Genomic DNA, 144179 nt, shown 5'->3' with positions numbered 1-144179 from the left:
TGTTCACAGAATGGTGCAAATATCAACTATATCCCAGCTCTTGCTTTCTAAGCATTTTAGAGAGAGAATAACTCTCCCATTTACAACACTACTCACTTAAGTGTTGAATTAAGTAAGAATTTGAGTGTTGCCAATAGTGATGAGCAGAAACAATTGAGCCTAGAAAAGAAGTTTGTTTTCCTTTTTTCTGTAGAATTATAAGTTAAAAAGTTCAAAATCTCATCTGACAGAAGTGTGTGCGCAAACTCCAAACTTCTAAAGGTCTCAGCTGCAGAGATCTGTTCTTTTGACCTTTTCAAAGTCTCATGAGCTTGCCGTAGCTGATTGCAGGTGGTCATTACCACAGTCACAATGTTGACTCATAGCACTTTGCCTTCAAACAATTTCAAAATTTCCTTTTGAAACAAGAATTTCTCTCCAAGGGAAATTCTAAACACATGGAAACATACACACATGCACACACTTTTGGGGCTTTTATGCTTTTATTTAAGGACTTTAAGAGATGTAGACTCATAGTATCCTAGTATTTGAATGGATGTAAGAGGTATTCTAACCATCCCAAGATCCCTCCATGAGAAAATTCAAGCTGAGAGAGGTGAGGCAATTTGCCTATGGCCACAAAGTTGAAAAAAAAAAAAAAAAAAAAGGCAGCACTAAAATCCGGAACTCCTGACTCAGTCCAGTACTTCTTCCTCTATGTCTTGGTTATCTACTGCTGCTATAACAGAAATACCACAAGCGGATGACTTTAACGAAGAGAAATTTATTTCTTCACAGTAAAGTAGGCTAAAAGTCTAAATTTGGGGTGTTGGCTCTGGGGGGACTCTTTGTCAGCCTTCTCACCAATCTTCCCCCCAACTAGGAGCTTCTCTGTGCAGGGACCCTGGGTCCAAATGATGCCCTCTGCTCTGGCACTGCTTTCTTGGTGGTATGAGGTCCCCCTGTCTCTCTGTTTGCTTCTTTCTTTTATATCTCTAGAGATTGCCTCAAGACACAATCCAGTGTTGTAGACTGAGTCCTGCCTCACTAACACAACTGCTGCCCATACTCTCTCATTAACATCATAGAGGCTGGATTTATGACATACAGGAAACTCACACAATACCAGGAATCATGGCCCAGTCAAACTGATACACACATTTTTGGGAGGACATAATTCAGTCCATAACAATCTATATATCTCTAGGAGACAGGCTAGATGATGTTAAAAAAAAAAAAAGTGTGCTTTGTCTTTACTCTTTGGAAAGTAGGATTAGCCTCAAAAGTGAAATTAATAGCTTGGCCGAATTATTTTATCAAACACAAGATGAAAGAGAAGGAAAAGAAACCAAAATAAAAACATAACTGTGTTCTTAAATTATTTGAGTGCACATAAATTATAAATTCTTTGGGTTCATTTTATTACGTGTTTATTATCATGATGGTATTTTATTATTAATTAATTTTTTTATACCTAGTTTTTCATTCTAAAAGATCATTGATAATAAAAATTCCTTGCCTTGAACTGTAGTCATGGGCCAAAACGGGAGGCTGAAGAGGCTAGTCAGTCTCAGCAGAAAGGGCTTATGTATCCTGGAAATTTTGTTCAAAACCATATTTAATGAATTTTATAAGGGATTTGAACCAAACCAAATTGTGAAACAAAGACTAAAATGAGCAGAATTATCTTATTGAAATACAACACTAGTAGTTTTCGTTTTATATTGAACCATGAATCAGAAAAACACTTGGTAGTTGTTTTCTCTCCTTTAGTCTACAAGTCAGTTTTAAGAAGAAATAAATCAGCAAACATATTTTAAACTTCCGAGTAAAAAAAAAAAAACCCCTTTGCTGTCAAGTCAATTCTAACTTCCAGAGACCCTATAGGACAGGGTAGAACTGGCCCATAGGGTTTCCAAGGAGTGCCTGGTGGATTTGAACTGCTGACTTTTTTGGTTAGTAGCCAAACTCTTAACCACCACATGACCACGGCTTCCATTTGAGTCAGAATTTATCTAAACAATATCCTAACAGAATTGGGATTAAACATGCATTTTGCTCAGTTAAATACCTCATTTTTCACGCAAAAAAAAAAAAAAAAATAGGTTGAGTTATTTTCTGTGACATTTACAGTAGAAATGTAAAAGGGTAGAGGAAAACTTTTCTAGGTTGCCTTTAGAAAGCAAATTTTTGAATGACTTGTATTTTATAGAGACGTAGGAAGCTCCTGATTTAGGAAATAATATCGCGGTAGTTATTCCCTGTCCTTGAGCATAGAGAATGTGACCTAGCTGGAGTTGGACTCACGAGAGCTCACAAGGACTCACAAGGACATGTCAACTGGGCCCTGAGATAAAGACAATAGATAAAATAATCTTGGAAAATATCTTTTAGGGAAACTTTCGCTTAAGCCAGAATGCAAAAGACTTCTCACTCTTATCTTTTTCTATTAACATTCAATGAACAGAAATTTGTTGGACTAATGAAGACCCTCCTGACTGTCTGTTACTGAAACCTGTACCAATGATTGTTGAGAGGGACAATTCAAAATGTAAGATCACACTTTCTAGCCAATCTGTGAAAAGGTGAAGCTTTCAATGGCTTTGCCCATTTGTAATGTTAATATAGACTGAGGACTCTGTAATCTTCCTTGGATTTGGGCAGACATGGCTGTGGCAGCAGGCTTGTCCACTTCCCACTTTTGTCTTTTTGAATATATGCCGAATAAACTTTCTTTTTGCTTTACTAAACCTTGTGGTTTTTTTCCCCCTACCTTGCTTGGCTCACTATAGTGAATCAGCGTTTTAAATCCATAGCTCCCAAACTTGATGAAACACGTTTGGGTGTTAACAGTGAATTCACAGGGGTGCTAAGAATTATTTTAAAACCTGAGCGAAGCAGCGATATCTGTTGAATATTGGGCAGCCTACTACTATTAAATTGTTTGCACTTAACTGTTATTGGCCTAGGCCTAGGGGTGCCATGAAAAAAAAATCGCTAAAACACTAAGGGCATCGTGACCTGAGAAAGCTTGGGAACTATTGTTTGAAATCAATATAGAAATCAACTGCTGAGATAAGTATGTTCATACATACCGGCAAAATACAGTAAAAATTGAGAACTCTGGGATTTTAGTTTGCTATAAATGACAGCTACATATGACTGATTATTTAATAACATCTTTTTTCGCGTTAGTTTTTAGCGGGTTTAGTAGTTAAAAGCTAATTAGCAAATGCCTGTACATGAAACATGAACATGAAAAAGTGTTTTATGATTCAATTCATGAACGTATATTCTTTGACCTAGGCCTTAGGGTGAAATAATCAAATTATATAGCAAATTTATATTGTTATTAGAAGAAATAAATTTATCCCAACATTTAAGTATAGAAGGTCAACGTCAATATGTTTAACATTCAGAAGACAAGTTTACAACAAACAGTGAAGCAATTTTAACTCTGCATCTCCCCTTTTCCCTTCATAGGATCCCAGGTGAGAATCCTAGCTAGGAGAAAATCTTAGTTGTATTTCTCCAGCCTTTACAAACTTGATTGCCTAAGGGGCCAGGCAGATAACATTACCGTGAAAATCTGGCCATGGGGTGGAGTCTATTGTGAAAGAAAGAGTGCAGGCTTTGCCTAAAAGCATTGAAAAAGTTTAAGCTGCCCTCACTGGAAAAATAAAAGAGGGTAGGTGGGCTAAGGGAGGGAAAAGTCTCGAGCCAAGTTACTTAAACTGGTTTGTACCAAACCAGCTGTCCTTGGAGGACCCCTGGTGGTGCAATTGTGAAAGTGATCGGCTGCTAACCAAAAGGTTGGCAGTTTGAAACCACCAGCCACTCCTGGGGAGAAAAGACCTGGCAATAGGCTCCCATAAGATTAAGCCTAGGAAGGTCTATAGGGCAGTTCTACTCTGTCTTGTAGGATTACTAAGAGTCGGAATCGACTCGACAGCACACGACAACAACAGTTGCCATTCAGTCAATCCCAGTTCGTGGTGACCTCATGTGTGTCAGAGTAGAGCTGTGCTCCAGAGAGTTTTCAAGGACTGATTTTTCGGAAGTAGATCACCAGCCCTTTCTGCCAAGGTGCCCCTGGGTGGACTCGAACTGTCAACCCTTCAGTTAGCAGAAGAGTGTGTAAGCTCTTTGCATCACCCAAAAAATCACCCAAGGACTCCTTAAATTTTACCAGGAAGTTACACTGTAGTCTCTGACTTCAAAATGGAAGGGGTTCTCTTTAATCAAAAGATTGTCCCATAAGGTTTAAATCAGCAGTCCTAAGTTACAGCACTGTCTTTTCTATTTTGCAAAGTTAAAAGTACCCATATTCAAGATTGTTTTCCCTTTTCCACTTCATAGGATTGTAGGTGAGAATCCTAGCTGAGAGAAAATCTTGGTCGCATCTCTTCAGCTTTTACAAACTCAATTGCAAATTAAGTAGAAAACAAACAATGCCTGTTTTTGATTTTATAAATGGCCTGCCAAAGCAGGTAGCCCTGGTGGAGCAGTGGTTAAGAGCTTGGCTGCTAACCATAAGGTTGGCAGTTCAAATCTACCATCTGCTTCTTGGAAACCCTATGGAGCAGCTCAACTCTGTCCTGTAGGGCCACTAGGAGTTGGAACTGACTCAACGACACCTAACAACAACAACCAAAGCAAAAGATATAGCAAAAAATCGAGTTTTAGGGTTATCTGTCTTTATACTTGTCAATGAAACATTTGCTACATCTCTGACTATGCCTTCCAGGTGACCTTTGTCCCCTGTAGTGGCTGCTGTCGGGCCAATGCCTTTTACCGGGCCAATGCCTGTTACCAGATCAATGCATCCATCTCCCAGTTGCTGGAGTAGTTGGCTGCCAATGGCCCACTCCTGTCCCTGGTGGGGGATGTGAATTGAGATTCACCTCAATCTAAGGTGCCTGGTAGGTCATGTCCTCCTGCAACCCCCACCCCACATGATTTCATCCCTTGCTTTTAGGCAAGGTAACCTCTATGCTGCAATTCGGGCTTCAGAGCCCTCTGTAGGGTCTCTGCGGAATCGAGCTGAGACTAGACTCCTGAATCCACCTCTTTGTATGGCTTCTTCCCCTGCACTATCTTTTTTCCCATGGTGACCCCATGAGTGCAAAGCAGAAATGCTCCATATTGTTCTCAAGGCTGTGGCTTTTTGGAAGCATATCTCCAAGCATGTCTCCTGAGGTGCCTCTGGGTGGGTTCAAACCACCAGCCTCTTGGCTAGTACTCTAGAGCTTAACTGTCTGAACCACCGAGGGACCCATGAGTCAGAATTGACTCGACTGCAACTAATAGCAACAAAATTCTCTTTCATTACACCTTTACAAGTTTCCACCAAAGAGCATATTCTCAATAAATGATTTGCACAAAACTTCACTTCTCAGGCTCTGCTTCTAAGGAACCCAACCTAACGCCTCAAAAGCAAAGTTGTTCTTATTTTTCTATTCTGTTCACTGATAAATCCCAAGGGCCTAGAACAGTGCCTGGCAAATACATATTTCTTGAATGAATTAATCCATGTAATATACCCCAACACTTAAAATTGTGCTCATCACAAGATAGGTATTTAATATTTATAGAAGAAAAGAAAGCAATGGGAAAATGGAAAAATCCCAAGAACACGTTGTGACAGGTAGATAAAACCTCAATTACCTCAAGCAAAAAAAGGGTGGACTTGTAATGTTACAAAACAAAATTAGCAGAGGTTTGTCTGAATTTCAAAATATTAGATTCTAAAAAGGCACCCCAATATTATTCTTGCTCATAGCCATGGAAAGCATTACACCATCAACTTCCATTTCATTGCTAATTTTTATTTTATATGTGTCTTCTAATTTAATAATAAATTATTCATATTAAGAACCCCAATATAAAAAATGGATGTCTACTATAAGCATTCCTCTTATTAGACAGCAAAGATAGCTGGTTCTGGGGCCAGACTGTTGGCATCTAGATTCTATCTCGGACATGTTGGGTTAAGTTATTTAACTCTTTTTGCTGCATTTTCCTTATATGTAATTGGAGATAATATTGGTACCAGCTTCTGGGGGGATGTTGTGAGAATTAAATGTTACCAATTTCAAGTACTTAACAATCAATGCAACGTTTAAATAAGTGCTTCAGAAGAGTTAGCTGTTATTCTTGGTTGCCGGAAGCAAACTAACATTGGTTTAATGTTCACTCTGTGTCAAACATTAGGCAAGGGGATTTCACATACAGGTATTCAATATGCATCTTCAATATGCCTTTCCATTTCTTCATCAATGAAGCGGGAATTATAATACCATCAGATCTGTGATGAGCACTAAATGAGAAACAAACAAATACAGTGCCACTGTCTTGCTCATTTGGTGCCTAATAAATGGTAGTTATTTTCTTCCTGCCCCCTACCTACTCATGCTTATCCAGTATTATGATGGTCAAAGAGAAACTTTATTCAAAATATTCTGAGGAAAGGAGAGAAAAGTTTGTGACTTATGAGATTTTTGTTTATAGAGTGGGAAAAAAAAAAGTTATTTGAAAAAAAAGGCTTTGAGGGCAAGGGCAAAAGTCCAGAAAGGATTGCAAGGGCAAAGGTGACCACTGAGCAGACTTGAAGGGCAGCAAAGAAGGCAGGTCATGGTCTGTGATGTAAGAATGAAGGCTGCTAAACAGGAACGTCTTCAAAGCCAAAGACCTCTCTGTTCTTGCCTCTGCTTAAGGCTAGGAAAATCTTCTCTGTTTCAGAACCAAAGAACAGCAGCAGCCAGTTGATTTCAAAAAGAAATAACCTTATTCTTGGGTTTAGCTCAGTTTGATTTCCTAAGTTTTGTAGAAAAATTGTGCATATCATAGTCAATAAGCTAAAGCCAAGTTCTTCCTACCCCCAGCTGTGTAGTAAATCTTGCATCCAGTCCGCAGGTTACAGAGGGAGTGATAATCCTGCAGGCTTAAGATAGCATAGCCAATTTTAAGAAAAAAAACACTTTTTTGGTCTAACTGAGATACGTGCTTGACTGCTGACCGAAAGTTCAGAAGTTTGAGTCTACCCAGAGGTGCCTCGAAAGAAAAGCCTGTGATCAACTTTTGAAAAATCAGCCATTGAAAACCCTGTAGAGCACAGCTCTACTCTGACCCACATGGGGCCGTCAGGTGTAGGAGTTGACTAGATGGCAACTGGCTAGACTTGGAAGAGTTTACCTTCAGGCTTCTAGTTATTTGGCCCCTTACCCTTATGGGAAACAATCAGATACAGTGTTTTTTTTTTTTTTTTTTCCTCAGCTTTATTATGAGACAGATCCTTTCATTTTCAGGAAGGTTTACAGTCATCAAGGACAGGGGTGGAGGGCATCTATGGAGGTAGAGAAGGGGAGATCCCAGGGGATGTTGTGGGAGGCTGTACTGATGGGGTCATTCTTTCAATCTATGCATTTCCTGGTTTCTGGACCTTCTCAATCACAGAATCCCAGCAAACTGAAAACATTTAAAGAGTCAGGATAGGTAGGAAGTGACTGTATGTTCAGCATGGGTGACAGCATATATCATGAAGAGTTGTTCCTCTCCCTTAAAAGATTTACAAACCAGAGACTACATCAGCCTGAGACCAGAAGAACTAGATGGTGCCCGACTATAACCAATGACTGCCTTGACAGGGAACACAACAGAGAACCCCTGAGGGAGCAGGAGAGCAGTGGGATGCAGACCTCAAATTCTCATAAAAAGACCAGATTTAATGGTCTGACTAAGACTCGAAGGACCTCGGAGGTCATGGTCCCCAGACCTGTTAGCCCAAGACAGGAACCATTCCCCAAGCCAACTCTTCAGACAGGGATTGGACTGGACTATAGGATACAAAATGATGCTGGTGAGAAGTGAGCTTCTTGGATCAAGTAGACACGAGACTATGTTGGTATCTCCTGTCTGGATGGGAGATGAGAGGGCAGAGGGGGTCAGAAGCTGGCTGAATGGACACAAAAATAGAGAGTGGAAAGAAGGAATATGCTGTACTATTTGTATGAGAGACTGACTTGATTCAAAAATTTTCACTTAAAGCACAATAAAAATTAAAAAAAAAAAAAAGATTTCCAGACAAAGAAATGTCATACTTCCTTTGGAATCTTGTCTAAATTTTATTAAAGTTAGCCTTTCCTCTACTAAGGTTTATTTATCATTCTTCCCGCTGCATTTTGGAGGGTGTCAATAATTTTTCAAAATCTGACCTCATATATTGGATGTTAATTTTATTTAGGCTCATCCTGAGAAAAATTAAATCGGCTAATCATGGGTGTGGGTCATCTTTCATTGAATGTGTGCCCTTCACTTTTCTTTCACTGTTTTTCACATTTCTTAAGCCTGTCTGTTTAGGCATTGCACCAGTCATTTCAAAGTTTGTTTTTCCTTAGGTGTTTATACTATCAAGGAGCACTGGTGGGCAGCGGTTAAGTGCTCTAACCTTTTGGCTACTAACTAAAAGGTCGTTGGATGGAGCCCACCAGCCACTCCTGGGAAGAAAGATGTGGCAGTCAGCTGCTTCCATAGAGATTTACAGCCTTGGAAACTCTATGGAGTGGTGCTACTGTGTCCTACAGGGTCGCTATGAGCTGGAATCGACTCAATGGCAGAGGATCTTTTTTTTTTTTTTTAATACTATACCCATTGTCGGGGCCCTGGCGGCACAGTAGTTAAGAGCTCAGGCTGCTAACAAAAAGGTCAGCAGTTCAAATCCATCAGCCGCTCCTTGGAAACCCTATGGGGCAGTTCTACTCTGTCCTATAGGGTCGCTGTGAGTTGGAATCGACTCAACAGAAACAGGGTTTCTTTTTTAAATATCCATTGTTTTCATCAATGGGTTGCCCTAAACCATATCTATGGATTATAAAGGTGTTAATGTAGTAATTTGTATCTGTCAGACCTTGAGAAAGTTAATTAACTAGCTTCCTGGTTATACTGAATTTAATTAAAAAATTCAATTAATCATTTTTAATATATATTGAGTTAATATAAGTTATTGAGTGAATGTGTCTTAATACATAGTGTATATTTTCAACATTCATTTTTAAAAGAAAAAGTAAGTCTGGATTTGTTAAATCCAATGATCTGATATTTATTTAAATAATTTGAATATCTGATTTCAGATAGACCAAAACTAGATATAGTCTAACTCTGTAAGAGTTACACCAATTGTGACTATAGCTGTCTGAAATTTTGAATATCTATTGCTTGGCTAACATTTAAATTTTCAAATGAAAGCACTACATTCATGAGTCATATTCAGCTTGTGCCTTGCCATGACTCACCATGATGTGTTTGGATAGTATCTGAGATTAGCCAGCAATTATTTATCTTTGTTGTTTAATTTTCCCTTATGGTTCTATCTACACAGCACAAAAAACAAAACAAAACAAAACAAAAACTAGAGACTTGGCAGTTGTCTTGCTAATTTTATCAATGCAAATGGCTAAGCCACAGAATTCAGGACAAAAATACAAAATCTGTATGTATTGTCCCAGGCTTGGCTTGTAATTGTTCATAAAATTATAGAGTAAACTAAAAAATACAAAACCCAAACCCATTGCCTTCGAGTCAATTCCAACTCATAGCAACCCTAAAGAGACCTTACAGATTATCTAGTTTTATCCTCTTATTCTGTATTAGAAAAACTGAAGACGGAGAAGTTTGGTGGCTTGCCCTAAGTCACATAGCTAATTAGAGTTCGACAATCATTTTATCATACTATAATGCCTTCCAATGCCTTGGGGAATGAATAGGTTCAATATCTTGATTTTAACTTTAATTTCTCTTCCATCACCTGAAATACACTGCTCAGCTTCCCCACTTCCCTCCCTCCATTTTGCCCTTCTTTCCTATGTGAAGTAAAAGGTATTTCAATATAAAGTTGCTTTAAGAGATACCAGAAGTAATTTCAGACACTCTGGAGACTTGCAGAGCCAGAGCTGAGGATTATTGTTCTATCAAACTTTAACATGCTATATATACACATTGTGGGAGGCGAAGTGAATATTCTATGCAGAAAGGGAAAAAGAAAATGGGACCACTAAAATTAGCACATTAGACTCCTGAATAGTTATCACCGATTATGGTAGGTTTCATAAACTAAGTCACTATTTTAAAAGCAGATGATGAAAGCTCAGAAGCAGCTAAAATTACTACAAACCCAAACCAAACCCACTGCCCTCGATTCTGACTCATAGCGACCCTATAGGACAGAGTAGAACTGCCCCAGATGGTTTCCAAGACTGCAGTATTCGCAGATGCAGACTGCCACATCTTTCTCCTGAGAACTGGCTCATGGGTTCTGCGGACCTTTCGGTTAGTGGCCAAGGGCTTTAATCACTGTGCTACCAAGGCTCCTAAAATTTACTATACGTGCTGTCCTACCCAGGAATCCATAAGAGATCATCTGAGTATAATAAAGAAGAGGAAATCAACGTTTATGCTGTTCTCCACGACTACAACTCCCTCTGCTTCCCAATGCTAGCAGAACATTAGATAGCTAACTGAGAAGGTTTAGCTCAACTGTAAAGTTATTTTAAAAAATTGTATCATAACAAGGAAGTCTTATAAAAGGTGATTGTATTATGTTTGTGCAAGGGTAAGTAAATACAATCCCCATCTCTTACTGAGACAATTCATGTTGCATTCATTGTGTGCCTTGGCTCCCTGGGGCCTGTCAAATTATGTCACAGCCTTTGAGTGAAAAATTGCTTTAAGAATCAATAGCACTCACTGGAACATAACCAGAATGATATTGAAAAAGTAATATTAGTATTTGTACTGATTTTTCTCTTCTGAGTCAAAGATCCCCAAGCTCTTTACTTAAGTTGAGGGCTAAAGAATGCTACAGCTTTGGCTATTTAGGAAAATTTGAACAATAAGCAGTTAACGAACAAACATTCCTGGTGAGTCTGTACCTTATCTTGGAGAAAACTATAGAATAATACGCTCTGCCCATCACACAATACTGCTACTTTGAAAAATCATTCCTCTGAAGGTTTCTCTCTCTTTTCTCCACCCAATGTTCTGTCTCCAATAAAGCCATTTTTCAAGGCATCTAATGCCTAGAATCTACCTCCTACTATCTTCCTTCTTTAAAATCCAATATATTTGAAAGTAATCAGAGCATATACAGAAAACTTACAGTAAAAAGAAGCCTTGGAGGCCCTCCAGAAAGCCCCCACATAATGCAGGGAGCACGTGCAACACCCCTAGCAGATAGTCAACTTCTGATTCAACAGTCTGCTTCAGCTCCAACTAAAAATTATTCCTGATATTCAGTTGAAATCTATCACTCCTAAGTTTTCATAGAGCTCTTTCTTCATTAAAAAAAAAAAAAAAAAAAAAGCCAAACCCATTCCTGTCCAGTCAATTCTGACTCATAGTGACCCTATAGGACAGAGTAGAACTGCCCATAGGGTTTCCAAGGAGCAGCTGGTGGATTCGAACTGCCGACCTTTCGGTTAGCAACTGCGTTCTTAACCATTATGCCACCAGAGCTCCTCTTTCTTCATAGAGCAAATGTATTATTAATATACGCTCTCTTACATAAGACAGCCCTTCAAAAATGCAAAGGTAATCTGTCCTCAAGAAGTTTACAAACCTATTTTTTTTCCTCTTCTATCAACAAACTTCATTAAAAAAATAGACTGCAATTACACCATCTTTTCCTTACCTCACTTTTCTTATTTCTGTATGAGCTGATCTTTAACCTTATCATTTTTCTAACAGGGCTGTCTTCAAATTTATCAAAAAATTTTATTCAAACTTCTACAGGCTTTTCTCGTTTACCATTGTGCTTGATTTTTCTCTGACTACTCTTTCTGTGTCAGTGTTGACCATTATCTAAGCCCTATGCTCCAGAAAACAGCAAGAGCTAAGAAATCCCACTACTACCACCATTTTGTGCTCCAGGAAATGGCTTACCACAAAGGTTTTCCTGCTCACTTTTTCTCATAACTGCCAGAAGACCCTTGTTTACTTGTCATGAGGCCAAACACTGACCTTTCCCTTTTTACCTGAACCTGCAGACAAAGCCAGACACAGATCCAGGAGCAGATTAACCAGTAAGCAAGTTACACACGGGCTTACTTTTACTTACTAATCTGAATCCCACCTGAATTTACAGACCATTTCAAGAATAGATTTGATGCGTTGAACACTAATGACTGAAGACCAGATGAGTTGTGGAATGACATCAAGAACATCATAGATGAAGAAAGCAAGAGGTCACTAAAAAGACAAGAAAGAAAGACCAAAATGGATGTCAGAAGAGACTCTGAAACTTGCTCTTGAACGTCAAGTAGCTAAAGCAAAAGGAAAAAAATGGTGAAGTAAAAGAGCTGAACAGAATTCAAAGGGCAACTCGAGAAGACAAAGTAAAGTATTATAATAACACGGGAAAAGAGCTGGAGATAGAAAATCAAAAGGGAAGAACATGCTCTGCATTTTTCAAGGTGAAAGAACTGAAGAAAAAATTCAAGCCTCGAGTGGCAATAGTGAAGGATTCTACAGGGAAAATATTAGATGACACAGGAAGCATTAAAAGAAGATGGAAGAAATACACAGAGTCACTATACCAAAAAGAATTGGTCAATGTTCAACCATTTCAAGAGGTACCATATGTTCACGAACCAATGGTACTGAAGGAAGAAGTCCAAGCTACACTAAAGGCATTGACAAAAACCAAAGCTCCAGGAATTGACAGAATACCAATTGAGATGTTTCAACAAATGGACCCAGCACTGGAAGTGCTCACTTGTCTATGCCAAGAAATTCGGAACAGAGCTACCTGACCAACGGACTGGAAGAGATCTGTATATGCCTATTCCCAAGAAAGGTGATCTAAATGAATGGGGAAATTATAGAACAATATCATTAATATCACAGGCAAGTAAAATTTTGCTGAAGATCATTCAAAAGCAGCTGCAGCAATATATTAACTGGGAACTGCCAGAAATTCAGGCCAGGTGCAGAAGAGGACTTGGAACCAAAGATATCATTGCTAGTGTCAGAAGGATCTTGGCTGAAAGCAAAGAATACCAGAAAGATATTTACCTGTGGTTTCTTTTTTTCCCTTGTGTTTTTTAATTTTATTGGGCTTTAGATGAAAGTTTAGAGCACCAATTAGTTTCTCATTCAAAAATTTATATACTTTTTTTTTTGTGTGTGACATTGGTTGCAATCTCTGCAATGTGTCAGCACTCTCCCCCTTTCCCTTTACAGTCTGGGTTCCCCAGGTCCATTCTCCAGTTTTTCTGTCCCTTTCTGCCTTCTCTGTCTCTGTTTTGTGGCAGGTGTTGCCCATTTTGCCAAACCAATTTTTTTTTATTGTGCTTTTTAAGTGAAAGTTTACATATCAAGTCAGTCTCTCATACAAAAATTTATATTCATCTCGCTATGTTTCCCCAGCTGCTCACCCACTGAGACAGCACACTCCTCCTGTCTTATACTGTATTCCTGTGTCCATTCAAACAGCTCCTGTCCCCCTCTGCATTTTCATCTCACCTCCAGACACATACTCTCACGTGTCTACTGGAGCCAAGAAGCTCACTCCTCAGAAGTATCATTTTATGCCTTATACTCCAGTCCAATTCCTGTATGAAGAGTCGGCTTTGGGAAGGGTTCCAGTCTTGGGCTAACAGAAGGCCTGGGGTCTATGGCCTCCCGGGTTCCTCCCATACAAGTCTGACCATTAAGTCTGGTCTTTTTATGAGAACTTGGCGTCTGCATCCCACTGTTCTCCTGCTCTTTCAGGGGTTCTCTGTTGTGTTTCCTGTCAGGGCAGTCATCGGTGGTAGAAGGGCACCATCTAGTTCTTCTGGTCTCAGGCTGATATAGTCTCTGGTTTATGTGGCCCTTTCTGTCTCTTGGGTTCATATTTACCTTGCGTCTTTGGTGCCCTTCATTCTCCTTTGCTCCAGGTAGGTTGAGGCCAATTGATGTATCTTAGATGGCCACGTGCTAGTGTTTAGAACCCCAGATGCCACTCACCAATCTGGGATGCAGAATGTGTTCTTAATACACTTTGTTATGCCAACTGACCTAGGTGTCCCCTGAAATCATGGTCCCCAGACCCCCGTTCCTGCTACTCTGGCCTTCGAAGCATTCAGTTGTATTCCAGAAATTCCTTTGCTTTTGGTTTAGTCCAGTTGTGCTGACGTCTCCTGTATTGTGTGTTGTCTTTCCCTTCACCTAAAATAGTTCTTCTCTACTATATCATTAGTGAATACCACTCTTCCTCCCTCCCCACCCTTATAACCATCAAAGAATATTTCCTTCTGTGTTGAAACTATTTCTTGAGTTCTTATAATAGTGGTCTCATACAATATTTGTCCTTTTGCAACTGACTAATTTCACTCAGCATATTTCCTTCCAGATTCATCCATGTGATGAGAAGTTTCACCGATTCATCATTCTTCTTGTTATGTAGTATTCCATTATGTGAATATATCATAATTTATTTATCCACTTATCTGTTGATGGGCACCTTGGTTGCTTCCATCTTTTTGCTATTGTAAACAGTACTGCAGTGGACATGGGTGTGCATATATCTGTTCATGTGAAGACTCTTATTTCTCTAGGATATATTCCAAGGAGTGAGATTGCTAGATCATATGATACTTTTATTTCTAGATTTTTAATGAAGCTCCAAATCAATTTCCAAACTGGTTGTGCTGTTTACATTCCCACCCGCAGTGCATAAGTGTTCCAAACCCTCCACAGCCTCTACAACATTTATTATTTTATGTTTTTTTGATTAATGCCAGCCTTGTTGGAGTGAAATCATATCTCATTGTAGTTTTGATTTGTATTTCTCTAATGGCTAATGATCATGAGCACTTCCTCATGTATCTGTTAGCTGCCTGAATGTTTTCTTTGGTGAAGTGCCTGTTCATATCCTTTGCCCAGTTTTTAGTTGGGTTATTTGTCTTTTGTTGTTGAGTTTTTGCAGTATCATGTAGATTTTAGAGATCAGGTGCTGATTGGACTTGTTGTAGCCAAAAACATTTTCCGGGTCTGTAGGTAATCTTTTTACTCTTTTGATGATGTCTTTAGATAAGCATAAGTGTTTAATTTTAGGAGCTCCCAGTTATCTAGTTTTTCTTCTGGTGTTCGTGCATTGTTACTAATGTTTTGTATACTGTTTATGCCACGTATTAGGGCTCCTAGCATTGTGCCTAGGATATTGATGTTTGTGTGTTCCATTTCATTTTTGATGATTTCCAATCTTCCTAGATTCGTACTTCATACATTCCAGGTTCCAATTATTAATGTATGTTTGCAGCTGTTTCTTCTCATTTTGAGTTGCACCATTGATATCCTAGGCATTAGTGAGCTGAAGTGGGCTGGTATTGGCCATTTTGAATCAGACAATCATATAGTCTACTATGCTGGGAATGACAACTTGAAGAGGAATGGTGTTGCATTCATTATCAAAAAGAACATTTCAAGATCTATCCTGAAGTACAACGCTGTCAGTGATAGGATAATATTCATATGCCTACAAGGAAGACCAGTTAATACGACTATTATTCAAATTTACCCACCGACCACTAGGGCCAAAGATGAAGAAATAGAAGATTTTTATCAGCTGCTGCAGTCTGAAATTGATGGAACATGCAATCAAGATGCATTGATAATTACTGGCAATTGGAATGTGGAAGTTGGAAACAAAGAAGAAGGATTGGTAGTTGGAAAATATGGCCTTGGTGATAGAAACAATGCTGGAGATTGAATGATAGAATTTTGCAAGACCAATGACTTCTTCATTGCAAATACCTTCTTTCACCAACATGAATGGTGACTATATACATGGACCTCACCAGATGGAACGCACAGAAATCAAATTGACTACATCTGTGGAAAGAGACGATGGAAAAGCTCAATATCATCAGTCAGAACAAGGCCAGGGGCCGACTGTGGAACAGACCATTAATTGCTCATATGCAAGATCAAGTTGAAACTGAAGAAAATCAGAGCAAGTCCACGAGAGACAACATATGACCTTGAGTCCCAAATTTAGAGACCATCTCAAGAATAGACTTGATGTATTGAACACTAGTGACTGAAGACCAGACAGACATCATCCATGAAGAAAGCAAGAGGTCACTGAAAAGACAGGAAAGAAATAAAAGACCAAGATGGATGTCAGAGGAGACTCTGAAACTTGCTCTTGAGCATCAAGCAGCTAAAGCAAAAATTAATGAATTAAAAGAACTGAATGGAAGATTTCAAAGGGCAGCTCGAGAAGACAAAGGAAAGAATTATAATGACTTGTGCAAAGAGCTGGAGATGGAAAAACAAAAGGGAAGAACACGCTCAGCATTTCTCAAGCTGAAAGAGCTGAAGAAAAAATTCAAGCCTCAGGTTGCAATAGTGAAGGATTTCATGGGGAAAATATTAAACAATGCAGGAAGCAAAAAAAGAAGATGGAAGGAATACACAGAGTCATTGTACCAAGAAGAATTAGTCAATATCCAACCATTTGAAGAGGTGGCATATGATCAGGAACCAATGGTACTGAAGGAAGAAGTTCAAGCTGCTCTGAAGGCACTGGTGAAAAACAAGGCTTCAGGAATTGATGGAATATCATTTGAGATGTTTCAACAAACAGATGCAGCGCTGGAGGTGCTCACTGGTCTATGCCAAGAAATATGGAAGACAGCTTCTTGGCCAACTGACTGGAAGAGATCCATATTCCCAAGAGAGGTGATCCAACCGAATGTGGAAATTATACAACAATATCATTAATATCACACACAAGCAAAATTTTGCTGAAGATCATTCAAAAACAGCTGCAGCAGCATATCGACAGGAAACTGCCAGATATTCAGGCCAGGTTCAGAAGAGGACATGGAACCAGGGATATCATTGCTATGTCAGATGGATCCTGGCTGAAAGCAGAGAATACCGGAAGGGTGTTCACCTGTGTTTTATTGACTATGCAAAGGCATTCGACTGTGTGGATCATAACAAATTATGGATAACACTGCAAAGAGTGGGAATTCCCGAACACTTAACTGTGCTCATGAGAAACCTTCATGTAGATCAAGAGGCAGTTGTTCAGACAGAACAAGGGGATACTGATTGGTTTAAAGTCAGGAAAGGTGCACGTCAGGGTTGTATTCTTTCACCATACCTATTTAATCTGTACGCTGAACAAATAATATGAGAAGCTGGACTATATGAAGAAGAGGGCATCAGGATTGGAGGAAGACTCATTAACAACCTGCATTATGCAGATGACACAACCTTGCTTGCTGAAAGTGAAGAGGACTGAAGCACTTACTGATGAAGATCAAAGACCCCAGCCTTCAGTATGGATTACACCTCAACATAAAGAAAACACAAATCCTCACAACTGGACCAATGAGCAGCGTCATGATAAATGGAGAAAAGATTGAAGTTGTCAAGGATTTCATTTTACTTGGATCCACAATCAACAGCCATAGAAGCAGCAATCAAGGAATCAAAAGACGCATTGCATTGGGTAAATCTGCTGCAAAGGACCTCCTCAAAGTGTTGAAGAGCAAAGATGTCACCCTGAAGACTAAGGTGCACCTGACCCAAACCATGGTATTTTCAATCACTTCATATGCATGTGAAAGCTGCACAATGAATAAGGAAGATCGAAGAAGAGTTAACGCCTTTGCGTTGTGGTGTTGGGGAAGAATATTGAGTATACCACGGACTGCCAAAAGAATGAACAAATCTGACTAGAAAGAAGTGCGGCCAGAATGCTCCTTAGAAGCAAGGATGGCGAGACTTTGGACATTGCTGTCAGGAGGGATCAGTCCCTGGAGAAGAACATCATGCTTGGCAGAGTACAGGGTCAGTGGAAAAGAGGAAGACCCTCAACGAGGTGGATTGACACAGCGACCGCAACAATGAGCTGAAGCATAACAACAATTGTAAGGATGGCACAGGACCAGACAGTGTTTTGTTCTGTTGTGCATAGGGTTGCTATGAGTCGGAACTGACTCAACGGCACCTAACAACAACAACAACAGCATTGTGCCTATTTTTTCTTCCATGATCTTTATTTGTTTTAGAGCTTATTAGGTCTTTGATCCTTTTTGAGTTAGTTTTTATGCATGGTGTGAGGTATTGGTCTTGTTCCATTTTTTTGCCAATGGATGGATTTCCAGTTATGCCAGCACCATTTGCTAAAGAGGCTGTCTTTTTTCCCATTTAACAGACTTTAGACCTTTGTCAAATATTACCTGCTAATAAATGGATGAATTTATATCTGTATTCTCAATTCTGTTCCACTGGCCTATTTATCTGTTGTTGTAACAGTACCAGGATGTTTTGACTACTGTGGCAGTATAGTAAGTTCTAAAATCAGGTAGTGTAAGGCCTCCCACTTTCTTCTCTTACCAGGGCTTCTTTCCCTTCTATATGAAGTTTGTGATTTGTTTCTCCATCCCCTTAAAAAATGTCAGCGGAATTTGGATCCGGATTACTTTGTATCTATAGATCTCTTTGGGTAGAATAGACATTTTTACAATGTTGAGTCTTCTTATCCATAAGCAAGGTATGTTTTTCCACTTATGTAGGTTTCTTTTGCTTTCTTGCAGTAGCGTCTTGTAGTTTTCTTTGTATAGGTCTTTTACATCTCTGGTTAGATTTATTCCTAAGTATTTTATCTTCTAGGGGGCTACTGTAAATGGAATTGATTTGATGATTTCCTCTTCTAGGTTCTCTTTATTGGTGCAGAGGAATGCAACTGATTTTTGTATGTTTATCTTGTATCCTGATACTCTGCTAAACTTTTCTATTTGTTTCAGTAGTTTTTTTGAGGATTCTTTAGGGTTTTCTGTGTATAAGATCATGGCATCCGCAAAAAAAGATACTTTTACTTCTTCCTTACCAATTTGGATGCCCTTAATTTCTTTTTCTAGCCTAATTGGCCTGGCTAGGACCTCCAGCACAATTTGAATAAGAGTGGTATTAAAGGGCATTCTTGTCTGATTCCCATTTTCAAGGGGAATGCTTTCAGACTCTCTCCATTTAGGATAATGTTGGCCATTGGTTTTGTATACATGCTCTTATTATGTTGAGGAATTTTCCTTCTATTCCTACTTTGATGAGAGTTTTTACATGAATGGGTGTTGGACTTTGTCAAATGTCTTTCCTGCATCAATTGATAAGATCATGTGATTCTTGCCTTTTGTTTTATTTATATGACGGGTTATATTGACTGTTTTTCTAATGTTGAACCATCCCTGCATACCTGATATGAATCCCACTTGGTCATCTTTTATATAATGACATCATTGTTTCCCTGTTTTGAGCATTTTTTTTCTTGATTTACTTTTGTAATTACCCTATCTGGGTTGATATCTGGTTACTCTGTCCTGTGTTCTAATCTTGGGTTGTTATCTGATGTTACCAATTTTCTAACCTGAGGACTCCCTTTAGTATTTCTTGTAGTTTGGTTTTGTTTTTGCAAATTCCCTAAACTTCTGTTTATCTGGAAATATCCTAATTTTGCCTTCATATTTGAGGGATAGTTTTGCTGGATATATGATTCTTGGCTGGCATTGTGTTTCCTTCAATGCTTTATAGATGTCATCCCATTGCCTCTGTGCCTGCATGGTTTCTGTTGAGTAGTCCGAGCTTATTCTTGACTCTCCTTTGTAGGCGACTTTCCATTTATCCCTACCTGCTCTTTAAATTCTCCCTTTTTCTTTGGCTTTGGCAAGCTTGGTTATAATCAACCAACTTGACTTCATAGACATATACAGAACACTCCACCCAACAGCAGCCAAGTATACTTTCTTTTCCAATGCACATGGAACACTCTCTAGAATAGACCACATATTAGGTCACAAAGCAAGCCTTTACAGAATCCAAAACATCAAAATATTACAAAGCATCTTTTCTGACCATAAAGCCATAAAAGTAGAAATTAATAACTGAAAAAGCAGGGAAAAGAAATCAAACACTTGGAAACTGAAAAACACCTTGCTGAAAAACTACTGGGTCATAGATGAAATGAAGGATGGAACAAACAAATTTGTAGAACCCAATGAGAATGAAAACACTTCTTATCAGAAGCTGTGGTATTTTCAGTCACATCACATGCATGTGATAGCTAGACAATGAATAAGGAAGAACAAGGAAGAATTGACCACTTTGAATTGGGATGTAGGTGAAGAATATTGAATATACGATGGACTGCCAAAAGAATGAAAAAATCTGTCTTGGAGGAAGTACAACCAAAATGCTCCTTAGAAGAAAGGGTGGCAAGACTGCATCTTACATACTTTGTACATGTTGTCAGGAGGGATCAGTCCCTGGAGAAGGACATCATGTTTGGTAAAGTACAGGGTTATTGGAAAAGAGGAGGGCCCTCAAAAAGATGGGTTGACACAGTGGCTGCAACAATGGGCTCCAGCATAACAATGATTGTAAGGGTGGTGCAGGACCAGGCAGTGTTTCATTCTGTGGAACATAGGGCCGCTATGGGTTGGAATGAACTGGACAGCACCTAAGAACAACGACAACATCAGAACCTTTGGGACACAGCTAAAGCAGTGCTCAGAGGTCAATTTATAGCAATAAATGCACGTATCCAAAAAGAACAGCCAAAATCAAAGAATTATCCCTACAGCTTGAACAACTAGAAAGAGAGCAAGAAAAGAAACCCTCATGCACCAGAAGAAAGCAAATAATAAAAATTGGAGCAGAATTAAATGAAATAGAGAGCAGAAAAACAATTGAAAGAGTTAACAAGACCAAGAGCTGGTTCTTTGAAAAAATTAACAAAATTGATAAACCATTGATGGAACTGACAAAAGAAAAACAAGAGAGGAAGCAAATAAACTGAATAAGAAATGAGATGGGCAATATCACAACAGACGTAACCGAAATTTAAAGAATCATATCAGATCTAACAAATTTGAAAACCTAGAAGAAAAGGACGAATTTCTAGAAAGACACTGCCTACCTAAACTAACACAAACAGAGATTGAACAACTAAATGGACCCATAACAAAAGAAGTGCTGATAATATGTCCTGGTGACTTTCTTTTGGGATCTAACTTATGTGGGGTTCTATGAGCATCTTGGATAGGTATCTTCTCATCCTTCACAATATCAGGGAAGTTTTCTGCCAACAAGTCTTCAGCAATTATCTCTGCATTTTCTGTTCTCCCTCCATGTTCTGGTACTCCAGTCACTCGTAGGGTATTTCTCTTGATAGAGTCCCACATGATTCTCAGGGTTTCTTCATTTTTTTTTTTACATTCTTTTATCTGATTTTTCTTCAATTATATTGGTGCCAAGTGTTTTATCTACAATCTCACTAATTCTGATTTCCGTTTCCTCAGTTCTGGTCCTCTGACTTTCTATTGAGTTCTAATTCTGAAATTTTATTGTTAATCTTCTGAATTTCTGATTGCTGTCTATGGATTCTTGCAGCCTATTAAATTTGTCATTATGGTCATGAATAACTTTCTTAATTTCCTCTACTGCTTTATCTGTGTGTTCCTTGTCTTGTTCTTCACTTTGCCTGATCTCCTTCCTGATCTCTTGAAGAATTCTGTATATTAGTCTTTTGTATTCTGCCTCTGGTAATTCCAGGTATAGCTCTTTGTCTGGAAGACTTCTTGATTCTTTGTTTTGGGAGTTTGTTGAAGCAATCATGGTCTGTTTCTTTGTGTGATCTGATATTGATTGTTGTCTCCAAGCCATCTATAAGTTATTGTACTAATTTATTTTATGTTTGCTTACTGCGTCCTAGCATCTTGCTTTGTTTGTTTTGATATGCCCAAATAGGCTGCTTGAGTGAGCTAGCTTGATTATTGGAGCCTTTGAAGCACTAATGTCCTGTCACCAGATGGCTAGAACTGTTACCAGGTATATGAGCCCAGGAGTCCATTCACTTTTCTTGTATGGATTCATCTCAGGTGTCCAGGAAGTCAGTCACCAAGTGTGTGGTACAGACTCTCTCCTACAGTCTTAGAGAAGCAGGGGTGATTGGCGTAGGCACAGGTATCTTGTTGCAGCAGGGGGTCATGCTCTGAGCAAGGCAGTGTGCTGACAACCATCCTCTGAGTGTCTGTGAGAAAAGTGCATCCATGTTCCCTACAGAGCAGAGGTGGGTGGATTCTGCAGGCAGACCATGGACGCCCAATGCTTTTGGTTGTACGGACTGGGAGGCACCACATATCCTTGGGCCCCTGTCATGGGTGTCTAGGTGGCATAGGTGGAGCCACCAGTCCTCAGGCCTCTGATATGGGCAGGTGAAAATGAGGACCCTGCTTAATAGGCAGAATGGTGTCAAATGTCAAAAACCCACCTCTCCACCACACAGCTGAAACAGTTGAAGTCAGATCTCAGACAGATGCACCATTACAGTCTGCCAACAAGGGCCAAAGCCGCTGAAATAGGCCCACACAGGTCCATGCAGTGGTGAAAGGCATTCAAAGTCTATGGATTATTTGTGCCTGAACAGGAGCTGCTTCTGCCCTGAGTTCTCAGCTTAGGGGAGTTGGCAGTTTATTTTTTTCCCCTTTTGTTAATTTGTTCCTTCATCAAGGCCGGGAGAATAGCTCAGCACATGCAGCAGGAACTATCTCAGGCCCAGGGAAATCCACAGCCACTGAAGCTGGCTTCAGGGCTGGGGCAGAGGGAGGAGGGATAAGACTAATGGCAGAGAGTTATTCCACAAGGGGCGCTATCTGACTCATGTGGTAAATTAGACACAAGCACTTATGTTTTGCAGAGAGAACTATTCTTCACTGGTTCCAGAGGCATGTGGACTCCATGAGGCTCGCTCTCTCACCCTGAGGAAACCACATCCTAAACACTACTGCCAGCCCGTCCACGGTCACGTCAGGGGATTGTGCCTGAGGGGCACCAGTTCCAGCGGAGTCAGGTCCAGCAACTCCTCATTGCTTCTGAACTGTGTCTCCCTCCCCCTGCTGCTCAGTCTGATTTCCTAACTTTGCCTTTGATGTCCAAGGCTCCTAGCTTTTCATATATATAATTGATGCACTTGTTTTCTCGGGTCTTTGTTCTAAGAGGGGTCATCATAAGCATCTGACTATTTCGCCATCTGGGCACCACATTTACCTGTGTTTTATTGACTATGCAAAGGCATTTGACTGTGTGGATCATACCAATTATGGATAACACTGGGAAAAATGGGAATTCCAGGACACTGAATTGTGCTCGTGAAGATCTTGTACATAGATCAAGAGGCAGCTGTTTGGACAGAATAAGGGAATACTGCATGGTTTAAAGTCAGGAAAGGTGTGCATCAGGGTTGTATCATTTCACCATACATATTGAGTCTGTATGCTGAGCAAATAATCTGAGAAGCTGGACTATATGAAGAAGAACAGGGCATCAGGATTGGTGGAAGACTCATAAACATCTTGCATCACGCAGATGACACAACCCTTGCTTGCTGAAAGTGAAGAAAACTTGAAGCATGTACTGATGAAGATCAAAGACCACAGCCTTCAGTATGGAGTACACCTCAACATTAAGAAAACAAAAATCCTCACAACTGTACCAGAAAGCAACATCATGATAAACAGAGAAAAGACTGAGGTTGTCAAGGATTTCCTTTTACTTGGATCCACAATCAACACCCATGGAAGCAGCAGTCAAGACATCAAAAGATGCATCACATTGGGAGAATCTGCTCCTAAAGACCTCTTTAAAGTGTTGAAAAGCAAACATGTCACCTTGAAGACTAAAGTGTGCCTGACCCAAGCCATGGTGTTTTCAATCACCTCATATGCATGCAAAAGCTGGACAATGAATAAGGAAGAATGAAGGAGAACTGATGCCTTTGAAATATGGTGTTGAAGAGGAATATTGAGTGTACTCTGGACTGCCAAAAGAATGAACAAATCTGTCTTAGAAGAAGTACAACTGGAATACTCCTTAGAAGCAAGGATGGCAAGACCAGGTCTCACGTATTTTGGACATGCTGTCAGGAGGAATCAGCGCCTGGAGAAGGACATCATGCTTGGTAAGGTGGAGGGCCAGCAGAAAAGAGGAAGACCCTCAACGAGATGGATTGACACAGTGGCTGCAACAATGGGTTTAAGCATAACAATGATTTTGAGGATGGTGCGTGATTGGGCAGTGTTTTGTCCTGTTGTACATGGGGTCGCTACAAGTCGGAAGTGACTTGACGGCACCTAACAACAACATATATATAAGCAACAACATATATATAATCATAGTCACACGACAATCTTCTTTGGACATGTTTGATGTCTGCTGTCTGTTGCCCTGCATGTCCTTGACCTCACTGCTGACTGAGGCCATAAATTCCCAAAAGGTAGTGAAGAGGCTTTTAAAGCCATCTTGAGTTAATTGTTGAGTCCAAAAATCAGAAAATAGTAGAGATAGGAAAAATAAGTTAGGAGTTACTTTTGTTTTCTATGTTATGTTGTTATGGATATTGAAAGGAGAATTGGTGAATTCTGGGAGATGTAATAATAAATTTAGGGGTGAGGATAGCATAGAAAATAATCAGAAGATAAGTAAAAAAATGAGAAAAAAGACCTTCACAAAAGATAACTTGAGTGCAAATAATGGTGTAGAAAGAAATCCTATGGAATGTCAACATCCCTAGCCAAAGACTACCAGGAACACACCAGCAGTTGAACAAAGTTGGGCTTATTTACATGTTGTTGGTAGGGAGAATACAAAATATGGGGAGCCACAATGTATCTCAATATGAAGGGCTTAAAAAGGACTTAGGTGATTTGGGCTTGTGTTAGATGGTTTCAAGGAAACGGAGGCTTGGTCTTGATTGGATGCTGTTTGGAAATAGAGGTAATTCTGTGACTGGGTACCTCCATAAATATTATCTAGAAGGAAAGAGGAATGAAGGAAGGCTAAAATTTTACTTGGCAAAGCAGCACCACTGGTCAGGCTGGGGGATGTCTTGTCATTTTGTGGTTCAGACAATTGTCACGGATTGAGTTGTGACACCCCCCAAAATATGTGTCAATTTGGTTAGGCCATGATTCCTAGTATTGTGTGGTTATCCTCCATTTTGTGATTGTTATTTTATGTTGAGAGGATTAGGTGGGATTGTTACACCACCTTAATCAGGTCACCTCCCTGATCCAAGGTAAAGAGAGTTTCCCTAGGGTATGGCCCGCACCACCTTTTCTCTCTCAAGAGATAAAAGGAAAGGGAAGCAAGTAGAGAGTTGGGGACCTCATACCACCAAGAAAGCAGCACCAGGAGCAGAGTGCATTCTTTGGGTCCAGGGCCCCTGCACCTGAGAAGCTCCTTAACCATGGGAAGATTGAGGACAAGGACTTTCTTCCAGAGCTGACAGAGGGAGAAAGCCTTCCCCTGGAGCTAACACCTTGAATTTGGACTTTAAGCCTACTTTACTGTGAAGAGGAAATCCTGGTGGCATAGTGGTTAAGTGCTATGGCTGCTAACCAAAGGGTTGGCAGTTCTAATCCGCCAGGCGCTCCTTGGAAACTCTATGGGGCACTTCTACTTTGTCCTATAGGGTCGCTATGAGTTGGAATCGACTCGACGGAACTGGGTTTGGTTTTTTTTTTTTTTTTGGTTTTACTGTGAAGAAATAAATTTCTCTTTGTTAAAGCCATCCACTTTTGGTATTTCTGTTACAGCAGCACTAGATAACTAAGACAACAATGTTTACATTTTTTCTGAGTTCAGACACAATTACAGTGGTGGTGTTTTATCTTGGCCCATCACAATCACAGAATGCCCTTGTCTGGTGCTGATGTTCTGTGAAATTGTTGATGTTGCCAGAAGAACACCAAGACCTACCTGTGAGCACTTTTCTCTTTAGCAGGAAAAATAAGGGCAATTCAAACTTGGTTTTTTCAGATCAAAGATGCTGCTAAGGTTCTTCTTTGCATTTGCCCATATTCCACTCCATAATTTTCCATCTAGTAATGCTCACAGACATGTAATTCCTGGGAGCATCATAAAAGGAAAAACTACATTGATTGCCCAGAGATTCTACCCCAATTCAGTGCCATCAGCTCAAGCCCTATCCTGCAAATGCTTTTATTGGCTCTTAACAATGCTTATGGCTCCCAATGGACTAGTGTCTCTGTTTTCTAATTTAAAATATCTTAATTAAATAAAACGTTTGTGAGGAAGAAAGAGTGAGCCAGATCGGAGTCTGTCACCCCAGGTGTCTTCTCACTCACTGATATGACAAGGCAACAAGTTTGGGTTTTTCACCCTCTTCCTCTTCCCCTCCTTCCTTTAATGGCCTGTCAAAAGGAAACTCCATTCTGTGTTAGCAATAAACCCCCCTGGAAATAAAGAGGAAATGGGAGAAACGAGGAGGAAGGAAGTGAGTGGGTGTGTGATAGAAGCTAGATTTGCAGTTCAATTGCAAGGCATCTCTCAGAGTGTCTAGACACCAGCTGCCTGGTTCCCATGGAAACCCCTAACTTTGGATGATGGGCTGAGTAGTAAGGACACTCAGGAGATCTGGGTGGGAGCATGGTGGTGAGGGGAGAAGAAGGAAGGTTGGGGTTGGGAGGGATGGCACAGAGGGTGTTAGAGTGATATGGGAGACAGCAAGAAAAAACAAACCTTCTTTGTGAAAGGGTGTCATTAACCTTCTACTGTTTTTCTCATGCACATTTTACATGTGGTGACAAGGTATAAATCTGCCATACTCAGCAGGTGTCAGGACACAGGTTGCTAAAGATGAATAGCAGAGCTGGAATGATATTTCCATCAACCTCCTGCTACTGCCAAAGCACTTCCTCAGTAAACCAAAGCTTTCCACAGTAAACAGACATGATCAACAATTGTCCCCTGAAGTCTCAGGAGTAGAAAATTCCAATCCCCAAGAATGGCTGTCACTTTTGTAACCAAAAACCAAACCAAACCCACTGCCGTCGAGTCAATTCCGACTCATAGCGACCCTATAGGACAGAGTACAACTGCACCATAGAGTTTCCAAGAAGCACCTGGTGGATTCAAACTGCCGACCTCTTAGTTAGCAGCCGTAGCACTTAACCACCACGCCACCAGGGTTTCATAGAATCTGAGATGCATCCCTGGGTGGGCACTCTGCAATGGAGATGATCACAGCTCTTTACACCTACAGTATCCTCCCTTCCTGCTGCTAAAATTTTCTCTTGTCATAGGCAAGAGTTGGGACAGCTGTTCAAATGAAGGAGGATGGAAATGTTGATGGGATGAGTCAGAAATGAAGAGTTATCGGTTTAGAGTCAAATAATCAAGTGTATGAACATATTTTGTTCTTTTATTCGTATAAAAATTCCTATCATCAGGGATCCCCAAATTCAATGATCTTAAAACTTTACAACCACTTGCTGTCACCCTAGTTCCTTCCTGCCTCTTCTTCCTTTTGGCTTGGGGCTTTCAGGTAACACTGGCACCACTCCCTTCCCCCCATTGCCTCTCTCAAGGTTTAATTTTATGCACATTCCAATCCTATATCACTCCCCTTCCTTGACTAAGTGCTACCACACACAGATACTCCCAGGGGCCTCTAGGCTCTTCAGTAATACAGAGCAGTTCTTTCTCACTAGTTTGTCTACAGCCAGGCAGACCAGGAGTCCCTGGGTGGTGTAAACAGTTATAGCTTTTGGCTGCTAACCAAAAGGTGGGAAGTTGAAGTCCACCCAAATGTGCCTGAGAAGAAAGACCTGGGTATCTACTTCCAAAAAACCAGCCACTGAAACCCTATGGAGTGTAATGCTACTCTGACACACATGGAGTCGCCATGAGTAGGAAGTGATTCAACGGTAACTGGTCTGGTTTTAGTTTGGATATAGACTAGACGTATTGTTTAATCTCACAGTGCTTTCCCTTCACTCAGGCAACCTTACCCACCACAGAAAGAATCCAAGAGAAGGTCTGGTGGTTTTATCGGGGTTATCTCAGTAACAAAACTGTTCTCCAATTGTGCAAAGCTAATAGATGGCATGAGAGTTAATCCTTGGACTCTGATGGATCATCACCAACAGTGTTGTCTGAGATATCTCTATATCTGTCATCTATCTATCTTCTGTGTGTTTTTAAGCAGTATTTCCTCTGAAGAAATATTACTATATGAAAAAAGAGTCCTAATCACATTGGACTATAATCAACACATAGGCAAATTTGACATAATGAAAAAGGTCCACTAGTAGTTTAAATGCTACCTATAATTTATGATAATTAGAAAATTTTAATCCACCAGAGGCTCTTTATTAGACATTAAAGCTTTCATGACTGTGATTTGATGATTCAACCTGAGAGAAATGTTGCTAGCTCCTAACTAGAGGGGTATTTTTGCCATCTATCTCCAATTTAGGGCAAAATTCCCAGTGGTTTTGGATTTACCAACACGGTTCTCTGCTTTCAGAGATCTAGCTTTTGACTGGGAGATGGAATTGATTTATCCCCTGTGCCCTATATTATCTGTAGGGAGTGATTGTGAAGTGGTGAAGTTAGGGCAAAGATCTGGTCCCCTTGAGCCAGGGATACAACCCAGTTACATTCCTTGTCCAGCTGCCAACATCTTCAGACATTAGGAGGAATGGAATTATATGCAAGGACTATATGACTACCAAAGAACTTGTAGGGACAAAGGAAGATGAGGGAACATCTGCCCAGGTAGCAGAGAAGACGTTTCTCAGTGGCAAAAAGGAGTAAACCTATTGAGTGTGAGAGTGACTTGGGATCACCCTTGCCACGGAACCATTGGTTTTCAGGGTTGATTTGACTACTCTGCGTGTCTAAGTTGGTATCTTCTTCATTCATTTAATCAATCAATGTCAACTGAGCATTCACTACCTGTTCTAGTTGCTGGGGATGTAACAGTCCATAAAACAATAAAGAAACAAACAAAAAAATACCTTGTCCTTATGGAGTTTATATTATATTATAGACAAATAAGTAAAACGCACCTCCTCTCAAGTGGTCTTAAGAGCTGTGGAGAAAACAAAATAGGGAATGAGGACACGGAGTGCCGTGATAGGGTGGGGTGACAACATCAAACACAAAATGCCTCTTTGAGAAGGTAACATTTGAACAAAGAGCTGAAGAAGGTTAGAGAGTGAGCTATATGGGCATCTAGAGGAGGGAGGTTTCAAGGCAAAGGAAACCAAACCAAACCCAAACCCACTGCTGTTTAGTCACAACGATCTCATAGAGTTTCCAAGGCTGTAAATCTCTACGGAAGCAGACTGCCACATCTTTCTCCTGCAGAGCTGCTGGTGGTTTCACTTAGCAGTTGATCACTTTAACCACTGCAGTTCCAGGGCTCCTAGGCAGAAGAAACAGCAAGTAAAATGCCCTAAATGTGAGCACACCCTGTTGTTGGGGCAAAAGCAAGGAAATGAGTATTGGTGGAGTGGAATGAGCAAGAGAGAGTAGAAGGAGATGAACTACAAGTAGTGGCCTATTGGGGGTGCTGATATTGTAGGGTCTTGAGACAATTTTACAAACTTGGCTTTTACTTAAAGTGAAATGGGAGGTAGGTAAAGTGAGAAGTCTTCAGATTCTAGATATATTTTAAAGGTGGAGCCAATAAGATTGACTGACAGATTTAATGTTGTAAAGGAAAGAATTTCAAGATATGGTGCAGTGGTTAAGTGCTCGGCCGGTAAGCAAAAGGTCTGAGGTTCTAACATACCAGCCACTTGCTCTATGGGGCAAGAGATGTGGCAGTCTGCTTCCATAAGGATTACAGCCTTGGAAACCCCATGGGGTGGTTCTACTCTGTCCTACAGGGTCGCCATGAGCCTGAACCAACTTGACTGCAAGGAGTTTGGTTTGTTTGTTTGTTTGTTTTTGGCCTGGCATCTGACAAGATAGACTGGTCATTTCCTGAGATAGAGAAGAGCGGAGAAGGAGCAGGTTATGGAGAAGGACTTTAGTTTTTGTAATGTTTAGTTTGTAGTGTCTTTTCTTTCAGTGAAGGATGGCAGGTAAGTGTGAATGTTGTGGATTCAAGAGAGAATAGGAAGAAACAAATTGAAGAGAGTAAATACAGACATCTGTCTTAGTCATCTAGCACTGCTGTAACAGAAATACCACGAGTGAATGGCTTTAACAAAGGGAAGTTTATTCTGTCACAGTCTAGGAGGCTAGAAGTCTGAATTCAGGGTGCCAGCTCCAGGGAAATCTTTCTCTGTCGGCTCTGGGGGAAGGTCCTTGTCATCAATCTTCCCCAGTGGAGGAGCTTCTCAGCATGGGGACCCCAGGTCCAAAGGACACACTATTCTCCTGGCTCTAGTTTCTTGGTGGTTTGAGGTCCCCTGGTCCTTCCGCTCACTTCTCTCTTTTATATCTCAAAATAGATTGATTTAAGACCAACTTAATCTTTTAGATTGAGTCCTGCCTCATTAACATAGCTGCCTCTAACCCTGCCTCATTAACATTATAGAAGTAGGATTTACAACACATAGGAAAATCACATCAGATGACAAAATTGTGGACAATCACACAATACTGGGAATCGTGACCTAGTCAAGTTGACACATATTTTGGGGAGACACAATTCAATCCATGACAACATCTCTAGTTAAGAACACAGAGTATGGAGCTAGACCACCTGAGTCTGAATCTGGAACCCACCACTTCCCAATTGTGATAACTTGGGCAAGTTACATAACCGTTCTGTGCCTTGATTTCTCCGTCTATAAAATAGGGTTATTGTAAAGTATGATACATGTAAAATGCTTAATGTGCTCAGTATAAGTGTTAACTAAACAGGCCTTACTGTCACTTCTCTTATTCCTTAAAAAGATGGAGTTCTTGTGATCAAGTTCTATTAGCAGTTCTGGAGACTAAAACGATAAAAAACTGTCATTTGAGAAACTATGATGAAAATTCTGCCAACATTGGTCTAATCTCATAGTGCCTGGATTGAACCACCTCAGGGGAGTGTAACATTTCATTTTCCACATACTATAAGGTTCTGGCATAATAAAAACACATTCTAGGGATACAGAATATTTAATGAACTTGAAATTATCCAAGCGTTAATATATTTAACTCTGAAATACCCCAAAATATTTTATTCTGATCACATTGCACTTCAGTATTTGATGACAATAACAACAATATAACCAAAAACCAAACCTGTTGCTATCGAGTTGATGCTGACTCACAGCGACCCTACAGGACAGAGTAGACCTGCCCCATAGGGTTTCCAAGGAGCGGTTCGTAGATTCTAGCTACTGACCTTTTGGTTAGCAGCCATAACTCTTAACCACTGCACCAGAGTTAGAGTTCACATAAAGTACGTTGAAATGTACAACATACAAAATTCAGAGTGTTAAGGCACTGATATTCCCATGCTACAAAAACAGTTTACCTGGAATTCTGCAAACAGAAGAAGTCTTTATCAACTAGCACCACTACATTATAATAAAAATTGGCATTTGTGTAATATCCCTGAAGCATTTTATGACTATGATTACTATATTTCTAGGGTTGGATAGATTTTATTATATCTCACACTTTTCCCACCTGGAAATCCAATAATGACAAGGATGATAGTTATTAATCAAGATATTTGATTAAGCAGAATGTTCCATTCCCCAATTACATTAAATAATACAGAATGTACTGAAAAGGCATTACTCTTTTTCTATCCTGAGGACACCTAAATTAAATAATAAGGGGAGAATAAAAGTAATTAATTATATAGAAGAGGCAGAAATGAGACCCTGATGTATTCACACTTACCAGCCATATGGCCTTGAATAAGTCATTTACGTTTCTTTGCTTCTATTTCCTCATCTTTAAAAAAGAGAGAGCAAATAATACCCGTACCGTCATCATAGGAGCTTAAACAAGAAGCTCCATGTAGATCACTTAGTAGAGAGCCTGGACACAAGACAAGTAAATGTCTATTGTTGTTATTGTCATCAAATACCATTGTTGCTATTGCAAAAAGTCTATGGTGAAGACCTAATAAGTGAACACCCACACCAAAGACTGAGTAATTCAAAGCTGTCAAATATGAATTAGGTTGACTTCACATTTTAATTAAGACCTGAGTTAATATCAGAACTATAGAGTCACCATTGTCTTTGTGAGGAAGACTCAATTAATTATTGGAGATCAATAAACATACAGGGCAGATCTTTGACAAGGGCCTGAAGTCCATCAAATGGGAAAAGACAGTCTTTTTAACAAATGGTGCTGGAAAAACTGAATGTCCATCTGCAAAAAAATTGAAACAGGACCCATACCTCACACCATATATAAAAACTAACTCAGAATGGATCAAAGACTGAAATATAAAGCCAAAATCTATGAAGTTCATAGAAGAAAAAACAGGATCAGCGCTAGAGGCCCTAATACATGGCATTAACAAGATACAAACCACAACCAACAACACACCAGTTCCAGAGGATAAGCTAGACAACTGGGATCTTCTAAAAATTAAATACTCATCAAAAGACTTCACCAAAAGAGTAAAAAGAGAACCTACAGACTGGGAAAAAAAAATTTGGCTATTATAAGTCAGACAAAGGTCTTATCTCTAAAATCTATGAGAAAATCCAACACCTTTACCACAAAAAGACAATTAATCCAATTAAAAAAATGGGCAAAGAAAATGAATAAACACTTCACCAAAGAAGACATTCAAGCGGCCAACAGACACATGAGGAAATGCTCACGATCTCTAGCCACTAAAAAAAAAAAAAAAAAAAGAAATGCAAATCAAAACCACAATGAGATACTATCTCACCCCTGGCATTACTGGCACAAAACAATAAAACAGGAAATAACAAATGTTGCAGAGGTTGTGAGGAGATCGAATTCATGCACCGCTGGCAGGAATGCAAAATGATGCAACCGCTTTGGAAAATGATACGGCGCTTCCTTAGAAAGCTAGAAATAGAAATACCATATGATCCAGCAATCCCACTCCTGGGAATACGTCCTAGAGAAATAAGAGGCGTCATATGGATAGAAGTATGCACCCCCATGTTCATTGCAGCATTGTTCACAGCAGCAAAAAGATGGAAACAACCTAGATGCCCATCAACAGATGAATGGATAACAAGCTGGTACCTACACACAGTGGAGTATTACATAATGATAAAGAACAACAATGAATCTGTGAAGCATCTCACAACATTGATGAATCTGGAGGGCATTATGCTGAATGAAATAAGTCAATCACAAAAGGACAAATATTGTATGAGACCACTACTGTAAATACCCTGAAAAGGTTTACATACAAAAAGAAACAATCTTCGATGGTTATGAGGGAGGGGAGGGGTCAGGATGGAAAAACACTTGACAGACAATAGATAAGTGGAAACTTTGGTGAAGGGTAAGACAGTACACAATACTGGGGAAGCCAACACAACCTCTACAAGGTCATGGTAGCTCCATAGACACATCCAAACTCCCTGAGGACAGAATTGCTGGGCTGAGGGCTGTGGGGACCATAGTCTCAAGAAACATCTTGCTCAGTTGTCATAACATAGTTTATAAAGAATACGGTCTACATTCTACTTTGGTGAATAGCATCTGGGGTCTTAAAAGCCTATGAGTGGCCATCTAGGACACTCCACTGGTCTCATCCCTTCAGGAGCAAGGAAGAATGAAGAAAACTAAGTACACAATGGAAAGATTTCTCCAGAGGATTAATGGACCACATCTACCACGGCTTCCACCAGACTGACTCCAGTACAACTAGGTGGTACCCGGCTACCACCACTGACTGCTCTGACAGGGATCACAACAGAGGGTCCCAGACAGAGCTGGAGAAAAACATAAAACAAAATTCTAACTCAAAAAGAAGACTAGACTTGCTGGCCTGACAGACTGGAGAAACCCTGGCAGTATGCCCCCAGACACCCTTCCAGCTCAATAATGAGGTCACTACTGAGGTTCACACTTCAGCCAAAGATTGAACAGGCCCATGGAACAAAACAAAACTAAAGGGGTGCACCAGCCTTGGGGCAGGGACTGGAAGGCAGGAGGGAACAGGAAAGGTGGCAATAGGGAACCCAGGGTTGAGAAGGGAGAGTGTTGACATGTTGTGAGGTTGTTAACCAGTGTCATAGAACAATGTGTGTACTGTTTGATGAGAAACTAGCTTGTTCTGTAAACTTTCATTTAAAGTATAATAAAAAAGAAAAAATATTTATATACAGGGCATGTGATATAATCATATGGATTTATTCCAGATGGATGGCTTTTGAGGTGGGGCGGGAAAGAACAAACTCGACTTTGATTGTCAGCAGCTGCAGTCACTCAGGGCTTCATGGAAACACTCTCAATACCTCCTGAATGCCTGCACCCCTCCTCTCCCCCAGGTGACAGGGGGACAAATGGCTGCTGTCCCAACACACATCTCCCCTTCCCATCTCCTCTGCCCTCCCATCAGCCTACCAGGCACGTGCTGGCAATGAGATGCCGGCCCCACCGGGGTCCTGGCCTCCATTAATAAGCCCCACAAGCTGATAAATTGGGGATTCTAGAGCCTGCAGTCTTTCAATGAGCCCAGGTTGCTATGGAAACCAGAGGCCGACCTCCCTGTCCATACTATGTAGCCTTAAAAAATAATAATAATAAAGTGGGAGTTGGAAAGGATCATTTTCTCCCACCCTCTCTAGCCCCAACCCCCATTTTATTTTAGAAGGGGCTCACGTCCAATTTGCACACCTGAGAATTCACAACTCTTCGGTTTCTTTCTCAGCCCTCCCCACTCCTTAATTACAAGGGAATGTTTTTTCACCTCTAGCTGAAAAATCAGATGGGCAGGCTACTAAAGGAACGCCAGGGTAGACGCTCTAAATCTAACTTAACACCATGTCATTAATTCTGATTATTTTAGCCCAAAAAATCAGCGCTGAATATCAATGTCCTTTCCTCACCACTAAAAAAAATCACAATCTTGGGACCGAGAGAAAAAGTCCGTTCATGGGCTTCAGAGTCTCTCACGAACCTCTCAAGAGGCATTGTTCTGTAGCAAGACGGCCACCACCCACGACGTGTCATGGTATTGTGTTCAATAAAAGTGTCCAGGTCTCCAACAGTCAGTGTGAAAGGGGGCCGTCTGCTTGACTACTTAAAAAAAAAATTAGCTGACAACCTGCTTACAATAAAAATCCGATTACGTCGTTTGGTTAATGAATTCAGGCAGAGTGCTAGAGATACCTGACTGGGAGGTCTGCAAATCGCACTCAGTGAATTGAGCCTGGAAGCTGCTGTGGGCGGGTAATCCACCTTATTCAGCTCATGCATTGAAAAGACCTGGACGCCAGCCCTTCCTGCTGAACTTCCTGTCTATGGCCAGCAGAGGGCACCAGCGTAATTCTGTTCCCAGCTGTGGAGTCTGGATGGAAAGTGGAAGCCCCGGGAGTCAATCACTCTCCAAGAAGAAAGGACTCCAGGCAGAGGGCACAGGGACGCAGTAGGGTAGGAACAACCTGTTGGGACTAGGTCCTACTGTTAAGCTGCCCTGAAATTAATTTTCATTTGTCAGTCCTTCCTGAATAGTTAAAAATTCAGTCTAGGAATGTTGTTCATGGAAGCAGCTTTACAAATAAACTGAGACCACCATCAGTCTTTGAACTGAACCAGCAAGTGTGGAATTCTGCTTTGTGTAGACCTTGTGAAAGCATCGGAGCCACGCTTGGAGCAAAAATAATGTAATAAAGCAAAAACCTCAAACATCTTCTATTTGCTATGGTACCAAGAGTTAAGACCTCGGATCACTTCAAGGTCTTTTCATGAGCAGCTCCCATCTGACAGTTCCCAAAGACGTTCTCCTCCCTGACACACACGCTGTTGAGGCAAATATCTTCACCGTCACTTCATAACGATGTTATTTCTTTCCTTCAGATCCTACCAATCATCCTGGCTTGTGAATCCCTTCTCCACAATTGCAGGCTGCAGTTTACCAACAAGTGCTTACCTTGTTCTTTACTGGTCCTATTTTTCTTTTAAGGGCCTTTCTCCCAGCTGCCTGATGAGATAGTAACATTCATAACAAATATTCATTTTTATGCACCTGTTTCCCTAAAGTCCTAGTACAGTGTAGAAACGATACTTACTAAAAATGAACTGAATGGCAAGGTAAATAGAAATATTACCATTGGTGTGTTGAATGGGATATCTGAGTTTATCTCCTCTACTCTGCTACCTGGAAACGCTGGTGGCACAGTGGTTAAGAGCTACGGCTGCTAACCAAAAGGTCAGCAGTTTGAATCCACCAGGCACTCCTTGGAAACCCTATGGGGCAGTTCTACTCTGTCCTATAGGGTCGCTATGAGTCATAACGGGCAACGGGTTTGGGTGTTTTTTGGGACTCCACTATTAACTCATTGTACAACCATGGGCGGGTCATGCTACTGGAGTTCCCCAAGCATGTTTCACCTTTCACTAAAACACACACACATTCGACCTCTCCTGAGATTGTTGAGGTACGTTGGATCTTGATCTTTTTGTGTCATAGTTTCAGCTCAGTATCTGCTGAAAGGTGAAGACAGTCTTCCAGGGATATCATTTATATACACTCACAGTATAACATTTTGCAAATAATTTCAGGAGATTAAGGGACCTTCCTGGTGTCCATCCAGTTCCTAGCTCTAGGTGATTTCTCAGTTTCCTTTTAGCTCTAAGATTGTAGGATTTCAATGTGAGATGTGACCGTTCATAGCTGGCATCTACCCAGAAAGAGTATATTAGCTATTTCCCTTGGGGGACCTCAACATTTTCTATTGAATCCCTAGACCACACTTTCTGAGGGACCAATTACATGAAGCCTAAATTAATCCTAACGTCACTACCTGGTGGCCTTGGCTGACTTCTAGGCCCAGTCATTCCTGATAATGTAAGGACTCTGTAACATTGCTGAGCTATAAGGTAGGCCAGATAGAATACTCTCTGACTCCCAGAAGAGGCGGCCAATCATTATGTGTCTCTTTTGCAGGCTATAGAACATATCCTACTGGCACATTAATTTCCTTTATAAAGTCAGAGGTATAGTGCCAAGAAAAATAATTTCCAGTAGTTGCAGTGGAAAGGAACAGAACAGTGGCGAGACTTTCTACCATAGGAGGCACCTGACACATGACCTATATAATACTAGCAGCCACAAAGCTCAACAAGGAGGACATTATGCCATTTCACAGATGAGGAAATTGATGGTGAACTAGTGGCATGGAGCTGGTTAGGCCTTTGATTCAAACAGACAGAGAGGCCCGGTTCTAACACCTGTGATCTTTTCCCGACATGCATTGTAGAGCCTCCCAGGAGGAAATGACTGACTCCGGGCTGTTGCAATCTTCTCTCTACTGTTACAGTGTCCGTTAAGTAATACATTCTCCTTTGTGGTACTTGATGCTGTTTGACATGCTGTACTTTGAGTCATCAAGAGTTGTTCTTCTTACCTACTGATCTAAAGAATCTCTTCCACCAGTTACCTATGAGAAAATGATGACAGATTGTCCTGGTTCATACCATCTCAAGTTTAAAGATCGGTTCACTCAGTTATGTATAAAAATCACAGTCATTTCACTAGTCAGTGCCCTGTCTTTTCATTTCTTATTGCTGGGCTCATCAGCTTTTCTCTTTCTTCTACTCTAAGTCATTCAAAAAGTCTCTATTGCACCCTTGTTTCCAGCAAGTTCCATAAGGGCGGTGCCCATGTCTATCTTGGTAGCTGTCATATGTCTAGCACTTAGAGCTGTGCCTGGCACTTAGTAGGTGTTCAGTATTTATTAGTCAAGTGAATGAACGCTTCATGGTGAAAGGAAAAGGCTTTCTGTACTCATACCTCATACATCAGCCCAATAACTCCTAAATGATGTTTTGGGGCCTGGAGGGAAGGAGAAATAACTATGAATTATAAAAGAGACATATTTCCAGAAGCATCTTAGGTATAAGAGTGTGTTATTCAAGTGTCAAAGCTTTCTGGAAAGCTCGTATGTTCAGCTTAGACTATCCTTAAGTTTAGAAGGAGGACTCCTTTCTTAGGAGATCAACATCCTTTCCCCCTATAAACAAATGGGACATCTGAGAGGCCGATGATCAGTTATTCTGATTTTTTAAGTTTAAAGAGTGAAAAAGAAGACTTCTTTATACATGACTGCTCAGAGGATCCCCATATGAGGAGAGGAGAATATGAAAGCTACTTCTTTCAGATGATCAGAGGGAAAGTAAAGCAAACTGATGTTTCTTGAGGATCTGCTCAGTACCAGATTCCTTAAATATGTACCCTTATTATCTCCATCTCATAGATTTTTTTTTTTCATAGATAGGAAACTAGGGGTTCAACAAATCATGAAAGCCAAATAGCCAATAAGTAAGAAACCTGGAAATGAACTCAGGATGGTCCATTTCTAGTACGGTTTCCCCATGATGTATTCTTAATAAGAAATGTTTCTAGAACATTCCCTGGAATCCATAAATTGTTTAGTATGAAAAGAGGCTTACATGTAAAGTGGTGGGGTAACGAACCTCCTCTGTCCTTTTCTTGCCTGGAAGCAAGCATAGGCAGTGCCTCTTGGTTTGCTGAGGCTGTGCTGGCTGGGGCCAGATGCTGCAGAAGGGCTCTGATGAGACGTTAGCCTGGGAAGAGGGGGTCTCTCCTCAGGGAGCCAAGCCCCACCTGTCACTCAGATCTGCTCAGAGACAGAAAATCCATTTGCCAGAGAGCCGTTTATGGTCTCCTATAGGGTTGCTATGAGTTGGAATTGACTTGATGGCAGTGGGTTTGGTTTTTCTTTTTTTTTTTTGCAAAGCCAAGGACAGAGTGTACTAAAGATAGAATATATCTTAAAACCATCTCCTTTGACCAAGTGGAAAATAACATTGCCCCATCCATGGCCAGAGAGCTTGTTAGCAGCAAAGCTACCTGGGAAGCCATGTTTCCTGTACCAAACTCAATGCCTTTATTCTTTTTTTTTTTGTTATTATTAACTTTTATTGAGCTTCAAGTGAACGTTTACAAATCAAGTCAAACTGTCACATATAAGTTTATATACACCTTACTCCATACTCCCACTTGCTGTCCCCCTAATGAGTCAGCCCTTCCAGACTCTCGTGACAATTTTGCCAGCTTCTAACTCTCTCTATCCTCCCATCCCCCCTCCAGACAGGAGATGCCAACACAGTCTCAAGTGTCCACCTGATACAAATAGCTCACTCTTCATCGGCATCTCTCTCCTACCCACTGTCCAGTCCCTTTCATGTCTGATGAGTTGTCTTCAGGAATGGTTCCTGTCCTGGGCCAACAGAAGGTTTGGGGACCATGACCGCTGGGATTCCTCTAGTCTCAGTCAGACCATTAAGTATGGTCTTTTTGTGAGAATTTGGGGTCTGCGTCCCACTGATCTCCTGCTCCCTCAGGGATTCTCTGTTGTGCTCCCTGTCAGGGCAGTCATCAGTTGTGGCCGGGCACCAACTAGTTCTTTTCTCTATTCTTCACTGCCCCTCCCAGTCCTGCTTCTCTATACCTCATGCTTTCCTCTTTCTGTTTTCTACCCTCCCTTCTTTCTCCATTTCTTATGTTTTTGCCTCCTCTGATATTCCCATTTCTGATCCTCTTCTACTTTTCTCTTTTTTTCTCCCTTTTTTCTACTCCATTCTTCTTCTCTTCCACATCCCTTTCTTCTTTATTATTAAGTGAAGAGTCCCTTCCCCACCTAGTTGTTCCTAACGGCCAACACTTTTTTCACACTCCAACCAATTTTTCTTCTGAGCCAAGCACCCTAGTCCAGATTCAGAGTGTCTGGGTGCCTGGTAGATATTCAGAAGTGGTCATGGAATAGAGAGTTTCCTGATTTATAAAGTCTAAAAGACTTGGCTTCAAGCAATTAAAATGGACTCGTACCTGAAAATTTCTTAGCTTTTATCGGTGGGATTATAAATTAGGGAAATGAAATCATTCTTTCCCTTTCTCTGGCTGCTTATCAAGAGAAATAGCTCCATAGGAGAAATTCATATTGCTAAGTCAATCAGTGGATGTCAATTAAGAGCCTTCCACGTGCTGTGCTCTATTCTGAGCACTGGAGAGACAGTGCTGAAGGACGCTGAGTCCGTGACTTTAAGGAACAAAAAGCCCCGTGAGAGGGTGTTATGGATTGAATTGTGTCCCCAAAAAAATGTGTGTTGTAAATCCTAACCTCTATGCCTGTGGCTATAATCTCATTTGGGAATGAGTTATCTTTGTTATGTTAATGAATCAGGATTAGCATAGGGTGTGTCTTGAGTTAATTTCTTTTGAGATACAAAGGAGATTAAACAAGCAAATTAGGAAGCAGAGATGGGGGAGATTGATACAAGGCACATGGAGATCTCCAAGGCATCAGGAAACTGGAGCTGAAGAGACAAAGACCTTCCTCCAGAGCCGACAGAGAAAGCTTCCCCTCGAGTCGGCACTCTGAATTCAGACTTCTAGCCTCCTAAGCTGAGAGAAAATAAATTTCTGTTTATTAAAACCATGTAATTGTGGAGTGTCTGTTATAGCAGCACTGGATAACTAAGACAGAATTTGTACTGAGAAGTGGGGGTGCTGCTCTAACAAATACCTACAATGGGGAAGTGGTTTTGGAATTGGGTGATGGGTAGAGGCTGGAAGAGTTCTAAGGTATCTAATAGTAAAAGGGAAACCCAGGTAGCACAGTGGTTAAGTGCTACAGCTGCTAACCAAAGGATCAGCAGTTTGAATCCACCAGGTGTTCCTTGGAAACTCTGGCAGTTCTACTCTGTCCTATAGGGTCACTACGAGTCGGAATCGACTCGACAGCACCGGGTTTGATTTTTTTTTTTTTTTTTTTTGGTTTAATAGTAAAAGCCTAGATTCCCTCGAAGAGACTGTTGGTAAAATTATGGATGTCAAAGGCAATCCTATTGTGGCCTCAGAAAGAAGTGAGGAAAGCTACATGGAAAGTCTATCGTTCTAGAGAATACATATGGGTCTGGCAACAGAATGTTGCTAGAAACGTGGGTGTTAAATGTGTTTCTGGTAAGGCTTTAAAAGAAAATGATGAACGTGTGATCGGACAATGGAGGAAGGGCAATGCTTTCATACAGTGGCAAAGAACTTTTCTGAATTATGTTCAAATGTTTGGCAGCAGGTAGAACTTGTAAGTGATGAACTTGGATATTTAGCTGATGCGATTCTAAATAAGATCTGTGTGAGTGCTCCAAAATTGAGGCATGTGACTAATATCAAAATGACTAGCCTAGACCTGAACCCTGACTGCATTTTAACTTTTGCTTATTTCCCCTGCAGCCATTAACCTTTAGATAGGCTCAAGTATATAACAAAGGATTTCCCCTGAAACCATTAACCTTTAGATAGGCTTAAGTACATAACAAAGGAAACGTTTTTTTCTCTGTGGTTAAACTAACAAATGGAGAGAACGTTCCTAAGGGAAGGTCTTGATGCCAGACCCTTATCGGAAATCCCCTCAGCAGCCCTCAGGAAATATTTTCCCAAAACAAACTATTTTTAACCCAATATTCTCAGAAAGGATGCCTTATGATTACTTTGTGACCGCCCTGTAACACCCCCATCACATATTTCTGTAATTTAGGAAACTAGCCAAATCCAAATAACCCACATACATGTTTCCAACCAATCGCTGCAAAGCCCCCCCTTCAAGTTGTCCCACCTTCTGCTTCGTGATTTTACCTCATAAATATGCCTTTGTAACTCCACCATTTTGGAGCATTTGGTTTCAGTTTGTCATATCAGATGTGTCCCTGCTTCAAACTGTTTTGAAGCTTCAATAAATCTCTTTACTTTTATTTTAACAGAGTACACGTTCTTACCCTTAGACATTACCTGGTGTCAGGAGTGGGATTCAAAGGCACATTATCATCAATGGCCCCCTGCGATATCACGAATTCAGGCTTCTGGTACCAGCAGAGCCATTTTAGCCTTGCTGTCCCCCCTGATCCCCAGGAGTCGTCCCAGGTAAAAAGCCTCCTGAATCAAGCTCCACTTCCTTGTTTTGAGTTCTTTGAGATTTATTGTTGGCCCTCTTTTCTGCTTTCATTTTCTGCTTGCTCTAAATGTTTTGATGCCTTTGCTGCCAAATTAAGTTTGGTGGGGCTGTTATCAACCCACGAGGTTTGAACCCAATTGGTTTTTTTAAGTGCCTATTAAGGTTTTGGAGTACATTTATGTTGTGATACACATCCAGGTTTCTGTGCACATTGAGACTGGGGTTCCACTAGCACGTGCAAATTTACTGTTTTAGTAAAATAGGGAGTGCCAATTATGAATTAGTTTTTCTGAGTAGTCAATTAGAAAAGAAAGGCTCCTGAATTCAGCAAATACAATGGGATACCTAATTTTGATTGTTATTTGGAAGCCTCCAAAAGATGTCAAGAAAGTAAAACTGCCTCTATACAGGGTGGCATTTCTAAATTGACCATACAGCTAAAGGAAATGCAGTATCAGGTACCTGTTCCTATTTATCCTACCCCAGTTCCTTTTCCCATTCGGCCTCCTGACTTTATATCCTTCCCTACCTTCTTACTCCTCTACTAATACCATTTCTGAACTCCCTTTCTACCCCAAGGAACCTGCTAAAAAACAGCTAGAGAAACCAGTTACTGATGTGGTCCTGGAAAAACTTCTTAAAATAAGATACCAAGAGGAAACTAATAAACCTCCACAGGGTTCCTTTATTCTTTGGTCTAAGCAGAACTCCATGCAACTGTTAAGGAATTTCCTGACCCTCATGAAGACCCTCAAAGATTCCCCCAGGAATTTAGCAATTAATCAGTGTGCTATTAGGACCAGGAGAGGCATTGAGATGGACGGACAACACTACCTGAAAACACCCGGAAACAACTCCATATTCCTAAATGGCCTACACCGTGAATTATCAGAGGTAATCAAATGCCAAGACTGGACTGGAAATTTCTTCCCAACCCTGCTAGGAATTTTATTTGACTCTGGGAGATGAAAGTTTCAATGTAGTCTTAACATCCTTAATAAATGAGCCTGAATTCCCTCTACCATAATGTTGGTTTCAGGTTCATGTTTAGAAACATTATAAGATGAATATAATAGAAATAATTTGGGATTTCAATGATCACTTTGGGAAAATGAGTTTCCATCTGCTCTTTTTTTTTTTTTTTTTTTTACCCCTTCCACTTCAGGGAATGAGCTCCTATTCGTGTTGTCTTTTCTTTCTTTTTAGGGAACTTTTATTTGATACTCAGAGTTGTTGGAGGGTCTGAGACCCCTCCATTACAGACTATGACCAGTTAGTAAGTTTTATTTAAAATCTGTTTTTCTGTTGAATTGGAACACTCTTACCAAAGAATTGCTGTCTACATTGTAAGAAACTGGGCTATTTATGTTATGTGGTATTGTATAAGCCTGGTCTTTGAGCTGGCCTTACAGAACAGTGAGTTTATGTGGTTTTCTGTCTCATTTTGTTCTGAGAATTGACCTTAGTCTGAGAGTAGTGTCTGAGTTTCTGTCTTGAATCATGTTGAAGGCCATCCTTGGCAGTTATTGTTTTCATGAGGATCTCAGTTTTATTTTTTTCCCCCTCCAAGAAAAATTACCTTTTGCTTCAGCCTTATGAGTTGGACTTTTAGTAGCTACTTTGAACTATTTGACAAGTGCACTGAAAAAGGGTAGGTTGTTTATTTTGATTGGTTTAGTAAGGCTTTAAAATGGGAAAAATTGTCCTAAATTGGTTCTCTAAAGGATCCTAGAAAGTATACAAAAGTAAGGTTATGAAAAAGTAATAATCTTCTGCCTCCGGATGGTATTATTATTTTTTTAATTTTCATTTATTTTTTATTGTGCTTTAAGTAAAAGTGAAAGTCAGTTTCTCATTCAAAAGCTTATACACAAATTTTTATGTCACCCTAGTTTCTCTCCCTACAATGTGACAGCACACTCCTTCTCTCCACCCTGTATTTCCTGCGTCCATTCAACCAGCTTCTGTCTCCCTCTGCCTTCCCATCTCACCTCCAGACAGGAGGTGCCCACATAGTCCCATGTATCTTCTTGAGCTAAGAAGCATGCTCCTCACCAGTATCACTTTATGTCTTATAGTCTAGGCTAATGTCTAATTTTTGTCTGAAGAGTTGGCTTCCAGAATGATTTTAGTTTTGGGCTAACAGAGGGCCCAGGGGCCATGACCTCTGGGGTCCCTCCAGTCTCAGTCAGACCATGAAGCCTGGTCCTTTCATGTGAGTTTGAGGTCTGGATCCCACTTTTCTCCTGCTCCATCAGAGATTCTCTGTTGTGTTCCCTGACAGGGCAGTCATTGGTGGTAGTGGAGCACCATCTAGTTCTTCCAGTCTTAGGATGATGGAATCTTGGTTTGTGTGGCCTTTTCTGTCTCTTGGGCTCATATTTTCCTTGTTTCTTTGGTGTTCTTCATTCTCCTTTGCTCCAGGTGGGTTGACACCAATTGATGCATCTTAGAAGGCCAATTGCTAGCTTTAAAGAACCCAGATGCCACTCACCAAATTGGGACACAGAATGTTTTCTTAATACATGTTGTGATGCCAATTGACTTAGATATCCCCTGAAACCATGGTCCCCAGACCTTGCCCCTGCTACTCCATCCCTTGAAGTGTTTGGTTGTATTCAGGAAACTTTTTTGCTTTTGGTTTAGTCCAATTGTGCTGACTTTCCCTGTATTGTGTGTTGTCCTTCCCTTCACCTAAAATAATTCTTGTTTACTATCGAATTAGTGAATACCACTCTCCCTTCCTCCCTCCTACCCTTGTAACCATCAAAGAATGTTTTCTTCTGTGTTTCAACCTTTTCTTGAGTTCTTATAATAGTGGTCTCATACAATATTTGCTCTTTTGTGACTGACCAATTTCTTTCAGCATAATGCCTTCCTGATTTCTCCATGTTATGAGATATATCATAGATTCATTATTGTTCTTTACTGTTGCACAGTATTTCATTGTGTGAATATATATATTGTTTATCATTTCATCCATTGATGGACATCTTGGTTGTTTCCATCTTTTTGCTATTGTAAACAGTGCTGCAATGAACATGGGTGTGCATATATCTATTCATGTGAGGGCTCTTATTTCTCTAGGATACATTCCAAGGAGTGGGATTGCTGGATCATGTGGTAGTTCTATTTCTAGCTTTTTAAGGAAGCACCAAATTGATATCCAAAGTGGTTATACCATTTTACATTCCCACCAGCAGTGTATAAGTGTTCCAGTCTCTCCACAACCTCTCCAACATTTATTATTTTGTGTTTTGGGATTATTGCCAGCTTTGTTGGGGTTAGATGGTATCTCATTGCAGTTTTGATTTGCATTTCTCTAGTAGCTAATGATTCTGAGCATTTCCTCATGTATCTGTTAGCTGCCCGAATGTCTTCTTCGGTGAAGTGCCTGTTCATATCCTCTGCCCATTTTTTAATTGGGTTATTTGTGTTTTTGTTATCGAGGGTTTCCAGTATCTTGTAGATTTTAGAGATTAGATGCTGATCGGATTTGTCATAGCCAATTTTTTTTTTTTTTTTTCCCAGCCTGTAGGTTGTCTTTTTACCCTTTTGGTGAAGCTTTTGGATGTGCATAGGCATTTGATTTTTAGGAGCTCCCAGTTATCTAGTTTCTCTTCTGGTGTTTGTGCATTGTTAGTAATGTTTTATATACTGTTTATGCCATATATTAGGGCTCTAATGTTATCCCTATTTTTTCTTCCATGATCTTTATTTGTTTTAGATTTTATATTTAGGTCTTTGATCCATTTTGAGTTAGTTTTTGTGTGTGGTGTGAGGTATGGGTCTTGTTTTATTTTTTGCAGATGGATATCCAGTTATGCCAAAACTATTTATTAAAGAGACTGTCTTTTCCCCATTTTAGATGGTATTACTAAATTAGATTTTAATATTTCTTCTGATGGCTTAATGACAAATAAGTACTTACATAATTTAATACGCCAAATATTTCCAGGAATTAACGAAAGTGAATTCATTCTGACAAAGATTTTTATGTTCTGTTGTATGTCTATTTTGAAAGCAAAATCTTTCTAAGTAACTTAAGCTAGATATTATACAAAATGTATTTTATTTTAAGGAAAAGGGGTAATTTTTGTCTTAAGTAAGACTAGCAGTTCTAGATTGAGAAGAGGGAGGCATAGGACAAGCCTAGGGAAAACAAACTAACAAAAAAAATGGCTAAGAATTGACTGGTTGATTTACAAAATTGCTAAAAAGCTTTGTTATATGCTGGGTAAATAAAAGATTGTGATCAAGAGAGGGCAAAACTGCTTACCAGGAGAATAGTAAAAGGGAAAGAACTTAGTTATCTTTTGTCATTCAAAATACCTAGGCCAACTTAAATGTATGTAAATGAAATAGGAGGAATAATTCTTGTCTTTGACTTTTGTTTTGACTAGGAGCCAAAAGATAGGAAAGTTGGGACAGGATCAGACCCCCAGATTCTGGTTGGATCCTCATCAGAAAAGAACTGTAAACAAGTTCTCTCTACTGTAGAGGAATTAGGAGCCAAAAGATAGAAATCACAATGAGACACACCTGAAATGGCCTAGGCTAATGTTTTCACCCCTAGCCAGAGACTTAAGAACACAGAACATATGGTTCTATCCATATCAATGAATTGGTCAGTTCAGCAGAGACTTTGAGATTTCCAAAACCAGTTGATAAAATCTGAAAGGGCAAAAGTTAGATTCGGAAAAATATGGGAAATGGTAAAAACTTGAGTGAAACAAGAATATTTAAACAAATTTTATGTCAATAGTAACCATGTTTTATGGTATACACACTTAAAATAATTCCCAAGATCTTTAGGTAACTTACTGATATTAAATTGAGTTAATGTTTCTTATTATTTAAGTTTAAATACTTTTGTTTTTTATGTGACAGAGGAAAGATACACATTTGGCTCTGCTAATGAGCATGTTTGCTATTGCCACTTAAAGGGTTGTACTGTAAGAGATATAAAACAAAGTCTAACAATTTTACTAAAAAGGGAATTGATTTGATATAGTCAAAATTTTCGTCTGTCTGGCTGAAAGTTTGATGGGTTAATTAATGAGGATTTCTAAAAGTTTTAATGTCAAATAGCAAAGAGTTGGGTTTCTCACTGTTAAAGTAACAAAATTTGTTTAATTACTGGTTGAAGAGTAATTTTATTCTTCCATGTAATCTGCCTCAAAGGCAAGGTTTCAACATTTCATTAAAATAAATTCCTGAGTCAAAAGCCAAGTTCCATGTCTTTGAAAAAAAGCTAAGGATTTTTTACTTTTAAGACCTTTGGTTAAATAACTTAAGTATTGTTTCTCAGTAACCTATGATTAAACACCTGACAACATTGAAACTTCGTGGAAAGCCACAAATGATTTTTTTCTGAGATAAATGCTAAAAGGGTTTATTTAATATGTTATAAATTACATAAACATTAAGTTGTCAAATCAAGAGAAGTGCCCGATTCTCTTTAGGTTAAAAATTTGTGTGTCAATATTTCTTCTTAGGTTTTTGCCTGATATTAGACAACAAGCAATGTTTTAATTGCAAACTTAGTCACAACTTTGCTTCTTTTGAATCTAGCATCATTAAAGCTGATGATTTTAACTGGGAAATTCACATTGTTTACCCATGAAATTTTTATTACTGTTCAGATGTTTAGAGACTTGATAATTTTGGTATACTCTTGGTACATCCTAACTATATGGTATTATATCTCAAGATTATTGTGTTATATCTGAAACTCTTTGAAAATCAAGCTACTCATTATGTTTAGAGATATTTTGTCTGAATTAACTTTATTTCGCTCTGCATTACCTTTTATAATTAATTCCCATCAGGTCTTTCACTATTAAGAAGTGTTATTTTCTGTATTAACTTTTGTTGTCTACAGACAACTTTTTACTTAGCTGAAAATGCTTGACAAAAATATTTTAACAAAAAGATGAACTACAATGGGCTTATGAAAATGACTATGGTATACCACTAAACTGAATCAAGATTTCCAGAACTTTTGTGTAGAAGCTGACAAAGTTCTCAGACTGCTGTTGATTCAGGATGGAATGGAACAAAGTTAACTACACAGAACTTAGTAAACTAAAAGCATTACTATAAGGCTTACTTCTGAAAACTGCTGAGGTTCAATGTTACATTTTTAGATATAAGAAACCTTTTTTTCCTTTTCCTCTTTTAATATAAGAACCAGTTATTTCAGTAACTAATAACATTAGTTGGGATACAGAACATCCTCTGGATTAGAAGATGGAAAAAAAATTTTTTTGCTACTTTATTTTGGAATCTTTTTTTGTTTTGTTTTTATTATCATAAAATGCTATATCTACCATACCTAATTCTGCTTTGAAAGAATATTTTTCGTGGGTTAAAGAAGCCTTTAGTGAACAGAAGTTAGAAACCCAAAATCTGCTCAACATTGCCCTAGGAGAATAGGTCTATTGGAAGAGATATCAAATAGAGGATTCATTGGAATGCTGATGGAAAGGACTATACTCGGTCCTCCTTAATAATCCATGAGCTGCCAAACTACAGGAAGTTAGAACCTGGATTCATCAGTCTTAAATAAAGAAAGCCAAGCCATCTCTGCTGCCCCTGTTTGCTTCTCAAACCTCTGGAGAACTAAAAATCACTTTGCCCAGGCAGCAAGAAGAAAACGGCATTTGACATAGAGAGTTAATCCCAATTCCCAGGAACAAGATTCATGCAACTTGCTGAAATACTTAGAACTTTGTAACCATAGTTGTTCTTATGCTATTAGCTTTATTGTACACTTGCAGCCTTACTTCCTAATACTTTTTGTTTACTATGACAGCCCATTTATGTCTTATTTTTTTCTTTCTAAAAATTTCTTCTGACACGTGGAAAGAAAATATATTTATTAAATTATCCCAATCAGTAAGTAATGTCAGCAGTTATAGCTATAGATTTCTTTTTAGCCCATCAAGGTGGTGTTTGTCTTATAGCAAACATTCCTGTTGCACCTAGATTAACAATACCCATGAAGTTGCACAAGATATTGAGAAAATTCATCAAAAAGCTACCTGGTTACATATAGAAGACAGATTCTGAATCCTTTTAGTTTGGCCTTTTTTTTTTTTTAAGTTGGTTACCTAAAGGTATTGGGTCTTGAATTAGATCTGTGTTGCTAACTGGATTAATGATATTAATTGTTGTGGTAATAATTATTCAGATAATCAAATGCTGCATGAAATGTATAACTGAAGTTATGACACAAAAGACCAAATGAATGCATTTGAAGAGAATTGTGTACATTGATGAGACCCATTTCCTAAATAGATTCAAGCGCACACCTTGAGCCAGTCTTTTGGATAGTCAAGTTGTTCCTCTAATGTGGCCTTACTTCACACACACCCCCATGTAAGGTCACAGGAGCTGAATGCTAAGCCATGGCAGGGCAAAGAAGTCAAATGGTGCCTAACCACTAAACAGTAGCATCAGGGTCTTAAAGGCTTACCTAAGTAAACAGCCATCTAAGGAATCAAGTGTCATCACTGCAAGGCCCTATAGAAGAAAGCACTCATATAACAGTGATCAAAGGATGTTACTGAAATCCTTGATCAAAAGGAGGGAATGTGTGAGAGCTCCAAAATTGAGGCATTTGACAGGTATCAGAATGACTGGCCTAGGCCTAAGCCCTGACTCCATCTTGTTGTTGTTGTTCTTGTTAGGTGCCATTGAGTTGGTTCTGACTCATAGCAACTCTGTGTGCAACAGAACCAAACACTGCTTGGTCCTGTGCCATGTCCACAATCGTTGTTACGCTTGAGCCCATTGTTGCAGCCACTGTGTTAATCCATCTTGTTAAGGTTCTTTCTCTTTTTCATTGACTCTGTACTCTACCTAGCATGATGTCTTTCTCCAAGGACTGATCTCTCCTGACAACATGTCCAAGTATGTAAAACGTAGTCTTGCCATCTTTGCTTCTAAGGAGCTTTCTGGCTGAACTTCTTCCAAGACAGATTTGTTCATTCTTTTGACAATCTATGGTATATTCAATACTCTTCACCAACACCATAATTCAAAGGCATCAATTCTTCTTCGATCTTCCGTATTTATTGTCAAGCTTTCACATGCATGTGATGCAGTTGAAAATATCATGGCTTGGGTCAGGTGCACCTTAGTTTTAAGGTGACATCTTTGCTTTTCAACACTTTAAAGAGGTCTTTTGCAGATTTTCCCAATGCAGTGCATCTTTTGGTTTCTCGACTGCTGCTTCCATGGGTGTTCATTGTGAATCAGAGTAAAATGAAATCCTTGACAACTTCAATCTTTTCTCCATTTATCATGATGTTGCTTATTGGTCCATTTGAGAGGATTTTTGTTTTCTTTAGGTTGAGGTGTAATCCATACTGAAGGCTATGGTCTTTGATCTTCATCAGTAAGTGCTTCAAGTCCTCTTCACTTTCAGCAAGCAAAGTCGTGTCATCTGCATAACACAGATTGTTGATGAGCCTTACACCAATCCTGATGCCCCATTCTTCTTCATATAGTACAGTTTTTCAGATTATTTGCTCAGCATACAGACTGAATAGGTATGGTGAAAGGATACAACCCTGTGCACACCTTTTCTGACTTTAAACCACACAGTATTTCCTTGTTCTGTCCAAACAGCTGCCTCTTGATCTATGTAGAAATTCTTCCTGAGCACAATTAAGTGTTCTAGAATTCCCATTCTTTGTAATGTTATCCATAATTTGTTATGAGCCACACAGTCGAATTCTTTTGCACAGTCAATAAAACACAGGTAAACATCTTTTTGGTATTCTCTGCTTTCAGCCAAAATCCATCTGACATCAGCAATGATATCCCCGGTTTCACATCTTCTTCTGAACCTGGCCTGAATTTCTGGCAGTTCCCTGTTGATACGCTGCTGCAATCACTTTTGAATGATTTTCAGCAAAATTTTGTGTGTGATATTAAATGATATTGTTAGATAATTTCCACATTCGGTTGGATCACCTTTCTTGGGAATAGGCATAAACATGGATCTCTTCAAGTCGGTTGGCCAGGTAGCTGCCTTCCAAATTTCTTGGCATGGACGAGTGAGCATTTCCAGCACTGTACCCATTTGTTGAAATATGCAGTTGATATTCTGTCAATTCCTGGAGCCTTGTTTTTCTCCAATGCCTTCAGTGTAGCTTGGACTTCTTCCTTCAGTACCATCAGTTTCTGATCATATGCTACCTCCTTAAATGGATGAAAATCGACCAATTCTTTTTAGTATAATGACTCTGTGTATTCCTTCCATCTTCTTTTGATGCTTCCTGCATCATTTAATATTTTCCCCGTAGAATCCTTCAATATTGCACCTTGATCCTTGAATTTTTTCTTTAGTTCTTTCAGCTTGAGAAATGCAGAGCCTGTTCTTCCCTTTTGGTTTTCTATCTCCAGCTCTTTGTACATGTCATAATATTTTACTTTGTCTTCTCGATCTGCCCTTTGAAATCTTCTGTTCAGTTCTTTTCCTTCATCATTTCTTTCTTTTGCTTTAGCAAGCTACTGAACATTCAAGAGCAAGTTTCAGAGTTTCTTCTGACATCCATTTTGGTCTTTTCTTTCTTTCTTATTTTTTTAATGACTTCTTGCTTTTTTTTATGTATCATATCCTTGATGTCATTCCACAACTTGTCTAGTCTTCAGTCCTTTGTGTTCAATGCATCAAATCTATTCTTGAGATGTTCTCTAAACTTAGGTGGGATATACTCAAGGTCGTACTTTGGTTCTTGTGGACTTGTTCTAATTTTCCTCAGTTTCAACTTGAACTTGCATACGAGCAATTGATGGTCTGTTCCACATTTGGCCCTTGGCCTTGTTCTTACTGATGATATTGAGCTTTTCCATCACCTCCTTCCACAGATGTAGTTGATTTAATTCCTGTGTATTCCATCTCATGAGGTCCTTTTGTATAGTCACTCTATCTCATGAGGTCCTTGTGTATAGCCACTGTTTATATTGGTGAAAAAGTATTTGCAATGAAGAAATCATTGGTCTTGCAAAATGCAATCATGTGATCTCTGGCATCGTTTCTATCACCAAGGCCATACTTTCCAACTACCAATCCTTCTTTGTTTCCAACTTTCACATTCCAATCACCAGTAACTATCAATGCACCCCGATTGCATGTTCAATTTCAGACTGCAGACGTTGGTAAAAATCTTCAATTTCTTCATCTTTGGCCTTTGTGGTTGGTGTGTAAATTTGAATAACAGTCATATTAGCTGGTTTTCCTTGTAGAAGTATGGATATTATGCTATCACTGACAGCATTGTACTTCAGGATAGATTTTGAAATGTTCTTTTTGACAATGAATGTAACACCATTCCTCTTCAAGTTGTCATTTCTGGCATAGTAAACCATATGATTGTCCAAGTCAAGATGACCAATAGCAGTCCATTTCAGCTAACCAATGTCTAGGATATCGATGTTTATGTGTCGTATTTTATTTTTGACGATTTCCAATTTTCCTATGTTCATACTTAGTACATTCCATGTCATGATTATTAATAAATGTTTGCAGGTGTTTCTTCTCATTTTGGGTTATGTCACATCAGCAAATGAAGGTCCTGAAAGCTTGACTCCACCCATGTCATTAAGGTCGACTCTACTTTGAGAAGGCAGCTCTTCCCCAGTGTCTTTTGAGTGCCTTCCAACCTGGGGGGCTCGTCTTCTGGCACTATATCAGACAATGTTCTGCTGCTATTCATAAGGTTTTCATTGGCTAAATGTTTTCAGATGTAGATGGTCAGGTCCTTTTTCCTAGTCTGTCTTAGTCTGGAAGCTCAGTTGAAACCTGAAGGCCATGGATGACCCTGCTGGTAGTTCAATACTGGTGGCATAGCTTCCAGCATCACAGCAACATGCAAGCCTGCACAGTATGACAAACTGACAGACACGTGGGGGACTCCCTCTTAGCTTTTGCTTATTTCTCCTATAACCATTAACCTTTAGAGAGGCTTAAGTATATAACAAAGGATAAGTTTTTCTTTGTGGCTAAACTAAATATATGGAGGAAACCCTGGTTGCATAGTGGTTAAGTGCTGTGGCTGCTAACCATAAGACCAGTAGTTCAAATCCACCAGGTGCTGCTTGGAAACGCTATGGAGCAGTTTTACTCTGTCCTATAGGGTTGCTGATTCAGAATTGACTTGATAGCAACCTGTTAAAGATATGGAAAGAATGTTCCTAAGGGAGGGTCTGGATGGAAACCCTTACCAGAAATCCCCTCAGCAGCCCTCAGGAAATGTTTTACCCAAAACAAGTTGGCAGCCCTCAGGAAATGTTTTTCCCAAAACAAACTATTTTCAACCCAATGTTCTCAGAAAGAATGTCTTATGATTACCTTGTGACCACCCTGTAAACCATTTCCCCATAGTAACACATTTCTGTAATTTAGAAAACTAGCTAATCCAAATAGCCCGCATACGTGTTTCCAACCAATCACTGTAAAGCTCCACTTTGAGTTGTCCTACCTCCTGCTTTCTGATTTTACCTCATAAATTTGCCCCTGTAACTCCACCATTTTGGAGCATTTGGTTTCACTTTGTGAGATCATACAGGTCCCTGGTTCAAACTGTTTTGAACTTTCAAGAAATCTCTATTATTTTAATAGGGTGTACATTCTTACTTAGACAGATCTTAAAGTGGCCACATGGTTTCTCCTTGCTGCTTATAGTAAAGTGTGAGAGGAAAGAGATGGATTTAAAAGTGAACTGTGAAAATGAAAACAGAACTTAAAAGATTTGGAAAATTCTGTTATTCAAACTAAGGACACATGTCCTAGATTGTTCATCAAGGACATGGCTACACAATCTTCTATTAAAGAGATTAAGCCTGTGACTGATGGATCTAACCAACTACTACAGCAGAAAACCCCTCAGCTTAGACTGAAGGGGACAGAGAAGGAACAAAAAGAGAGAGTGCTGTCTGCCTTTTGGAATTCTACAGGCAGGAAACAAACCAAAGGAGCTAAATCTGTTTTTTTCCAAGAAAAAAAAAAAAGGGACCATCCCTGGAGCAGCTTGGAGATCAGCAGAACTGTTGGAAGGAGTACGGAAAGCAGGGCCTTCTCAGTTTCAAAGGGCGGGGCCACAGTCTCCTGGATCTCAAAGGGTGGGGTCACAGCCTTTTAGGTTTCAAAGAGTCGGATCTTCACCAACTGAATTCTGGAGTTTGGGGCTGCCATTAAGGTGTGCCAGAGGAATGAGGCCACTGTCCAAAGCTGAGAGGGTGTGGCTGCCATGCCTAAGGGGCAGAAGAATGGGGCCTGCTGTGGTCAAGGAGGTGGGGACACGAGTCAGATGGATTAGGAGAATGGGGCTGCCCAAAGCTGAGGGAACAGAGTTGCCATCCCAGTGGTCCTGGAAGGTGGAGCTGAAGCCCAGGGCCAGAGGGCATCCACCCAGAATCCAGAGAGCATGGTTAACACCCAGAGTGTGAAGGACAGGACCTTTGCATAGATGATCTCTGAGGGCAGAGAATTATTTTCAAGCTTTGAGAGCTAATGTAATTTGTTCTACTGGGTTTTTGACTTGCCAGGTGCCTGTTACCCCTTCTTTCCTTTCAATTTCTCCCATTTGTAATGAAAATACCTATCTTATGCCTATTCTACCATTGTTCTTAGCAAACAGATAACTTGTATTCTAGATTCCACAGGCTCGCAGATGAAGAGGAATTTTGCCCCAAGATAGAATACGCCTGAAGTCTCACCCATATTTGATTTAGATGATTCAGAAGATGAGATTTTGGACTTGGAGTTGATTTAAGACTTTTGAGATGATGTGATAGGGTGAATGTGTTTTGCATATGGCAAGGACATGAATTTTAGGGGGACAAAGAGTAGAATGTTATGGATTGAATTCTGTCCCCCAAAAATATGTGTTGTAAATCCTAACCCCTATGCCTGTGGTTATAATCTCATTTGTGAATGTCTTTGTTATATTAATGAGGCAGAATTAGTATAGGGTGTGTTTTGAGTTAAACTCTTTTGAGATATAAAGGAGATTAAACAAGCAAGCTAGGAAACAGAGATGGGAGAAGATCGACGCCAAGTCACGTGGAGATTTCCAAGGAACCAGGAAGTGGAGGCTGAAGAGACAAGGGCCTTCCTCCAGAGCCAACACAGAGAGAAAGACTTCTCCTGGAGCTGGTGCTCTGAATTCGGATCTAACACCCTAAACTGTGAGGAAAGAAATTTCTATTTGCTAAAGCCATCTACTTGTGGTATTTTCTTATAACAGCACTAGATAACTAAGGCAGAGGGAGAGACAATAAACATATAAACTAATAGGTTGAGTATGGCCATTTACAAAACAAGAGTGCAATGGAGAAATAAATTGGATAATGTGGCAGAACTGCTGGTGTGACAGTTCTGGCCAAACGGTCAGGAAAAGCACAGGTTTAAAGCATTAAACATAGAGTCCCTAAAAGTGTTCCCTACTGTTAACCCCCATTCCAAGTCACAAACCCATGTTCTAAAGCAATATTTCTCAAAATTTAAATGTGCATACAAATTTACCTGGGGATTTTGTTAAAATGCAGACTCTGTTTCAGCAGTTCAAGGTTCAGACCTGACATTCTGCATGTCTAGAAAGCTTGCTGTTGGTGCCGCAAATGAGGAACTGTTGAGCTCCACCACAGATTAACTGAATTTGAATCTTGGGGCAGAGGGAGAAAATAGTTGAGTCCAGGCACCAGGCACCATGCTAAGAACCACTGCCCTCGATATTTATTTTTGTTAGTGTATACTTCCACCATCCATGGATCCTAGCCTATAAAAAAAAAATCTGCTTTATTCCTACAGGACCCAGGACTAATGTGATCTTTCCTGCCTAAGCCCTACTCCATTGCCAATTCTGACTCATAGCTGCCCTAAAGGACAGAGTAGAGCTGCCCTATAGGATTTCTAAGGCTGTAAATCTTTATGGAAGCAGACTGCCACATCTTTCTTCCACGAAACAGCTGGTATATTCAAACTGTTGACCTTTCAGTTAGCAGCCAAGCACTTAACCACTGTGCCTCTAGGGTCCTCTAAGCCCTACAGTCACCCATTTTAAATTCAAACACAAATCTCAAGGGAGCCAAGCACTACACAGACTATATGTTTTAAAGAATATGATGTGTCTATTGTTTTATGACTTTGAAGGGAAAATTCTGATACGCAGTCCCCACACCTGTATATACTGGGATTTGGCCACAGGAATTCTGGGCGTTCTTTACTTGGCTCCACCTGGGGCCATTCTATTTCAGTTTGACACTGATTCAGCTCCTCCTCTTTTCTATTCCTTCAACCCCCTTCAGAGATTGCCCACTCTAGTTAGTATGGCAGGCCTTTAAGTACATAATTAACATTTTTGAAAGAACCATCATGATACGCAGGAAATACACCCAATTTTTTCCCCTTCTATTTAACATTTCCCTTCTATTTAAACTACATATAAATGTTATCACATCTCCACTCGCTTTTGGTGTGTGTGAGGGTGGGAACCCTGGATTCACAATTATTGCTTCACGTGTAGAGTTTCTGTTTTTTAACTCCTGATGAGCAGGTACAAGCTCAGAATAATGAAATCAGACTCTCTGGCGATAAGGCATGGGTATTCTTGTTCTTCTTGTCATTCTTATTGCTCTTCTTACTCCCCTTTTGCTATAATATGTGGTGACTTAGTTGATTGGGTGATTCTAATATGCACTCATAGACATTCTAGAAAGAGCTTAGACTGAATTTGGGGGTGGACTGCAAGAAGGGAAATCACTTACTTTGAGACTGTCTTATTAGAAACTATATCTATACAACTGGGAATCATTTGCCATTGTAAGGTAGATCTTTAAATATTTGATTTAAAAGATCATTTTACAAATTACGAACTAGCCAGAGGAAGAAAATAGAAGTCCTTTAGAAACCTACTGCCCAAAGATGGCTCCTACTTACATTTTGGCATTTATTCTTCCAGGATTTATTCTTTGTGTAAGTATATGAATCAGAGAGAGAAAGAAAGACAATTTTTTTTTGAAAAAAGAGACCATGCAGATCACCTTCATTTAAGTGTGTCATGGATTGAATTGTGTCCCCCGAAAAATATGAGTCAACATGGTTAGGCCATGATTCCCAGTATTGTGTTGTTGTCCTCCACTTTGTGATTGTAATTTTATGTTAAAAGGATGAGGGTGGGATTGTAACTCCAGCCTTACCCAGGTCACCTCCCTGATCCAAGGTAAAGAGAGTTTCCCTGGGATGTGGCTTGCACCACCTTTTATCTCTCAAGAGATAAAAGGAAAGGGAAGCAAGCAGAGAGTTGGGGACCTCATACCACCAAGAAAGCAGCACCAGGAGCAGAGCATGTCCTTTGGACATGGTGTCCCCACGTTTGAGAAGCTCCTTGACCAGGGGAAGATTGAGGACAAGAACTTTGCTCCAGAGCCCACAGAGACAGAAAGCCTTCCCCTGGAGCTGACACCCTGAATTTGGACTTGTAACCTACTAGACTGTGAGAGAATACATTTCTCTTTGTTAAAGCCATCCACTTGTGGTATTTGTTACAGCAGTAAATGACCAAGACAAAGTGCAAGGTGAACAATTTCCTATAATTATTTATTTTTCCACTATGCAAACCGTTAGTATTCCTATAGCAATTGAGGCATTCAGTTGAAAAAAAAGTCCTCCAATTGCCAATGTGTTAGGCCATTCAATTGTATTAATACGGCTGACATTTCAAAATTGTCACAACTTAATTTACACACCTGTGTGTCATTTGTTCAGAACACATTTATGGAGAGAATTTTCTGGGCCAGGAATTGTGCACGTAGCAATTATTGAATGGTGTCCGTTTAAATTAAGTTACAATGGGCCTTCTTATATACTTTTATGAGCCCTAACTTTTACATTTTGTATTCCTTCACTTTAAAACTGTCAGCCTAATTTTTAATATATACTAAATAATGTAAATTTCACTTCATCTCTTCAAGAAACGAGGGTTAAAAAATGTAAATCTTTGTTCTTAGAAATTATTTACTGCTTGGAGAAAAGCAATTAGGACTTTGCATGTGGGAAAGCAAGATGTATCTGATAAAAGTAAAATCCAAATTGTGATTTACTGCTTATGAAAATGACTTTGATTATGAAATGAAGTTTAACAATCTCTCTCAATGAATACAATAATTTAAGCAAATTTTGTATGAAGAATGAATCATAGTAAGAATTTTGTATTGTGGACATTTTAAGATTTTAAAGGCTATTTGTTTTAAAGCAAGTCTCTAGGAAGAATTGGTCAAGGGCCAGAAGCTGTATCTAATGGCAAATTGCTCATGATGAATTGCTTTCAAAGAAAACACTACAATTTTTGTGTCTGAAATAAATTTGTGTAAGCACTAGACATACCCCAGTATCTGTAAATCGTCTTCTCTGACCACAAACTTAAAAGGCTCAGTGTTATCTCTCCTAGTTTGTGCCTTTCAGATCTTTCTAAACCTTCCACCTACGTATGTTCTTTACGGCAGCAAATGAGTTGAGAAACATATCATCCCTGTAGTGAAACATCACTTCTTCACATCACATGTTCTGATTATGCACACATGCAGTGGTTTGTTGATTGGTTTAAGCTTTTTAGCTCTTCAAACAGGCCATAAAAAATACTTTCTTTTGTGTTTCTTTCAGGCCGTCTTCAGAGCTTTATGATAATTCCTAAAGTAAATGAAAGAGAGCTCTTTTCCCAAACAGGATCCACATGGATTTCCAAAGATAAAATTAAAATTGTAATTGTTGGTATTCCAAATAATGTTACTTATAACATGAATCACATAAAATCAATGAGAATATGAATTAATGGTGTCCATTTTCACAAATGAGTAAGATGGCTGCCAATTTTGAAAGAGCAAAACGTGTCTTCGTTTGATCTAATAGTCCTGAAGTTATGTTTATGGATTCAAAGCAAAGCAGAGAATTGGGCAAAGGGTGATCACTTACTGTGAGGCCTTAAATTCTGATTGTGACTTGGTTGCCATACTCATTTTTGACCTCTAAGCATGGATCGTGTCCAGGCCAGACCCGGGTTATGCAGGGCTTGATGTTTATCCAATTTTGGGAACCCTCTTTAAGAAAAAAGATTTCAAAAGTATTTTACTCTTGCAAAATTGACATGAATATATGACCCACCAAACCAAACCCACTGTTGCTGAGTCAATTACCACTCATAGCGACCCTATAGGACTGAGTAAAACTGCCCCATAGGATTTCCAAGGCTGTGAATCTTTACAGGAGCACAGTGCCACATCTTTCTTCCATGGAGCAGCTGGTGGGTTCGAACTGCTGACCTTTTAGTAGCCAAGCGCTAAACCACTGTGCCACCAGGGCTCCTATATGACCACCAAACCAAAAACCAAACCTACTGCCATCAATTCCGACTCATAGCGACCCTATAGGACAAAGTAGACCTGCCACATAGAGTTTCCAAGGAGTGCCTGGTGGATTTGAACTGCCAACCTTTTGGTTAGCAGCCGTAGCACTTAACCGCTATGCCACCAGGGTTTCCAATATATGACAACACAAACTTAATATTAAGGCTCCTCACAAAGCCATGGAAGGGGTCCATTTTATGTAAGTGATGAGTCTCAAGATTAAGCTTCATTAGCTTCACTGTACACTCACCTCTGGACTTACATACACAGCAAACTGGAAAATGAAGATGTAGTGAACTACCCATCAGAAATATGATGTGATTAATTGGTATATGACTACAGAAATCAGTTTAATTATTTACATCATGTTATGTAAAAGAAAATGCTGGGCAAACATTGTATATCCATATTGATGGATTAGTCAAAGATCTTTGCTTAGCCAATTAATGGAATCACCATCTAGTCAATCTGATTCGATCTGGAGGACTGTTGATGTCATCTATAGACACTTAGTAGTTGGCTGACCATTTACATGATTATTGGAAAAAGAACAAAAAACTAAAAAAGCAGTTAATTTTGGTTATGCTATATAAACTCAGTCTAAGATCTTCAAACTTATTGGTTGGATTGTGCTGCTAACTAGTTTATTTGATTATATTTATGAAGAGATAAATAACAACACAAGGTAGTCTACGCCATGGACAAATAAATGGCAGAGAAAAACAATGCTACTATTATCAGAGATGGTAGAAATTCTTCAGTCCTGTTGGAGAAGATTTCATGGAAGTGGTGGTGTTGAGTTTCATAGCAAGGGTTGCACTTAATATGTTTTATTGATCACAACAGTCCTATTCACAACCAATTATGGGGTTGGCGCAGGACTGGGCAGTGTTTCCTTCCCTTGTGTACGGTGTTGTCATGAGTTGAGGGTTGACTCAAAGGCAGCTGCCTGGTCCTACACCATCCCCATGATCAGGTTCGGGATTGGAACATTGTAATCCATAGGGTCTTAACTGGCTGATTTTCATAAGTAGGTCACCAGGCCTTTCTTCCTAGTCTGTCTTAGTCTGGAAGCTCCCCTGAAACCTATTCAGAAGAAAGTTGTAATAGGCTTCTCCATATTATTCTTACGATTTTATGACAGCCTATTGGAAAAAATAGAAATAAAGCTTATCAACCGCAATTTTCTATCAGATATGCCCTTGTTCTATACAAGAATTCAAGGCTTTATGTACTCTTGACGTCGTTTTAATTACTTTAATGAAACAAGATAGGTTTAAAGATGAATACTTAACTAATAACGAATTAAGCCTAAAATGAGGGTGAAACTATTGACAACCAATTATGGCTACTATAGTTGTAGTTTTCTATCTTGGAGACAAGGTTGGGAGAACTATGAAACAGGAGTTCAACCGTACCAGGAAATACCATCGTTAACTTTTTATTTTCAATCTGAAATGCAGGGCAGGATTACAAAACTCTATTGCGATTTCCTTACTGTTTGCTGGGCTTCCAGTGTAACCAAAAACTTCTTTAGAACTAACTTGGCCAAGTTCCTTTGCCCTTCTGTCCAAAGTTCTCTACTATCAGCCCTACCTCCAAAAGCCACTACCTAATAGTTTAGGAAATAAGGGACTACGGGAAAGGGAGGATGGTTGGGTAAGAGGCCATATGCCCCACACTTCAGAGATCTCTTCTTGATCTACCATTGTGAATTTGTCATTTGGAACTGGAAGGCAGAGAAGACCTAGTCCAGAATGCTTATGTTACAGATGAGGAACTGAACTCCAGAGGGTGAAAACACCAGCTTGAAATCATGGCAGAGCCGGAACAACAATCCAGGTCTCTTGATTTTATAGCCTATTACACTGAATATACAGAGTTATGGCAACATATGCATCCTATAAGATAGTGGATCTGTTAAAAACATACTACTCATCATCCTGGAAACCCTGGTGGCGCAGTGGTTGAGTGCTACGGCTGCTAACCAAGAGGTTTGCAGTTTGAACTCACCAGGCGCTCCTTGGGGACTCCATAAGGCAGTTCTATTCTGTCCTATAGGGTCACTATAGGGTAGCTATGAGTCAGAATCGACTCGACAGCAGTGGGTTTTTTGGGTTATTCATCATCCTTGTGAAAACCATTTATGACAATTCTTTTAAATATGCCCAGAAATAAATTATTTGCTTAGAGAACTAAGCTTTATTGCTCCAAGATCAATAAGTGGCTAAGCTTTTTTGAATAAGGCCCACCAAAAACACCAGTAGCCATCGAGTGGATTCTGACTAATGGTGATCCTATAGGATAGAGTAGAACTGTCTCATAAGGTTTCTAAGGCTGTAAATCTATGGAAGCAGACTGCCACATCTTTCTCCCACTGAGAGTGGCTGGTGGGTTTGAACCTCTGACCTTTCGGTTAGCAGTCGAGCACTTAACCACTGCACCACTAGAGTTCCCTTGAAGAACACGATGGTTAAAATTTTCTTGATTGTATAAATTGGTCTGGGGTGCAGCACAACATACAAACACGACTAAGAAGGATGACAAAAATTATGCACCCTCTTAAACATTTCCCACCTCTTTATACAGCTTATAAACCAAATAATCGCTGAAGATCGTCAAGGGCAAGGCTCTTATAGCTTCAGTCAGCGCCACTGGCTTCCTTTCCATTCACGTCTTCTTATAGGAAGCTTCTCATTCTATGTTTAATGAAACCATGGCTGTGAAGCCAGGATAAGAGTGGTGACCACGCAGTGCTTCCTAGTTCATTGGACAGAGGGCTTGGCTCTACTTTTTCTCCATGTTGAGCCAAAAGGTCTGACTCTGAAACCCTTGCTACTCTTGCTTCTTTCTTCTCCTCTTTTAAATCCTTCTGCAAGAGTGTGTGTGTAGAGAAATAAGATAAAATATTTGACGACTATGCATATGAATCTGAAAATAGATGTTAAGAAATCATATTATATTTTCAGTTCCAAATATAATTTCACAACTTTAAAATTGGGGGGTTACTTACTTGCCTTTCTGTAGTGGTTTCTTTTATAAGGCAATGAATCCATTGGCATCAAGTCAATTATGGCTCATGGTGACCCCATGTGTTACAGATTAGCACTGAGCTCCATAGTGTTTTCTCAAGCGTAATCTTTACAGAAGCAGATTGGCAGGTCCTTCTTCTGCAGTGCCACTGGGTGGGTTCGAACTGCCAACATTTTGGTTAGTAGTCAAGTGCAAAACCATTTGTGCCACCCAGGGACCTCTATAAAGTGACACCAAGAAGATTTAGCCCATTGTTGTTGAGTTGATTCAAACTCGTGGTGACCCTAAGGACAGAGCAGAACTCCCCATGGAGTTTTCAAGGAGCAGCTGGTGGATTCAAACTACCAATCTTTTGGTTAGCAACCATAGCTCTTAACCCCTGAGCCACCAAGTCTCCTATAAGTTGATAGTAGCTACTTTATATGAGCTGTATGAAGAATGGATAAAAAGCTCCAACAATTAGAGTTTTTTGACTCTAAAACAGATCTCTTCATCTTTTGTGTAATCACATTTTCTTTAATTGAAGAGACAGTAATTGCTCTCCAATCTGTTCCTCCAATTAAGTTCTTTAAGATTTTGGTTATAAATATAAAGGTCCTTTGGAAACGCACTTGCCAAAGGGGAGAAAGATTTAAACTAGGATATAATTCTGATCAGCCAAATTTACAGTCAGAATCTCAATACAGAAGCTAACTTTCGTCTGCTGGAGATCTGAAAATTTTAATTTCTAATTCTTAGTTCCTCCTGGCATACCTGATAAGGTCAGTAGCACTCCTGTCAAGAACGATCAATTTCAACTGATTCTTTCATCGCTCTCTTAGGTCTAATAAAACAACACTTGAGTCATTTTCAAAGTAGGAACCAAAGAATCAGAATTAATTGAATCTTCCCAACAAGTTTGGAGTAATAGGACTGTGAGGGAATTATGAACAGGGATTACAGTTACTGGATACACCAAAAAAAACCACAAACCTGTTGCTCTCGAGTCGATTCCGACTCATAGCGACCCTCTAGAACAGAGTAGAACTACCCCATAGAGTTTCCAAGGAGCGCCTGGTGGATTCAAACTGCCGATCTTTTGGTTAGTAGCTGTAGCACCTAACCACTACGCCACCAGGGTTTCCAGTTACTGGATACTTGTCTGCAAATGTGATCTGTGCTAATTCCTAGACAGAAATTTGGGGTATCCTACTAAACAAATAGGGGGATATTCTTAGATTAGGACACAATACTGGGGTTCTTAGACATCTCTTTGTTTCTGTCAGAATAGTACTTGGTGGGGTGTCAAGGTTCAGCACGTGACCTCTGCGTTCGGACTATCAGGGTTCAGCACCTAGTTCAGCCACTTCCTAGCTGTTGACAATGACTATGTGCTGTAATCTCTCTGAACCTCAGGTTCCTCATCTGTAAACAGGGAGAGGGAAAATTACCGTGCTTAACACTACAGAGTAGTTATGATGATTAAATGGGCAATCCTCACTTGGCACTTAGCACAAGGCCTGCCCCTTAATAAATCCTCATTTAAGTGCTACCTCTTGTAGAACCTTTGTATTTTAACTCTTGAAAAAACCTTAGAGACCAACTATCCCAGGCCTTCCTCTGACAGATAAGACAATGGAGGCCCAGAAAGAAGCAATAACTTTCCTAAAATCTCACAGGTCGGTAGGAACATTGAAAGTAGAACCCTGGTCTCTTTATTCCAGTCCAACGTTCTTCTCCCTGGGTTATCCTACTGGGAATGTCCTAGGAAATCCTGGTTGCTATTTCCAAACAACATCAGAAATTGTCTGGCTACTGCTAAGATGAAGTAAGAAAAAATGCAGGAATTGAGATAAACATAGTACCTTAAAAGAGAGGTAAAGAAATGCTGGGCTAAAGTTAAGTTGAATATTTAGAGATCTATCAATCTGACCCCTGTTTTGTCACTAACCTTTTTTTGTTTTTTTTGGGTGTCTGTGGGCAGAGGACCTATTTACTTTGTCTCTATTCTTAGGCTGTAAAAATAGAAACAAAAATATTATCAAATGCCACTAGGTTGTTGTCCAGAAAAGCCAATAAAATGCTTACTCTAGCCATATAAAAATGCTCCATAAAAGCTTAATAATCAACAGTATTTAAGGAGCATGCCACCGAGTGGCCGACAGTGTAACCATGTTTTATGGACGGCATTTACGGACTTTCACGATCCAAATTTTCACTCTTGATGAGTTGTGTATAAATTTGAGAAGTGGTTGAAACCACGTTTTAAATCAAAACTGCTTGTGAGATGTCCTGCCAAAAAAAGTGCGAATATCCTGGGAAAGCCTCACGTGCGACAAACAGCTCTATGGAAGTCGTGCTTTCATTTGGAGAGCTAAAAAATCTTACGGAGGGTTACCCTGATCCTCGGGAAAATACTGTTCTGGAGAACATGAGGAATTTCCCCAAATCCACAATATGGGCTGGGTATTTCATTTTATTACACATGATTGTCATTACCGCAACTATAACTTTTGTATCTATTCTCTGTTAATAATTTGACTATACAGACACACAGTGTATAAACTGCATTTAGTCACTGAAGCACTGTCTCATTCATATTTCATCCCCTAATGCCTTGGATATAGAAGTACATCATACCTGTTATGGATTGAATTGTGTCCCCCCAAAAATATGTGTCAACTTGGTTAGGCTATGAGTCCCTATTGTTGTGTGGTTGCCCTCCATTTTGTGATTATAATTTTATGTTAAAAGGATTAGGGTGGGATTGTGACACCACCCTTAACCAGGTCAGATCCCTGATCCAATGTAAAGGGAGTTTCCCTGGGGTGTGGCCTGCACCACCTTTTATCTCTCAAGAGATGAAAGAGAAGCAAGCAGAGAGTTGGGGACCTCATACCACCAAGAAAGCAACACCAGGAGCAGAGTGCGTCCTTTAGACATGGGGTCCCTGAGCCTGAGAAATTCCTCAGCCAGGGGAAATTTGAGGACAAAGGCCTTTCCCCAGAGCCGACAGAGAGAGAAAGCCTTACCCTGGAGCCAATGGCCTGAATTTGTACTTTTAATCTACTAGACTGTGAAAAAATAAATTTCTCTTTGTTAAAGCCATCCATTTGTGGTATTTCTGTTATGGCAGCACTAGATGACTAAGACAATACCTATTTGCGGAACTGAATTGAATTGAAATCATTCATGTCCTTGTTTTCAGCACCATTCCTGGAATTCCATCCATTCACCACTCTCAAAAGAGAACAACTTAAAGGCAGGGACCCTATCTTACTCATCTTTGTGACCCCAATGACTACCACAGCAGAAATTTAAAACCATAGGAAGATAAAAACCAAGAGGGAGAGAGAGAGGGAGAGAAAGAGGAGGGAAGTCCGAGAGGAAGGGATCTACTAAATTTGTTTTTTCTCTTCAAGCAGAGGATGGCAAATAGAAACACCTCTCTTTCCCAGATCATTATTGATGATCTCCATTTGAAAAAGATAATAAGAACGTGAAAATAAAATGCACCCTAGATCAACCTACAGAAAATCTAGAGTGACTCAAGAGTTACTCTTCCTACTTGTGCCAGTCAATCACCCATGGCTGCCACCCAGTAAACATCACTAATATGTCACTGCACATGTTACTTTGGTAATGTCATATTGCCAAATATGGCCACTGCAGAAATTTTAGAGTCCTTGAGCCCTGTTGGTGCAGTGGTTAAGAGCTTGGCTGCTAACCAAAAATTTGGCAGTTCGAATCCACCACCTGCTCCTTGGAAACCTTATGGGGCAGTTCTACTCTGTCCTATAGGGTCACTATGAGTCAGAATCTACTTGATGGCAACAGGTTTGGTTTGCTTTTTTATTTTTTTTATGGTGGGAAGTCAGTTGTGTATCATGGAGAACAGAAGACCCAGCAGAGTGTTCTGTCTCTGGGAGACAAGTGAGCAGAGCGACACAGCTCCGCAGGAGACCCCCAAGAACTAATCACCAAAGGAGCTTGAGAGTTCTTGCCTCAGGGCTAAATCAGGGCAGTGCCCTCTAGATATCTTAAACACTTCTCCCCATATAAAGGGTTCATACTGGAAACACACTGAGATTTTTGGATATAGTCATAGAAGAAGATGGGGGAGGGGCAGAGTGGTGAGGCTGGGTGAGGGAAGAGATGGAGGATTTTTAAAAAAGGAAATAAAATAACCAAACAAAGCCAAAAGGCCCTAATGCAAATGACATCCACCTGTAACAAATTCATGATTAGTAAACAAATTAAAATAAATAACAAATGTATAATTCACAAAATATTTCCATTTTCCTATCCAGAAAAGCATTTTCCTATCCACAAAACTCTGACCTTCCTATTGACAGAAATTCTTTTCTTAGATTCACTTGTTTGACTTGTTTTCCTCCCCAAACCCTGCCACCCTCTCAGATTGTCTCTCAGCACCACTTCAGGCAGCTGCAGAATCCTGAAGTAACCTATGGTAGAAATCCATTTCTGAATAGTACACCCCATTGGAAATGGCATCACTGTCACCTGGATTAGAATAAAATCCAATGGGAGGTGGAGGGAAATGTGCTATAGGCCCCTGGGAACTTGGGGCTGACGTGCCATGATGGATCTCTTTGTTGCCTCAAGTTTCCTTGACTCCGTTCCCAGGTCTGGGTAACATGTGCTTGTCAAAGAAAGCAGGCCAGTCTAGTAGATAGCTCAGTCCAGGAAGAAACTACAGGCAGCATGTCCAGACCTAACCAAGAGGACAACACTGACCCAAAGCTAAGAAACAACGTAAAATAAATTGCCGTTTGTGATTACCTTCAGGTTGAACCTTACCAGCATTTTTCCTTGTCTTCCAATGTACATAATAAAACCTGATTAATTAAAACATTGTTCAGTCAAAGTTTGTAAAATTTAGGGCAGTGCATGATCTCCATTTGCTTTCACTGACAGGACACATTTTTAATCAAATAAATGAATAGGGTAAGCAAGATTCCAGGAGGAATATATGAATGAACAAAGTGTTATCTATAAATTTAATCTAGTCAATCTTCACTCGATCAATATTTGACATTCATGGAACACTCACTACATAAAATATTATCTTAATTCATTTAGAATTATAACTTCTAAAATAATAAAACTGGATTACCTTTTTAAAAAGGATATTTTAGACTTTTTACTAATTCAGACTGTCTTTCTATAAATCCAAAGCATGAAGATATGCCTAAAATCACATCATGTCTTTTTGACTATACACACACCTTCAGAAATCCAACTTTCAAAAATATGTTGTGTTTAAAATGATGATTAATTTATAAGATTTATGAAAATGACACAATAAGTAGTCCATATGCAAAGTGACGCTGAGCCATCATTTCTGAAGTTCTAACCCGAGGCCTATAGAAAGTTGCAAAAAATATTTGCTTTGCCAAGCAATTCCAATTGCTTCACATGTGTACAAAAGCTGGACAATGAATAAGGAAGACTGAAGAAGAATTGATGCCTTTGAATTATGGTGTTGGTAAAGAACACTGAATATATCCTGGACTACCAGAAGAATGAACAAACCTGTCTTGGAAGAAGTACAGCCAGAATGTTTCTTAGAAGCAAGGATGGCGAGACTATGCTTAACATACTTTGGACATGTTACAAGGAGGGATCAGTCCCTGGAGAAGAACGTCATGCCCAGTAGAGGGTCAGCAAAAAAGAGAAACACCCTCAATGAGATGGACTGACATAGTGGCTGCAACAATGGACTTAAGCATAACGATTACGAGGATGGCAGTACCAGGCAGTGTTTCATTCTGTTGTACATAGGGTTGCTATGAGTCCCAGCCAACTCGACGGCACCTAACAATAACAACAAGTCTAAAATGATCATCTACCATCTTTCTCAGCCTCATCACCCACATGCCAAAACATTTCTCAGACCACTGTCCTGGAGTAGGTCCTCTCTCAGGGGCACACTGTGCTCCAGTCCAAATTTGGACTCTTGGGCACATCACGGGTTAAACCCACAATGTTCTAAAGGAGTAAACCCAGCCCTTCATATTGACACTAGATGCAACTTTATCTTTAAGGGTCTTTGGGGTTGGAAGGTATTTGTGGGTCATGCTAGACTAGAGAAAGCCCTTGAATACTGTTGGTCTCCTTCACCACTGTGGATGGGGTGAGCTGAGAGACAGATCTAGTCTCCAGAGGTGAAGATGTATTACATTTATCTTGCTCTGGTGGAAGTTCTATTCCAATTTTTTTCACAGGTTCTTTAGGCAATAATAGTGAAAACATTCTAACTTTTTGAGCTCCAAATAGAAGAGAGTCCAGCATTTTTTGTCATCACAGTCAACCCTCATTTATTCATGTATATGGTAGAAAGTAGTATCTTCAATAATAAACCAATAACTTGTGTTTGACTTCATAACATGTTCTATATTTTAGGTTTTCCTTTTGGCTTTGGCAGCAAGAATGGACTTATTTTCCTAATTATGTTTGACCCTGATTAATGTTACAATTAACATTCCCTGAGCGTTCACACACATACACACACTAGACATCAATTGATGGTGGGGAGAATGCCCAGAAATATATTGTAAAATAGAGAAAGGTGGTCTGAGATTATGTTTTTGCTGCTGGCAATTCACAAACTAGATAATCTGAACCAATAAGAGAGTTTTCTGTGTTTATACTAGGTGCTCCCTGTAGGTAGACTCAAAATTACCCATGAACTAAGTCTGTCCAAAAAAAGTCTGTCCAGCACACCATTAAAACAAATAAACAGACAAAAACTGGGATGACCTAGTTTGACTGTATATATCAGTTAAATAACAATTGCCAGATCTCTCTGGCACTGGCTGCTACACAGACCTGCCTGGAGTTCCCTCTTAGGTTTGGAGATATTTGAGAATGTAACTTTAGCTCTTAGTCCCACTTTATAGGGAATTAAGCACAGCTTGCTCTGCTTTGGGGTACCTGGGTGGTACAAATGATTAATGGATTCAGCTGCTAACCAAAAGGTGAGAGGTTTGAGTTCACCCAGAGGTGCCTTGGAAGAAAGGCTTGGTGATCTACTTCCAAAAAATCAGCCACTGAAAACCCTACGCAGCCCAGTTCTACTCTGACACACAGGGCCCACCATTAGTTGGCACTGACTCAGTGGCAAATGGTTTTCCCCTGGCTTCTTGAAAGCACTTTCTAGACTTTTTCCCTCTCACTCGATAGTCCATATGGCCCTGCTTTCTAGGCAGACCCCTGGCCCAGCCACCCGCTGCATCTGACCCTTGGTGCCTGCTCACCAGTCTTCTCTTCTGCGTGGCTGCTCTCCGCAGTCTCCGTTGGAGGCTGAGCTGTTCCCTTGGCAGCAGCGTCCTCTGCGGCAGGAGTGGCGGCAGCAGCAGCAGCAGTGACAGCAGCAGGCACGTCGGCTTGTTTAGGCTCCTCCTTGGCTGGGGCCTCTTCAGCCTTGGAGGACAGCAAGTTATCAGTGGAAGCTTTAGTGGCACTTTCTGTCTCAGCAGAGCCGGCCTTCTCCTCTGAGGGGCCAGTAGCTTCAGGGGCTACCTGCTCTGTGGCAGCGTCAGGGGCGCCTTCCCCCTTCTTCTCCTCAGACGGAGCTTCGCCTGCTTTGCCGGTCTCCTCCGGCTTGGGGCCAGTGGCTGGGGCCGCATCAGTGGTAGTGGAGCCGTCTCCTTCCTTCTTCTCTATCCCATCAGCAACAGGGACTTCCTCTTTCTTCTCATTCACTTCAACCTCAGCAGCTTGGGCATCACCCTTCTTCTCACCTTTGAGCTTTTTCCTTGTTATGTGTCCACGGAAGCTAGCCTGAATTTTGGTGGCAGCCTTGTGAGCCTTATCTTCTGGTTTGATGCCATCTTGTTCAATCTTTTGGTCCTCATCATTTTTTTCAACCTTTGTGAGAGAAAGGGGGAAATAAAAGCAGAGATTGAGCGATGTTCTTTTCCTTCAAAACAGTGTTCGACAAACATTTATTGAATGGTTTACTCTGTGCCAGGCACTAGGCTTGGAGCTGGGAAATCAAGACTACACTGGAAGTTTAAATCAAGCCTCTACTCTCTCCATGGTAGAGAACTGGGTGGAGAACACATTATTATTATTATTTTTTTAGCCTTCCAGAATCACTGGAATTATTTTATGTGTTTCCTTTCACCATTTAAGTGTCTCTCCATTGCCAAACTTTAACCAGCGTTTTTTAAAAATGTACCTTGACAATTGCAATCATATTTGTCTTAGGTTTTAACAAAAGACTTCTAAAAGATACTGGTTTTTTTTTTTTTTTTTTTTTTTTTTTGGATTTTTGACAAGGATTCTGTGTAAATCTTTATGCTTTTAAAAACTTTATGGAAAAGTCTATTTGTCCCCCTAGATTTCAAGCTTTATCAGGAAACCAATGGCTTAGGGTTAAAGGCTCAGACACAGAAATTCCATCAGAGCTTTATTCCAACTGCAGAGGAGTTTCACAGTTTTGAGGGAGTTGTCCAGAATGTGACCACTCAGAAGACTGGTCAGAAAACGACACCTCCCCTATGTGCAGTCCAACACCAATAATGAACATACCAGATCTTCAAAACTGGAGTACCCGAAGTGGTCATTATTTTTGAGTTAAAAAAAAAAAGAATGAAAAAAATGATTTTCATATTTAGGAAGAGTGGCATATATTTACTAAATCATAATTTTTACTCCTAAAGCAATTTAAACCTAAAATTAGTTTTATATTATCATCAATACAATTGTCCTAATACAAGAAACTACAATGCAAAATTTTTACCATCTGATGGCAAATGGCAGTTTTCTACGTGGAAATTATATCAGAGGATAGGAATACAAGATACAGTCACAGTAAGGAGTTTACGGCAAAGTACATGCTGTTCCATGTAGCCTCCAGTGTTTACCATGGTGCCCCAACGTATTTACTGATAACCCTCCATTCATTCTTTCATTTAATTTTTGAGCACCTACTACGAGAATACTGTTCTAGACCCTAGGGCACTACACCAGTGAACCACACACAGTCCTGACCCTCTTACAGTTTCCATTCAACAACTTTCCTTTTTAAAGACAAATACAAAAGAGTGCTTATCATGAATCAAGTCTGGTGCTTGGCCCAATCTTTCCCTTGGCCTTAAAGTTTGCTCCAGTTTAGGAGGTAGGCCACAGCAGGACAGCATAGTCATCTGTGTTCCTCCTGTCCTACCAGCTCTGCCCCAGTGACCCAGATCCTGCTAATCATGACATAGACCTGTAGGACATTCTGTAGACAAGCATACAAGCCATTGCTGCTTAGGGCCATCCCTATGTTAGCGGCTAAAAGAAGGTGTTTTTGTACGCCAAGGGCATGTCAGAGTAAAAGCAGGAATAGCAATTTTCTTAGTAAAATTCAAGACAAGTGTTTCTTCTTCCTCAGTTAAATGTGCACTACCCATACAAAAAATGAACACACAAACGAAGGAGCCCTTTGCTGAGTCCTGTCCCATTCCCTCTTCCCAAGCGCCAGCCTGTGACACTGCTCTGTTCTCTGAAGCACTACCACCTTGCCCACTATCCTGCTGCTCTTGACGTCTCCTACTGGGACGCACACAGCACAATCTGGGGCACCAGAGCAGCTGTCCCTGCCAGGACCTCTCTGCTCAGAGATGGAAGCATAACCCTGTTAAATTAACAGTTGTGAATGGAGCATGGAGCCAAGATGCTGTTCATTTATTTTACTTGAACCTGGGTTTTCTGAATGAGGCACCATCTTATATGATAGGACAGTTGTGCTTGGGCATTGATGCCAAGTGGGTCTTTAATCCAAAGGGCGTAAAAGGCTACGTTAGTTAGTATCCACCGCTACCTATGAAAATAAACAAACCAATCATTTCAGAGTGGGCAGTTGTGCAAATATAGAACCTCTGGTGATGCAAAAAAGCACCAATTTACAGCCCTATTTTTTCTTTATTTAAGTACACTCAACAACAGAGTTAGAAAGCATAAAAAGTCAGAAAGAAGCCAACGCATTCTGCATGATATAAAGAAAGTAATCTTCCGTTGGTAAAGAAAGAGCTCCCCTCAATTCATTCTTTCTCTCCCTCACTCACTCAGTTTGTCAGAGTATCTGCTGCTTTGATCAGGACTTAAGCTTCCGAGCACAACTTCAAGACTAAAATAACTGTTTAGAAAGGCTTGGACTAGACTTGGGTGTAAGACTGTGGGACAAGCCTTGACGCTTCTGCTGAAAAATCCCCCCGGCCTCGCAGCCCACCAAGCCACAGCTTCTAACTGCAGTTTGGCTCGACCATGCTGCAGCCCCACCCGCAGTTTGACTTTGGTGCCAGAGTCCTGCGCATGCGCAAACCAAGATTTTGGAGCATGCGCAATACCTGAAGAGTTGTCTCCTCAGTCTGTCCTCGGACCTGAACATTAGCGACGTGATTCAACATCCCCGGACCTCTAAATGTGGACATGGGAGGGCTAAAGGCGTAGAGTTCCGGGCACCAAACCCAACCCCCAGACGTCATTGGGAATAAAAAGCTCCCCAACCCTCTCAGACAGCGAGCACGTGGTCTTTCAGCTGCTAAGCCCACGTTGCTCCTTGTTTGTGCAAACAATAAATTTCCACTTTGTGTTTCCCTTGCAACTGGTGGTATGGCATCCATCTTATTTCGATTGGCTAATAAGACAGGACAAGGACCCTCATTTGGTTATAGCCTCATCTGAACGATCCAGTGCCATAAGGGATGCAAGGGTGGGAGGGATATGAGCATGAAAGGAGAGAACCATGAAAGACCAGAGTTAGGAGGGAGTAGCAAAGAGAATCCCACCAGAGCCAGGTACCCAAAGAGGTGGTGGACACACCCAAACAGCTGCTCAACGTACTGTAGAGGTGTGCAGCTCATCCTGGAGAAATTGCTGGACCATGTCTCACATTTATTAGAGGTTTAGGAAAACGATTTCAGAAATGGGTTGGCAAAAGACAACTAAACACAAATTTTTCAGGTAGAGAGAAAGGAGAGAGGAGAGTAAGGAAAAAAAAAAAAAAGAGAGAGAGAAGGGAAACCAGCCTAAGAAAAGGCCAGACTTACGTGATTGGACAGAGACATCAAGACATTAAAACAAACAAACAAAATATACATACACACACATACAGATGCTGGGTCCTAAACTAGACAGTGTTAGGTTATTTCCTGTGTTGCTCTCTATCTTTTATACCTGTAGTTATATTAATATGGTTTAAACTACACCTTATTCTCCGGTAAAATTTCTTTCACAGAACTACGGGTAATTGGACTGGGAGTAAATTTTTGTAGGTGCTGAGGGAGGAGATACCAGGAACCCTGCTGGCATAGTGGTTAAGTGCTATGGCTGCTAACCAAAAACTGGGCAGTTTGAATCCACAGGCCGTTCCTTGGAAACAGTGTGGGGGAGTTCTACTCTGCCCCCACGAGGTCCCTTTGAGTCAAAATCCACTTGACAGCAACAGGTTTGAGGGAGGAGACAAGGAGGAAGAGCACATTTCCCAAGACTGGCTTCAGGAAGTAGCCCCAAGGCACTTAGGCCTGAATTGGAAGAATTGACCAAAGTCACAGAGGACATTTGAGCCCAAAGACACCAGAGGTCTTTCAGTAGATTCGGCACAATGCTTCCAGTTTGTAAAAGGGGCAGCCATGGCCCTGAAAAGTTCAGTGAGTTGCCTAAACTCATCGAGTGATTGGATAGACGAGTGAGTCAGTTGCATGACTTGAATTTGGACTCAGGTTCTTCTTCCTTTCCCCCTAAACACACAAGGCCAACTGTACTATTATTGGATCAATAATCTGGAATAGCTTGAACTTTCTTGTAACAGATAATCCACAAACATCATGTCAACATTCTCACCCACTTATTTATTTAACAAATACTGAGTGCTTGTACTAGGCATTGGAGACCCTAACCTAAACCTAACCTAATCCGCTGCCGTTGAGTTGATTCCAACTCATAGTGACCCTATAGGACAGAGTAGAACTGCCCCATAGAGTTTCCAAGGAGTGCCTGGTGGATTCGAACTGCCAACCTTTTGGTTAGCAACCGTAGCACTTAACCACTATGCCACCAGGGTTTCCAAAAGCATGGCCATAAAGAACAGGATATGAACTTGTGCAGGGAAACCCCATTGGATTTAGAGTCCAATGCCTTAACCAGTGGACCACCGTGACTCCTATTGGAGACCCAGAGTGATACAAATGGTTAACACACTTGGCTGTTATCATAAAGGCTAGGGGTTCAAGTCCACCCAAAGTCATCTTGGAAAAAAAAGCCTGAGAAACAACTTCCAAAAAAATCAGCCATTGAAAACTCTACAGAGCATAGTTCTATTCTGACATGCATGAGGTAGCCATTAGCCAGAATCTACTTGATGGCAAGTCATAACTGGTATGAAAACCCTTGTGAGGGAGTGGTTAAGAGTTCAGCTGTTAAGCAAAAGGTCAGCAGTTTGAATCCACTGGCCACTCTTTGGAAACTCTATGGGGCAGTTCTACTCTGGCCTAGAGGGTCTCTAAGAGTCAGAATCGACTTGACACCAACGGATTTGGTTTTTGGTAATTGGTAGCTAGGTACCATGGACACACGGTGAACGGAACAGATACACTATCCAAATAAGCTTCTTCTTTAAATAATTTTTTTTTTTTTTTAATTAACAATAATGTCCCAGGAATATAGCAGGCACTAATCTTCCACCTATCCTTTAAGGTAAGACCAACAGTTTAAAATCCAAACTTATTGCTGTGGTTGATGGTTTCCTTTCCCTTGGGGTGGGGATGGTGGAAAATTTAGGAATCATTCTAAAATGCCCAAACATTTGCATTTATTATGTTACAAAAGAGTTTTTGGCAAAAATCCATAAATGCCTAACTTTCAGAACTAAAAATAGGATCATTCGTTGCTTGGAACTCCTCAATGCCTTTGACTTTTTCCATTTATCACAGGCATACCTCAATCTTCCACACAAAGGAAAACTTGGCCCTGTATTTACTTTTGCTAGCTATGAAAAACATTGTGATAGCACTTCAAGACTTTTCATAAAAAGCATTAGAATTTAAATGCTTTTAAAAATCATTGCTTTAAACCAGTTTCCCCTTCTGAGAACATCTTTAATTAAGCCACAATATTGTCAATTTGATGAAGTAAGATATATTTTTGAGAGGCAGAGTGGAGGGACTGGAAATATCCTAAGCAACATTTTCTTTAACACATGTAGTTTTCATGTCTATCAGAATCTTGTGCAACCCATAAAGGGACTAAAATAAGTGTTGATGGATATATGTGAAATCTGGCAAATATCTACTTATTCTGTCAAACACTATTGCATATACTGTAGACAGCCAGAAGAATGAACAAATCAATCTAGGAAGAAATAAAACCAGAATGTTCACTAGAAGCAAAGATGGAAAGACTTTGGCTCACTTTGGATGTGTCATCAAGAAAGACCAATTCCTAGAATAGGACGTCATGTTTGGTAAAGTAGAGGGTAAGGGGAAATGAGAAAAAGCCTCAATAAGGTGAACTGACACAAATAGACCCAACAATGAACTCAAACATACCAACGATCATGAAGATGGCATAGGACGGGGCAAAGTTTCGTTCTGTTATCCACTAAGTTGCCACGAGTCGAAGCCCACTTGACAGCAACTAACGACAATTTGTAAGCATAATTCATACTATGGCAGTATACTTTATGGAAAACATCCAAATATTAAAGTAGTTCACAGTGGGCTTCTGTACTTTCTTTGAACCTACTTAGAGACCAGAAATCCAGTGAAATGACCCTTATGGTGGGGAAGAAGGAGGATGGGCCAACTTGCTTCAGTTCTATAGATGAAGTGTCTTTGCAGGTTTCTGGGCAGATGTAGGGAAGGAGGTGTCATGTAAAAGACAAACAGGCACAGCTGGGATACATAAGGTTCCCTTAACACTCAGTCTGGTTTGAGGATTGTGATGGTTAAGATTGTGTGTCAACTTGGCTGGGCCATGATTCTCAGGGTTTTGGCAGTTGTATAATGTTGTGATCACTTTCCTGTTGAAATTTGATATGTGATCACCCAATGATGGAATCTTCTGAGTGGTACCAGCAGGGGTGGGGCCGGGGGCGGCTCACCACCCCCTCAGCCTTCATGTCTCTGCCTTCTGCTGTCTACTTCCTTCCTACTCACCTTGAAAAGGTGGTTGGCTTGTTCTGGATCCAGCAGCTGTCTCTTGTCTGACCTCTGGTTCTTGGGACTTGAGCTAGCAGCTTACCTGTGCATCTTGGGATTCCCTGACTTTCAGGGCCTGTGAGCAAGAGTCCTGCTCCCTGATCTGCCTACCTTGGGTTAGCCAGTCCCTGCAGCTAAGTTACTCAGGAGAAACCTGCGGTCTTGCTTGCCGACCTTGGGGATTCCTTGACCGTCACAACCTGTGAGTGGGATCCCTGCTCCTCAACCTGCTAATCTTGGGTGCACCAGCTTCTGTGGCTCCGCGAATTGGGAAAGGACTCTCTCCTGATCCAAGGACTTGGGACGTTCCAACCTCTACAGTCTGTGAGCTGTTTCCTTAATATAAATCTCTTTATATTTGTATGTGTTACTGGTTTTGTTTCTCTAGAGAATCCTGCCTAAGACAAGGATCTAACTAAGGTGTGAGTAGGATGGGGGAGCAGGATGCAGATAGAATAGAAGAAAGTGTAGTGCCTTTCCCAACCATTGTCATAACTTTTTAAAACTGTTTTTTTCAGTCCAGATAAAAGTCCTTTCTTAGTTACTGGGTGGGTGGGAGTATAGACACTATGATGATGGAGCAATTCTCCAGGGGAAATTGAGGCAGAAAGAGTTATTTTGGAAAACCTGGTAGGGTGATAGTGAGGGAGATTTCTTTTCTTCAAATGACTGGTGCAGCATATTTCAGTAGCTCCAGAGTCATAGTAAGTTGGCAAGAAATACTCTTTGATTGAAAAGACTACATAAGATAGCCAACGCTCCCATATTGGAAGCTGGCATAGTGATGCTCACTTTTCAGATCACAGCTGGTGATCAAGATATGAGTCTTCAATTCACTTTCATTTATTATTTATTTAACATGTATAGCCCACCTGCTTCTAAAAGAATATGAAGTAGAATGTTCCATCCAGCATAAAGCACTTTTAGAAGAACTCAGTTTCTACCCAAAAGAGTTATCTTTTATTTTGTTTATTTGTATGTCCATTTGTCCCATGAAGTCAGATAGACAAGAGATGAAGATATATTACAATTAAGTCCTTCTAACACACAAAAACCAGGTTACTAGAGACTTTCCCATTTTCTTTACTGCTGAACCCCCAGTTTCTAGAATGGTGTCTGACACATAGAAGATGTTCAATTAATATTTGTTGAATAAATCCAAAATTTGAAGGTCTCGGTTACTGCCGTTTCAGAAAGATGATGACAGGAAGAAAAAAGTCTGGGATTCTATTTTGTCAGCTTTTGTTAAAATCCTTCAATTCCTGGTGATAAAAATCTGACTAAGACAAGTATATGTTTCCCTGATACCGAAACTAAACAGCTATCTTCATCTTGTGAGGATGAACACAAAAGCAATGGTAGAAATGGATGAGGAGGAGTTAGAAGATAAGGAGAGAAGTCACAGAACTATAGAAATGACATTGGTAATACAAAAGAATACGCACTGAGAAATAACAACATATCAAAGGTAAGGAAAACTGACATATTTATCTTATCCATGGATTGGGTAGAGTCATCAATTAAATTATTTTTCCAATATGTATCTCTTCTTCATCATTAATAAAACTGTTGAAAATATCCTTGGGGATTGTTGAAGAATTCCCTTGACCCTCATTTATATTTAATCTGCATCATGAGCCTCAGGACTCAAGGGGAGTGGATGAAGGATGACTTGTTGCTCTGTGCTGTCCAGTAGATTTAGACTTATAGCGACCCTATATGACAGAGTAGAACTGCCCTCTAGGGTTTCCTAGGCTGTGATCCTTACATGAACAGATCACCAGGTCTTTTCTCCCACAGAGCGTCTGGAGGGTTGGAATCATTAACCTTTAGGTTAGCAGCTGAGTGCTTAACCATTGCACCACCTGGGCTCCTTGGAGGATGACTACTCCCTTGATTATTCAAGGAAGGGAACCCTTCTTCCTCAAATGGGGCTGAGAAGAGCCCAGGGTTGAGATGAGGCCCATATCTGTGCTGATTGATCTATCACGGCACATGCTGGAGAGAATAATTTGGCTAAACTCTTTCAGAAAACTTTTGGTTATGGTACACATGGGTATAAGCCACGTAACTGAAACAAGAATTAAAGTCACTGACAACCAGGCAAACACCAGCTAAGAATTCAGCTCCAGGAGGAAAGGGCTCCACCCTTGAGCAGCAGGCGCAGGCCCTTTGAGGAGCCTCATCAGTTGCAAAATCTAGATTTACTACCTCTAGAAGTAGCACACTCAAAGGAGAGAAGGGTGTCAAGGTGAAGGAGAGAGTAAACTCTACTCTTTGAGAACATCTACGCTGGTAGCAGCCATTGAGCTCAGAACAAAAAGGGAAGGACTATCCATCAGGCTGCTGAAAAGGTTGAAGTCATGGACCAAACAATGAGAGGGACTGTGAGGCTTCTTCTGCTGACCCTGGAATGAGAGGAAGAGCAGAAGGCAGCCAATACATCTGGGAAAAGACAGAAAGGCAGCCTCCCAGCAGACAACCTCCACCAGGAACAAGAATCTTTCCCAGCTGAGAGGCCTCAAGAACAAACCACACTCCGATCTCTGCTGAAGATGGTCCTAGCAGACCAAGAGGAAAAGAAGTAACTGAGTCCAGGGAATGGGCATAAAATTGTCTTTCTTCCAGAGAAGGCACTGCAAAATATCTCTTGTTGAACGCTCAAGAATACAAGACAGAATGAGATAAATATTTAACTTATTTAAATTAACATATTCTTGCTCTTATTCTGAATAGCGATTATCGTTTTACTTTTTTCTTGACTAAACTCCTTTCATAAGTTACACTTTGATCAGTAGGTACTTGATAAATTTTGTTCAATGAAAAAAATGAGTGAGAGAGACCTTTTTCACCTACTCTGACACATACCCTTCCCAAACACAGTTGCTCTTGGTCTATTTACCTTGCTTGTCCTTCTTACTGCTGAAAATCATCTGACATGTATTTATTTATTTTATTACTAATTGAATCTTTCCATGGACAATAGACTCTCTGAGGGTAGGGTCTTGTTGGTTTATATAGTCCTTGAACCCTCAGTGGCTAAAACAGTGCTTGCACGTAGTAGATGCTCCAAAAATAATTATTTGTAGTTGTTGATAAGGGATTACGTCCCTCACTGTGCTTGCTGAGGGAGCATATAAATGGATAGCACTCACTCTACTAACTGGCTGGGTGTTCTTTCTTGGCTCTGGAGAACTCTCTAGACCACTAATGCTTGAGTCCTTCATCAAGCCACTCTACAGCACTCGTATTCCTCTATCCACTTACATTTATAATGAGTGTACCCAACCCAGGGCTGTCGAGTCAATTCTGACTCATAGTGACCCTACAGGACAGAGTAGAACTGCCCCAGTAATGAGTGTGCAGTGTATACATTTAGTATTTTAGTTCAGTCCTCTTCATAACCATGTGAGGGTCATCACTGTGAAGAAACAGAAAGGAGTTACCCAGCTTCTAAATGTCAGAGTCTACCCTCGATCCTACTCTAGCCCAGTGTTTTCTGAAATAGAGCAAGGGAGACGGTATTCCCTGGAGATTTAGAGCATGAGCTGTGGATTTAGACATGGGTAGGTTTGAATCCTGGTTCTGCCACTTTTTTACGAGCTCTCGACCTTGGAAGTTTCCTTATTTGAAAAACAGAGGTTAACAAGGTTATCTCATTGGGTTATTGTGAGGATTATGTGACTGAATGTATACAAACTAGTTAGCTCCGCCCCGACACATCGTAAATGCTTAAAGGGGGGTAGCTGCTATTATTTTTCTCATCATGGTCATTGTCATCATCATTATCATGTGTGTCATCATCATTATCAGTGTGTTTGCTACACTGAAGGTTTGACCAGGAGACCTTATCCATCCTCATGATTGCTGGTATTCCCATTCAGGGAACAAAGAATTCCATTCAACTCCACAGTCCTAGTGAGCCTATCTACCCTCATTGAGACACCAAACACTGTCTAAAATGTCAGGATACTCCATCCCATTCTCTTTCCTATCCTTGGGGGTAGGGGAATGTGTTTGCATTGTCAAGGGTAAATCATAACCCCACTCCCCTACCACGTTACACACCAAAGGACTCGCTTTCAATCCTCTCTAACTTTACTCATCCCCCTCCAACCTCCACATTGTCCAGCAGCTTGTTAATAGAAATTTGTTTAAACTAGAAGTCTCTTCATTTTCAAAATATGTGGCCTTCACTTGAACCCCACTCACCCCACCAAAAAGAAAAAAAAACAACAACCTAGTTTAGCTACAATTTTAAATATTTTCCACTGGTCCAGTTATATCCCTTATGTTATTGCTGTGCACCATTGTTCCAACTCACAAGGCCTCTATAGGACAGAGTAGACCTGCACCATGGGGTTTCTTAGGCTGTAACCTTTCCTGGAGCAGATCACCGGGCCTTTTCTCTCACAGAGCCACTGGTAGGTTTAAACCTCTGACCATTCAGTTGGCAGTCGAGCCCTTTGACCATTGTGCCACCAGGGCTCCCTATATCCCTGAAATGTCCAGTAATACAATTGCCTGTCTAGTAAAAGTTGTGGACGCAGCTGCCAGACATTTGGTGGGAAGCTTGAGAGAATTTTGTCATGAGAAGAGAGGAACATTATCATCTGGGATTTCCAACTCTATTCAATTCTTTACTCACATTTTTCAATGCACCTTGTTGGATATTTAGTAAATCCTAAGTGACTAATATCAGTGAGAGAACATATATGTGTCTTCAGAGTGCATGCCATTATAAAACCTTGGTGATGTGAAATGGAAAAGAATGAGACTCCATTTTCATAAAAATGACAGCAGCTCGAATTAGTATATTACAGGTTATTAAGTACTTTCAGGAAACCCTGGTGGCATAGTGGTTAAGTGCTAGGGCTGCTAATCAAAAGGTCCGCAGTTTGAATCTACCAGGGGCTCCTTGGAAACTCAGTGGGGGCAGTTCTACTCTGTCCTACAGGGTCGCAATGAGTTGGAATTGACTCGACCACAATGTTTTGTTTTGTTTTTTTTTTAAGTACTTTTAACTCATAATGTTATTCCTCAAAGAATTACAGCGAAGTAAGCCAAACAACAGCGTGATCCCTTTTACGAAATCAGGGAACTGAACCACAGATTGATGGAATGCCCAACAATTGGTAGAAGGGATCTTAGATCTGGGCTTCCAATCTCCTACATTTTGGGGAACCAAATAGAGCACTCAAGTCAAAAAATTCAACACTAAACACTCAAAAGTGTCAATGATAAGCAGCAGGCCTAATGTCAGCACTAAGATTCTTGAAGTACTTCTTAAAGTTAAACAAAATGGGTCTACGATTCAGATCTTATGACAGGAGTGGCTCCAGAATCTCTAAGCAGGAGGGATTAGAGCAGGAATGTTTAGAAGGGTAGATGAGTGTTTTTTTTTTTCAATTAATAATAAAATAAGCAAATATATGTCAGCTGATTATAAGCACTAGGTGCAGTGGTTAAGAGCTACTGCTGCCAACCAAAAGGTTGGCAGTTTGAATCCACCAGCTGCTCCTTGGAAACCCTATGGGGCAGTTCTTCTCTGTCCTATAGGGTCACTATGAGTCGTAATCAACTTGATGGCAATAGGTTCTAGGTATAGGAAGAAGGAAAAGCAAGGTAAGTTGGCCAAGAGGGACTGTACCTGAGGGAGGGTATATGTTAGCGGGCATTACGAGCCTACTGCTTTTTAAAGTAAGCTTAATTATTTGAGAAGACTGGGTGGGAGGATTTTGTGAAGACACTGCTATTTGTCAACAATAATTTGCATTACCTTACTACATCGATCATCAGGTAAGCAATTCTCCACCTGGAACATTACCTGAGAAATCTCAGAAAAGTATGTCTACTCTCTGATTCCAGAAGACATGTTGTGGTATTCTTCCACGCGTGCAAAAAACAAAAGGATGCATTTGTGGGGCGGGTGAGGGGTATCAGACAAAGGGCATTTAGTTTGAGGATGAATAAACTTCCATTTTACCTGGATTTCTACCACCAAGCTGTTGGACACTTTAAAGACTAGTAGACAAAGCCTAGACAAATCTGTAAATCGTAACTGATTCTGAGTTTGCTTATCTTGTTATTGTCATACATTTCTCCCTGTTTTACCACATCCTCCTAAAAAAAAAAAAAAATTTTTTTTTTCCTTTGTTGACATCTGTTCCCTTTGTCATCAGGCATCGATACACACTGATAATATGTTCCCTGGCATGGCTTTGAGGTCAAACAATTTGAGTTTGAGTCTGGACTCAACCACTTCTTAAATGTATGACCAGGGCTAAATCCCTTTATTTCATTAGAATTCAGTTTTTGCGTTCATCAAGTTATAATACTAACCTACCATGCAGAGATTCCTTGTGGAAGAAATAAAATGGTATCTGTAAAGTGTCTAGTACTTAAGAACTCGATAAATAATTGCCTAGAACAAGACAATACAAATGAAGCAAAAATTGCTGTTTTCTGGAGTCTGGGGATGGGGTACATTATTTGAAAAACATTTTACGATATTTTCTCTTTGATATCTCCCTGAGAGACTTTTAAGAGCTGTGCATACCTAAGGCACATTGATTGGTTCAGTGGTGGAATCCTCGTCTTCCATATGGAAGACCCTGGTTCAATTTCTGGCCAACACACCTCATGCATGGCCACCATCTGTCTGTCAGTGAATTACTTCATATGGCCTTTCTAGCCGTAGTCTTTGTAAATACCACTGAATGACTGCGTAGGACTATGCAAATGAGATGCTTGTGGCCCACCAAGGGGATTGGATAGCTTGGTAATAATGTAAATAAGGTGCAGGACACACTCGTGGGGGTAGGACCATACAAATAAGGTGTATGAAACCCTAGTGAGAGGATTAGTCAGTTTTTCCATCCCACTAGGCTTAAAATGAGTCATCCCAGAGTTGAGGAGGGACTATCTCGCCACCACCAACAAAGAAGAGCCAGGAGTGAAGCGCATCTGTTGGACCCGGGATTCTTGCACTAAGCAGCTCTTGGAACCAGGAGACCAAGAAAGAGAGAGAGCGAGAGCAATCGAGCTGTAACACCAAAGACAGCGAGAAGCGGTGGCCAGCAGGAGACAGCGCAGCGAGCTTCCTGGCCCACAGAGCAAGAAAACTGAATGCCTTCAGGCAGGAGGTTTGCTGACCCATAGAGCTAGAGCTGAGCATCTGGACAAAGCTTACTGGCAGACTGGGGTGCCTTAGAGTACTTATCAGCAGAGCTAAAAGAGCTTTGTAACACTTTCCTGAGCAGGGCAGAGGCCAGGCCAAAGAGTCAAAGAACCAATGGCCAGAGAGAGGCGTGCCTGCAGGCACAGTGGAGAAGAGGCTGTATTAATCAAAGAAATGTGTCCTGAGCGTTCCTGAACCTGAATTGTAAACTGTTATTTCTCTAAATAACCCCATAACTGTGAGTATTGTGTGTGAGTTCTATGTGGCCACTGCAATGAATTATCAAACCCAGCAGACCAGTAGAGTGCTGTGGGAGGGACGGTTGGTGTCAGAATTGGTAAAAAGCTTGAAAGGTGGAGGCATGTCTTACCTCTGCCTCATAGGAATCAGCCTTGGGCTGTTGATCTTGATTTTCCTTCCTTCTTGTAACAGAGAGTCAGGCGCCCCTGCCAAGCCGCTTTTATGAGGCTTTCATGTTGCTATGATGCTGAACAATTTTCAGTGGAGTTTCCACACTGAGATGAACTAGGAAGCAAAGCCTGGCCACCTACTTCCAAAAATCAGACAATGAAAACCCTATGAATCACAACTGTCCGATCTGCAGCTGAGGATTGTGCAGGACCGGACAACTTTGTTCAGTTGTGCATGTGGTTGCTATGAGTTGGGGGCCCAGTCGATGACAGATAACAACAGCAACAACAATGCATATTTAATAAAAATAATAAATATCCTCCCCCCCCAAATCTTTTAAAGGCAAAGTCTGTACAATACATTCAGATCCTTGGAAAAAATAATAAAGTGAAAAATTTATGTATCACTTACTGTTGGAACTCTGGTGGCACAGTGGTTAAGCTCAGCTGCTAACCAAAAGGCCAGCAGTTTGAATCCACTAACCGCTCCTTGGAGACCCTGTGGGGCAGTTCTACTCTGTCTTATAGGGTTTCTATGAGTCAGAATCAACTTGATGGCAACAGGTTTTTTTGTTTTTTTGATGAGCCAAGCATTCTTCTAAGTACAAATATATATCATTCAATAAAGTACTTAGAAGAATGCTAATAACATTTATCAAATATATTACATGTACTAACCAGCATAATTATAACAGACCTGTGAGAGGGGTACTGTTGTGGATTGAATTATGTTCCCCCAAAATGTAAGTCAACTTGACTAGGCAATGATTCCCAGTATTGTGTGATTGTCCACCATTTTGTCATCTGATGTGATTTTCCTTATATGTTGTAAATCCTACCTCTGTGATGTTAATGAGGCAGGATTAGAGGCAGTTATGTTAATAAGGCAGAACTCAATCTACAAGATTAGGTTGTATCCTGAGTCAATCTTTTTTGAGATATAAAAGAGAGAAGTGAGCAGAGAGGAGGGGGCCTTATACCATTAAGAAAGTAGTGCCAGGAGCAGAACACGTCCTTTGGATCTGGGGCCCCTGTGCTGAGAAGCTCCTATACCAGGGGAAGATTGATGACAAGGACCTTCACCCAGAACTGACAGAGAGAGGAAGCCATCCCTTAAAGCTGGCACCCTGAATTCGGACTTCTAGCCTCCTAGACTGTGAGAGAATAAATTTCTGTTAAAGCCATCCAATTGCGGTATTTCTGTTATAGCAGCAGTACATAATTAAGACACATACTATTTCCTCCAGACGAAGGAGAAACAGAGACATATCAAGCAACTTGCCCGAGATTACACAGCTAGTAAGTGTAGAGCCAGAATTTGAATCCAAAATACTCGTATTGATTGCACGTGAGGTAAAAGAACCACAGGATGCCAAGAACCCAAACGAGTGAGAATGAGGCCGATCCTGATGTCTGCTGGCTTTCCCTGGAGGCTCATACAAGGTGAAAACGTGTAGGGATGGGCAGAGTTTACAGCAGGCCTTTGTCATCAGAGCTCTGGTGGTGCAGTGGTGAAGAGCTCAGCTGCTAACCAAAAGGCAGCAGTTCAAATCCACCAGTCACTCTCTGGAAACCCTATGGGGTGATTCTACTCTGTTCTATGGAGTCGCTGTGAGTCAGAATCTACTCACAATGGATTTGGTTTCTGTTTTTTTGTTGTTGCTGTTGTTATTGTCAGTGCCTGACAATGCTGGAGTAGTTCTGAGCACCTAAAAGATGAGGCGTCATAGCTGTCACCCTAATTTCATCTTCCCCTCTCAAAACCTCCTTATGAGAGAAAAGTGCAAATACATTTTTCAAAGCAGGGACTGCGGTATCGTGATCTCATCACCCAGGTGATGCTGTGACTCATTTTCCTTGTCAAGATTTTGACAGGAAAGATTCACACTTGAGATGCTGAGAAGAGCTTAGAGATCAAGTTTCTTATTTAATTTTGAAAGCAAGGGAGGAAAATATCGAAGAAGAATAGAGAAAGCCACCCTGGGAGAAGTGGGCAGGGGAGGGCCATAGGCCAGAGATTAAGGCTATTCAATTAAATGAGAAAAGTAAACAGATGAACTAGAGCCATCCATGTGCATTCTCATCAGAAGGAAGGGCTTGAGCTAGTGCTAAAGAGCAGGTTCTACCATTTACTCCCGAGTCTGAGGGTTTAAACCCAGCCAGAGTACTGAATTAAACATTGCCTTTTCTTTGGACCAACTATTCCTGTTATTTTTCTCATAAGTGTAGTGTACCAGAAATGGAAATCCATCTACAACTGTTATTCCATGGGCATCATTCTTTTTTTTTTTTAATTGTGCTTTAGGTGAAAGTTTTTAGCTCAAGTTAATTTCTCATACAAAAATTCAGACACATATTGTTATGTGACACTAGTCGCAATCCCTATAACGTTACCGCACACTCACCCTTTCCACCCCGGGCTTTCCGTGTCCATCCAACCAGCTTCTGTCCCTTCCTGCCTTCTCATCCTGTCTCCAGACAGGAGCCACTGCTTGGGCACCATCCTTTTGCTCTGATTGCCTTCCCCAAAGTTATCCTACTCTGTAGGTATCATGCAGCTTGGAGGAGGAATGTGCTATACTTTTAGTGACCATGTTTGTCATAGCACAGGGAACCAGGCAACTCCGGCTTCGTGATTCTACAGGAAGCGAGACTGTATCCTTGGGAGCCATCAAAGAGAGGAAATTTTCTCCTGTTTAAGTTTTGAAACCAGGTAAGCAAATCCTACAATTTCTGAACGAATCCATATAAGTCTGCCTTTCAGGGATTTATGATAACCTGATCTTTGAACCAGAGCAATTAGGCTGAACTGGATCAAAATAGGGAGCTCTTAAGTCTGATGCTGAGGTCTTGAGGTCAGTGAAAGTACTTTCCTTCCTAGTAGATGTATACATAGCTCTGAAATGTGCTATAATCCTGTCATAAGTGACGTCACATGACCCAAAGTCTGTGCCCAGAACTGTGTTCGGCATGGCTGAAGGCAGAATCCCATAAGTCATTATCCTTGGATTCAGGGTCCAAAATAAATTATTTGGATTAAAGGTCTCATAAAAGTTAAAATAAAGACTCCAGCGTCATTAGATGTAAGCCACTAGGAGCCTTTCTCTAGGCTTGCATTGCTCTTGTGTGCTATCGAGTAGATTCCAAATCATAGCAACCCTACAGGACAGAACGGAACTGCACTCTTCAGTTTAATTGTGCTTTAGGTGAAAGCTCTGTGGGAGAAAAGACCTGGTGATCTGCTCCCATAAAGATTACAGCCTCGACTGTGTTAGAACATCCAAAAACCTTAGGGTCATCCCTAAGATGAAAGTCCAAGAAATGTGGAGCTTCATTAATTGTGTCATGATATGAAGAACCCCTGGAGACTGTTGTCAGCTCAAGAGTTCCACTATGGTAGGATGATGTCGCCATTCTCTTCCCACAATTCTGATTTACTCATCAGAAGCCAGTAATTCCCCATATTCCTGTAACAGCTCAGGGCTTGACCCAAGTCTAGGAATAAAAGATTCCTAGGGGAGTCACCTAACCATCTCTCCTGGTAGTTGGGGCCATGGCTCCAGGCTAAAGCAATTCTCTAGTTCCTCTCCAGTCAAACTCACAGTTAAATGACATCTCAAAGCCCAGTGGGCTTAACAAAACTAAACTGACCGGTACCTCTGCAAACCAAACCCAAACCAAACAAACCATTTGCCATCAGGTCAATTTTGACTCATAGTGACCCCGTATTTTTCGGAGTAGAACTATGCTCCACAAGGTTTTCAATGGCTGTGATCTTTTGGAAGTAGACCTCCAAGCCTTTTCTCCAGGTTGCCTCTGGGTGGATTCAAACCACCAACCTTTTGGTAAGTAGCCTAGCACTTAACTGAGGGACTCCAGTACCTCTGCAGCCTCAAGTAACTGTGTGTGCATCAGTCTGGCTGTGCCATGGAATTGAAGCATCCCAGACATATACAACAGAAAGTTGAAATCATTGTGGAAAATCTAGGCAATCACTGTGGTGGCTGGTGGTGGCAGTGGTGAGTGTATATGGGGAGACAAAGATTCTCCCTTGTCCAGATATCTGAAATCCTACTTTGGAGCCTTGCTCCCTGGTGTTAAGGTTTAAAACTGACACTGAAAACTAATGCTGTCATATTTAAGAAGCTCTCTTAATTGATTCCTATATTCCACCCTATGCTATATATTTTACCAGATTAAGCTAGAACAGTTATATCATTCCTCCACTTTCTCTTTTAAATGTTTCTATTGTTTATCAAGCAAAGAAGATATGCATTGCCTAAGCATCTGAGACATCCACGGAGTGGAACCAATTTGCCCTTTTAGACTTGTCTTCCTGCGTCTCCTGCAAACCCACCCAGTTCAGTGCCCTCACTTACAATGTGGCTCTAATCAAATATCTCTCTTTCCTGTCTAACTGCTGAAACCTTACACACTCTTCACTACCCATTCTAATTCTCACCTCCTTGGTTGAAGAGTTTTCTTGCATCTCTCCAGTTGGATAGTCCGAAGGTCAACAAACATTTTCAGTAAACGACCAGGTAGTAAACACATTTGGTTTGTGGGCCATACAGTCTCTGTTACAACTATTCAACCCTGACATTGTAGCATGAAAGCACCTATAGACAATACGTAAACAAATGAGCGAGACTGTGTTTCAATAAAACTTTTATTTGTGGATACCGAAATTTGAATTTCTTATCATTGTCATGTGTCAGTGATATTACTATTAGAAAATGCTGCTTAAAAAAAAAAATCTTTCGATCATCTAAAACTGTAACCATTCTTGTCCTGTGGGACAGAGTATACCCTTATGTTAAACTCCGACTGCATCCTTGGTTATTTATTTATTTTTTTTTTTGTAGTTACGGGTATATTCCCCAAACTGTCCATTACTCTGTGTAAACACTTTGAGGACAGGAATACTGTCTTATTAATAATAATTGAGGCAAACATTTATCAATCACTTATGTGGTATCAGGCACTAAGTATTTTACTTGGATAATCTCATAATAAATGTATAATGTAGGTATTGCTATAATTATAATGTATGAGATAGGTGTTATATTTTTCACAGATGCGAAAACTAATACTTGGGGAGGCTTCCCAGTTACTGAGTGGTACAGCTACGATTTGAACCTACACAGTCTGATGCCAGACCCCATCCTCCCTACCAGTCTGCTATACGGCCTTTCTATCCACTGTTTTAGAGAAGCCTGGTCACACACTGGTTAAGTGCTCATCTGCTAACTGAGAGGTCAGCAGTTTGAACTCACCAGCTGCTCCACGGGAGAAAGATGTGGCAGCCAGTTTCTGTAAAGATTGCACATGGCCTTGGAAACCCTATGAAGCAGTTCTATTCAGCCCTACATGGCTGCTACGAGTCAGAATCGATTTGACGGCAACGGGGTTATCACTGTTTCTGAGTCTCTGGGTGGTGCAAAAGGTTAAGTACTCAGCTGCTAACCTACAGGTTGGAGGTTCGAGTCCACCCAGCGGTGCCTTGGAAAAAAGGCCTGGTGATCAATTTCTAAAAATTCAGCATTCGAAAACCTTATTAAACACAGTTCTACTCTGACGCACATGGGGTCTCAACCAGTCAGCATCAGCTTGATGGCAATAGGTTTGGATCACTGTTTCACATAAACCCATTGCCATTGAGTCAATTTCAACTCGTAGCGGCCCTATAGGACAGAGTAGAACTATGGTGTTTGATAAATCCCTTGTTGTTGTGTACCATGAAGTCTATTTCAACTCATAACAACTCTATATGACTGTGTGGAACTGTCCCAGAGGGTTTCCTAAGCCGAAAATAAACTCACAGGAACTTCAAGAGCCACAGCAGAGGTCCCTCCAAGACAGGCAAACTTCAAAGAACTGAGAAATGGATGACACTGAAGCTTGCCTGAGCTCAAGTCCCAGTAAGATAGGATGATGGGGCCTCCACCCTGTTATCTCTTCCGCACATAAGCAGCTTGCTCAACTCAGACGGTGAACAAAGCACTAGGTTGGGAATCTAGGTATTACATGCAGCTAGGAGCCCTGGTGGCTCAGTGGTTAAGAGCTTGACTGCTATTCAAAAGGTTGGGAGTTAGAATCCACTAACTGCTCCTTGGAAGCCCTACGGGCAGTTCTACTCTGTCCTATAGGGTGACTATGAGTCAGAATCGACTTGACGGCAACAGGTTTGGTTGGTTTTTTTGTTTTCTTTTTAAAGAAGTGCAGGACAGAAGCAAATTGTGGAGACGTGTGCAAAAGGACTTGCTGCATCCAGCTGAAGGGCCGGGCCTGTGAGACAGCAGCAAGCCAGCTGCACTCGCAGGAGAAAATCCAGCTGCAACTGGAAGGGCAGGTGTGCAAGAGAAAAAGACTTTTTCTTTTTTTTAATAACTATCAGAGTTCAGCCAGTTTCTTCTGTGTGAAAGTTTTGGGCAACCAAGTTAAATGGTGCTAAGTCACTAGATAAAAGATCACACCCTCCAGCTCAAGATACCTGCCTCTGGGGACTATTTCTAACAATTTCAGGTCTGGCTGAGAACAAGGCAGTGAAAGGCATCCAGATTTGCTGAGGGAGCACAGTGACCTGGTAACAGGGAGGAAAAAAAAAAAAAAGACTCTTAAATCCCCAGGGCTGTTCTCCCAGCGGGAAGCGGAGGCAAGGAGGAAAAATGCTGTCTACAGTCTGGCGGCTCAACATGTGAACCAGCAGCAACTGCACTACCAGTAACTGCTGGAAATACAGACTCACTTGGCCCCGGCTTACTGAGTCAGAAACTGCATTTTAATACCTCTTTTAAACTTTACCGTCTGAGAAGTACTGGTCTCAACACTCAGATGAAACACTCCAGTTCTGGGAACTCCACAGTTCCCTTTGAACGTCTCTTTAAATGGAAGGACAATTAATTCCGGGTGGCTCTGTTAGTGCTATCCGAATCTTATCATCTGACAAAAGGAATAAGAAGCAGCAGATAAAATAGCAAAAGCCCCAGAATGGCAATCGGGAGACCAGGGCTGTAGACTTGGTACAGCCAGACCTGACCTCAACCTTCAGGAAGTCTCTTCATGTTTCTGGCTCTGTGCCTTTGTCTATACATTTAATGAAGTGACTGGGAGATTTAAGATTCGGACATTCTACAGCTCAACGTATTGAAGTCCTATTTGTATGCAAATGTATACATGTTCCGTTTTCCTATTTCCCTAGAAAAGAAAGCACTGGAGAAGTTATCTGTGATGTAATCCTGGTATCTGCATTGGACAGGGTCTCCCCCACAGACTTTAGCCTCCACTGTTGCTGATCCTTTAAAATTAGTTGTATATACTGAACGAATCATGAGATTAAGATCTTTCTAAAATGGTGTCGTCGTGCCGAGTGAGTTTCCAACTCATAGCAACCCTATGTATAACAGAACCAAACACTGCCCAGCCCTGTGTCATCCCCACAATCCTTGCTATGTTTCAGCCCCCTGTTGCAGCCACTGTGTCAATCCATCTCATTGAGGGTCTTCCTCTTTTTCAATGACCATCTACTTTACCAAGCATGATGTCCTTCTCCAAGGACTGGTCCCTCCTGATTACATGTTCAAAGTATGTGAGACAAGTCTCGCCATCTTCACTTTTAAGGAGCATTTAGACCGTACTTCCTCCAAGACAGATTTGTTTGTTCTTCTGGCAGTCTACGATATATTCAATATTCTTTGACAACACTATAATTCCAATGCGTCAATTCTCTTCGGTCTTCCTTTTTCATAGTTGGGCTTTCACATGTATATGAGGTGATTGAAAATACCACAATGGCTTGGATCAGGCTCACCTTCCTCATCAAAAATATACCAGTCCCCAAAGGCATCACCAAACTGGGGCCTTTTGAGAGCACAGAGGTCATCCATCGGCCAGCATCCCATGCTCTGATGTCTTTGACCTCTGCCCAGTTCAGAATGGCTTTACTTATAGGCTTCTATGAGCTGGGAGGTAAATGACCCACCTCACCATGAAAGCAGACACCCTCACCATCTTACCTGATTCCAACCATCTCCAAACACAGGAACACCATCATTCATTGGTCAGCAAAAAGCTACACCTTCCCCCCAAAGCGTCTAAGATGCATGAGAGAAGCATTTTAAAGGAAGGCCTTACTCTGACAATTTTTAAAGCCAAGTTGTCGGTCTGTGGGAAAATTTGAACAAAATCTATTGTCCTAATTGGGGGGAGGAGGGCTGCTAAAAATCAATAAGGAAAATGTGAGAATCATTCTTATCCTCTGCCTTAGTTGATTTCAACCTATTTAAGAAAGAAAATGGGGTCAGAAAGCTGGGAGAAAAAGCTCTAACTCCCATCAGCTTCCTGCACTCATCTCTGGAAAAAGTGGTTGTGTTCCCTGTAGCCTCTCCGTTCTCCAGGATCTCTTCCCAGTCCTCAGCTTCTAGGGTCTAGGACCACTGAGGCCCTAAGGGGCATGGTGTCTCCAGATCTGGGCTCTCTCCCTCTTCTCCACTGGCTTCTCTCTCAAGTGAGTCTGAAGTCATTTACTGGACGGCAACAAGGCCACACATAGTAAGTGTTTCAGGTTTAATACACATTGAAGGAATGAATGAACAAACGAATGCACACTGGTAGCACGTGCTCCAGGCTGACAGAAATTTTCACACCAAGTCTATCCTTAGCCACACCTACAGAATCATCTCACTTCTTCCCACCTGCTTCATTTGTTGCTTTTAGGTGCTGTGGAGTTGCTTCACACTCATACCGCCACCCTATGTACAACAGAACGAAACACTGTCCAGTCCTGCGCCATCCTCACCGTCGTTGCTTTATTTGAGCCCATTGTTGTAGCCACTGTGTCAGTCCATCTCCCTGAGGATCTTCCTCTTTTTCTTTGACGCTCACCAAGCATGATGTCCTCAAGTGACTGGTCCCTCCTGGTAACATGTCCAAAGTACGCGAGGCAAAGTCTCCAAGTCTTCATTTAACCTCTCAAAAAACTTGTTTGCAATTGTCTATGGCGTCTATGTTTCCTCGTGGGAAATGGAAGGCTCAAAGGAAGCTCCTCCAGTGCCCCATTCCCGCCCCCCGCCCCAGTGCCGTCGAGGAAGCTTAGAGGATTTTTTTTTTTTAAATAATGCAAGACCCTTGTTTCCCCAGTGGCATCTCTGCCCCTGACAGTTGAGCGAGTTTCCTCCCTTCTGCTCCACTCTGATGACAAGGCATTCCTGCTTGTTTCCAAGGATCTGTTCCTGCTGACAGAGAGCCTCTTGCTTTCGCAGGCTGGAGAAGCAGGCACAGACAGCCCGAGGAATGCTAATAGGCTCTTTGCAGCTCCCAAGCAAGTAACAACTGGGAGGGACAGGAAACGACTTCCAGTCCTGTTACCTTGACGTTACAGAGGGCTCGGTCCCTGGCAGCAGGCTGCTGCTGCTGGTGGGAGGTGAAGGCAGGGGACTAAACAAGGGGAGAAGGGAGCCCTGCGCTCGTCTTGCTCCCTCTTGCACTGTGGAGAGGCCTGCAGCGTGGGCTGCTGCTTTTGTTCTCTGCGCCTCTGAAAGAAGCAATTAGCTCCCCAACAAGAGTTTGTAGAGGCTTGTTAAATTAAAACTAAATTCCCGGGTGTTCCGGAGGAGCAAGAAGGCTCCCCCGAGGCTTGGGGAGGTGGAGGAGGCGCCCCAGGCCTCAGTCGCTTGCTCGCGCTCCCGGGGCAGCCCCAGCCGTGCAGCGCGCTCGGCGCCAGCCGCGCCCTGAGCCAGAGGCGCAGGGAGGGGCCGCAGGGGCGGCAGCGGAGGAGAAACAAAGGGATGAGATCACCCTTCAGAGAGGCCGGAGGGAGGACGGAAACTGGAGTCAAAATGCGGGGAGAGAGGGGCAGGGAGACCAAGGCAGAGAAACGAAGGATTGATTTAGGGAAGGGAGACGAAGCTGTTGGATGTGCGCACAAGGGAGAGACCGAGAGTGGGGAGAAGGCCAGCCCCACTTTGAAAAAAAAAAGTTTGCTTAAATCCTCCCTTCTGCCCCCCGCCTCACGGTTTCCCCCAAACTTACAGAATTTGTGCCAGCTCTTTGAATGACGTAGTTGTGTTTTGATTGTCTTTTTGCTTTTAAGTGCTGGGTCTCCGTATTGAGCTCTGGTGGCGCAGTGGTTAAGGGCTTGGCTACTAACCAAAAGGTCTACAGTTCGAATCCACCGCTCCTTGGAAATTACAGGGCAGTTCTACTCTGTCCTATAGGGTCACTATGAGTCGGAAGGGACTCCACAGCAATGGGTTTGGCTTTGGGTTTGGGTCTAAGGATGGCCCTCAAGGTATCCCTGATCTGAAATAGTATTCAACGTATTTAGTTTGTTTTTGTTGTTGTTTGCCGTCTAGTCTATTCTGACTCATAGCGACCCTATAGGACAGACTAAAAACTACCCCATAGGGTTTCCTAAGCTGTAATCTTTGCAGGAGCAGGTCACCAGGTCTTTTCTCCCCCAGAGCTGCTGGGTTACTTTTCAGATAGCATTCAAGGGCTTAACCATTGCACCGTTATGCTCATATTTAGTTTATGTGATGCAATGTATTTAGTTTACATGATTATTTTTCTGTTTTGTGCCTATAGCTTTTCTAAAAATGCTGGAGGCGTCCATTACCCCCAAAAAGGTTAAGTGTTAATAGGTTGCAATGAGGAATTCAGCAACACTACCTTTCTTTGGTTACTCAGATTAATACCTGTCACCTAGCCAAGATACACATTTTGAAGGCGAGGCCAAAAGAAGTTATCGAAAACCAAAACCCACTGCCATCCAGTGGATTCTGACTCATACTGTCCCTATCCAACAGAGCGGAACTACCACGTAGAGTTTTTAAGGAGTGATTGGTGGATTCGAACTGCTCATCTTTTGGTTAGCAGCCAGAACTCTTAACCACTACGGCAGCAAGGTTTCCGGTGGGGGGGGGGGGTGGGGGGAAGGTACATATTTATCATTTGGGGAAGACTGGAAACTAGATCATGAAAGCCCCAGAGGTGGGGTGGAGGAGAATGAGGGAAGTGCTGCCACTGAGGTGGGGGCAGTTTAGTGGGAAAAAAATGTACAGGGATAAGTCACTCACTACACACCAAAACAAACCAAACCCATAGCCCTCAAGTCGACTCCAACTCATAGTGACCCTATAAAAAGACCCTATAGACAGACTAAAACTGCCCCATAGAGCTTCCAAGGAGCACCTGGTGAATTGGAACTGCTTACCTTTTGGTTAATAGCCCTAGCTCTTAACCACTACTCCACCAGAGTTTCCACTCACTAAATAAGGATATTAGTTATTAATTATTAAAGATTTGATTTGTATCTAGTATCATTCTTAGTAGTAAATGTACCTGGTTAGCTCTCCTTCAAAGGGGCCTTGAAGGTCAGCGGTTGGAGCCCTCCAGCTGCTCCAGGGGAGAAAGATGTATAGCCTGCTTCCATGAAGATTACAGCCCTGGGAACCCTATGGGACTCTACTGTTTCCTATAGGTTCGCTATGAATCGGAATCGACTGGACGGCAACAGGTTAGGGGTTTACCTCCCCTTGGAACTGTAAGCTCACTGAGGGCCGGGACTTTGGCTCACCATTTTAATATCAGTTCCTTGCATAGTTCATGGGACACAGTGTGTATACAATATTTGTGGAATAAAGGAACGTGTTAGCAAGTGATGCATTTTTCTCCCCTCCCCCTCATAAGCTGACCAATACCAAAGAGGCTCTGTATCAATTTTGCCATATGGTGGTAATTTTGAATAATTGACAAAATTGCTTCCCTTGTCCTGTTTGGAGATCCCTAGTTAAGAGTTCAGCTGCTAACCAAAAGGTCAGCAGTTCAAATCCACCAACTGCTCCTCAGAAACCCTATGGGGCAGTTATACTCTGTCTTATAGGGTCTCTAGGAGTCGGAATCCACTGGACGGCAATCGGTTTGGTTTGGTTTGTCCTTCTGTCTGGGAGTTGAGCATATATACCCACTGAATCTTTCTTCTTAGACTTAAGCAACTTAACTTTCCTACACTTCTACTTCAGCTCACCAACAGCACACATAAACCACTCATTTCTTCTTTAATCCTCTTTATGTTTTCTGTCTGCTCGCCGCTCCCCCCGCCCCCCGCCCTGCCCCAGTGTATGTCCAACCAGCATGGGAAATTTCCTAGTAGTTTCTGTCATGGATTGAATTATGTCCCCCCCAAAATGTGTATATTAACTTGGTTAGGCCATGATTCCCAGTATTGTGTGGTTGTCCTGCATTTTGTGATTGTAATTTTATGTTGAGAGGATTAGGGTGGGATTGTAACACCACCCTTACTCAGGTCATATCCCTGATCTCGTGGGGAGGGAGTTTCCCTGGGTTATGGCCTGCACCACCTTTTATCTCTCAAGAGATAAAAGGAAAGGGAAGCAAGCAGAGTTGGGGACCGCATAGCACCAAGAAAGCAGAAGCAGAGCGTGTCCTTTGGACTCGGCGTCCCTGCACCTGAGAAGCTCCTTAACCAAGGAAAGATTGATGACGAGGACCTTCCTCAGGAGGTGACAGAGGGAGAAAGACTTCCCTTGGAGCTGACTCCCTGAATTTAGACTTTGAGCCTACTTTACTATGAGAAAATAAACTTCTCTTTGTTAAAGCCATCCTGTTGTGGTATTTCTGTTATAGCAGCACTACACGACTAAGACAGTTTCCTTTCTGCCCATCGCTGTTTTTCATTCCTCTTCAGAATCCCAATATGGCCCAAAGATGCCTAATAAACAAGAGTTTTGCTGTAATTTCCCTTCTCACTAGTGTTCAGTGGGGCTAGCCTAATACCTGTAGACCAGACAAGTTAAAGTACGTATTCAAATGAAATAAAGAACTGGTTCTATTACTTTTGACCACTCAGTAACATTATTGTTTTCTCCTGTTTTTTTTTTTTTTTCCTCTGCAAATTTCAGCCACATTTGGGCTCAACCTTAGTTTTATAGGCAGGTCTGGACATCTTAACGCCATTTCATATTATTTTTGTGGGAAAAGCATTTGAAGTGTGAAGCTTAGCAATTTATTTTTGAAATACAATCCATTTGCAACTAGAAAACTGTGTTTTTCTCAGTTGTTTTCTAACAGGCTGTTGCACTCAAATACTTTTACTTTCTGGGAAATGGGGAAAGACATAATGTTTCATTATTAAAAAAAAATTGAGGTTGAGGTAAATTAAATGATTGTCTCACCAAATTTCATATTAACAGGAAAAAAAAAAAGTGCTCTTCCCTTTAGATCTCTATTTCCCAAACCTCAGCATACATATTGACCACCAGGGGGTGCTTGTTTAAATCACAGATTCATGGGCCTCAACTCCATTAATCCTGATAAAGGGAGCCTGGTGTCAAAAAGGAAACCCTGGTGGCATAGTGATTAAGTGCTACAACTGCTAACCAAAAGGTCGCCAGTTCGAATCCGCTAGGCGCTCCTTGGAAACTGTATGGGGCAGTTCTACTTTGTCCTATAGCATCGCTATGAGTCGGAATCAACACGACGGCAGTGGGTTTGGTTTGGTATCAAAAAACCAAACCAAACCTATTGCGGTCGAGTAGATTGGGACACATAGTGACCCTAGATGACGAAGTAGAATTGCCCCATAGGGTTTCCAAGGCTGTAATCTTTATGGAAGCAGATTGCCAAATCTTTCTTCCATAGAGTGGCTGGTGGGTTCGAACCGCTGACCTTTTGGTTAACAGCCAAGCACTTAACCATTGCACCACCAGGGCTCCTTGAGCCTGGTGTAGAGCCACTGAAAAGCATTTAATAAGCACCACAGGTGGGCTGCTAAAAGTGGTCTTAGGACACAACGAGGGCTATAACATGAGTCACACCCCCGTTTGGAAATGGCTTCCTTGAGTTTATTGAAAATGTCTTTATTTTGTTGCTTGCAACAGTCAGAGTTTTCTGCTCCCATTACCTCCTGATTTTAGAGACAATTATATACCCAACAGCAGTTACCCCACACAAATTACCAAGAATTCCTATTCTAAATTTCAGCTACATAGATGACCCACTGAACATAGGACATAGGCCTAGAAGAAACCATCAAACTGTATCATTTCATAGCCATAGAAACTGAAAATTGAAGCAATCAATGAGTAATAGAGTGGGACTAACCCTCAAGACTGAAGAAGCATTGATGCATTTTAATTTTGGTGCTGACAAAGAATATTGAATATACCATGGACTTCCAGAAGAACAAATGAGTCTGTCTTGGAAGAAGCACAGCCAGAATGCTCATTAAAGGCAAGGATGGGGAGACTTGGTCTCAGTACTTTAGACATGTTATCAAGAGCGACCAGTCCCTGGAGAAGGACATCATGCTTGGTAAAGTAGACAGACGGTCATCGGAAAGGAGAAAAACCCTCAATGAGATGGATTGACACAGTGGCTGCAACAATGGGCTCAAGCATAACAATGATTGTGAGCTGTGAGGATGGTAGAGGACCGGGCAGTGTTTCGTTCTTGTACATGGGGTCACTATGAGTCAACCCACTCGATGGCACCTAACAATAACAACCATCACCCACAACACTCTATCATCACCTCCTATGTTTTTGTTTGAGTCCCACAGGCCATCAGAGAAAGAGAAGGCTGAATTGGGGACAAAGTAGATAACTGAATTAGATCATTAGTGTCAAAAGGCATGCTTTGGCCTAAGGCATTTGGCAGGTCTCATTTATATCCTTCCATTCTGGGCCTGAAAGATCCATATTAGCAGACTAGATTGTTCCTCTGTTACATTTCAATCATAGAGACACCATTTGGTGCTGCTGGGTAGTGCCTATGGGATCATAAAAGCACAAAAGCATAGCCTGAAAAAAAAGTTTATTCTTTTCTGCCTAAGAAGCAAAATTCCCAAGTTTTGCATAATTTCATTGAATATAATATGCCATGTAAATGCTAATCGACTTCCAGAGTTTTATCTCATTTACTAAGTGATAAGATACCTATTGGTCTTCTGCAAAGTTCTGGTGCAGGTGAAGGTACAGATAGCCTCTGTCCAGGAGAGATCTCGGGCTGGATCACTGTGTAACAGTCTGCACACAGTATTTGACATAGTTTAATAGCAAAAGAAAATTTTCTCAGAGAGACGCTAGGGAAGCTTATAGTGATATTCATATTTGTGATAGCAGACTTGTTCAATAAGCTCTTCCAAGACAATGAGCCCGGCTTGGTCACTTGGTTTTGTTCTAATTTTCAGGGATAATACTGATTTTCATAAATTCACATAAGTATGCATCCTGGAGAAAAGCAAGTATCTACAATCCACTAAACAACATTAGCAGAAATGATTGAATCTAATTCTTCTTGTTATATTCAACACAACATAAACCAAACCAAACCCATGGCCATCGAGTTGACTCTGGCTCATGGTAATCCCGTGTGTTACAAAGTAGAACTGCTCCGTAGCGTTTTCTTGGCTGTAATCTTTAGGAAAACAGATGGCCAGGCCTTTTTTCCATGGTGTCACTGGGTGGTTTGAACCATCAGCCTTTAGGTTAGTAGTCAAGCACAAACATTTTGCTCCACTCAGGGACCCTTCCACATAACAATGGCCTTTAAAATAAGGAAACATTGAACTAGAGTTTTCAGGAGAGGAGGTTAGAAACCTGATCCTTAGCAGACCCCACAGTGGTGACTTCTGGTACATTCTGTGATGCTCAGGTCGAATTGCAATCTGACCTCACTGAACTGTTGTTTATAACTAAGACGCACAGACCACAGAAGTCTATGGGACATCAGTGGTTTCCTAATTTCACCTTCTCCTCTGGACATATTTATTGCCTGGAAAGCTCTTAAATCAGAAATTTACTGCATTTTTTTTTTTGGATGTGGGGATTTGTCCAGTGCCACTAGATTTTTTCAGACACAATCATTGGAATCATTTGTCTAAGACCCTTGGACTTCCTGCTGGATGTCCCACTGAATGTCCCTATCTATTCTTTAAACATAACCACATTCAGTTATAGACACTGACAAGACCTACACACAGACTGTTACAGCTTGACTGCACTGTGTACATTTTTGGAAAGCGGACTTGGTATTATTTTCCTCCAAGAAACCACCAATTTACACATCTGTTCTTTGTAGCAACAGATATAATTACTACAATGCTGCTTGTAGACACATGACCTTCTGAAGGGGCACTGGTTAAACGTCTATAAACAGGGATAAACATCATATTGTACCTCTTCCTCAAGCAATTTGAGAAATTTTTGCTTAGGAAAAGAAAATTAGTATCTGTTTTTTTGTGCCTTTCTGAAAGCGTGGCTGTGAGAGACTACTTTTGCCCCTAGGGAAGCAGATTTCGCTGAAGTACTCTTTTGACTCTGGGATGTAGTGTTCAAATAAAATAGGGCTAAAAAAAAAAAAAAAACTTTAAGAGAGATATGCTGAAGAAGTATTGGGTTTGCTCATCATTTTCTCAGATTTTCCTGGAAGAGCTGGCCTCTTCAGTGAGGATAGTTTGTATCTCCTAAATATCTTTTTCCAGGGAAGAACTTTCCAGATAAAACTCTTGTCATTTGCTATTTCCCTACTGTAGATGGATAGGTAGACAAATATACGGCTCGCTAAAGGTCATACTGAAAGGGAAAATAAAGGTCAATATTTAAATCACTTGGTACTTCACTCTGAGCACCAATTCTGTCTTAAGCACATGGGGCCAATTGATAAATTAAACTGAAAACAGTGGAATACTTGAAATATGGATGATTTTACATCAGAGCAGATATCTTTATAACAATGAACATCAGTGGAGTTGTTTCCCAGCTTTAAGAAAAGCAGAATTATTCTACCACAGAAGCAATGCATACATGCCTATATACAGTAGGTTTGGGACAGAGGGAAGTGCAGACAGTGGAGAGATGGAGAGCAACATTTCCTCATGTGATGGGTGGATTACGTCCCTACAAATTATGGGTTGAATCATGGCCTTTAAAGCTGCAAATATGATCCTGTTTGGAAATACAGTTTCTTTTGTTATGTTAGTTAGCTCATACCCAAGTAAAAAACAAAAAAACCAAACCCATTGCCGTCGAGTCTGTTTCGACTCATAGCAACCCTCTAGGACAGAGTAGAACTGCCCCATAGAGTTTCCAAGGAGTGCCTGGTGGACTTGAACTGCCAACCTTTTGGTTGGCAGCCATAGCACTTAACCACTACACCACCAGGGTTTCCCATATCCGAGTAGGGGGCTGTAAACCTAATCACTTTTGAATTATAAAAAGAACAGAATGGACACAGAGACACACACACAGAGAAGACACAGATGACAGAGACAGATGCATCTACAAGGATTGGTGGCAGACACTAGAAGCTGAACTAGGCAAGTAAGGACTTCTAGCCTCCAGAACTGTGAAAACATAGATTTCTGTTCTTTAAAACCACTCACTTGTGGTATTTGTGTTACAGCAGCTCTATGTAATTGAGACACCTCCCTACTGTGATCCCATGTGGTTCACATATATATATAGGGCCAAGGGCCAACAATAACACACATGAGGCACATGCTTCATAGCTCAATCATGTATTCGAGACTAATGGGTACAGCAGCCCAAAAGCACAGATAAGAAGACAGGAAGGGACAAGAAAACTGGACTAATGGAAACAGGGAACCTGGGCTGGAGGAGAGAATGTTGACACACAGTGGGGTTGGCAACCAATGTCACAGAACAATTTGTGTATTAACTGTTTAATGAGAAACTAATTTGTTCTCTAACCAGCAATTTGTTCTCTAAACCCTCACCTAAATCACAATAAAAAATAAATAAATAATTCAAAAATGTATATTCTTTAGAACAAATTTCTTAATTTCAAATGTTACATGTGTGAAACATGAGAAGTAAATCTACTTTTTCATGGGAAAATCCACTAAACCTAAACAAGGCAAAATGCTAATTTTAGTATAACACTAATACTTACATTTGTATGAAATTGCAAAAACTCTGGGACCAGTGCAAAGCTGGAGTGTCAGAGAGCATAGAGATAAGGACCAGGGAACATGGGAGTGGGGTCAGAGGCAAGGCTGATAAACCTACCACAAAACCAAGGATTGGAAAGCAGGTAGCACATCTCTAAACAAGAGGTTGGGACCAGATGGTCAGGTCTTGTGTATCTCACTAACTCAGAATCTGTAAGCCTACTTTTGGGACAAATGGGAGGTTAGGAGATAGAGGGTACCCTTAATTAACTAATGATATAAAACATAAGTTAAGACCAGAAAACATTCCTCAAACCCTTTTTTAGCTCCTATGACACTGGGAAAACTATCCTCATAATTTAATTAAGAAAATATATATCCCCTGATCTCAGTATTTTCTCAAGAAGTATAGAAATTCAGTCTCAGATTTTTTATTCAACCTTACCTCTTGTTTGGGAATCTGTTTAACCTAACCTAAGTGTAGATTGTTCAACTTGCCTCATAAGTTTTTTGGTTAGTAGCTTTCTTTTTCAGGGATTCTGAGTAGCAGAGCAAATTCAGTGCAAATGTACATGAAATTGTACTGTAACCCATATAGTGATAAGTTATAGGAACTACCATATCAGTAAATTTATTAGCTACTTTTTTGTCTCAGGATGGTGAAATGTACACAAATCAGTTTTCGTGTTCACTAATTTTCATCAAATTCTCTCAATCTTTAAAAAAAAATGACTACATATCCCCAAAACCGACTCTTCAGACAGCGATTGGACTGGACTATAGGATAGAAAAAGATACTGGTGAGGAGTGAGCTTCCTGGATGAAGTAGACACACGAGACTATGTGGGCAGCTCCTGTCTGGAGGGGAGATGAGAGGGCAGAGGGGATCAGAAGCTGGCTGAACGGACACAAAAATAGAGTGGAGGGAAGGAGTGTGCTGTCTCATTAGGGGAAGAACACCTAGGAGTATTATATAAATTTTTGTATGACTGACTTGATTTGTAAACTTTCACTTAAATCACAATGACAATTAAAAAAAAATGACTACTGTGAAATATTAACAACTGAGTTGAAGCATCTTAACACAAAAAAAATTATTGAATACTAGATAGGAATCTGGAATACAAAGATGTAGAAAATGCAGTTCTTGCCCTCAAAGTATTTGCCATCCAGTTAGGGTAACAAGAGACAAAATTAAAGAACTAAATGATTGATACAAAGCAGCTAGGAATTAAATGAGTGGTAAAGCTAATATTTGCTTTAGAAATTCAGAAATTTAAATAAGAATGGAAAAATAAGTAACAGAAAAAAGTAGTAATTTAAAAGGGAATATGGATTTTGTAGAAAAGTGATAAACTCAGTTTCAAATATAAATGTTCAAAGGGGGAATCCAAATAGAGATGTCCAGTAAGCAGTTAGAAGTATCTGAATACAAGAAATGTAAATTTGAAAAAGCCCTGGACTGGATGGCTTCCATGGAGAATTCTACCAAACCTTCACAGAAGAGCTCACACCAGTACTACCCAAACTATTTCAGAGCATAGAAAAGGAAAGTATTCTCCTGAATTTATTCCGTGAAACTAGCATAACCCTAATATCAAATTCAGGCAAAGACACAACAAAAAAAGAAAATTAGAGACCAATATCTCTCATGAATATGACGCAAAAATTCTCAGCAAAATTCTAGCAAATAGAATTCAGCATCATAAAAAAAAAAACAATACTACACCATGACCAAGTAAAATTCAGACCAGGTATGCAAGGGTGGTTCAACATTAGATAATCAATCAATATAATCCACAATATAAACAGAACAAAAGAAAAAAAAAAAAAACACACGATCATCTCAATCAACTCAGAAAAGGCATTTAATAAAGTTCAACACCCATTCCTGATAAAAATTCTGAATAAAATAGGAATAGAAGGGAAATTTCTTGACATAATAAAAGGCATCTATACAAAAGCAGGAAACCCTGGTGGCATAGAGGTTAAGTGCTACGGCTGCTAACCAAAGAGTCAGCAGTTCGAATCTGCCAGGCACTCCTTGGAAACTCTATGGGGCAGTTCTACTCTGTCTATAGGGTCGCTATGAGTCAGAATTGACTTGACAGCACTGGGTTTGGTTTTTTGGTTTATACAAAAGCAACAGCCAAGACCACTCTCAATGAAGAGAGGCTGAAATCACCCCCCCTGAGGACAGGAACACGATAAGAGTGCCCTTTATCATCTACTCCTGTTAGGTGTTGTACTGGAAGTCCTAGCTAGAACAATAAGGCAAGAAAAAGAAATAAAGGACATCCAAGTTGGAAAGGAAGAAGTACAACTGTTCACAGATGATATGATACTATACGTAGATAATCCAATAAACTCCACAAGAAAACTATTGGAACTAATAGAAACATTCAGCATAGTAGCAGGATACAAGATCAACATTTAAAAATCTGTTGGATTCCTATACATCAACAAAGAGAACTTTGAAAGGGAAATTGGGAGAACAATGCAATTTGTAATAGTCCATAAAAAGATAAAATACTTAGGAATAAATCTGACCAGGGACATAAAAGACTTCTACAAAGAAAACTACGAAACACTATCGCAAGAAACAAAAACAGACCTACATAAATGGAAAAACATACCATGCTTATGGATAGGAAGATACAATATGCGAAAATTTTAATTCTACCCAAGACCATCTGCAGATACAATGCAATCCCAATCCAAATAACAGCAGTATTCCTTAATGAGATGGAAAAACTAATCACCAACTTTATATGGAAAGGAAAGAGACCTCTGAAATACAAAGAGTTATTGAAAAAAAAGTACAGAGTAGGAGGTCCCACACTACCTGATCTCAGAACCTACTATACAGCCACAGTAGTCAAAAGAGTCCAGTACTGGTATGACGGACACATCGAACGATGGAACAGAATCGAGAACCCAGACAGAAATCCATCCGCCTATGAGCAGCTGATATTTGACAAAGGACCAAAGTCCATTAAATGGGGAAAACATAGTCTTTTTTTGTTTGTTTGTTTTAATAATTTTTATTGAGCTTTAAGTGAACATTTACAAATCAAGTCAGTCTGTCACATATAAGCTTATATACACCTTACTCCATACTCCCACTTACTCTCCCCCTAATGAGTCAGCCCTTCCCAACAGTCTTTTTAATGGTGCTGGCAAAACTGGATGCCCATCTATAAAAAAAAGAAACACAACCCATACCTCACACCATATACAAAAACTAACTCAAAATGGATAAAGGACCTAAATATAAAACCTAAAATGATAAAGATCATTGAGGAAAAAATAGGGACAACACTAAACGGAACTAGGGGCCCTAATACATGACATAAATAGAACACAAGCCATAACTAACAATGCACACACATCAGAAGATAAACTAGATAACTGGGAGCCCCTAAAAATTAAACATGCTTATCAGAAGAATTCACCAAAAGAGTAAAAAGAGAACCCACAGACTGGGAAAAAAATTTGGCCATGGCATATCCAACAAGGATCTAATCTCTAAAATCTAAATTATTCAACCTTACCTCTTATTTGGAAATACTTCAACACCCCAATAACAAAAACACAATTAATCAATTAAAAACGGACAAAGGATATGAAGAGACACTTCAGCAAAGAAGATGTTCAGACAGCTAATAGACACTCAGGGAAATCCTCGCCATCATTAACCATTAGAGAAATGCAAATCGAAACCACAATGACGTACCATCTCAACACGACATTACTGGCACTAATCAAAAAAACAGAAACTAACAACTATTGGCAGACTTGTGGGGATTTTGGAACTCTTATGCACTGCTGGTGGGAGTATAAAATGGTACAATCACTGTGGAAAACTGATATAGCACTTCCTTAAAAAGCTAGAAATAGAAATACTGTATGATCCAGCAATTCCACTCCTAAGAATATATTCTAGAGAAATAAGAGCCACCACACGAATTGACATATGCACACTCATGTTCATTGTAGCATTATTCACCAGAGCAAAAAGATGGAAACAAACTAAGTGCCCATCAACAGATGAATGAATAAACAAATTATGGTACAAACACACAATAGAATACTACACAACTGTAAAGAACAATGATGAATTTGTGAAGCATCTCACAACACGGATGAATCTGGTGGACATGAAATAAGTCAATCACAAAAGGGCAAATATTGTGTGAGACCACTGTTACAAAAACCCAAGAAAAGGTTTATACACAGAAAAAAACAATTTTTAATGGTTATGAAGGAGGAGAGGGGTGGTGAGGGGAGTCACTAACAAGACAGTAGACAAGTGTCAACTTTGTGAAAGGAGACAGCATACAATACCTTGGAAGTCAGCACAGCTTCAACAAGGCATAGTCATAGATGCTTCCTGGACACATCCAAACGCCTCGAGGGGCCGAGTTGCTGGGGCTGAGGGCTGAAGACCGTGGTCTCCAGGGACATCCACGTCAATTGGCATAACATAGTTCATAAAGAAAATGCTCTACAGCCTACTTTGGTGAATAGTGTCTGGGATCTTAAAAGCTTGCAAGTGGCCATGTAAGATACACTTATTGGTCCCATCCTCTCCAGAGCAAAGGAAAATCAAGAAAACCAAAAAAACAAGGAAAATATTAGTCCGAAGGACTAATGGACCACACGAACCACAGCCTCCACCAGCCTGAGCCCAGAAGAACTACCACCATCCACCTCTCTGACAGGGATCACAATAGAGGGTCCCAGACTCAGCAGAAGAAAAATGTAGAACAAAATTCAAATTCTCTCTCTCTCTCACACACACACACACACACAAAAAGACCAGATTTACTGGTCTGACAGAGACTGGAGGAACCCCTGAGACTATGGCCCCCAGAAGCTCTGCTAACTCAGAACTGAAACCACTCCCGAAGTTCACCTTTCAGCAAACCTATAAAACAAATACAACACATGTGAGGAACGTGCTTCTTAGTTCAATCAAATATAGGAGACCAAATGGGCAACATTTGTCCAAAAGCCAAGACAAGAAGGCAGGAAGGGACAGGGAAACTGGATGAATGGACACGGAGAGCCCAGGGTGGAAAGCGTAAGAGGGAGAGTGCTGACACAACATGGAGACTGCAACCAATGCCACAAAAAAATTTGTTTATAAATTTTTGAATGAGAAACTAACTTGTGCTGTAAACTTTCACCTAAAGCACAATAAAATTAAAAAAAAAAAGAATACAAATTTGAGAGTCATGTATGGAGAAGTGATAGATGGAGCTATGAAGGTAAGTGAGATTTCTGATAAAGAGAACGAGAAATCAAAGTTCAGAGAGAGTAAGACCTCGTGCTGGGGAATATCTATATTTAGAATACAGAAGGAGAAAGTTGATTCAGTGAAAGCCAGAATAGATGAGGAAAGAAAGGATTAAAAGGCCAGAAGAGAGGAGAGACTCTCCAGAAAAGAAGGGGTACCCAGCAGAGTCAAATGCAATGAAAATGTTAAGTGAAGGCTAAGAAAAGGCCTTTGAAAATGGGAATGGAGAGGCCACTAGGGACTTCAGAGAGAGAGAGAGAGCATTTTTAGAACAGTGTTTGGGGGGGGGTCGGGGGGGTGTGGGGAGAAGAGGAGAAGGAGGTTGGGGAGAAAATTACATGTGTTTTGAAAAGCACGAATCAGATAAAAATGGAGGAAGTTATTATACTTGAGAAGTTTATCAGTAGAGGGAAAAAAACCTAAAGCCTCCAATTTCTGTGTTGGTAAATGAAAGGGAATGCAGAAAGAAGAGAGGAAAATACAGAAATCCACGTGTGAAATGTGTTTGCCGTTCTTGTCAAGTCAATTCTAACTCCTAGCGACCCTACAGGACAGAGAACTGCCCCAGAGGGTTTCCAAGGAGAGGCTGGTGGATTCAAACTGATGACCTTTTGGTTAGCAGCTGTGGCGCTTAACTGCTGAGCCACCAAGGACCCATTAGTTGTGTTTAAAAAAAAAAAAAAGATATGTTTAATCTCGATGACAGAGTCACATTCTACCTTTGGTTACTCTATCTTGAGAAATGAATTCTTTTCATCCTAGGTAACTGGTAGTAAAAATTTTCCTGCCAAACAAACCAACAAAGAAAAAAAAACACAATCAACCAATCAGCCAAAGAAAAAAATGGATGAGATACTTTTCAAACACTTCTCCTAACTTTTCAGAATGTGATGCACGTACTGTTGAAACAAAAACAACAGCTCTTGTGTGTGTGTGTGTGTGTGTGTGTGTGTGTGTGTAGACTTCAAATTTGAAAAAGGTCTCCTAGAGCAGCAGAACTGGGTTTTTGTTTCTTCCACTCAGTTTTTCCTTTCTCTTTACTCTTTATGAGAAGTAAGGCTAGATTATGAAACAGAAACTATTTTTTTTTTTTTAGTATAAATCAAAGTTATACTGTAATGAGCTGGTCAAGGTTAGCAAGAGAACATCTGTTGGTCTTCTATATGTACAGCTTTTAAGATGCTCGGATTCTAATGCTGACCCTTCAGGACAGAGCCTGGGGCAATACACAGAACCATGAAGACCTAAGGTCCTACCCCAAGTGTAAATGGAACCAGAGTGGAAAAGTAGGGGACAGAGGGATAGGAAACAGGGGTAGGGGAAAGAAACGGGGAGCCCGGAGAGAGAAGATAACTATCTGAAGTGAACTCTTAATGGACCGAAAGATAATTTAGTAGAAAAAATAAAGGAATGGTTTATGCCGTTCTCTAAATGTCATGTGTGTAAAAATAAGTATTGAGGTTTTCTTTTTGATTATAGACAGACCTCAGTTCTCTCTCAGAGTTTATGACAGTATATACTTGGATGAGTTCCACTCCTTTTCCCGTGAAAATATACCTAGTAAATGAAGCAATGTGTGGGATTTGATGATCAAAATGGCCACAGGATTAGAGAAATTATAGCTTTCTGTTAGGCTCCTAAATTCCAGTGTCTTCCAGATGGTTCTACCTCCCAATAACACACTGGCTCCTGCACACTTGCATGGATAAGAATCATCTGAGGACCTTGTACAATGAATCTTTCCTCCAGAAATCATTGTTAAAAGCTTCCCCAGGTGGTGTTGTCAGGCGGTCCATAAACCACTTGGAAAAATGCTGCTTAATTTACTCTTACTGCTTAAATTCTCCCCGAAGGTTTGTATTTCCTTTCTTCACTCTCAGCAGCTGACCAAAGTTCTTCACTGAGAAAAAAAAGGGGATTCAGGATTTTAGCAGGATCCCCCTGAATATGGAAACCCTGGTGGCGTAGTGGCTAAGTGCTACGGCTGCTAACCAAAGGGTCGACAGTTCAAATCCACCAGGTTCTCCTCGGAAACTCTATGGGGCAGTTCTACTCTGTGCTATAGGGTCGCTATGAGTTGGAATTCAACGGAACTGTTTTTCCCCTGAATATACACACTCCAATTCAGTAAATCTCTCATCCTCTTCTCTTTCTTTTCTATTTCAAAGTAATATATTTTCTCCATAATAACTCTCTTGAAATCTAAGAATTTGAATCCCTCCCTTCCTTGATGTCACATTTAGCTCTCCCTTAAAAAAAAAAAAAAATTTTTTTTTTTTTTTTTTAGCATTTTCAGTCTCCCTTTCTTTATTCTTCCATCTGCTTTAACACAGGTTTCTCCCTCCTTTGAAAAATAGCACTATTTTACTACAGTCTCCTTTCTTTTCCTTCATTGAATGCCAAATTTCTTGAATGTGTGGTCTATGGTGGTGGTTTGTATTTCATTTCTACTTATACTCCCTGCAAAGGCCCTACAACTTGAATTTCATCTTCACCAGTCTACTAAATCGCCCTCTCAGAGGTTATCAATGGTCTCCTTACTACTACTTTTAATGTTCTATTCTCCAATCTCATCTTTCTTGATATCTTTGATTTCAAGGTGCTTTCATCATGCCTCTCCCTTAGCCAAAGGTGCTAACCATTCTATTTTGGAAGTTCCTTCTTCTTGGCTTTTCTGGCCTCTTATACAAATTCTTTTACTAACTGGTTTTTTTCTTTCAATGAAGCATCTTCTCATGCCATTGAAGTGACTAAGTCTACCCCTCCGCTCACTCTTCTCTTTCTCTCAACTGAAGACATGAAGATGAATAAACTCTCAATGGCACTCCGTGTTATTTGCACCCTGTTCTTTCTGCCTCCACTTCTGAGTCTTCAATTAAGCACTTCTTTCTGGGTATTTCATTTATACTGACTCTGCTAGAAATCAAAACCATTTTCTTCCTTACCAAACCAGCTCTTTCTTTCAAGTTTCCCAATTCTATCAGTAGTACTTCCACTCCATTAGCTTTCTAAGCTGAACATCATAATCATATTTAATTTCTCCTCCCACCACAGAACAAGCAATGGAGATTAGCCTGGTTTTTAGGGGTCAATGTGATTGCAATGGGGTGATAGAGTTCAATGCTAGAGATGGTGGCCAAGGCTAGAGAGGAAGTCAGACATAGATCCCAGTGGGCAGAGGGTTCCAAATTCAGAGGCCAAGAGTGCTGATAAGGTCCACCTGATGAAATCAGAGCAGAAAATAAGGTTGGGGTATGGAGGTAGGATTCCAAGAATTGGGAAAGTGAAAATGGAAAGCAAGTAGACCTGTAGAAGGGTGCAGAGTAATCGTCTAAAACAAGGACTGCTTGCATGTCTTGCCTTGTAATACTATCTAAACTGTATGCCCAGCCAAATTGGAAGGGTCACTGGCCACATATACTGGCAGACTTTTACTTATGTCCCATAGACACTGAAAATGGTCCATGTTTTCTTGAAAAGCTCTGAAGGTACCTTTACATTTCCATTCCAACTGCAAATACCCTTGTCCAAAGTCTCGTTTCCTCATCCATATTTTTAAAAAAGTAAAAACTTAAAAGCCTCTTGATTTGCCTCCCTGTCTCCGGTCTCCCCAGTTCATACTCATGCATCTGTATCATTAATACTTCTTTCTCCACGTTGCTCCCTTAGCCAAAAGCTACTGAAGAAGGCACATTTCTTACCACAGCAGGCCACCTTTATTTTGGGGGCGGGTAGGCCTTATCTTCCCAAAAAACCAAACCAGTTGCTGTCCAGTCATTCCAACTCATGGGGGCCCTATGTGTTGCAGAGTAGAACTGTATTCCATAGGGTTTTTATGGTTTTGACCCTTTGAAAACAGATCACCAGGCCTTTCTTCCAAGTTTCCCCTGGGTAGGCATAAACCGCCAACCTTTTGGTCTATCACTTAACCAAATGCAGCACCCAGGGCCTCCCTTTGGGCACGAAGAACACCTAGCAGGGCTTTTAGTTAATTCAGGATACCGGTATAGGGTCACTATGAGTTGGAATCGACTCTGCCACAGTGGGTTTGGTTTTTTTGGTAGGGCGTCACCGCCTTTGTACCAGATTAGTTCTACTTTTCTCTGTTTCTTCAGAATGAATTGAACCCCCTTCTCTTTCTCTCTTTCATTAGAACCTTTCTGAATCCCAACCTACAGCAATCATCCAGAGTCCTTGTTACCTTACCAAGGCACACAGTGCAAAGCTTGAATGCTATAATCCTAAGGTCTTCTCCTTCAAACTCTATCCCTGACAAAAGAGCACTGATTAATTCAGCCTTCCTTGGCTCCAACGACTTGCAAAAACTTAAAACATAATTTCCCAGCACAGGACTAATTAGTTCTATAACCAAAGCAAACCTGGGAAAGGCAGCTTTGGAAGTTTCCACTGTGTATATGAACAGTTGGCACGAGCAAAGCTGCTTGCAGGAAAAATCTTTATAGGTCATCAGTGTTGGACAGATTGGTGGCCTAGGCCAGACAATCTGTTTATCTAAGGCTGACTTACCCTTGGCCCTGAGTTTCTGGACCCTGACAGTGAGAGAATATTAAGAGACGCTTAGATCATCTTTCAAGAATAATCGTACAAAGAGGTATGATCCAATGTGCTTTGGTTTAAGTAGTATATTGAAAAATTTTCCACTCAGTTTAATGTTTAATTTTTTTAATTGTTATTAAATCAATGTTCTGATAAATGACAACTGACCATTACCTTAGAACCAAAAAATATCAAAAATCTCTAAAATTCCATAGTTTGTGTTATATGTATGTGTGTGTGTATTTTTTAACGTCATTTTATGTTTCATTTTTTGAGATCTCTTAATGCCTAAGTCTTGCCAAGGCCAATGCTGAACAACCCCAAGAAATATTATTCTTGGAATATCTCTAAACAGTTTATGAATTTTAGAATTTTATTTTAACACTTTAAGTTTTATTCCAAAGCTTGATTTTTCTATACACACAAAACTCAACTGAATGAAGAAGGCTTTAATCAATACAATGGAAAAGTGTTTTGAAACATATTAAGAGGTTTTGGTTTTCTCATTTCTTTTCTTTTTAGGGAACAAGAGAGTGATATTCATTGTCTACAAATACCCAAATGTGGTATTTAGGTCCCAGCTCTGGATGAGTCTGGAGAACAGCCAGGTGCAGTGATGATGGGAGACATCTGAGGGAGGCCAAGCCAGAAAAGGGAAGGTGAAAGTTTACTAGCCTAACTGTTCAGATCTTCCAGGATTCTACTTTGACGTAGAGACGTACATCACCCTTTGAACGATGACAGGTAAACAAAGCTTTATTTGGGCCTCACTCACATTTTAAGGAGGGAGCCCTGGCTACCCGATGGTTAAGAGCTCTGCTATCGAACCCACCAGGTGCTCCACAGGAGAAAAGACCTGGCAATCTGCTTCCATAAAGATGACGGCCTGGGAGACCCTATGGAGCAGTTTTTCTCTGTCATATAGTGTCACCATGAGTTGGAATTGACTCGAGGGCACACAGCACCACCACCGACCCTCTTAAGTGAGGTTAATCTGCTTTCTCTTATTTGGGAAGTGAATCTCGACAACATGAAATGTTGGAGATGCTCCAGCAAGGCTGAACTCCAACCTATCAAAGATGTTATGAAGAGGAATTAATGGCCCTGGCAGTGCAGTGGTTAAAGCACTTGGCTACTAACTGAAAGGTTGGCGGTTCAAACCCACCTGCCGTGAGAGAAAGATGTGGCAGTCTGTTTACATAAAGATTTACAGCCTTGGAAACCCTATGGGGTAGTTCTCCTTGGTCCTATAAGGCTGCTACATAGTCAGAATCAACTTGACTACAACAGGGTAGAAGGAACTGTACCTTACACGTATATTCAGTCTATATTCTTTAGCTTGTAGTAGGCACTCAATAAATATTTCCTAAAAAAATAAAGGAATAACTGTTAAATTAGATTTAACAGTTAAAGTTAGATTTTTTCTAACTGAGATACAGATGATCAATTGCTACCAAAACAATGCAGAAGTCATCTATGTATCTTAAAGCTGTCTCTCACTGGGGAAATTTGAAAGATTAGATAATGGCTCCCTCAAGCTCCCTGCCTCAACAAGACTGTACAATGAATCCAGACTTGCAAAATACTCTCTGCGCTAGCAGAGCTATCACCTCACTTCTGCTGGAATAGAGTTCTGATGAAGTTCCAACTCTCAGAATGCCAGGGGGACTGGGTTTTGATTTGATGTCAGGTTCTAAGCACAGAGCCCAGTGCCTGACATTATATTTGCCATTATACATTTTATTCCTCAGTTCCCACAAGTCAAATTATTCCTTGGTTTGGGCTTGGAACATCTTGAAAAGGCTCATCTTTTTAAAAATCTTCCTTTATAAGACACAGATGCTGAAAAAAAAATGTACACAGAATTCCAGCTGCAACCACAACCATGTGGAATCATAGCACACTTGGTAACCATAAGGATTTTTCTTTTTGCCTTGCAACTTAAATCTTTTCTGGAAGATCTTGCTATTTTTATCTCGGAATGTGTTTTTGCCATGTAGACGCTCTGAAGATTAACCTGGAATGCAAATAGGATGTGCAATGGACATTCTATCTCATTCAGTGTTTCAAATGCCTCCTGGTGTCTGACTTATTGCTACAGGTTTGTTATTCTTTTTCAACCAATGTTTGAACTCTCCCCGCTCTCACCCATTCATCACCCTGATAGTCCTGTCCAAAGACCATCAGGTAAAATACAATCATCAGTCAAAGCCAGATGGTGCCAGTGGCAAAAACAAGTGTTTTCTCCTTGCGGTGCCTGCAATAAATAAATAAATAATAGGGTCACATTCGACAATTTAATGAGTATAAATTTACCACAGCAGGAGAATCCTCCCCAAATATTTAAACAATTAAAAGGTTTAAAAGGAGAGATAAATAAGCATTTTGTAGTGGTAAAAAACCCGTTGCCATCCAGTTGATTCTGACTCATAGCGACCCTATAGGACAGAGTAGAACTGCCCCACAGGATTCCCAAGGAGCATTTGGCAGATTCGAACTGCCAACCTTTTGGTTAGCAGCTGTAGCTCTTAACCACTAAGCCACCAGGGTTTCTTTTGTAGTGGTAGGCAGGACCACATTCCTCTTTCATTACTCTTTAGGAATTCACTGCCTCACATGTCTTGGACTGACAGCTAGACTGACAGAAATATGTAGAATGCTGGTGGTCAAAGATTAAGGGACAGAAATCACGAAGGTCATGGAGAAAGGAAGACAGATATGCACACATGCATAAGCACACGCACACATATTTACACACACACTACCCAAAAAACCAGAAACTGGTTCCCTAAGAATTTCTACCAGAAGATATTTAGGGATACATTTCACTTAACATAGACCCAACAGCATCAGCACCAAAAATAACAACAATAATAAGTCATATCTAATATTAAATGCTTATGATATGCCAGTGTGTTACACGCATTAACACCCTTAATCCCTGAAACTCTTTTGGAGTTAGGTAACCATCCTCATAGAACAGGGACTGTGGTGGGACGGTTTTATTAGTTGCAGCCTGTTACTAGCTTATTCTTGTTTCTCACCTCAGCAGAGTTTAAATTCATTCACTCAACAATTATTTCTGGAGCATCTAATATGTTCCAGGAATTATAACAAGTAACAGAAGATTTAGTGACTAGAAGTCATGGAGCTCTCTTGTAGCTTACAAACCAGTGGTGTGAGTAGATGATAATAAATCAATACCTTGGGTGGATACAAGGGTTTGAGAAAAAAATGAAAGCGAATAAAAGGGGATAGAAAGACAATATAGTGGGGGGTATTGTTTGGAAGCCCTAGTGGCATAGTGGTTAAGAACTACGGCTGCTAATCAAAAGGACAGCAGTTCAAATCCACCAGGCGCTCCTTGGAAACTCTATGGGGCGGTTCTACTCTATCCTATAGGATCGCTATAAGTCAGAGTTGACTTGATGGCAACTGGTTTGGTTTTTTTGTTTTTATTGTTTGATAGTGGATGACGAAAGAAAGCTTCATGGATGACATTTAAGCAGGTGACACTTGAGTAGAGCCTCAAAGAAGTGAGGGAACAAATCATGAGAATATGCAGGAACAAAGGCCTCCAGGCAGAGGGAACAGTAAGCACAAAAGCCCTGAGGCTGTCTGCAATAATCCAGGTGGGAACTATTAGTAGCTTAGCCCTGATTTCTGGGTATAGGGTTGTGCCAGTCAGATTCTTGGGTGTGAGCAAGAACTGGACTGCATTAGGATAATATCAGAACTCACAGTATTGATGGGAAGGCTAGAAAATCAGGCTCAAAAAAAAAGAGTTGTAGAACTAGCTAGTGGTAATGGTTGCATAATATTGTGAATGCATTCAATAATGCTACTTTAATTGTACACTTTGAAATGATGAAAATAGTGAATTTTAGGTCATGTGTATTTTACCACTATAAAAAGTAAAAGAAAGAGGTAGATCTATATGCACTGATAAAAAAAAAAAAAAGATACATAGTTAAGTAAATAAAGCAAAGTCTGAAGAATAAAAATAAATAAATGAGAAGAACCAAGGAAAGCTGGGGCCCTGGAAACAGAGTCAAGGTGAGACCACTGGCTGGTTAGGACATGGACTCATGGGGACCACTGCCACTGGCCCCTGGATGGCACCACCACTGGCAACAATTTTTAATTCCATTGCTTCTTCGCATCATTCTCTGGAGATTCCAAGTGGACTGCCAGGAAATAATGGGCCTCCTCAAAGGCTAAGTGTGAGGCAGGCTTAAATTTCCATTCCTCTTTTATTGGCCACCTCGGTAAAGTATACTAATTATGCCTCTGGGTTCCAGGCTCTTCGGGCAGAGGGTGTGCAAAGTTGAAGTCAGTAACATCGGTATCTCATTTCTCAGTTAACCAATCGTATGTTCATTAAATCTCAGACATGTATGTACACATGCACGAATGCATGCATACTTGCACACATACTACACAAGAACCAGAAAGTGGTTCCTTAGGAATTCCTACCAAAAGATATTGAGGGATGTGATTCACTTAACATAGACACGACAACATCACCAACAATAACAAGTCATATCTAACATTAAATTTTTTTTTTTTTTTTTTTTTATATGCCAGGTCGAGCCCTGGTGTCACAGTAGTTAAGAGCTTGGCTGCTAACCAAAAGGTCGGCAGTTTGAATCCACCAGAGACTCCTTGGAAACCCTATGGGGCAGTTCTATTCTGTCCTATAGGGTTCTTAGGAGTTAGAATAGACTCGACGACAATGGGTTTATTTATTTTTTTGGTATATGCCAGGCACAGTTTTAAGTGGTTTACATATATTAACACATTTAGTCTTTAAAAATTGTTTGGAGTTAGGTGACATCCTCACAGAATCTGGGATAGGGCATTTAAGCCTTAATACCTATGAATAGCCTCTTATTCACAAACTCACCCTATAGGCCTTGAATGCAGGTTAGATAATCACATCTACTTGAAAAGAAGCACTTTTATTCCTACACTAGGAAACATCTTTGAACAATTAGGAAAATACACCTGAGAATAATAACATCACCCAGGAGTACATTCTAGAAAACAGAATGTTAAACAGGCATACATTAGTCTACCACACTATACTGTGAGCTACTTTAGGGTAGTTTCTTTTATTTAAAAAAAAAATATATATATATATTGCCAGTACTCAGTCTAGTTCCTGGGTCATAAAAATAATGAGTTCCTGGGTCATAGTATATGATTAATAAATGGTGCTTGTTGAATGAATAAACACTTCCACTAGTCTTTGGCGTCAAGATTGTCTCATAGAATTAGTCCTGATGGAAGACTAATTGAAAACTAAAATCTGTAAGAGTTAAAAGGTGGAAAACAGAAAAATAGCCTCTAGTGTTCACCAGTAAATAGAACCCTGCCCTTTGATGAACCACACAAATGCTGACTTCACAAATTTAGAATATTTAGGGGTATGTACATCCAGAAATTGGGAGGAGGCACCTCTATTAACCACATGGAAGAGGAAGGAATTCCAAGCTCAGCTCCTTCTGAGCCGAATGACCTTGAGCACAGAACTTCCCAATATCTGCACCAGGAAGGATCGGGCTCCAGTCAGAGTTTCAGAAATTCTACTTTCCAGGGCCCTAGGATTTCTCAGAAGGGCACCAGGAGAGAGAAACAGGGCCACACAACTCTGCTTCAGCCACAATAGCACCTTTTGTCTGTTTTATATATTTGGATTCTGAGCCATATTTCATCTGGGATGAAAGGTTTCTATGGCTAAAAAGAAGTTAAAAAAATAAGCTAGATAGTCTCTAAACTCCCTTTAACTCTACTAATCAAAGATAATTATCACCATCAGGTAATACAAAAAAGGATGACAACTTTTCCTTAGGAGATTAAATAAAAAGGTAGTAGCTTCAACTCTAGAGCAGGTATGTGCAAACATTTTTTTGTGGAATCTAAAAACAATGAGAACTCAGGACTTAACCTTGAACAGACTCTAGGGAAACAGAAAAAGAACATACATAGATATAGACATAGATAAACAATCCTGAAAAAATCTCTACACACACACACACAAACAACATGGGGTGAGGGGAGTTGATATGGCATTTCCTATATTAACTGCAATAAATTGAACCAAATGACAAATGAGGAAGGTCGAGAATGATTTTATAAAGGGTGTGATTCTTCAGCAGTGTTTCTGCAGACATAACAGTTTGGCAGAATAGAGGAAAGAAAGCATTTCAGGTGGAGAAAATTACACCAGTTAATGTTAAAACAAACAAACAAACAAACAAACTCACTGCCGTCAAGTCGATTCCTACTCACAGCGACCATATAGGACAGAGTAGAACCACCCCATATGGCTTCCAGTGAGCACATAATGAATTCTAACTACCAACATTTTGGTTCTCAGCTGTAGCACTTAACCATTACGCCACCAGTTAATGTTAGGAGGGAATAAAAGCTCGTATGTATGGAGAATGGCTAGAAGATTTTGGTATCCCCTAGTGAAATTTCTAATATTCTTGTACAGACATAGGCCTGACACTTTGACCTTCCACTGGAATCCAAAGGAAAATGCCTTCTTAGCTCCAGAGAATTTCGGTGAAATTTGGTTTAATCAGAATAACCCAGATTTGTTGACTATTCCTGGAATACCATAAGACTATTAGTGACAGAACTCAGAGCATATCTCAGTTGTCAAGTGAGAAATCCAGAGGCTTGATGTGGAAATGGGTTTTCCATTCTACAAATGGCTCTGCTGAGAGAATGGCCTCATGAAAAAATCTGTAGAAAGTGGAAACAAAGGAATGAATGCCTAGATCAGTGGGCTGGGAAATTAATTCTCTTCTAGAGATGGCTCCATCCATGACTGGTGAGTCTTACAGAGTTCTACCTTATTCTACAAAACCAAACTCTCCAATGTCGAATACTTGCCTCTCTCATCTACTTTCTCAGTTCCCCCAAACTCCTCATGTATCTTTTCCACCTCCCACATAATTACTGAAATAAAAAATGTACAACTGAGAAAAGTGACTCATTTTTTCAGCTGAAGACTGCTTCGTCTTGCCTTCCTTATGCTCTTCCATTCCCTAAACAGGAAAATTACATTCTTTTGGTTCTTCCCAAATTTGATTTTGGAGTGAGCACTACTCCAACCTATAAATGAGATGTGTTTCCAAAGTTTAGCTTGCAAGTTAGAGGTTTGAAACTTAGAACATCATTTCCTGGAGAAATATATCTAAAAGAGTGCTTAAATCTCCTGTCCAGATCAAGAAAGTATATTTAGTGTGCATGTTATTTAGCTTTAATACAGGGAGACCTAACTACCTAATGATCATGGATGGTTCTTCCCTCTTAATTCTCATAACCATTTTTAAAAAGGAATAGACTAAATTGGAGAATATTTTTGCCCATAATTCCAAGGGGAAACTTATTCCTTCTCAACTCCGCCCCCCAAGAAGGAATTATATTTTTGTGTGTTAAGAGATGTAAGTTAGATACTGGTAAGTGAGAGAGTGTTGTTGTGTACCATCAAGTGGATTGCCTCTCATAATGACCCTATATGACAGAGTAGAACTGCCCCACAGGGTTTCCTAGGATTACATGGCCATTTTTCCTTTATTCCCCTGTAGGAAAACTAGCTAGGATCTTTCCTTTTGTTCATTACTTTAGGGGGAAGTAGAGCAATATCAAATAGATGAGTATTTCCACAACACAGGTAAGGAGATAAAGAAGAAGAAAACTAAACAACTTAGTGCATAAATTTTCTAACTAGAATTATTAAAGAGCTTGAGAGGAGAGACAGGGAGTACATGTAGCCACCAGTCATATAGTTACCAAAGAGGGAGGATAGGAAACATCACAGGATCTCTGTGGGGGCAGTATCAGAGAACACCGGTTTTCAGTATCGGTAAAAGGATGAATGTTCACTCCCAGGCACAGGAAGCAGACTAACGGATTAAAAAAATATAGCTATATGTTTTAAACTGATGGCTTTTCTCAGCCCAGATCATAAGAAGTTTATAGTGTCAAGTATGGCTATTCTTTCTGTTTGTGTTAAAGTACCTCAATACAGAAATGGTGTCTGTTCATTGCTGAAGCAACCAGCTGGCACACTTGGTTGAAATCCAAGTCTGTGTGGTCTTAGCTCTGTGTGAGATATCTGTTAGGTTCCCAATTATGGACTGTGCCAGAAGTGGGCTGGTGCCATGACTAATCAGTGGTAGCTGGGCAAAGGAGCCCTGGTGGTGCAGTGGTTAAGAGCTCAGCTGCTAATCAAAAGGTTGGCACTTTGAATCCACCAGCCACTCCTTGGAAACCCTGTAGGGCAGTTCTCTTCTGTCCCATAGGGTTGCTATGAGTCAGAATCGACTCGACGGCAATGGGTTTGGTTTTCCTTTGGCTGGGCAAAGTTCCCGTAGTCCTAATCAAATTTTGCCATCACATACTACTCACTGGACACTTCATTGGTATAGCCTCAATTTCCTCAACACTTATTTACAGAGTGCAAAGCACTGCCCTAGAGCAAAGAGACACATGATGTCTACCCTGAAGGAGCTCATGGGTATCAAAAAAGACAGGCATGTAAATAAATACGTGTAATAAAGTCTGTTGAATGCTGTAGTAGAATTAGGTACTAGAGACCATGATGGCACAGACAGGAAGATAAGCAGGATCAAGGAATCTCCACAAAAGAAAACAACTCCATCTACATTGTGAAAAAGATCGGAAATGTGTTATGCAGAAAAGGACAGGGAGGGTGACATTTGAAGCAAAAGAAGCAATGTTTGGAAAGGTTCAGAGGATCAAAAAATATGGGTCATTCTGTGAGATTATACAATTGGAATAGAGCGTAGGATGTTAAAAAAGAGGGAGTGAAGCTTGAAAACATAGGCAAGTAAATTTTAAAAATCAGGTTGAGATGAATCTTAAAAAGAAAAGAAAAAAATAGGTTGATGTGTTAGAAAACTACTTGGGCACCCCCTCAGATGGTTTGGTCAAGGAAGCGCTCTAAAGAACCAGAGAAAGAGCAGTCTGGGTAGAGAAAGCAGCACATACAAAAGCTACTGAGGGGAGAATGATTGCTAGGGAGTGAAGGTAGAAGAGCGGAAATTAGAAGGTAGAGCTATTGCACTAATGCCCATGAGAGATGATGGTCAGAGGGACCAGCAGAGATGGAGAAGAATGGACAGAGACAAGACATATTTTTGAGGTAGGGAGTGAGGGAAAGGAGGAAGAAAAGTCTTGTTTTGATTTTTACTTATTGAAACTAAAGGAAGATTTGCAGATGGACAGGTTTGGGGGGAGAAATCAAGGTTTCCATTTCTGAATTAGATGAGAAAGGGGAAGAGATTTGGGAACAAAAGATGATGGCTTATTTTTAGGGCATGTTGAGATTGGGGCTTCTGTGAGCCATCAGGGAAAGATATCCAGTAGACATATATATATAGCTCTGAGCTCAGGAATTAGGTTTGGCTGGAGAAACTGGAGAATTTGAAAACCACTAGTCCATTTGAGAGTTGTGGCATGGATTAGATTCTTCATGGAGCTGGTGTGTTGAGTAAGAACATGCCACAATAAACAAATAACAAATGCCTGGGAGACACCAACTTTTCAGAAGTTGGTAGAAAAAGAAGAGACAAGGTGTTGGGAGGGCGGGGGGCGGGAGTAATCAAAAATTAAGAGGGGAAAACAAGGAGAAACAGGTGTTACGGACACCAAGAAAGTAAAGATATTAAAGAGGGAAGGCAAGCTTGACAGTGCCAAATGTCATTTAAAATAATTCCATTTGTCTTTATGGGGGTCTATGGAACCTTTTATTTGTCTTATACACCTCCTCGAAGCCTAATACACAGCTCATCACAGAGTGGATATCACACAAGTGTTTCTTGAGCTAGGCACTGAACTGGAAATTTACCTTCAAACAGCAGGCAAACTGGTTGGGGAAATCAGGTACATATAAATACAAATGGATAATTAAGGCGCTGTTTAATGAATGCCAAAGGAAAATGGCAAGTAGTAAGTAATACAGGTGATCTAAGGAGAGGGAGAAACCCTGGTGGTGTAGTGGTTAAGTGTTCTGGCTGCTAACCAAGAGGTCAGCAGTTCGAATCTACCAGGCACTCCTTGGAAACTCTATGGGACAGTTCTATTTTGCCCTATAGGGTCTCTATAAGTCGGAATCGACTCAATGGCAATAGGTTTGGTTTGGTTTGGTTTAAGGAGGGGAAGAAGCCACCGAAAACCGTGGTAGTCAGAAAAACCTTCATAAATAAGAAGAATCTTGGTTCAGGCCTTGGAGGATATGTGAGATTTAGGCAGAAGGGGAACTTTCCAAGTAATGGGAATGACAATAAACAAAAGTATAGGGAAACTGATGCTTAAATTCATGCCAAGTCTGGCTGGGACACAATGTTCAAGTAGAAGAGGAACCTTGCTGTAGAATATGTTATGTTACAAATCGGAAAGCCTTAGAGATGACTTAGTTCAATACTTTTCTAAAGACTAAAAATTTGTTTAAATTCACAAGTCTAATTAGTGACAGAGCCAGTAGGAGATAAGACAAGAATAGGAGATTGGTACCGGATTACGAGAAGCCTTGAAAAGCCAGTCATAAATAAATAATTTAGAATTAATCCTGTAAATACTGAGAAACCATTAAAATCTAGAGACAAGGGGAGTAATATTAAGGGTAACTAGCAGTCAGTGTGCAAAGGTGATGCTGAAAGCAGGAAATTAGATGATTATCCAGACTTTCTCACCTGGGGTTTCTTATCTAAGCCACAAAACACACAGACACAGACACACACAGAGATTTGAGTGCCTGCTTTCTCAAGTCTCCCAAGGATGGTACATAACTGGTGTCAGGCTAGATGCACAGGAAAGAAGTTAATTACATACAGTGGATTTCTTAGGGCCTTAGGGCTTGATTCTCAGCTGAGATACTGGTTGAGAGAAAGGCTGCAAAAGATGGAAAGGACAGAAGTATGCAAGAATAAAGGACAACTACGGTGAATGCTATAACACATATAATTCCTCAGAAACATTAATAACAACCAAAACACATGAGAATTGTTACCCAGGTAGATATCAATGCTACATGGGTATGGGAAGGCATATGGGGTTACAGGCACGTGCACATACAGGTATATTTGTGGCATATGTGTATACATGTTTGTGTGTACTGCACATATATTCATATATACAATAAAGCACATAGGAGGAACAGTTATGGATACTTCTTAGACATATCCAAACACCTTGTGGGATTGATTTACTGGGTTTGAAGGCTCAGGACCATAGTCTTACGGGATAACTAGGTCAATTGGCATAACACAGTTCATAAAAATAATGTTCTACATTCCAGTTTGGTGAGTAGCATCTGGGGTCTTAAAAGCTTGCAAGTGGCCATCTAAGATACAACTATTGGTCTCTTCCCATCTGGAGCAAAAGAGGGTGGAGGAAACCAAAGACTCAAGGAAGAAATTAGTCCACAGGATTAATGGCCCATGCAAACCACAGCCTCCTCTAGCCTGAGACCAGAAGATCTACATGGTGCCCAGCTACCACTACCTACAGTTCCGACGAGGGCCACAATAGAAGGTCCCAGTTAGAATGGAAGAAAAATGTTGAACCAAACTCAAGTTCATAAAAAAGACCAGTCTTCCTAAACTGGTAGAGACTACAGGAACCCCTGAGACTATTGCCCTAAGAGACCCTTTTAGCCTGGAACTGAAGCCACTCCCGGAAACCACCTTTAAGCCAAATAATAGACTGGCCTATAAAATAAACAATAACACCCATGACGAATGCTCTCCTTTAAACAATCAACCATAGGAGATCAAATGGTCAACATTTACCCAACATCAAAGGTGAGAAGGCAAAGAGGGACAGGGAAACTGGATGGATGGAAATGGGGCAGGCGGGGTGGAAATGGTGAGAGTGCTGACACATTGTGGCGATTGTAACCAATGTCAAAGAACAATTTGTGTATGAATTGTTGAATGGGAATGTACCTTGCTTTGTAAACTTTCACCTAAAACACAATAAAATATTCAAAAAATTGTTAAAAAGTTGGAAAGGACAGGTGTGAAAGACATGTCAAACAAAATTTGGTACTGACAATATGGTCGGCATGAGGGAAGGTAATCAGCTATCTCCATGTAGGAGCAGAAAAGTCAGGCGTGGAAAAGTCAGAGATCTAATCTGGGGAGAAATAAATTTAACCCAACACTTTCTGATTTGATCAATGCTTCATTATAAACTCCCCTATTTCATCTTCACCCACGCATTTCAAGGATTTTTCTTCCAAATCCACATTTTATTGGATTTAAAATTTTTTTAATATTTTGGGATTTTACAAGGAATAAAATTTTACGAGGAATAAAAGAGAAAATAATATTTTTAATATCTGAAAGTCTTGGCTCAGGAAACAGTTAATTTTCCTATCGGTTTTCCTATGGTTCTTACGGTTTGGTTCTTTACAGACAGATTTTTTACACTCCAAGATCAGTAAAAGGACAGTAAACCAGACTTCAGATTGTATAGGACCAAGCCATTTCCAATAATTCCAGACTGATAATGTAGGAGAGCAGCAAAGGCCTGCAAGAAAATGTTTAATTATTGAAAGATTTTGTCTAGCCTGAGATAGGAATTATCCTTTGATAACAAAATTGTCATTCCTCTTTTCAGCCAAGAATCTAGAGTTCCTTACCACTAAGTGAGCATAAAACTGCACTTGGTTCAAAATCTAGGAGAGTTGATACTAGCTCCCACATTTTTTAGGTTCTTTTCTGAATACTCTTGCTCTTTGGCTTGTTGTATCTTTCAGATGATGTTCAAAGGGAGGTCTGAGCCATCTGTGGTCATTAACGTTCCTATGACAGTTTTTACTAGAGGATTATGGCCTGATTCCAAAACTGAGTAATTCTATTTTGTAAGCCTAACCTCCTTCTCCCTTTTCATTTATAGAAATCTCCATTTTCTCCTCTCTACTGGATTCACTCCAGAGACACAAGGAATGACATTGAAGATGAAAGAAAGAATGTGCAAGAAACTAAGTCGTGTCTTCGGTTTTTGAGATAACTCTTCAGCTAACTGCCCATCAGTATGGGAGCACAAATCTGGCTGAGTTATCAAAAGCTATCACCCTGTGTCTTTCCACCAAAGCACTCAAAGCCATGAAGATCACTGAATTAAGGGGATTAACATGAAAGACTTACTTGAATGAATACTAAATACCCACCTGAGGTCTTCAGAGTAGCTTTTCCAGGTAACAGAGAAACAGAACTGTCCTCTCTTTCGCTGGGGTGAGAAAATTCTTGAGATGCAAGGGTTAAGGGAAGATTGAAAAAGGCACTCTTCAGAAAAAAAGAAGTTTGAATAAATCAAACCCACAGGACATATTTGACTAAAGGAAGGGTCAGTTTTTTGTTTTCTTGGTTTTTTTTTTTTAAGTGAGATAATGTTACTTTCTCCTTCTTTTGAAAAATCTCACAATACTTTAGAAATTTAAATTCCAATAAAATGTGGATTTGGAAGAAAAATCCTCGAAATATCTAGGTGAAGATGAAATAGGAGAGTTTATAATGAATCTTTGATCAAATCTCAATATTTTTCCCTCTTAAGTCTACTACCACTTTTTCATTGATATGAAAGAAATGACGTTGAAATGAAATCCAAAATATGTTGTTGGTTCTGTTAGCTGCTGTGAGTTGGCCCTGACTCATGGTGATGCCACGCACAACAGAGCAAAACGCTGCCAGGTCTGTGATAGGTTGCAGACCAGACAGTTGTGAGCCACAGGGTCCTCATTGGTTGAAGTTTGGAAGAAGATCACCAGGCTTTTCTTCCTAGCCCATCTTGAGCTGGAAGCTCCACTGAAGCCTATTCAGCATCGTAGCAACACACAACTCCATTGACAGACCTGCAGTGGCTAGGCCTGAGGCACATTGGCTGGGAGTCCAACCAGTTTCTGCCACGTGGAAGGCGAGAATCCTACCACTGAGCCACTACTACCTGACCCATACTCAATCCCCATTCTCCTTTCCTCTTTAGAACCCTGGTGAGAGTCTGGATAGCCAAAGGGGACTGCCCTCAAGAAGACATGTACCTAGAAATGTAACTGTAAGTTATTTGGAAACCGAGAATTATTTTTTTAAAGTTTGCCTTTAATTTTTTTTTTTTTTAAATAAAGCATATATCTTTTGTAACCTGAGAAGTCACACACACACTCACAGACACGCTGTAAACCCTACCCCACCACTCTCTTCTCTAAGTTTGAATTGAGTATATGGACTACATCCTTTTGAAATAACTGTTACAGGATCTAGTTTGGCTGATATGAGGAGCTTTTATTTCTCACCTTATTCCAAGCAGATAAACTGGTATCTGAACCAAAGTAGGAAACCCTGGTGGTGTAGTGGTCAAGTGCTACCGTTGCTAATCAATAGGTTAGCAGTTCGAATCTGCCAGGTGCTCCTCGGAAACTCAATGGGGCAGTTCTACTCTGTCCTCTAGGGTCGCTATGAGTCAGAATGGACTCAACGGCACTGGGTTTTTTTGGGGACCAAAGTAAGAGTGGGAACGGAACGTGCATTCTAACTGCCCCTAGTCTAGCTCGCAGGCCAGGTGTTCTAACCAAGAAGTTCTGAAGCCACTCAGAAAAGAAGCTCCTTTCTGAGCTTGCTTAAGCTTTGGAGATCAACTCACTTATTTTTTCTTTGCCTCGTCAGCTCTTTTATATAGTCATTAATGGATAGATACTTCCAAAACAAACAAACAAACAAACCTGTTGCGGTGGAGTTGATTCTGACTCATGGCGACCCTATATTAGGGTCTTTCAAATTTTCATTTAAAAATAACATTTTTGAGTAGCTACTGAAATTGGGTTTACAAATAATGGATGTAAGGCTAATTACAAAAATTCTACACTTAGCACAAACTAGTGCATATGGAGACAACAGCTCAATATTTTAGAAAGTGCCAATTTGCTAAAAATAGATAAATATGGGGATTATTACTGGAATTAATTCAGGAGCTTTCAAAATGAGATGATTAATATCAAGGAATAGCATTTCTCTGATATAAATTCAGTGGAGATATTTTACACCCATTCTTTTGCAGAAACTGATGCCACAAGCTTGTATAACAAAAAAAGAAATCAAATCAAAGCCATTGCCGTCAGGTGGATTCCAACTCATAGCAACTCTCAGGACGGCAGTAACTGAGTTTTTAAAATGCAGGGTTCCAGAAAGAGAGCCTATGAAATTCTGCTCTTGAGGTTCTCAGATCTACCCTGATTCCTATAGACCCAATAGTTCAACTTCTTAGTTTCGTGAGGGCTCTGATTTCCTCTCAATAAAACAAACAAAGAAACAAAAAACCAGTGACCTCATGTGTGACAGAGAAGAACTGTGCTCCACAGGGTTTTCAGTGACTGATTTTTCCAGACCTTTCTTCCAAGGAGCCTCTGGTGGACCTTTTGGATAACACTGAGCACGTTAAGTATTTGTGCCACCCAGTACTCCTTTCTTTCAATAGATCACTTTAGGATCACTTGAAGCTGGCTTCTGTTTCTTGTAACCAATCAAAAGGCACTTGAATATAATAAATATTTGTGCATGTGCGTGTGTAAGAAGAGAGAGAAAGGCAGATGGCTTAAGTGAAGGATTAAAGGTGATACCGACCATTAACCAACCATAAATATAATCAAAGAAATAGTCATTTCCTTTGGACACCTGCTAATCCCCAAATTCCTAGTTAACCTACTTTTCCATTGCAGTGTACACAAGCCCCCTTACAAAAGTATTTTTCATAAATACCTTGATATTAATTAATTTATGTTAGGCTTTTGGCATCTAGGAAAATCAGAATTTCTTGGACAAACTTGATCCAATTATTATACTTGCAAATACTGCCAAATATTACCCACATATTAAGAATTCAGTTTCTTTGTTTTGCAGATTTCCATAGTTTGCATCAGAATTTGATAAATTTTGTTTTATTACATTAATATGTTTGGTTATCCCAAACCTAACCAGGGACACAGGAGAACTGAAATGTCCTTTGCGGGGAAACTGAATCCTTAGAAGGTTATTCATGGTATGCAGAGTTAAACTGGAAAAGGTTTCAAGATTGTATACCACCTCTTCTGATCCACATTAATTCTCGATTAGCTGAGGAACCCTGAAGTTGTTATGGGAATGGTGCTCAGGCGGTAATCTTTGAAGACTGTACGTTCTCTCAACCAGGCTGCACCTCCAATTTCAGTCTCCCAACAAGTCCCAAACATCCATTCTTTTGCCTGACTGGGCTCTCATTGATGGATGTGAGTGCAGCGTGCCTTGTAACCTTAGCGCCGAGAATGCAAGTTGGAGGTGAGGTGGGGATGGAGATCAGGGAGAAGCAGAGACTTAACAAATGGAGAAAAGAGGAGGTCTAAAGGTGAAGAAGGTAACACTAAAAGAGAAAATGGAAAACAGAGGATATTTGTGATGAATTTCAATTGATCTTTGTGGATCTCACGAAAATCTGAATACTTGCTTATCTAAATTCTGTTAGTGAAATTTTCAGAGGGAATGATAATGATATACTATGCTCCCATTCACTAGCATGGTTGATATTCACTCTGTAGAGAATGGAATAGGAGGGATGGAAACCGAATGAATATATTCTGTACAGAGAGTAAGGGTACTTCTTTGCACAGAGCCACGAGTACTTTAGATCTTAATATGTAGAATTCCTTGATCATTGATACATTACATTTGTAAAATGCATTATTGTTTGTAAAACACTTTAATTTTTATCACTTTATTTGAGGCTCACACCAACCTAGTGAAAAAGGCAAGACAGAATTTGGGGGGCTCTTTTTATGTGCCCCACTATGCAGATGAATAAACTGAGGCTCGGAAAGATTAAATTACTTACCATTGTTACATGACAAGCAATTGGCAGAGCCAGGTCTAGAACCCAGGGTAAGGGTTCTACTACAAAGACATGAAACAGGACATTAAAACAAACATCTAACAAGATTTGTAAATAAAGGCTATGGAATCTGGAGGGTCACACTCTCATACTAAACTGACCACAAAAGTGCGATTTTGTTGTAAGCAGACAGGAAAGAAGGGACTGTTACTTTGACCGGGTGAGGAAGACCAATAGATTTCAGAGTGCCTTTACAAAAACTATCTCTAAGTAGTTACACAAGAATGGTCTTCTATCCCAAAACATCTTTCCGACTGGCCCATCAAGATGAGCCCTTCACAAATATTTATCAAGCATCTACTGTGTCAGACAAAGTTTAACATACTTGTTTTGTCTAAAATACCTATTTGAAAGGTTGGAAGAGGTACTCTTTCTCTTAAAGTTCTCCTTCCATACCCTCTCTTATTAAACATTAACATGAACTGGCACTATTTAATCTGAAAAACTCTATTTGGACCTGAGGAGGGGAGAATAGGATAGGAAAAGTCAGTGTGAACGAGACTGGGGGCGCTGATCAAGGTATGGAATAAGGGTGTGGAGCTCGAGAAACACTATCTAAATTTCAGCAGTTGAAGACATACTGTACCTACAAATTATTTCACTTTATTGCTCTTCTCAAGTTCACACCAATTCAATCAAAAATATACTACTTAAAATCTGGCAAAGGGTATTTTCATGGAAAGCTGTGGTTGCAATACGCCCCATACTGGGCACTGTCTTAATTATCTAGTGCTGCTGTAACAGTAATACCACAAGTGAATGGCTTTAACAAACAAATTTATTATCTCACAGTCTAGGAGGCTAGAAGTCTGAATTAAAGGCACCCGGTCCCAGGGAATGCTTTCTCCCTGTGTCAGTTCTGGGGAAAGGTCCTTGTCATCAATCTTCCCTGGTCAAGGAGCTTCTCAGCACAGGGAGCCTGGGTCCGAAGGATGAGCTCCACTCCTGGTTCCTCTTTCTTGGTGGTATCGGATCCCTCTCCTCTCTGCTCAATTCTCTCTTTTATATCTTAAAAGAGATTAACTCAAGATACAACTTAATCCTATAGATTGCGTCCCACTCATTAACATAACTGCCTCTAATCTCGCTTCATTAGCATCATAGAGGTTTGGATGTACAACACATAAGATAATCATCAGATCACAAAAACGGTGAGCAACCACACACAATGCTGGGAATCATGGCCTAGCCAAACTGACACACATTTTGGGGGGGCACAATTCAATCCATAACAGGCACAAAAGCCCTACTTCCAAATCCAAATCCATCTGGTCTGTTCAAACCCAAGAAACATACAATTGACCTAATTTTCATTTGCTTAACAGATATTTGAGGGGCTACTTACCATTTCCCCTCCCTTTTACTTCCATGTAAGATTTCTCCTTGTAAATTATTGTGATGTGATTACTACAGTAGGAAGGAAAGAAATCCAAAAGAAGGTAATATTAATTCTCAAACCCCTGAGCACAGGCCAACACTACCTGCATTTTCTTCAAGTTTATGTGATCGATGACAAAAGCCAACTAAAACTAGCAAGACAAGTCAGAGCCTGTTTGGAATAGTTGTGGAGCAAAGCAATGAGCACAAGCACCTGGAGTCCAGAAGGAATGCCACATGAAGATCCAAGACTGTGACGGCCATGTGCCCAAACTGTTAATCTCAAACGGTGGGACTACCACACTAGTTGGTGAAGAAGGAGGCATTCAAGGAAGCTTTCCCTACAGGTACCAGTTCTGATAGTTTGGCGAAACATAGTCTATAAATGGGCTCATTGGTGCCTGCTTTTCTTAAAAACTGATGATTGTCATGCCTATAGGTCAATAACAAGAATCAATGCTGATCAGCCCCACTTTACAAATTTTAGGCCAATAGATTAAAAAAAAAATCTATCAGTGATTTTATCCACTTGGACACGCCAACACCTCATAGAAAGCACTGTAAACCTAGTTCCATACTTATTTAGCAAACAAATTACCCACAGTTAAAACCACTTACTTAATGTACCACGCATTCTATTCGGCACTGGAGATACAAAAAAATAAGATTCTATCTTTTCTCTCAAGCAGCTCAGAATCTGGACACTGCACTGTATCACTCTATAGTACAATAAGTGGTACAAATGTGATCGTACAAAACACCACGGTGACAAAGCAGGTAGGAGAAAACCGAATTTACGAAGTCAAGGTTTCAAAAATCTAACTCTTGCTGGAGAAATGGATATTTTCCAGGATAAGAGGGAACTGTAATGTGGGAAAAGAATACAGCATGAGTAAAGGCACCAGAGTATGAAATATTGGCGTGCTGTCATAAGGTGAGAAGCACGGGGTGTTAGAGGATTGCATTGGAAAGGCAGGCAAGACTAGATAGTGTCATCCAGGCTAAGGAGTTTGAATTTTATCTTATGCTGAACAGTGAAACACTGGAGGATTTGAATGGGGAAAATATAATCAGATTTGTGTTGGGTGAAAAGAACTCTGGTGTTATGTGCAGGGAGAATTGGAGGAGCCAAGGTGGAGGTGGGAATCCATGTAGGAGGCTATTGCCTTTGTCCAGATAAAAGATGAGAGTCTGAACTAAGTTTTTCATGGTGGGATTGAAAAGCAGAGAATGGATTAAAAATATCTTTAACTAGAATCAAAGTAACTGGATGGGTGATTGAAAGAAAGGTCTAAGGTCAGGATTAATCCCAGGTACTTAGAGCTTGGAGTTCTGGATGGATGGTCTTATAGCAATAAGGGTAGGGAATTTGGAGGAAAACCAAGTGTAGTGCAAAACAGAAGATACTGAGTTTGGTTTTGTATAATGAGCTTGGGTTTCTCTGAAATAGCTGTTGTTGTGAGGTGTCATCAAGTCGGTCCTGATTCAGAGAGACTCTATGTACAACAGAACAAGATAACTAGCCAGAGATATCTCTAGGTCAGGAGCTTGGGAGAGATGTCTGGCACGCAGGTGGTTAAAACTCTAGACATGGATGAGATAACCTAGGGTTAAAAGTGTAGAATATTAGGGTAAGAAGACAGTGGATCAAGATCGTGAACCAGGAGATTATTGATATTTTAGGGGAAGGAAGTGAAAGAAGCCAGCAAAGAAGACAGGGAAGGACCTAGCTGAGAGGTAGGAAGGAGGATGAGGACATTTGTCATGGAAAGCAAGTAAGGACAGAGTTTCAAGAAGAGGAGTGGACAACAATACAAAACGCCAAAGAGATATCGAATAAAACGTAGACTGAAGAATCACTGGCCATGGTGCCTTTTTCAGAACAAGACTCAGTGGAATTATGGGAACAGAAGCCTTGTTAAAGTAGATGGAACAGTGAACAGGGAGTGATGAGGAGGAGAACGTGTGTGTGTGTGTGTGTGTGTGTTGGGGCGGGGGGAGAGTAGTCCTTTTAGAGACTTTGTTCTATAAAGGAAGGAGAGACAGAGCAGCATAGAAATGGGTACACAGAGTTAAGAGGGGATCCTTCCAGATAAAAGAAACAAGGGCATATTCACAGGCTAAAAGAGGCTGAAATCTCAAAAGAGAGTACCTAAGGATCGAGTAAGTTTCTAGGGGAAAAAAAGACAAAAAAAGGGGGATGGAACATCAACTCTGACTAGAAGGAACCCATCTCTAAGAGAAAAAAGGCAGACATATGAGGTACTTAAAAGTCCCAGAAAGTGGCAATTCTATGTCGAGTCTGACACTGCAAACCTTGGGGGAAAAAAAATTCTTGTTACCTTTGCATGACTCTCTGTTTTTACATCAGTTATATATAATCCTTACAGGTAAGCAGGGTGTTTATGTTTTGTTTTACATTGTCATTCTACAAAAAGACACTGAAGCCTGACTGTGCGATTCATCTGAGATCACAGAATCAGCAAGTGACTCAAGCTAAGGACTCTCAGCACAGTGCTCCTCCCAACACCTCAAAAAAGACTGTGAAGACGACGGCCATAACGGTGGGGCAGAGGCAACACCTTCAGAAATTCAAAAGGGAACATTCAGCCCACGATCAATTCTTTGGTTAATATCTCTTTGGCATTTTGTACTGTTGTCCATTCCTCTTCTTGAAACTCTGTCCTTACTTGCTTTCCATGACAAGGAAGGCCTCTATCACAATTAATAGGGAAGTGAATAATTAAACGCAGTTCCTCTTCCTGAAATAACCTGGTTATGTGCATCCTTTGAACTATTTAAAGGAGGAAGGCTTAGGTTTGCCTTACTTTATCACTATGAACATGGGGAGCAATTGGTTAATACCATATGTTCCATTACATATGTGCAGAGGCAATTCAGGGCCTCTACCACAAACGTGCAGAGAAAGCGCACAGCCCTCACCACCCTGCAGGCCAGGTTAAAAAAAAAAAAAAAAAACTCTGAAGAATGTTGGTTAATGCAGCCCCAGGCCTAACACCGCAGGTTCACTCTGAAGGACACAGAGGAGACCCTAAAGCACTGGCCTTCAGTGCTGCCCTTTAGCATGAAACGTGAAAGGTTTAAAAAAAAAAAAAAAAAATTTTTTTTTTTTTTTCCTAGTCCAGTCTTCCTCAGGGTGGGGAGGGGAGAGGAGTTACACTGACTGTCGCAGGAGAGAGAGCAAGGCTCATTAAATATGCAATCTGTCATGGGGTAGAAGCAATTATACAGTCACTAGAAATGAACAGATTTCTACATGAATTTTTTAAAGTTCTCTGCAAGTCCAGATAATTTAGCAGGAAAAAAAAAAAAGAAAAAAACCTTGAAATCAGTTATTTTACTGTTTAAATTTGCAAATGTGTGGTGGCAATCTCCATTAAAAAAAAAAGAAGAAGAAGAAGAAGAATGGTTTCTATTTTATTAAGTATAGAATTGTCTTCATTTAATTAATTCACTTAGTCCCCCGGGTGACACTGGGTGTGGCTCAGGCCGATTTAGAAGGAATCCAATTCATCACTGGGAAAAATTGCCTGCACCAAGCAGCAAAGCGGCAGCTTTCCACACCTTTCCAACACTGCAAGGGCAAGGCACCACGAGGTTGGAATTCAAAATCACAGATCACACTCTCTAGGTTAAGAATTACTCATTAGATGGGGAAAAAGACTAATGGGGGTGCGAAGGGGGCGCTACTTGCTTGCCTGGTATTCTTTACAATTCAGTTACAAACAAGTCATTCTTTTTAAACAAAGGAAACACCTCCCAGTTTTCTTGCTTGCTGGACCCAAATCACACCTTGCAAGTTTTTCATCACCTACAATATACATGGTAATTAAGCTATTTAAAGTAAGCCCAAGATATTTGAAAATCATAAGCCAGTCAAATCTCAGTGGATTCTTTTCTTTTATTCCTCATTTGCCCACTCCTGTACCATCTTCTCATTTCTATCCCACTTCCATCTCTTCTTCCTGCTGTAATAATCTACTGAGGTAACTAAGGGCTAATAAGATCATTTCCGCTTTCTTCCCATCCATTGGCAATGTCTTACAACTTAGAAATCCAAGGTTGCTTCTTTATGCTGCTCAAGTGGAAGAGGAAGGAAGTGCAGGTCCTCCAGCCCCCTCCCACATTTCTGCTGGATTTCATGGGTGTGGCAGAGTTTAGACCTTTGCAGGTTTTTGCCCTTGTTTTATTCCCTCTTCAAGACAAGGAGGATGAATCGATGCCAGAAGAAGGCTGGACACCGTTGGATTCTGTCATGAATCATTTCACCCACAAGCAGGAAACCTGTGTGAGCTTAATACTCCCGTTATATAAATGCCAGTGTACTGTGGAGCCCACGCCCTGAATACACCATTTCCTTCAGTCTGATTTAATGGCATCCTACATACTGACTTACATGCATGATATACAACAGTGATGTTTGTATAGGAGACATGACTATTTCACACCTAAGTACATAATAATAAAATGCATGGGTAAAAACGGACAATCTCTGTATCTTTCATTTTCTCTCTTGAATAGGAATTATGCTAAAACACACAAAGGTATGTGAACACCATACAGAGGACATGCATGACTCTATGTACGTGAAGTATGTCGATGCTATAGACATTTACATGTGAAATCATACAACTCCCTAACGGCAAAATTTCAGCTTCATTACTGCATATCAGAGTGAACACTTGGGGCTGTCAATGAGCTAGAACCCAAACCCATTGCTGCAGGATTCTGCAACCGTCTAGGACAGAGTAGAACTGCCCCAGAGAGTTTCCAAGGCTGGAGCACCTTTCCTGGGTTCGAACATAACAATCTTTTGCTTAGCAGCCGAGCGCTTAACCACTGCACCACCAGGGCTCCTTGCAAAATGAAGGCAGCTGTCCTTATTTGGAGGAAGGAAATTCCTTTGCCCCCCCCCCCAATTCCCTTTCTAAAAATCATGGTCGGTTTCCTTTGTCAAAGAGGATGTGTGTAGACTTGAAATGTGTGTAAATAGGGTTGAGCCAAGTTGCAAACCGGCATATTTTTCTTTCCAGAATTACAAAGTTTTTTTTAAAGAATAGCATTGGCTTCCTTAGGGCTCTGGCTCCTTAAATTATATCTCCCCAGCTCACCTGTGGGGTAACCTCAGAATGTTTCTTTGACTGTAGCTTAAGCCAGACACCTGTATCTAGTGCATTTATGTATTCAAACCAAGGAAGACAAGGACAGGGAATGTCCAGGTTTGAAAAAAAAACAGCCAATGGAAACATCAATCTCTGGAACCAGAGAAGAGTTTAGGAAGTGCTGCAAGGAAGCCCTTCTGCACCCACAAACAAAACCCAGGGTGTCTGCCCTTTATTTATTTAATTTTTCCCTGCCTCTCCACCCACTACTCTGACATTCTTCCTCTCCCTTCTTCAGGCTCCCTCCCCACCCCTCCCTCCCAGGGCGCTGGCTAAACGTGCCAGGCTGGCTGGCTGCTTTTTCGCCGCTCCCCTTCACCCCCCTCGGATTCAGCTAGTGTATTACAAATTGCCCAATATCCAACGCCTACCCAGGAAGAATGCCCAAATCTGAGTTCTGGCACCTCACCCCTAAGCCAATCAATCTGCCAAGGGCGGTTTTGGACCAAACTGTCCCCTCCCCACGCGTGCACACACACGAACACGCCAACACACACACACAAACACTCACCCATATCCCAAGCCCATTTTTCTCTTTAACCTTCTCCAAACGTGTTCCAACAAATGTGGGAAAGCTTGGTTTGGAGAATGTCACCGCACTGCTGGTTGCTGGGGAATACCATACCCCTCATACCTTCCCACCCTCAGGCCAATCAAGTTGCTAAAATGTCTTGCAAGAAATATGTGAGCAATTTGAAATGGAAGAAAAACCTGGGCAGTGGGGGAGAGGGGAGGGAACTTAATTCTGGCTAATCTTCTCTGGGTCTCTCTTCCTGATCAAAGAGTCACCATGCAGATTATCCAGAATGTTAGCACGTCCCTGACCACTGACCATCCCGGGAAGATGCCAGAGAAAGGGGGAAAAGGGAAAAGCCCTGGTTTCCAACAGGTAACACCGGCCTGGTCTTTCCCATCCCATCAGAGCTTCAAGCTTCCTAGGGGCGTGGTCCACCCTCTCCTCCGACCAGCTGGTGCACAATCAGCTACCGACCTTAGGACCAGGATTTTCTCCATCCACACAGCCAATGTCTCCCCTGGCCCCACTGGCTTTTAGGTTCTCTTACCAAAAAAAAAAAAAAAAAATCAAATTACAGTTTCATTCATTCATTGAAAAAAGAAAGAAAAAAAACCCTTCACATGTTTTTCCATAAATACCCGCGCCCATTCAAAGCTCCTGCGTGTAGGAAATAAGGTTTCTCTGCAGCCCATGTGAGAAAATGGTACGCCAGAACAGGCAGTGCTCAGCCCTCAATATGTTTCCCTCAACCCTGCTATTTGGACTTAATATAAAGGATTGCCTCCCCATCTTGAGGTAGAGCCTACATCTTCTCCCCCACCCCTTTCTCCATCCACACCCTCAAAACCAGAGACCTAAAATGCTGAGCCTTGACTAATAGCCGGGGGGGGGGGGGGATCTTTATTTCTAGCCAAACAGGCATATATAGATATTTTTCTCCCCTCACCCTAATTAGGAGCCGCATTCCCAAACCAGAACAGGAAAGACGGAAAAGCATAAAAGCTGAGATGCACCCATCAGTTGCCACATGCTAAGGAAACGCGAGCCCTGTGGCCGAGCAGAAGCAGTTCCAGTATGTTTCTGCCTTTACAGGCAAATACTGGACTCTGCTAATTTCCCAACAGCAAGAAGTAAAAATCTTTAGCTCTACCTGTTTGGTTCTTCTCATACAGCACAGCATGGTTGTATCCTCCCTCGCCTTCTTCCTGCCTTCTCTCCTTTCCTCCTCTCTTCCTTATTCCCCCCTCTCCACCTCTTTTCTGCTAGCTTGCTCACTCGCTCGCTCTCTCTCTCGCGCTAGCTCTCCCTCTCTCTCCCTCCCTCCCTCTCTCTCTCTCCCTCACACACACCAGGGCAGTTAGCAGCAACGGTAAGGTCCACAGCTATTGCTGATTGCACATGCTCTCTCTCTCTCTTGCTCTGGCTCTCTCCTCTCTTCCCTCCCCTTTCCTCTTCCCCCTTTTCTTTTCTCCCCCTCCCGCTCTGTCTATCTTTTTCTTCCCTCTCTCTCTGGGTCTCTTTCTCAGAATTGTTCACTAGCTCTCAAGGACTAATCATTTCCCCCAGCCCCCACCCCCATTCTAGGCAGTCAACCCCTCCCAGTCCCCTGCCAGCCTCATGAATATTTCAGCGTCTCCAATCTGGACCCAATTACCCACTGACTTTCCCACTGCATTTGAGAGGGTGATGGGGTGGGGGAAGAGAGAAAGATATCCCAACCAGATCTGAGGGTTGGGTGGAATGTGTTTCAGAGAAGAGGGGCTTGAGGAATGCTTTATATTTCTTTAGTGACTCTTTTCTTCTTTTCCCAATATCAAAAAAACAAACGAACAGCTATTCCCAAAGAGAGTTGTAGTCAGACCTATACAATATATGTCTGCCATTTAGATTTTATGTACAGTAAATCATTGTGGGGGTTAAGCTCCCTCAAAAACTGAAATATATAAATATTATATGCTATGTATATATATATACCTAAAATAAATATATTTACCTAAGCTTAAAATGTACAAATCTATCTCACATATGCGCCAGCAGCCTGGAGAAATACATATGAATGTAGAGTATCTTAAATTTCCAAGTACTTAATTGGGAAACAGTAGTTAACATTTAGTAATTAGCATCCATATCTAAAATTGCCCCGTAGTTATTTCTTAATGCGCATAAACCTGTTTGAAAATTGTGGTTTCTTCTAATTCTACTCAAAAAGCTGAGCACCTTTGAACAACCTGTCTGTGTCATGCTAGTAGTTACCAAAATGATATTTTTCATTTGAGAAGGAAGAATAAAAGCAAGCTCCTCTGTGGTGAGAAGAAAAGCTACATCATGAAGCCCACGTTTTCAGTTCCTTCAATTTCCTTTCATAATTTTTGGGGAAGGAAATATTTTAAAAATTACTAAATTTATCCAAAACTATATATATATATATATAAATTGTTTTATATATGTATATATACATCTCTCTGTCTGTATATTTATATCTGTGTGTTCTTGGGAATGTTACTGAACCTCTCCGAAACTCGTTTTCTGGGAATAATACGCCAACCTCATTAACATTTTGTGAAGACCAAACAATATAATATATGCAAAGCACAGTGGAGCCATTCTCAATACGTAGTTGTTTTACCCCAGAGACTGTACTTTTCAGAAATTTTAGCAACATTTTCAAGTGAATATCTCAAAGAACTTTCCAAACTCTCTACTTGTTCATTAGTAATGACAACCATCTCAAATTAAATAGCTCATATTCTTTCTAGTCTCACCTAGACACAAGCCTAGTTAACAGGTGTCAACTATACAGCTCATTATCACACCTATTATCATGATCGCTGAGCTTAATAGGTGCTTTAGATATTTTTAAAAATCCAGGGTACACTCACCTTAGAATGGACTATCCTGTTACAGCGATTTCACGGGTCAGAGCTGCCTGCATCAGATAGCCAATTCCTGAGACAGGGGTGAGGTGAGTAGCAAGAACTTTAATGTATATTGATACATAGGAGACAGAAGGGAACTATTGCCTCCAAAGCCTGTCTCCCCCAAATGGAGATTGGCTCAAAGATTTATAGGGCAAAATCATAGGTTTCAGGAACTTGTGGAATGTCATTCTGTCCTGGGGTGGTTCCAGTGATCACAGTCCCCAGGTATCATCTCATCTGCCCCAGGAGTGACTGGTCTCCTGGGGTGATTTCAGTGGTCATAAGACTTTCTTAGAGCATAGTATTTGTTTTCACAGTCTGAAAAGGACATTAGTCATTAGTAAAAACTTTAACAAGGAAAAAGGAACTCAGCAGTCAAGAGCAGATTTCAGAAGAGAGAAAAATGGTGTAGGTCCTGCTCTCATGTCATGGCTGAGCAGCCTGTTCTAATCCCCCCTTTCTGTTATGAGTTTCTCAATCTTAGGAAACACAGCATTGAGTCTCTCTAGCTGCTTCCTGCTGGATAGGGGTGTAGAGGCCTAAATGTTAGAGGAGTGGAACTCTCGTGTTGTCTGAGCTAAACTATTGTACCTTCTTCTATCTACATTGGCCCTTTATTGGGCTGTTGTCTCTCCTCTTGATGGTGGATGGGTTGAAATCCCTCAGCAACCATCATTTGGAGCTGGAACTTATGAATCCCTTGAAATGACTCTACCCTTCAGGGAGAAGACACCAACTCATTAAGGCATACGCCAAGACACAAAAGCTTGTCTAGAAAAGGAACAACTCAAGCAAAGGTTAAAATACAAATTAATAAAGGGGCTAGAGCAAAAACAGTTCTTAATACCTCAGCAGTGCTTATTTTTATGATACTCATTTAGCATCTTTGTTTTGTCTCTTGAACAGTCACTTAAGTCCTTCAACTGATTCATATATTCCAAAAGGCAAAAGTGTAGCAAGTTGCTACATCATGTCTGTCCAAATCCAAGGAATATTATAGAATAGGCAAGAATGGGAAAACGAATAAGCATGTTGCCACAGCTATGTCTGCCTGAGTCCTAAGAATATTAAAAAAAAAAAAAAAAAAAAGAATATTACAGGGTACAAAAATGGGCAAAGCCATTGAAAGCTTCACCTTTTCACAGATTGGCTAGAAACTGCGATCCTACATTTTGAATTGCCTTTCTTAGCAATCATGTGTACAGGTTTCAGGTGCTGGTTCTCCACCAGATACCACCTGGCTCTTCACCAGGATCTTAGCTATCATCTTTATACCTCAGGGCCCAGTCGATGTGTCCTTGCGAGTCTTTGTGAGCCCAGCTCCAGCTGGGTCACATTTTCTATGTCCAAGGACAGGGAATGTCTTAAATCATTCCTTCTCTTTGATTGGAGATTGGATAACACATCAATGATCAATTCCTGGACTTAGTCACGCTCCTAGATGGAGGCCATTGGAGGCTCTTCAAACTCAAGGTGCTGGTTTTCTACTGGATACCGTCTGGTTCTTTACCACGATCTTAAGTAAAGCAAAGTTCTCTTCGATTGCAGACTCAATGTACATCAACATTTTAGCCTGAGGCTTTTCTTTTGTCTCTTAAGTGTGTAAGATAATAGAGGATAAATTTTGTTATGTCTAATACTGTCAGGACTATCCCTTGCAGTAGTGATCTAAAAAAAAAAAAAAAAGTGATCTAGCATGTATTTATTCCTGATGGTAACCAACCCAATAAATCTGGTGTTTGTAAGGGTGTTATAGTGCGTAACCAAGTAGCTTGTTGTCCAATTCTATGTGTTCTACTTCTCTTGTATGTTATATATCCAAATGCAACAAGAGGTATTTGTTACAGCACAGACTCACTTTTCTTGGACCAATAAATAAAAATATAAGGCTATTCTGTTATGTCATGTCACCTTGGCTTAATGACGTCAGAGATCACTGTTGTGTTTCCATCTCACTAGCAACTTCTCCTGTTATTTGTCCCATAAAAACCAAAAACTAAACCCAGTGCCTTCGAGTCGATTCTGACTCATAGGACCCTATAGGACTGAGTAGAACTGCCCCATAGAGTTTCCCAGGAGCACCTGGCGGATTTAAACTGCCAACCCTTTGGTTAGCAGCCATATCACTTAACCACTACGCCACCAGTGTTTCCTTTGTTCCATAAAAATAGTGATTGATAAATTTCTTAAAGATTCTCCAACTCAAATATACCGTAGGTAGGAATTAAAGTTGCCAACCATACCCTGAGTGTTGGACCAATGGGCTTTCTTCTGACTCTCGTTTTACAATGGGTAAAAAATTTAACAATTATTTTTCGAGTATTTACTGGCGTCATTACTATAAATACCTAAAGATAATCTTAAGACTCTCAAAGTGCATTGCCCATGTATTCGCCAGCAATCTAAACAAGAGATTGCCCATGTAAACTCACTATCAGTTGGAAAGTGATCATCTAAATGAGTTTAGTTGACTCTACCATACACACAAAAAACATATATCCATAAAGCACACAAAGTTTGTCTATAGAAAACAGAAGGTACAGAAAAATGCACATGTGAAAAACAAGTTTCTCTTAAAGGATACATGATTAGCAAGATCATACAGGGTGGGCTTCTCCTGCTGGAGGTCTCCAGTTAATCTGTCTAAAACATACCGTTTTTCCCAAGGGCAAGCTGCCCCTCCTTGGTTTACCTAATAACAGTCTTGGTTCACTTTCTCAGAAGCAGGAGTGGAAACTAAAACAAGCTGGAGCCTGAGCCATGAGGTCAATCTCTTCTGAGAACCTGACTTCTTTAAAATACGTAATTTTCTGTATAGCAAGAGGGTGAGAGTTTGATTACAAACATTAGGCAGTTATTTCGTACAGCATTGACTTCAAGACTGATTAAACCAATTGCTGATTTACCCTGAACATAACTCTATTTATGGATCTTTGGAGTCAGTTTCTCAAAATAGACTGAATTCTTAAAAAAAAAAAGTACAACGCCCAGAGCAAAAAATAGTCTTGCTAGTTTATCTGGACAATTGTTTGACTCAAAGTGGCTTTCAGGAACCAGTTTTTCCTCAAAGCTTGAGGTTCAAAAGGACACCCAAAGGCAATGGCCTGTGTAGGTTGCCCCAACTCTATGAAAGCCAGAAATCTGGATTCCAGGAGAATTACAACTCTTTTATGGTTCCCTCTTTGAATCATGATTGTGTTAGAGAATCTTTGATCAAAAATGTTCAATAAATGGTAATTCAGCACTATGTGGCTTTTAAGATCTCAGGCACCATACAGCAAATCAAGAGGTAGAATATAAACACCGACCAATAATGTTAGACCTATTGTCTGAAATAACCAATGAAACCATGACTCTAAGGTCTTTGAACCAAGGAAACAAACCTCATGAGGTGTTCGTTTTTGCATAGGCAGCATCAGTAACTGCTTTTCAGGCACCTCAGCAGCAACTACGTTCTCTAAGACCTGAGACTGTATATTAATGTAAACACAGCAACATTTATCTATCAAGGCACAAACTATTCCTTGAGAGAAATAATAGGAAATCTAATGTTACTCTAATTTGTAAAATCATAGCTCAAATTTTAGACACTTTTCTGGTTATAATATTTATAACTTTGTTAAGTTTGCCAACAGGAACTTCTAATTCAAGAGTTACAAAATCTAAACCCACTAATTAGATAATTTAGGAGAAAAGAGGAAAATGGTTTCTTATATACAAAGTAAGACCTTAAAGCATTTCTTATTTCCAGAAAGAAAGACTTAAAAACATCAGCAATATTTTTACATAAAACCCATATTATCGTTTCATTCACCCAGTCTTACGTAGTTAACTTCTGTTCCAAATGATCCTGGATGGACCACAGTCTGTGAACCCACCAGCATCTGCATAAAAGCTCTGAAAATCTTGACTGAGTCTAGTCATAGTCCCTTTCATAAGTCCAATATAGTCCATCTTTTTTTTGTTGAGATATTCTGGTCAAACGTTTTCAGAAAATCCGCAAAGTAAAAACTCATCTGTAGATGACAAAATTTCATGTGGCCCTAATTAATTTATAAAAATAATGCCCTTAATAGTGAAAGACCTGATAGAAATTAATTACAAGTGCAACATAAAGGCCAAATAAAATAAGTTAAAAAACTGTAGATAAAAATATTTCTAAATACAACCATTAACTGCGTATTAAAGGGCTTCAGATATAATACATAATAGTCCTGACTAAGAATAGACAAAGATTATCAAGTCTCTAAATACCTGAATAGTAATTAAAAAAAAAAAAAAAGACGTCGTAGGTAAATTATGTGAATTCCTCAATTAAACCATTGGCTTCAATGATGCTAGATTCAAAAAAAACAAAGTTTAAATAACGGCATAACATATATGCATTTAAAATATGAGGAAATATTAACATGTGAATTTTAACCCAATCAAGAATCAGGCACTTCTCTTGATTTTGACAACATGTTCCATGTAATTTACAACACATTAAATAAATCTTTTTAGCACTTTATAAAAAATTTTCGGGTCTTTCGAACTTGTCAGGAGTTTATGATAAGTTACCGTGAAACAATACTTAAGTTATTTAGCCAAAGATCTTTAAGTTAAAAAAAAAAAAAAACTTAGCTTTTTTTTTTTTTTTTTTCTCAAAGCCATGTGGCTTGGTTTTCAACTCAGGAATCTTATTTTAATGAGAGATCAAACCTTTGTCTTTGAGGCAGATTACACAAAGAAGACATTAACTCTTTAACTCAGTAGTCAAAGAAAATTTTGTTATTTTAACAGTAAAAAACCCAATTTTTTAATGTATATTATTTAATATTAAAAAAAAAATTTTTTAATATTAAAGCTCTTAAAAATCCCATAAATTAAACCATTAAACTTCAGTCAGACATATAAAACTTTTGACCATTATCAAATAAATTTCTTTTTTTTCAATGAACCTTTTAAATGTCTTTTGTTGCATATCTCCTATAGGACATCGCTTTAAGTAGCAAAAATGAACTTACTCATTTGCATGCCCAAATACATATATATGTACATATATATATTTTTATTTTTGACTTCTTAAAGTTCTCCTACAATAGAGAGAAATTGTTTACAGGTCTTTTATGATTGGGATCCACCCAATTTCTGATAACTAAAATAAAACAGCAATTTTCCTTATCTCTTGTCTTAAAATGGTTTCTACCTAGTTGGAAAGAGCCTTTCGTAAGCTTCCCTGGAGCTACACAACCTTGGAGACTAGGGCTGGGGGCTGAGAAGGTCTGCTCTTGCCCAGCCCTACCT

The 144179-nt window shown here is 40.5% G+C and overlaps 1 protein-coding gene across 1 annotated transcript; it reads right to left on the bottom strand.

The window, feature by feature from the left end:
* Positions 1-69578: 69578 nt before the first annotated feature.
* On the bottom strand, positions 69579-137562 carry GAP43 (growth associated protein 43). The gene is made up of 2 exons (XM_064267654.1): positions 137126-137562; positions 69579-70247 (listed from the first exon to the last, which is right to left on the bottom strand). The coding sequence occupies exons 1-2, from the start codon at positions 137153-137155 to the stop codon at positions 69579-69581; spliced, it is 699 nt and encodes a 232-aa protein (XP_064123724.1). The 5' UTR covers positions 137156-137562.
* Between the last annotated feature and the right edge of the window lie 6617 nt (positions 137563-144179).

The sequence above is a fragment of the Loxodonta africana genome, chromosome 1, assembly GCF_030014295.1.
Source record: "Loxodonta africana isolate mLoxAfr1 chromosome 1, mLoxAfr1.hap2, whole genome shotgun sequence".
Lineage (NCBI taxonomy): Eukaryota > Metazoa > Chordata > Mammalia > Proboscidea > Elephantidae > Loxodonta > Loxodonta africana.
The sequence above is the reverse complement of the archived record's forward strand: the minus strand, read 5'-3'. Positions and strand labels throughout refer to the sequence as shown.

Bases quoted from the DNA above. Each gene is read 5' to 3' on its own strand.
- GAP43 (XM_064267654.1), bottom strand. From the start codon at position 137,155: ATGCTGTGCTGTATGAGAAGAACCAAACAG. The intron at 70,248-137,125 runs GTAGAGCTAAAG...TCTCTCACAAAG, and splicing joins GTATGAGAAGAACCAAACAG to GTTGAAAAAAATGATGAGGA.